The 121,896-nt window shown below is 41.0% G+C and overlaps 4 protein-coding genes across 14 annotated transcripts; 2 read left to right on the forward strand and 2 right to left on the reverse strand.

The window, feature by feature from the left end:
- Positions 1 to 19,236: 19,236 nt before the first annotated feature.
- MED21 (mediator complex subunit 21) lies at positions 19,237 to 29,078 on the reverse strand. Its single transcript, XM_048825937.2, has 4 exons — positions 28,790 to 29,078; positions 27,588 to 27,702; positions 25,180 to 25,280; positions 19,237 to 22,018 (listed from the first exon to the last, which is right to left on the reverse strand). Exons 1-4 carry the CDS (start codon positions 28,829 to 28,831, stop codon positions 21,842 to 21,844), a joined length of 435 nt encoding a protein of 144 aa, XP_048681894.1. The 5' UTR covers positions 28,832 to 29,078; the 3' UTR covers positions 19,237 to 21,841.
- Positions 29,079 to 35,955: 6,877 nt separating this feature from the next.
- Positions 35,956 to 67,034, forward strand: TM7SF3 (transmembrane 7 superfamily member 3). 3 transcript variants are annotated; one of them, XM_048825976.2, is made up of 13 exons: positions 36,168 to 36,267; positions 41,295 to 42,779; positions 50,223 to 50,377; positions 51,981 to 52,131; positions 52,653 to 52,773; positions 54,799 to 54,970; positions 56,283 to 56,460; positions 58,274 to 58,360; positions 58,849 to 58,929; positions 59,737 to 59,889; positions 61,555 to 61,652; positions 62,970 to 63,132; positions 64,445 to 67,034. In XM_048825976.2, exons 2-13 carry the CDS (start codon positions 42,758 to 42,760, stop codon positions 64,705 to 64,707), a joined length of 1,644 nt encoding a protein of 547 aa, XP_048681933.1. In that variant the 5' UTR covers positions 36,168 to 36,267; positions 41,295 to 42,757; the 3' UTR covers positions 64,708 to 67,034. The 3 variants fall into 3 exon arrangements, with proteins under 3 accessions (XP_048681943.1, XP_048681917.1, XP_048681933.1); XM_048825960.2 differs by lacking the exon at positions 41,295 to 42,779 and having other exon boundaries at positions 35,957 to 36,267; XM_048825986.2 differs by lacking the exons at positions 41,295 to 42,779; positions 58,274 to 58,360; positions 58,849 to 58,929; positions 59,737 to 59,889 and having other exon boundaries at positions 35,956 to 36,267.
- Positions 67,035 to 70,301: 3,267 nt separating this feature from the next.
- On the reverse strand, positions 70,302 to 89,050 carry FGFR1OP2 (FGFR1 oncogene partner 2). 4 transcript variants are annotated; one of them, XM_075121534.1, is made up of 6 exons: positions 88,881 to 89,050; positions 84,478 to 84,614; positions 83,215 to 83,332; positions 81,697 to 81,839; positions 76,151 to 76,264; positions 70,302 to 73,034 (listed from the first exon to the last, which is right to left on the reverse strand). In XM_075121534.1, the coding sequence occupies exons 1-6, from the start codon at positions 88,882 to 88,884 to the stop codon at positions 72,897 to 72,899; spliced, it is 654 nt and encodes a 217-aa protein (XP_074977635.1). In that variant the 5' UTR covers positions 88,885 to 89,050; the 3' UTR covers positions 70,302 to 72,896. The 4 variants fall into 4 exon arrangements, with proteins under 4 accessions (XP_074977635.1, XP_074977644.1, XP_048682333.1 ...); XM_075121543.1 differs by lacking the exon at positions 88,881 to 89,050 and adding an exon at positions 88,682 to 88,792; XM_048826376.2 differs by lacking the exon at positions 88,881 to 89,050 and adding an exon at positions 88,183 to 88,349.
- A 224-nt stretch (positions 89,051 to 89,274) lies between these two features.
- Positions 89,275 to 121,034, forward strand: INTS13 (integrator complex subunit 13). Of its 6 annotated transcripts, none has more exons than XM_048826124.2 (19): positions 89,275 to 89,550; positions 89,982 to 90,031; positions 93,034 to 93,265; positions 96,494 to 96,568; positions 99,572 to 99,774; positions 100,722 to 100,802; positions 102,706 to 102,796; positions 105,518 to 105,646; positions 105,780 to 105,803; positions 107,399 to 107,483; positions 109,409 to 109,498; positions 110,146 to 110,235; positions 111,825 to 112,003; positions 112,874 to 113,044; positions 113,457 to 113,611; positions 114,777 to 115,007; positions 116,320 to 116,459; positions 118,644 to 118,779; positions 119,710 to 121,034. In XM_048826124.2, exons 3-19 carry the CDS (start codon positions 93,041 to 93,043, stop codon positions 119,744 to 119,746), a joined length of 2,142 nt encoding a protein of 713 aa, XP_048682081.1. In that variant the 5' UTR covers positions 89,275 to 89,550; positions 89,982 to 90,031; positions 93,034 to 93,040; the 3' UTR covers positions 119,747 to 121,034. The 6 variants fall into 6 exon arrangements, with proteins under 6 accessions (XP_048682081.1, XP_074977600.1, XP_048682100.1 ...); XM_075121499.1 differs by lacking the exon at positions 89,982 to 90,031 and adding an exon at positions 92,364 to 92,422; XM_048826134.2 differs by lacking the exons at positions 89,275 to 89,550; positions 89,982 to 90,031 and adding exons at positions 89,676 to 89,765; positions 92,364 to 92,422.
- Positions 121,035 to 121,896: the final 862 nt, after the last annotated feature.

Here is a 121,896-nt window from a genome sequence, read left to right on the forward strand (position 1 = left end):
GAAGGAAATGAGTTAGCTTTTGTTTTAGCTTGTGAATTTTCCCTAGGCTAAGAGGGAGGTTTATTCCTGGGTTTTTTTTGTTTGTTTTTGGGTTTTTTTGCAACTTTAAAGTTTTGCCCAGAGGGGAATTCTCTGTGTTTTGAATCTGATTATCCTGTAAAATTACTTTCCATCCTGATTTTACAGAGGTGCTTCTTTTACTTTTTCTTTATAATAAAGTTCTGCTTTTAAGAACCTGATTGGGGTTTTTAGTGTCCTAAAAACCCAAGGGTCTGGTCTGTGCTCACCTTGTTTACTCTCAAGCCTCCCCAGGAAAGGGGGTGAAAGGCTTTAGGGGATATTTTGAGGGAAATGGGAACTCCAAGTGGTCCTTTTCCTAAATCTTTGTCTAACTCACTTTGTGGTGGCAGCAATGCTATTCCAAGGACAAGGGAGAATTTATACATTGGGGAAGTTTTTAACCTAAGTTGGTAGAGATAAGCTTAGGGGGTCTTTCATGCTGGTCCCCACATCTGTACCCTAGAGTTCAGAGTGGGGAGGGAACCCTGACAGGGTTGTAGGAAGAATGGAGACATTTCCTTACTCTGTTTTTCCTCCCTTCCAAACTTTTCCCTCCTTACCTCACTCTCTCATCCTTTCAGACTTAAAATGATTTGGTTGTGATCGAGTGGATTGGGCCCAGAGATCCCTTACTGGAGGCTTTAGAGTCCTGCCACACCCATCCCAGGAAAGGAGCAGTGGAGGAGTCCTCTAAGCAGCCTAGAATAGCTGCAAGGGAAGCAGCTAATCAGAAAGGCTGCAGGGAGCAGCCAATCATGGCCCAGGAGGGCCATATAAAAGGACAGTTAGTTCTTTACTGGAGCTTGAGTAGTGCAGGTTGTGCTCCTGGCTGGCTAAAGGGAACTGCAGTACCATGGATAGCTCAGTGCTGGCAGGGACTGGGGCAGCAAGGAAGAGCTTGTGGCTGGCTACTGGGCCTGAACTTAGAGGAGCTCTGAGGTAAGGGTGAAGCTTTGGTGAGGACTGGGCTGTGGGGAGGTGGCCCAGGGAACTGAAAGCAGTGTAGTTAAAGGGACATGGTAGACTGCTATTCTTAGGGTCCCTGGACTGGGACCAGAGTAGTGGGTGAGCCAGTTACTCATAGGCCACTGGGTAACTGGCCTACAATTGGACAGTGAGAAATGCCCAGAAGGGGAACTGAACTACTTAGTGGCTGAGCTGGAGAGCTGGGGCCAGAGTATACCAAGAGAGTGCCTCCAGGGAGGAAGCCGTGGGGGTCTTGCCCAATACTAGGGCTGGGACTACTTAAAGAGTGTAGACACACTTGACCAGAAGGGGTGCTCATGAGATGAGCGCCATACTGTTACAGGCCTCCCTGCTCCTAACAGCACAAATCATTTAACTTTGCCCCATCCCAAAACAAGCACAAATTTATTTTACCCTACTCAGCAAAAAGATCAATTGATTCTGGCATTTCATACTTGAGAAGGAGAATTTTCACTCCTCCAGCCCTGGAGGAAGCAAGGAGGCCAACAACAGCACATGATCTTCAGTCTCCCAGTGAGGCAGCAGCAGAAGTTCTTTATCCTCCCCACAGTCTGCCGGGAGGGGAACAGAAGGAGCCCGTGAATGGGCATGAGTTACTGCAGAATGGGGACCACCGGACCATATATAGAGCAGGGGAAGAAAGGAGCTCTTCCTACTACATGTGCTGAGGACCAGGCAGTCTGTCCTGCTTGGCTGCTCCTCCCCAGGAGGCAGGGAGAATGGGGAAAGACAGCCTGTCACTTGGAAACTTCTCCTTAGACCCAGAGGAGAATTTGACTCTGCAATCTAGAGGCAAACCCCAAAGAGTTAACAGGTCTGAGCATAGCAGATTCTCTCTCTATCCTGTGAGGGTGCCAGAAACTGTTTAGTCCAAGGGCCATTAAACAGAGATGAGGAACAGCAGGAGAATGTGTTTTAAGGAAGGGGAAGCCCTTTAATTTCTGGTCCCCAGCCAGGTAGAGTCCAGACCATACAAAATGCAGACATTAAAATAATCTCTCTTACAGGTCAATTTGATCATATCACTCCGCGCTTTCAATCCCTCCACTGTCTGCCTATCAGCTATCCCTTAAAAATGAATGAACACCTGTTGCAGGCCTCTGTATAAATCTCCCTCCCTGCTGTAGAATCCCTTGTTGAGCTCCACATTGCTTCCTGCCCCTTCAGCTCCACCACTGATCACACTTGCCTGTTTGTCAGCTGCTGAGACAATCACCTCTGTGCTTCCTTCATGTGACTCTATTCATGGTTTTACCTTCCTGAATTCTTCCTCCTGGCCTCTCCATTTTTAAGTCCTACATAAGATCCCATGGCTGTTGTGCTGCCTATAATGAGTCTTGTTGATTTGTTTGGAAAAATCCCTCTTGCTGTTCTCCTGCCTGGACCTCTGTCTACTTCTGTCCAACCTTAAATTGGGACCTCCTCAGTGTAAGGACTGGCGCCTCTTGTCCATCTGGAAAGTAACTAGCACATCACTGGCATTACCACAAACCAGTAACAGGACTGTGTGTTGGACAGAGAGAAAAAACTAATATTTGTTATGATTACTGTGGAAGAGGACAAGATGGCTCTGTCCTTCTAGTCACATGCTCTGTCCTCATTAGCAAGATCAATTGATTAATCTGTCCTTTAGCCAATGGGAAATACCCTTCCATCCCCACATATATTTGTAAAATTTGAGGTATCCAGATCACTACTGATCAAAGGTCATTTCCATTTAATGAATGGTCAATGGCCTATCTGACATGAGTTGGTGGTCTCAGTCCAGTGGATATATGACCACAAAGCAAAACCACCACAGTACAGTAAATGGCACTACTTGCTTTTTTCTGCTGAGAATGCTAACCAGGGTGCCAAAGGTTGAATGGACATGGAGAATGGCAGACTACCACAGTCCCCATAGAGATGGTCCCTCCAGGTTAGGGTTAATGAACACTAGCAGAGAAGGAAGCTTGCATTGCCACTGGTCGCACTGTATCCATTTTGTGGCTAAAGAGAGAACTTGAGGTTTTTGGAGCTGTCAATCTGGAAGCTATTTCAAGCTTTAAATTCACTTGCACGTTAACGAGAAAAATAAGACTTGCTACAGAGAACAATGTATCATACTTAAGAGGATAAATAGCAAGATTCTGTGAAATAGGAAATAAAAATAAACACAAAGATCTTACCCAAGGAAAATTACTCTGCATAGGTCCAAGGATATTTACTCCACTTTTGTATAATCAGTTAAACAATTTTCCACTACACTTGTTCAGATTTATCCAATCAATTTCAGGTTTCTTTGGGAATCATGTGGCTTGAAGGCAAATGTGAGACAAACAAAAGGAATACTTGGTGTATGTAATTTGTCTGAGTAGCAGAGAATAGTTCATTGTCCTCTCCATCTAACTCGGAAGGTAAATGTCTCTTGTAATAAAAGCTGTACAGAAGGCCTTACGCTCCTACTTTCAGTTTAAAAAAACTAGACAAAACTTGAACTCACTGGAGCCTCCTACTAAATTTGCAATGGACATGTAATACCAGAGAGAAAACGTCAGGTTTTAAACATAGTAACTGTGCCCAGCTTGTTCTACTGAATGTCTTAGTGCTTATGATTAAGGTTACAATTTGGTCATGGATTCCATGATTAGTTTAAGAGATACTGGTGATTTCTTCAGCTTCAGCCCTGCTCAGGCTTTGGCTTCAGCCCTGTGCAGCAGGATTTGGGCTTCCATGATTTATTGTTTATTGCCCACGACCTGTCTGTAATTTTTAATAAAAATACCCCTGCCAAAATCATAGCCTTACTCATGATTAACTCAAGGAACCTGTCATTTAGAAATTCATAAATCATGCCAGTAAACGTCTTAATAAAGAGAAGCAATTGTGAACTGGCAAGTTCACAGTTAACTGCTAAGATGCAATTGCCACACCTCAGCGTCAGATGTTATCTACAGAAACTAACCACAAGTTCCCTTTATAAGGCAGTGGCTGCAAACTGTTTAACTTCAAATCTTTTCTTGAGTAAAAGAAAAGTTATGTTATTGCAGATTTTTATTCAGGCTGGGATCAAGTGTAAAAGTTATACACGCTACAAAATAATCTTTCTTCCTGTGAATGAAGTGCTAATCCTTTCCATGTATTAAATCCAATGGGCCAAATTAATCAAATAGGTAATTCTACTGGTATCATTTTATAGGGATGGATTTGATACTTTAATGGAAAGGGCCTAATCCAAAGCGTATAGAAGCCAGTGGCCTTTGGATGAAGCCTAGAATAACGTTACACCTCAGAAGATTAAAAATGACCTATTAAGGAAAATGCAGTAATACGATTAGAAAGAAGAAAGGTAACATAAGGAATATTGAAGATTACTTGGATTCCACAGTTACTTTTGATACACTAGTGACCTCTAAAAATAAGGTTGAGTCCACTTTTGTATAAATAAACTTACTACCAGCCCAGATGTCAGGTTGATGTCAGGAGAGGAGTCACACCCCTAGACAGGCCAATGGCCATCCTCCTGCGTTAGGGAGGCTGTCACTGGTTAATTCCCAGTGCTTCTTTCAAGTGCACTGGCCAACTAGGGACTACCTATGAAGGAACAGTAGTAGGTGAAGGTGGTTCTCTTCTCATCTCACCTTTGACTGCTATAAAATGGTTTCAGTGGGAGCAAGATTGACCCATAGTTAAATTAATTTCTGCCCAGAACAATTCTAATGCATAAGTAGAATTATAGTTTTCACTCTTCAGTGCATTGGAACAATTCAAGAATTTTCATTCTGCTTCTCTATAAACGGAGTTTCACTCAGTCCAGCTTCACTTATGGCCTGATCCAGGAGTCTTTCCAATGATTTCAATGTTTACTTCACGTGGCTTTAGAGAAGGCTCATAAACAGGTTCCAATATACATTCTGTTGTAACACAAAGAGTATGTCAACACTTCACACTAAGTCTGGGTCTTTGGGATCTGAGTTTATGAGTTTATCAGTGTTTCCAGGCCCGTGCATAACCATCCACACTGCATTGTAAACCTGGGTTTACAATTGCTGAACCTGGATCTGATTGCACTGTGGACAGTCAGATGTCGTGGTCAGAACAAGAGTCAGGTCAAGTCGGGTACCAGAGAGTAAGAGTCCAAGACAGGCTAGAGGACAAACTGAGAGTCAGGCAGAGAGTAGCCGACTTTCTAATCACACAAAACCGAACATCCTAGCCCCACTCCTTTCCTGAGGCCCTGCCCCCCGCTCAATACATTCCCCCTCCCTCAGTGGCTTGTTCTCCCCACACCCACTCACTTTCACTGGGCTGGGGTTGGCATGTAGGAGGGGGTGAGGGTTCCAGCTGCGGGTGTGTGTTCTACGATGGGACTGGGGATGAGCGGTTTGTGGTGCAGGAGGGAGCTCCAGGCTGGGGGGTGGGGCAGAGGGGTTCAGGATGTGGGAGGGGGCTCTGGGCTGGGGCAGGGGATTGGGGTGCAGGGGGGGTAAGGGCTCCATCTTGGGGTGCAGGCTCTGGGTTTGGGGTAGGACTCAGGGTTGGGGCTTGGGATTGGGGAGCGGGCTTACCTCGGTTGGCTCCCAGTCAGCGGCACAGTGCGGGGGGGGGGGGCTAAGACAGGCTTCCTGCTTGCCCTGGCTCCACACTGCACCCCGGAAGTGGCCAACAGGTCCAGCTCTTAGGCGGAGGCCAATGGGCGTGCAAAACTGGTGCTTGGGGCGAGGGCAGAGCGCGTGGATCCCTGTGGCCCACCCACCTAGGAGTCAGACCTACTGGTCGCTTCCGGGGTGCAGCGTGGTCCCAGGATAGGTAGGGACTAGCCTGCCTTAGTTCCACAGAACCGCCAACTGGATTTTTAACGGCCCAGTCGGCAATGCTGACTGGAGCCGCCAGGGTCCCTTTTCGACCAGGTGTTCCAGTCGAAAACTGGACACCTGGTCACCCTAGGAGGTATCAGGAGGTAGGCAGGCAGGGTCTGGTTATCAGGAGGTCTGAGTCAGGCAGGCCAGAGCAGGACTGGCTCTAGGCACCAGGAAAGCAAACGCATGCTTGGAGCGGCACAATTCCAGGGGCGGCATTGCGGCCACCCCTTTTTTTTTTTTTGCTTGGGTAGTTGCGCTCTCGGAGCTTGGAGTGGCAAATTTTTTGCTTGGGGCAGGCAGGGTCCAGTTACCCGGAGGTCAGTGCCCTGGAAGGAAAGATGGAAGGGGGCATGGGCGGCGGGTATAACAGGCCAGGGCCTTCCCTGGCGCAGCTGCCGTTGACCCGCCACTGGACACCTGGGCCATGGTGGCGCTGCCTCTTCCCCTTGGCCCCCACCATCTGCTGCTGCCTGACTGCTGCTGCTCGCCATGTCCCTCCTCCTCGGGGATGGGGGAGTGAGGAGGGAACATGGCAAGCCAGCGGAGGGTATGGGAGTGAGGCGGCTTGCTCAGCCAGGCGCTGGCGCTGGCTGGAGGTGGGCCGGGCTCACAGGGCTGGCCCAGCGCTGGGGGTGGCCTGGCATGACTAGGGTGGGCAGGCCACAGGGCTCCTCCAGTTGCAGGGAAGCCCCTCAGGGCTCCTCCTGATACAGGGGGGTTTGAGGCTCCAGCATGCGGAGGGTGGGGCCTCAGGCAGAAAGAGCGTGGCCAGCAGGCTAGCCTCCCCAAAGTGGGGGGTCCCCCCCCACACTTGAAGGGGGGATTGGGTTCAAACCTGAGTCACAGCCTGGGCTTAGTGTTCAGTGTAGACATACCCTAAAGGAGAGGTTACTCACAGTCTGCAGTAACTGGAGTTCTTTGAAATATGTTCCCCTATCTGTGTTCCCCTTCTGGTGCACAGGTGCTTTTGTAAGAGATATTTTTGGTAATAGTGCCCGTTAAGCCCACACTTGTGCTAGAGGCCTACTCATGCCCTCAGCTGAGAATATACAGGGCTGCACAGGCAAACTGCCCTCAGTTCCTTCTCCATGCCAAAATTCTACAAAGGAAACTCTGAAGCAGAGGGGAAGGTAGTGGAGCACCTATAGGAGGACACATCTCGAAGAATCCAAGTTACTGCACAGGCTGACTTTTCCTCCTTGTTCAAGTAGCATCTCCATGGGTGTTCAACTTTGCGACTTCTGAGCAGTATCCTCAGCTGGAGGCGGGAGTTTCAGAGCTGAGTTCCATACTGAAGACAAGACTGCATTCCCAAGCACAGCATCTGAGCTAGAAGGACGAACGAACAACCACCTGCTTGGAAAAGGCATGTATCAAAGTCCAAGTTGCAACCTCGCAAATCTCAACAATGGGAATGTTTGAGTATTGCCCTAGAGGCAAAGAGAGACCTCATGGAATGGGTTAACAGGTAAAAGGAGGCAGTATATCAGCAGCTACATAACAGGGAAATAATGCATCTAGAAATTCCTCTCAAAAGCCTCTGGATGGAGATTGTGGAGCCTTTGAATTGCTGATGGATCGAAACAAACAGTTTGGGAGACTTTCTAAATGATCTGGTTCAGACCAAATAAAGGGTATGGAATGTCGCATCCTCCCTGGTCTGACATGGCTTCTGAGAGATAGGTGACTTGATGTGAAATTCAGATGACATGTTAAGTAGACACTCAGGTTGTAGACGTAATTAAACTTTTGTTCTTGAAAAACACTGTAAAGGAAGGGTCCATCTTTAAAGTTACAATTCCCCTGACTCTTCAAGCAGAAGTGACGGCCACCAAGAATGCCATTGTCATGGTTATGTAAAGAATGTAACAGATGGCATCAGTTTGAAGGAGGGTGTCATAAGACACTTGAGTATGACCCATTAAATCCCATTCTTGGGTGGGTTCTCAAAAATATTCCTCAACCCTTTAATGAATCTCATTATGGAGGGATAAGCAAACACTAAGAACCCCTCACACCAGGAATAAAAGGCTGTCATAGCTATCAAGTGAACCCTGATGGAATTCCTAGATAATCGTGACATCTTTAATTCCAGCAGATAGTCGAGGAGACCAGAGAGACCAGAAGAATAAGTGGACAAAAGATGTCACTGGTCACACAGTGGTGAAATCTTTTTAGTTTCTGCAGTACTGTAGAAGTAGACCTTTTTCTACTGTTTAACACCTGCTGTTCCTCTGCAGAACAAGATGTCTATTCCCAGGAACCATTGAGTAACCAAGCCTTGAGCTGAAGAATCCCCAGGTTGGGATGGAGCATGTGACCGGCATCTTGTGAGGGAAGGCTGGGAATGCACAGAAGATTCATTGCTGGACAAACAGCAAGGTGAATCAGATAAGGATACCAGGCCTGTTTAGGCTACACTGGAACTATTAACATGATCTTGGATTTGTCTTGCTTGATCTTGTTTACTACCCTCAATATCACGGGCATCGGAGGAAATGCATACAGAAGGCCCTTTGTCCAAGGAATGAGGAAACCATTTCCCAGTGAGTGAGGGCCCAACACCCCTCTTGAGCAAAATTGATTGTAGTTTGTGTTGGTAATGGAGGCAAACATATCCACTTGTGGAAATTCCCAAGTCAGAAATAAGTGCGTGAGAGTCCAGGAGTCCAATTCCATAGGGGAAGGAAAGACAGGGAAGGGGTGGTTTTGGGTCATTGCAAAACTATAAGTATCATAAAACTCTCCTTTGCCCATGCCAGCCCTTTCAGAACCTGACCTCTCCCTCCCTCCTTTTCCCTCCGCTCCATGCAGCTCAGGGACTGTCACTGCCAGAGCGCTGGCTGAGAAATGTACAGACACAGTGGCTGCTTGTTAATACTCTTTTTTGTTTTCTTTGATACCTTCCACTAAATGCTTTACAGTTGTTCATGGTATTTCAATAAAATCATTAATTTACAGCCATGTCTTGCTTGAGGAACATGTCAGGGTGAACGGGGGTGTGCGTGTTGGGGGACCTGGCTTCAGGCATGTACTATTGCAGCAAGAGGGGATATTTCGGGGGAGGGGGTGTATATATTGTAACTTACCAGCCTGGGATTCCAGTTCTTGCCACAGCTTGGGGTCCTCTTCTGGTTCCTTGTGGAGATGCTTCCTCAATTAGGGCTGCCGAGTAGAGGTAGCAAATAATATGCTCCTCTTTCTCCAGGTCTCCTGGGGCTTCCTCCAGGATTTCTTTCAAGGTCCCTGCTGCCTCCTTGCCTTGCCCCTCAGTGGTGTCCCATCATATGATGAGGCCAGTGGGGTTGAGAGTCACTTCAGACTCTGTATTTGCAGCCCTGAATGTCACCAGGTCTAACTCATTGTAGTATTAGCATGTGCTAGATCTCTTCCCCAAGCTGTTGTTGGAGTGCTTCACCCTCCTGTAAACAAGCCTGAGGTGCTTCATGTGCTCCCGGCATGACGATGGACTCTAGTGAATGCCCACCTCCTCCAGTCTCCATGAAATCTCCCGGTACAGGTGTATGTTCCTGCCACTCTAGGCGAAGTCACAGAGGATGATTTATCCTGACCACACACTCATCTGCACCCAAGTATGCTCCAGAGACCAAGCAGCTGCTCTTGGAATATGATCCATGATCACCAGTGCTGATCAAGTCTTCACAGGAGAACTTATCTTAAGAGCTCAGTGCAGGTTGCTGCTACTGCTGGCACTGGGGGATCAGGGACCTTTATACCTGTGGGTAAGGGTCAATGCATTGTGGGAATGGCCCTGGAGAACTATTAGTACCTGTGACCTAGTACACACCCCTTGTCCCCATCCATACTGCACTGTAGAATGGGTACAGAGCCATGCCACAGTAGAGGCATGTACATACCCACATCCTTCATATGTGCTAGTTTTCCTGCACTACACTGTCCTCCAGGAACATGTTTCAGGGCTTCAGATGTGGACAATATGGGTTTGTGGCACAACACACATGTAACCATGTACAGTCACAAGTGTAGCTGCAGCCTTAGAGGAACTTGGAGTCCTAGTCACAGTCAGTACTGATGAAGCACAGAGCCTCGCCTGTACCCAAATCAGGCTGTGAGGTTTCCAATACAGCCTTATGCTTAAGAGACTGAGTCTTTATTGAAGTGAACTTATTAGAGGAGAATGAATCCTCTTTTAATGAGTCTTTCCTCGCTCCTCCAAAGATCTCCTTGGCGTAGGTCAGGGCAAACATGCAGATGCGGAGGGGGCACTATGTATATTGAAAGACTCATGGCCGGGGGGGTCTCCTGGCCTGGATCCTACGCTGGATGGAAAGAATGCTGCAGCATTAAGAACTTAAGTTTTAGCTCCCATTTCTTCCTAGCTCTGCTTTTAAATGTTGAGCAGATGCTACCCTTTTCAGGAATGTGCATTTCCCCAAGCAGTGGGTACACCAGGAACATCCATCACTAGTTGCAACAGCTTCCTGGCTCATGAAGCAATGTTTGAAGCCTGGAGATCCTGGCATACCCTAGGATGATGGGGATCTCTAAAATAAATTAAAAAACCTAAGGGGGAAGGGATTATAAAATGAAACCCCTCTACAAAATGATTTAAGTATAAGAATAAAGTAAAGAACTAGACTGAGGAACAAGCCTTGACTAGTATACACACTAAACGCTCCATCTCAGAACAAGGCAGTTGAGAAGGGTGGCTCACTCACACAGTGCGGTATATCCTTGGTATGGGGCACACGGTAGTGTAGAGTCATACATAGGCCAAATGGGTATTGCCACCACCAATCTCCGATCAAAGGTACACGGGGTACATGTGCACCTGAAGTGGAGCACCCATTGTGACACTAGCTGAAGAACAGCAATTTATTGCGCAGCAAGCCAGGGCATGAATCTACAGGGACCCAGCTTGCCCTGCAGTAACAGTGTATGTGGATGCTACTACAGTACACTGAAAATCTTGGATCCTCACTTGGCACAGTACACTTTCAAATAGTAATATGCTAAACTGCATTCAAGGTCTTTCACTGCACTGTAGCAGTGTCCACACAAGGAGTGCAGCAAGTTGGTGCGCTGTAGATTCAGATCCTGGCTTGCCGTGCAGTATTTTGCCACATAGATAAGCCCATAGATGTGTTTGACAATTTTACCCTAAGTCCCATGCTGCAAATTAAAATGAAGTGTGATTCTAATAGACTACATCATTTTATGTTCAAACTGTGATCTTGTGATAAAATCTAACAGCCTAATAAAGTTAGATTTTTCCATTGTGATGTTTCCTTTCCTATCATTTTATACTGTATCTCTTTAGGGGTGAATCACACACACAGAGCCATAGGACCCAATCCATAAACAGTTACACACATGCTTAGCTTTATGCAGATATGTGGTCTCAATGAATTCAAGTGTTTACAGGATGGGGTCCTTAGTCCTCTGCATCTTACATTTTCATATCGCTGAGTAATCTATAACGGGGTGGCTTTGTAACTGCAGAACTCATGTAGCACCATAACCACCTCACTTGCATGATTTTAAATACTGTTTACTAGGAGCCTGACAGGAGTTTATTACTGTTTTTGAAACAATGCTGAGTGAAAACGGTGCATTGAAAACACTCATTGCCAAATGCAGTCTGAGAACTCTCCTTTGAGTCCTATGTTCAGTACACACAAACAATGCTCGCTGGGGCGTGAGATGATGTTTATCTAACTGTAGAATCTTGAAAATGTCCAGATATCAAAATTAATGTGCTAGCTTATCTATCAATATAAATGCTTTAAATAAAGTTGGTGGCAGGCACACACAAAAAATAATAATTTACACTTTTCAGCTACCTGCTGAGAAAAAGTGAGAGAACTTTACACAAAGACATCTTATCCACTTCTCAGCTATAACAAACAGCAGTCATATCACCTCCCTCCTCAAACTCTTCCACTGGCTTCCCACCCTCTTCAGAATTCAAGTCAAAATTACCCTCATTTTAAAAACCTCACATGTTCTTGCTCCCATAGAGCAGAATTGTTCAATGGACTATCAGCATTCTAAAGAGAGCAGGATTTGTCCCTTTCTCTCTCTCCCCTCCCTTCCCATTCCTTTTGCTTCAGCAGCTGCCTCCTCTGCCTCATTCCACAATTTTACTACTATGTGGGTGCAAGAACCTCCTTCTCTGCAGCTCCTGGCATCTGTGATGATCTTCCTGTGCCTCATCCTCATTATTTTTCAATCTTTTTAAATCTCAGCTGGAAACAGTTTTTTCCCCCCTCTCTTGTTTCTATCCTTTATGCTGTGATTCAGGAAAACAGTGAACAATAACATGCTAAATTTAAATGTGCTGAAAGTGACAGCATGTGCTTAAGTGCTTTCCTGACTGGGGGCCTCTATTTCCACTTTTATTCTGTAAGCGTACGGGGTCTTTTAGCTGCAGGACAGGGCCTGGAGCCAGAAATCCAGGGTTATGTTCTCAGCTCTGCCACAGATAACCATAGTAAAGCTGGCCACATCACTGTCTCAATTTCCCCATATATAAAATGGGAACAATATTTTTTTTCTGTTGTACCTATTATTAAATCCTTGAAATATTTTCAGCTACACCGGTGTAAATCCAAAGTAACTCCAGTGTAACTGGCAGTAGAAGCTGGTACCCTCAGGTTTAAAGCACTATTACAAATACAAAATGTTGTGTAAATCTGTGTATTTATCAAGTTTTTGTATATTAAAAGTATGAAGAGAACAGAATCAATTTCAGTAGACAAAATGCTATATAATTACTATTACTTGATTACCATATCCTTTTCCAACCTTGGTAAGCAATATTTACTCCTTTAAGTAAGTAAATATTAAGTTTGTCAACAGAGGAAAAGCTGATGCAGAGGAAGTCATGTTTATATAAACATTGAGCTGTGCTGTATGAATGTTAATTATAAAGAGAGATTCAGGAGAAGCCCAGCCCTGATACTGGTGGCAGTCTAACAGTTCACAGAATAGACAGCCCTTTTGGAGTTGGAGCTAGACATGAATCTATATAATAAATCGGTACAGAATGCTGCATTTATATCTCACACTAGTGAAACTAAGAAATGAAAAATCCCAGAATTTCCCACCAAACAGACAGACTATACAATTCTTCTTGCATCCACTGCATGCGGAACTGAATGCTGTACTAGTTTGTGATGCTGGTTCAAAAAACTGGAAGTTGTTATATGGCTTTCTGGGATTCAAATACTCACACAAAAGTGTACATGGCTCTCAAATTAAATATTCATTATGAAGACAGACAGACAGGCACACTAAGACAGCCAAAAATTTCCCAAACACCAGTTCCATAAAAGTTCCCAATTTGAAAATGAGTGCAATACAAGCAAATTAAACAAACACTAGATAACATAACTGGAGCACGAGGAATACTCATTTGTAATATAAACCTAATATTTTTATCACCCTTTGATGCTGGAGCAGATTCACAGAAGTTAGAGATGAAAATATCTGATTAGATTATCAAGGACATGATCCATAGCCCATTGAAGTCAATGGGAAAATGTCCATTAAAATTCAATATATTTATAGTCCTTTTTTTCCAGTTTAGATATCTGGAGTGACAGGGCTTCCATTGCTTCATATGTAAATAGATTTAACAAACTAATGTGTATATGCATAATTTATTTCCCTTTAGGGCACAGTAGTGATCTGGAGGTGACTGTAGTGAAGTCTCTGTCTGGAGCACTGACTAGGGATCATCTGGTAGGAGCAGGTGGGTGTATTCCACAACTGATTTTCTGTAATTACAGGATGCAGATCCTGCACCCCATGTTCTCTGAGGGCTTCACATAAAGCATCAACCTCACCATCACCACTTTAGTGTGGAATTTCACACTCTACATTAGACCAGCTCTATGATGAATGGGTTTCTATGCAGCTTCTTACGAGACCTTTGAGAGCACCCTGAGGGTCATCACTAGGAAAGAGACTGATATTAATCCTCTTATCTATTCCATTGCTTTGCCCATGGGAAAAAATAACCTTTGGGTGAATGGTACAGTAGGGAAAACTCTACTACTAGCACTGTACAACACCAACATAGCTCCTCTACTTCTTCATTCCTCCTTTCCTCTTTCATACACATTAAGAGCTATGAAACCTCATCTGATGCTAATATGCCTCTGAGTAATTGTTCCTATTAGTGCTTGGGACACTTCTTATTGGAAATAAGCCACCCACCTCAATGTCTATGAATAATAGAGGGCTGAAAATACAGAAGCGATGTTAATTCACACTATTTGAAAGTACTTTTCTTGCTGAATTCACCCCACTCTAGTTTGGTAACTTATTTTGCTGAAACTGAATGGGCACTGTGAGGAGTACCTGTCCTCTTAGCATAGATGTTTATAGTAAAGAATCTGAGATTTCAAGCAGCCATTTTTTATTCAACTGATTGCAATTTCTTTGCTAGTGGGCGCAGTGGCGTCTCAGAATGAAATGCTCTTGCTCAGTTGAAGTGGTTTAAATTATTATTCATTGGAATCTTCCATTAAGTGCTGTGTCATCTTTCTTCAAAGCACAATTTGTTCACTAGGAAGTATTCCTTGTCAAGTCCAATACGCAAAGCTATTGTACACCACTTGCTCAACATTTTTGTTTGTTTGTTTTCTTTCCATAACACTCTGTCTTCATTTATTCTGGCTTCTGTGGACAAAATGAGTTCTGTTTGCTCGAGGCCAAAAGAAATTTCAGATTTTTTTAATACTTGCTGTTTCCCCTGGTGTTTTTGAGTAGATTCGGAGCAGGGTAGATAAAAATCAATGATTTCTTTTAAATAAAACAAATCTGATTTTTAATGTTTTTTTAATCAGATTTTTTTTATAAAATGCTTTTTCTGAGGAAAAAAAATCTATCTAAAGATAAAGATACATTATAGCTCAAAGATATCTCATTATGGAATAAGGGATTATAAATTCTAATTCTATAGTATGAGAATATATTAATATAATGTTTAAGAAAAGTTTTGTAAATGAGTTCCCATAGTTCATGGCTTAGGGACTCAATTTTATGGGGTTTTAGGGGCTTCTGTATAGATTATTTAGGTTAATCTTTCTATCTACCCACCCCATGGGACTCAGTGCTAAGTCTAGAAGATACCATCAGAGATGCTTAGTTTTGCAGTTCTCAAACTGTGGATTTGTGTTTCCAGAGATAACACGCTTGTTAACAGCAAAAAGGTTTTAAAATAAATAAATAAATAAAATATGGAGGTGAGAAATAACAGACCTCATCCCTCTGCAAATTTGTGTACACAGAGTCAATCCCTTACCTCTCTCTAAAAAGTGCAAACTTTCAAAAAGTTCAATGAATAGAAGATTGTTGGGGGCGGAATAGATCTGGACAAGGAGAAGAAGTCTGGAGATAAATGTGAGAAGTGAGGCACAGGCAGTAGAAACAAAAACTTGAAACTGTTTGAGCAGCATATTCCAGAAGTTTTGAGGTCTTTCTGAGTGTAGCCTTCATTGATTTGAGATCTACCATACGATTCTCTCACTACAAAGGAAAACCTATAATGGCAGCAGGCCATAAGAGAGACCCAGTTTGGGAATATTTTAATGAAATTCTCTACCTGTGGGTAAGACAGGCATGCGTGCAAAATGCAAACACTGCAACAAAGAAATGCAAGGCCTGGTTGCCCAAATGAAACAACATCATAAGAAGTGTTCCTTTTCAGGAGGAAGCTGTGTTGAAGATGATGAAAGGAACATGTCTGAACATGCAAGATCTGCAGGTTGGTAAACTTTTTTATTTCATTCTTCTTTCTTAAGGACTGCCTGTCTTCCTTCTGGACTATTCTTGAATTCTCATGTTTGAGCAAAAAAATATAGTTGTTACTCTATGGTACTATCATTTTAGATGCAGTTGTGACAAGAAATAAATAGCTGAAATAGGCAGATCTTTCTTTTACACCTTTAAAGTAGTACAGAGTGCCAGTGAATGCAATGAGTAATACTAAATGAGCAGTGTGATAATAATAATTAAATAACTGCATTGACTTTTTTTGTTTAGGAGAATCCATCCTCAGCACACAGGATTCTGAAGACTAGCCACCTTCAAGGTTACCATCATTTTCTATAGTTTCAGAGTTATCTGCCAATGATAGTGTTTCAGTCACATCATGTATGTCACATAGCTACAGTATATCACCTATAGCAAAAAGAAAAAAAAAAAACTCCATCATCCAGGAACAACCATAGATAAGTTTGTGATAAGAACCAGCAGATTACAAAGAGAGGAAATTGATGAAATAATTGCCCGCTTTGTTTATGCAACAAACTCTCCTTTTCCTAAAATTGAGAACCCACACTTCATTAACATGGTTCAGTCATTAAGACCAGGATACAGTCCACCCAACAGATGTCGCAGGCAAATTGCTGGATAAAGTGTATGAAAGAGAAATTGAGCCGTGTGCAAAAGATCTAGAGGGTGAAATTGTTAACCTGAGTCTTGGTGGGTGGAGCAATGTCCACAATGATCCTGTTGGACGTGTGTGACCACAGAAGAAGGGAATGTCTTCCTTACAGAAACAATTGACACATCAGGAAATGCACACACAGCAGAATGCTTACAAGAAGTAGCAGTAAAAGCTATAAGAAACTGTGAAAAAAAATTTCAAATGTCTAGAATGCAGCTTGGTCGCAGACAATGCTGCGAATGTATCCAAGATGAGAAGAAATTTAAAAGAGTCCCAAGCTAACATCATACGGTTGCAGTGCTCATTTGATGTACCTCCTAGCCAAAGACTTCAGTGTTCCAGAAATAAAGGCTAATGTTGAAATTGGAAAATACTTCCGTAACAACCATTTGCAGCTGCTAACTCTCCCACAAGACGTGCGATGGAACTCAGTAGTGGACTGTTTTGAGCACTATATCAAGAACTGGCCTATTCTGATGACAGTTTGTGAGCAAAATTGTGAAAAAATAGATGGCCCTGATCCAGCCAAAGTTCTCAACATTGGGCTTACGAGAAATGCTGAACACATGCTGAACATCCTGAAGCCCATTTCTGCAGCCTTGAACAAAATGCAGGGAAATAACTGTTTTATTGTGGCCGCTGTTGAAATTTGGAAGGAACTGCGTGAGATCTTAAAAACAGAAATATGCACCAACAGAGTTAAATTACAAGCATTAAAAAAAAAAAAACAAATAGGACAAGCACTATCTGCAGCTCATTTTCTTGCAAATATTCTCAATACTCGGTACCAGGGTCAAACCTTAACTGCTGAAGAGGAGGAGTTAGCTAGGACATGGACATCCAGCAATCATCCCTCTATAATGCCAACTATAATAAACTTCAGAGCTAAGGGTGAACCATTCAAGAAATATATTTGCTGATGATGTTTTAAAGAAAGTCACACCAGTGAACAGGTGGAAGTCACTTAAGCACTTGAATTCAGAGACTGTTGAAGTGATAATCTCACTTTTAACAGCAGTACCTTCTTCTCTTGGTGTAGAAAGTATATTTTCTTCCTTTGGACTAATTCGTTCTAAACTGAGAAATCATTTGGGAGCTGAAAAAGCAGGAGAGCTTGTTTTTCTTTTCCAGATTATGAACAAACAGGAAACTGAAAGTGAAAACGATTGAGTTAGCTGCAGAAGCCAATATTTTAAGTTTCTCATGTTGACCTGACTGATATAGTCAAGTTAATTTTTGTGGTTTTTCTTTGTTAACTAAAATACTTAAATGAAATATTAAAAAATTTTAACAAAAACAATCCTGATTTAAAAAAACTTGACTGTTTAACTACGTTCAAAAATTCATATGCTTGTTTTGTTAAAATTTTATATGTTAGCTGTTGAATACATAATGTTATTGTTTCAGTTAAATAAAACAATTTAAATGTCTGCCTAGTGATGGTCTCCTCCTAATATGGCATGGTAAGAAAATCTTCCAAATATTAATGATTAACCTGGTGAATTGGAGATAGATATTTATGAAGGCATTGGGAGATGAACTATTTCAATTACTTTTGGTAAAGGAAGTAATCAAACATTCATTTTCTGATATAGTTGTAAAACTAATCTGAAAAGTTTTCAAAATAAAACACTTAAAAATGAAACCTACATCTATCTGAGTTGTGGAAAATATGTATTACGGTTATAACAACCATCAAGAATACACTTTTATCTATTTAACTCACTAGTCAGGAAGACTCAATTTAATCATGATTTAAATCAATTTGATTTAAATCAAATCCACCCTGATTCTGAGCCATTTGGTGGAAGTAATAAAGATCTCAGATAAAATACAGTGCCTTCTCGCAAGCCTTGTGAGGAGCAGACACAGATAATGAAGCAGATCTAAACTGTAGTCTCAGAAACCATAAAGAGAACCAACTTCTTGGTTTTTTATATATTTTTTTTTTTTGGGGGGGGAGCATCTTTGAAGTGTAGTTTAGTTTACTACTAAGCCTCAGCACAGCTGGTACTGGGGGTGGGGGGTTGACATGTGGTTGCAAGATGTCCTCATGACCATCAGAATAAGGCAGCTAAAAACAAAGGGAGTTAGTTTTCAAATACGCCTCATTACAGTAGCCTAAAGATGAAGATGTACAACTTCTATGCTTAAAGGCTCAAGAAGACAAAGTGTAATTCCTAGAATCTTTTACTATTCCTAGACACCATGGTGATGGATACGTTACATATGTAAGCAGTCACCCTCCACTTCAAGATGGCTTCCACTACTTCCTTTCTTCCCCTCAAGGTGCCTCTGAGCTGCACCAATGGCTTTCCTTTGTCTCTACTACCAAATTGAGACCATGAGAAACCACAAGAATCGTTAGTGCTATCACTTTTCTTTCCCCTTTTCTCACCCCCCCCCACAATTATGAGCAAAATTACTCCTTACACACTTACATTTTGTGGGTTTTGGGGGGTTGGAAGGAAGGGGAGAAATGCACTGCACAGCCTTAGCCCCCCCAACACACCTTTATGCAAGCATTTACCTGCTTTCAAGCTCTACTTTGTCCTGAACATAAACAGTACATTTGGTTGTGCTAGTTTTAATCCACTTTCCATTAGCACTGAAACAAAATGCTGTCTATGAAAGCACTGCCATAACATATTACTACTCGCTATATGAATCATCCTTATTTCCCCCATTCTGTGCTGCAGACCTGCCTATAACTCAGACCGGACCACAGAAGCAAGGGGGAGCAGGCTGAGCTGCTAGGTTGTAGTTAAAGCACAGGTGAAAGTTTGCACTGTGGGACTCATGCACATCAGTATGTGACCCACCCATGCTGAGTAACAAATGGAAGGGTGTTTTAGAGGTTATAACTGAAAAACAATCACCCCCTTTAAAAAGAAAGCATTCAACCAATTTCCTTGCTTTGTTTGTTTTATTTTTATTACATTGTCCATAACCAAATGTTGACATTTTAATAGAAATGCTGAACTAGACATCAAGGGGAGACACAAACAGTGTGCATTCCTTACTTCACACCAGCATAAGAGTTAAAGTTCTTCAGATGTAGAACAGAAATAGCTGCTCTGACACTAGTACACACTTTAGTATGTTAATGTGCCGGCCACCTTTATAGTAGAGTAAGCAGCAAGCACGAAGAAAATGCTACACTAAGGCAACGTTTTAAACAAGGAAATCTGGAATTCCAGCAGTAGCAACTTCCTAATATTCCAACAAAAAGAGTACAAAACTGAATATACAAGGATGGTGTAACTCTATAGTAATCATGCAAAGAGAACTTCTGAATGGTTAAGAAATATTGAGCTTGGGTTTACTTCTGGCAAGTTAACAGCTGACAAGACAGATATTAGTGCCATTGTGCAACTACAGAGATTAAAATGTAGATAGGGAATCCATTTGAGTGCTATTTAATCCATCTCTACTCTGTTGAACTCCTATAGCAATATATTAATCCTCAAAACTCCTGTGAGATTGGGAAATTTTCTCCATCTTACAGATGGGAAAACAGACAGCTAGCTCCAAGTGTTCACTAATTTTGGTACCTCACTTTCAGGTCACACAACTTGAGACACGAGCATGTTTTTTTAGATATACTGAGCACAGCTCCTAGGACTTCAATTGCAGTTGGTGTCTGACATGTATTTTAAAAAAGAAAAGTCAGACCCTCAGAGTCAGCTCCCAAAATTAGTACATAGTTGTGACAGACTGAACTCTAGTGATTTACCAAGAGACAAAAGAAACCTATGGCACAGCATGGGCCCCACTTCTATATGAAGTAATAAACCATGTTTCCCTTCTTCCTTGTATGTAGGTACTGCAGGAGTCTCACAATAGCAGGTGAAGTTTAGGATTTAATCACATTTAAATGGCACATTTCCATTTTAGCAACAACTAGCAGTACTTACCACTTTGTAAGTAATTATATTGTGAAAGTCCTCTTTAGAACAGCAGACTGTTACAGTGGTAAGCGTACAAGGTGTGTCCCATGACCTACTCAACTCTTCTTTTTACAGCACAATTTAATGGGTGTATGGCTCCTTGAATGCATTGCCAGTGGTAGGTTGCCAAAAAACAAGTTCAAATTGTTTCAGATCAGCTGAACACAATAGAAGCGTAACAATTCCATGTACATGAGGGAAATTTGCCCAGTACATACAGATAAACAATTTGAATCAGGCAAATAAGTAGACTATATGCACACAGACTCCGAGAAAAGCCAGTCTATCTTCAAGGCCAAAGTAAAACTTTTAGACTGCTAAGGGAGAAGGGTGTACTCCAGTACTATGCCACAAAGTTCAAATATTGATCCAAACATCTCTAAAAGCTTGTGGGGTTTGAAGTGAGCCAAATTTTCTATATTTTTAATTCACATCATTGAGGCACAATTTTTTTTCAGTATGGAAGAACTCTTGAATATCTCAGGGACTACCCCTTTCATATTTACACTCACACAACATCCATGCAGTGGCTACAGCAACTGCTTACACAGAAGAGCAATATTAGAAAAGAAGTTAGCTTCAGCTCTTCCATCGCTGGCTTCTATCCCTACTGGACACCTTTTGTTTCTTCTCCAATTCCTCTGATGCAATTACAACCAGCAGCTCCTCTCAGTAGCATCTACTTTTACAGGCACAGGCTTTGCCATGAGACACCTGGCATCTGTAGAAGCAACCAGAAGCAAAGGGGTAGAGCCAATTCCATAAGACCTGCTAGCAGCCTGCAGGGAACCAGCAAGTGCATCAAGAACCACTACTGCTCCACAGTCCCATTTGTGAACCACAAATTTGACAGACACCTGATCTTGGCTTTGGCTCTTTACGTATTAACAGGATGCAGCTGGCAAGAAAACTGCATACTAGCTTGCAGCCAAAGAAGATAAAATACAGTCAAATAATAAGTTTGCCAAACTGTCACAGCAGAAATGGTAATTAAACAGTATATATAGCAATGCAAGAGGTGAGCACTCGAACAACCTCAGAATGCACAGTACTTTGCTCATAGAACTCTGCACAGTGAAGCACAATTTCCTGTAAAAGCCTCACAATAAAATAAGACACCCTAATCTTGAAGATTTAGAGGAGAGGGAGGTTACCAAAAATATGCTGAGAAAGAATTTTCCCTTATTGCCCAGTAGGAATATACAAATTTACATTGTGAAGAATACCGCTCATCAGATACAAATCTATGCAGAAGAGAAGCTAAACTTACCAAAAAAAGTAGTGTTTTGAAATAAAGGAAACACATTAAATGTGCAGTGCTGGAGCAACACGAACACCAATTCTTAGTTTATGAATGCTTTCCATGCCAAACTTGAGACTATATAACAAGACTTTTAGGCTTTGACAAGTGACATGCTTTTACCATAATCAGTGCACTCAAAATATTTACACAACAGTATGGCTCAATATTATTGTGTTTGATACAGAACTTTGTTTTCAAAAATATGATTTTATTCACAATCTAATAGTTCATTTTTGCAGCAAAATGCTGCCCCCTGCTGCTATGAATCTGGAACAGGTTGGCTATGAGTACCACTTCTGGTCTTCAGCTGTGATTGAGCAATATCTGCTAGGGCACTCTGTATCTTTTCTAGTAGCATATCCCCACGATAAACAACCTCTTCCAGACGGGCAGCTGCTTCATGGTTTTCCTCCTCTAACCGATACAGACTAGCAGCCTTTAAATACAAAAGAAAAGTTAGGGGATTGTGATCACCACATAAGGCAGAGTTTTCTTCAAGGGAATGGGTGGAGAAGTTGTCCATGCCTGTGATGAAACCTAGTAAGACACCCATCTTTAGCTCCTACATCAGTTATTCTCTGCTGGAGTACAAGAATATCATTTATCCATTATAAGTTTGCCATCTAAAAATGCACTCCTTGCCTGGAGATTAAATTCATCAACAAAAATAGATGTTTTGTATCTCATATTGCCAATTTTAGATGAACTCAACTACAGCTTTCTTAAACAAAAACCAGAACCTTTGTCCCTACTCAAAAGAGATGAGTAAGGTGTAACACTTTCAGATCTCATGGTGTTAATTAGCAGGGTGGATAAAAATCAATGATTTTTTTTTTTAAATCTGATTTTGAGGAAAAAACTTATCTAAAGATAGCTCATCATGGAATAAGGATTATAAATTCTAATTCTATAGTATGAAACAGTATATTCATGCAACGTTTAAGAAAAGTTTTGTAAATGAATTCCAATAGTTCATTGATTAGGACCCAACCTTATGGGGTTCCACAGGCTTCTGTATAGATTATTTAGGTTAAACTTTCTATCTACCCAATGGGACTCAATGCTCAGTCTAGAGGATACGATCAGAGATGCTTACTTTTGCAGTTCTCAAACTGTGAATTTGTGTCTCCAGAGGTAACATGCTTGTTAACAGCAAAAGCATTTTAAAAATAAATAAATAAATAAATATATGGAGGTGAGAAACAACAAACCTCAGCCCTATTGTCCCTCTACAAATTTGTGTACACAGAGTCAATCCCTTACCTCTCTCTACAAGCGCAAACTTTCAAAAAGTTCAATGAATAGAAGATTGCTGGGGGCGGAATAGATCTGGACAAGAAAAAGAAGTCTGGAGATAAATGTGAGAAACGAGGGATGTACTGCTCGTTTTCTTAAAATATTACATGTTTGCTGTTGAAGAAAAAAAAACCAGAATACTTAACGATGTTGTTTTAGTTAAATAGAACAATTTAAAATGTCCGTCTGGTGATGTTCTCCTCCTAATACAGCATGGCAAGAAAATCCTCCAAATATTAATGATTAACCTGGTGAATTGGAGATAATTCACCTCCCAATTTACCTTTGGTAAATGAAATAACCAAACAATCATTCATTTTCTGATATAGCTGTAAAACTAATATAGTTTTCAAAATAAATCACTGTTTAAAAATGTATAGTGTGCACCTTCTAAAAATGAAACAAAATGAAATAAATGAAAAATGAAAAAAAATGAAATATGAAAAAAAATATGAAAAAAAATGAAAATAAATGAAATAAAAAAATGAAATAAAAATGATGGTGACATTTGTTTGCAACAACACACCAATTTAAGAATGGAAGTAAATAACAAACAAAAAGCCACATCCAATTGGAAGTGTAACCATAGGACAATCTGACCAGGACTAAACATCTATCCTTGCACAAAGGGGCCATGGAATCTAATCATCACAGGCGCTGGTCAAGGTCTTTTTTTGAAAATGTAAATGCAGTGGCCCCTAAAAATCAGGCATAGACACTGCTGCAATATCAGCTCAGAGGAAAGCATGCTGTCTACTGGGTTATCAAAACCAGTTTCTGTAGTGCCTTGGTTTTCCCAACACAAGTGTCATTAGTGTCAGACATGGCTCAGCTATGAAACATGACAACATCATAATCTGTGGTATGTCTGCACAGAAGACTAAAAAACTATTCAGGTTATTTATATGGACTGTGAAGTTACACTGATGCTATATGGTCTGAGTTTTTAAATGTAACTAATATGTTTAGTCACTACTATAACTAGAGATCTAGCAGAATATAGCACTTTTGTTCAATATCCTATTTATGCTTCTCCAGTTTAGACATGTCTAATCTCTTTTGTAATCTGCATTTATCCTCTGCAACTCTGAGACTATCAACTCATCTCCAAGAACTGAAAATACAAAATTTACTCTTCCCATTTTAAAATTGCTTCAATGTAGCATAGGGAGTTAGGGCTCATCTTTGTACACATACTTACACAAAGTAATTTTAAAAAACACTCAAACTAGGGCTAGGAAGGGCAAGACAGGTGGGCCACCAAGCAAGACTTGTAGAAAGAGATGAGCATTGGAGTAAACTACGTTGGGAGGTAGGACTGATTGCTGGAGAGACCCTAGCACACGGGTTCTCAAACTGGGGGCTGTGATCCCTCAGGGGGTCACGAGGTTATTGCATGGGGGGGGGGGGGGTCGCAAGTTGTCAGCCTCCACCCCAAATCTCGCTTCACCTCCAGCATTGGTAATAGTGTTAAATATAAAAAAAAGTGTTTTTAAATTGGGTGGGGGGATTTGCACTCAGAGGCTTGCTGTGTGAAAGGGGTCACCAGTACAAAAAGTTTGAGAACCACTGCCCTAGGAGGAGGCACATGGGCCCTTCTGAGGGAAAAAGGTTTGGGGAAGCAAGTTTGATCTGCTGACCTGCAGGAAGGTTTCCTTGTGGAGCTAAGAAGAGGAAAGAACTGTAACATTTCAGAAATACTGAAAGTCCTTTAAAAAAATGAGTGGTCTAGACACAAAGCGGCAGTACCATGTCAGATACAGCAGTTTTAGTAAACTCGCTTGTGACATGCTCTTAGAGAGATTGGATGAAACCTGCTTTGAGAGCCAGAAAACTTGCAAGTTTCTTTTAATAAAAGAAAAACAAAAGGTATATTAAAACAGTTGTGTGTTTAAATAAACTGAAAAAAAACCACATGGCTCTTAAAAATAGTTTCAGATGGTGGTGGAGAGGGCAGTTTCTTTAGGAGCCCCGTGAAAAGAAAAATGAATTTAATATAGCTCAGAGTTCCAAGGTTTAAGTCTTCCCATCCCGCTTCAAGTTTTAAGTTATTCAATGTAATATTTCCAATAAATTAAGCTGTTGATTACAGGTACTTTTTTTGGGGGGAAGGGGGGCCCACAGGGGGGAGAGACAACAAAATATTCCCTCGAACTTTTTTTTTTTTTTTTTATTAAAGGGAGCTAAGATTATATCCTTTATGCCATCTGTGATTTTGGGCTGGAATATTCAGAGGGGATTAAGAGGGTGGAGATTTTTTTGCTGTGTTTCAAGTGTTTTAGATTTTAGTGATATTCTTACCTGCAAAGCTGCTGTTGATTCTTCACTAGGTAATGAATCTATTAAAACATCAATATCCTTAGCAGTTCGTGCAATCAATGCCGCAAACAACTGAGCATATTCTATAAAAACAAAAATCAGATTATCTATTACAATTTAATTTATCTTTTTAGAGGAGAGCTGTGATAAACTTAGTGCTCACTGAAGGTACAAGTCACCTAGAATTTTACTCTGAATTTCAGAAGATTTATACTGATTTCTAACTCCAATGTATTCTTAAATTTTAAAAACTCTTTCCTGTATTAAAGACAGTGATAATACCCTTCCATCTCAAACAAATCTAGTACATGTTAACGTTCTAAAATTGTTTAAGCTAGGATCAGAATCAATCTAACAAATGGCATTGGAATGGCTGCCTTATTTTGCAAAGAGACAGCTAACTCTTAAGCCAGATACTCCATTCTAGCAGCATATCAAACATTCCAGTTACAATGTGTTACATATTCTGGAGCATCGAAATACTCTAATGTTTCAATTCGTTCCTTGAATTTGGTCATTGTGCTTGTTAAAAAAAGAGCAAGGATTAGATTAGGATAATGCGAATAAATCTGAAATTTATGAAATGTTTACACCAACTTGGTAACAGACCAAGAGAAGGATTCTTAATATGGTTGCTTAAAAGATTTACCACTACAACAATTAACGTTACCACTTAAACTTAAAAATGCTCTTACTTTGTTAATGTACAAATTCACCTGAAAAGCTCAGTTTTCACTTTGTTAGTGACAGGGTTTTAATTTAACTTCTAAATAACATGAAAATGTGTGGAGTACTTTCAAAAAGAATATTGCTAGTTTAAAGTCAATTCTGAATGAAGATGTTTTAAATCACATTACAAGTAAAAACGCCAGGTTACTATAGCTGAAAGATTAAGAGGGAGAGCTGTATTTCCTCAGCTTACTTTGTACATTTGCCATACTTTTAGTTATATTCACTGTTTTCCCTGTTTGTGTAGATCTCTCACAGCTGCATGGGAGAGAAAATTTTAATATAGGAAATGGACTATAAAATTCAAGGATAGATGTAATAAGCTATATTTTCAAACTTGATTGTATTTCAAAATGACAATGTTTACTTAAATGTGTACTGTGACATCACCATATATCACCTTGATATAGAAATACTGAAGTTTTACAGATTGTACTTAAGCTTTCAAAGATTATCAGTACCTGAAGATAAGAAACTTACAGGGAGACTGATCTGCCAAGAAAATTTTGACTTGCTTAGAACCTGGACTTTAACCTGAACAGTTACAATATGCTGAAATACAGCTTGCCTTATCTAGAGTTTAAGATGGTTAGATCACGTCAACTTACATGATCTAATGCCTTTAAACCTTAAACAAAAACTTGGGCTCCTGAATCATCACTTACTAGATACCAGTATCTTTGATTGGACCAGCTGCCACTAGAAAGGCAACAAGCGAAAGCTCTGCTTTTTGCACCTTTAACTAGCTCCTCAGAGAGGTCTCCAATATCAGATGGCAAGCCCTTATAGGCCACTGTAGGACTGGCTGACAGTCTTCCAGAACTGCAACAGAGCATCATTTGTGCACTGTGCTAGCCTAAATTGAGATTCCTGAGGTCAGGCCTAATCTGATGCAAGACGTGTAAAATAAAGGGGACTAAAGAGCCATTTAGGCATATAATGTGTCTTAACTATAAAGCCACATTTAAAAATTCTCAAAACATTAGGGCCATTCTGAGCATATAAATAAATATTTTCTAAATATCACATATCCATATGACTGAACTTTCTTCCCAGCTTGATTTGTTTTTCCATCTGAAGTATGATATTAGATCATATATTTGCTTTATCTTTAGAAAAATGACCAGAATTAATCTGTAAAAAAGTACAGATGGAAAAGAGTTTTTGGTAAACTAATATGGATGTTAGCTTTTATAACGGCAGACACTAGCGAAAGAAGGTATTATTCCAAAAACATTAAAAGCAAAAACAGATTGATAGCTAGATAAGCTTTATACTCAAACTAATGTAAAATTTCATGAGACTAGTTCATACTTGGTTTGGCTTTTAAAAACAGAAGTTTCCTGAACACTGACTAAGAATCTCCTCATAACCGTGATCCTTATAAAAATGACTGATGTTTGAATTACTAAATCTATATAAAACAAGGACCACGAGACACACACATTTCTGTGCTTAGCTTTGTCAAAAAATATTTCGCATCTCAATCAATTCACTTCCCTACAGAATGTGCAATTATCCATAGCTTCGTCTGAATCATTACAACTGTTACAACATCTGAAGAAAGTTTCTTACGCCTGAAATTACTTAATTCTAAATTGACACTACCTATTTTACTAGAGAGTAACCATGTTTAGTTAACGGACACAGATAAAACCGACCTTCTGTAGGATTAGCTGGCTGGTCTTTGTTTATCGCTGTCTGAATGTTACTGAAGGAGGCAGGTGGGCCACACTGCTGCAATACCCCAATCGCATTACAAAACTGATCTGCAAGCTATAGACAAGATGAAATATATTTACACAATCATACTATCATTTTAGTCGGCATTTACGCTAAAGATAGTCAGTTTAAACTTTTTGCCCCATCAACCATTTCACAGAATTGCACTTCAGTAAATGAAAATGGTTAATCCAAGTCTGTGGTAAAGATCCCAATCCTGCCTTCCATGCAAGTGGATGTCTCTGATTGCACTGGGACCCCATGCCAATTCATGTGTCCACTCCCACAGATCAATTAGCAGGACCAGGGATTAATTAAGATGCTACCATTAGCATACTCAAGTCCAGGACAAAAATTTGGTTCCTAAATCGTGGCCTTTAGCAGCTCAGCCCACTGCAGAGATAACATGCTTTCTCCCATTCCCCTGGCCACATGGATAGGTGCTACCCAACCAGTCACTGAGCCTGGTGAAATTAAGTAGGAAGATTATTGCGATCGGAGATAGACATGGTGTAGTGACATAGAATAACAGGGTTGGAAGGGACCTCAGGAGGTCATCTAGTCCAACCCCCTGCTCAAAGCAGGGCCAATCCCCAACTAAACTCATAACCCTGAGCTTAGCAGGCCAATTCTCAAACCACTGAGCTTCTGGGAGCAACTCCCTGGAAAAGCAGCCCCCCCCCAACTCCACACAACCCCACGAACGGACTGCTCTGGCCATTCCGCACACTGGCAACAGCGCCGAGCCCCCCCCCGCTCTGGACGGCGCGAGCTCCGTGCTGGCGGGGACAGGCTAGCTCCGGGGCGGCGCGAGCTAAGCGAGGCGCCCCCCGCGCTTCACAAGGGGAGGGGGCGCGAGAGCAGCCGAGAACGCTTAAAAGCCCAACGGCCTCGGCGGGTTTTTTTTTTTTTTTTTTTTAAACCGACGCCACTGTTATCCCCGCCCCCGCTCCGACCAGCGCTGAGAGGGAGCAGACGCCTCAGGTTTGCTACCCCGCCCCCGCGGGGCCCAGAATCCCTCCCCCCAGGGCCCGGGAAAGGCTCGGAGCCGGCCGGGGAGATGGAGGGACCGACGCTCGCTCCCCCCAACAGGGCGGGAGCCGACTCGGCTTAACCCCGATCTGAGCCGCTCCAGCCTCACCGAGTTCACCGCGTCCTGCAGTTGCGTTAGCCGATCCGCCATGACGCCGCCCGAGCTCCCATCCCGATTCCCTCCTGCCTATTGGACAGAGCCTAAGCGGGGCCGGGCCGGGCAGCCAATGGGTGCGCTTGGTGTTGGACGGTTGGCCTTGAGGGGGGAGGAGAAAATGGGCGGGGCTTTGCGTTGTTCTCTGTCGGGTCCGACGCCCGGCGGCGGCCACGAGGATGCTTTGGCTGCTGCGGGGTGCGCGCCCCCTGCTGGCTGAGAGGCGACTCGGCAGCTGCCGGGGCCGCCCTCCGGAGTGAAAGGCCAAGGGCGGGGCCCAGGGTCCACGGAAGTAAATGGAAAGAGTTCCGTTGACTTCTATGGGCGTTGGAGGAAGGGGCGGGGCATCCTTTGGGGGGAGGAAGGGCGGGGTCTGAGTGTGCGGAGTGGTGAACAGCGTCATGTGCTATAAATAGGGACGGAAAGACGCTGGCCCAGGATTGTTTAAATCCCGCCCCCTATTAATCACAACGTATTAAACCTTTTTCCTTGACTGGGTTGCAATTCTAAGGGTTTGGACACGAGCAAGACTCTCAGGTCCCGATTCCCTTAGTGACAAATGCAATGCTTTGTGATGCACAATGTGGCCCATTCTGCTGTTTTAGTGGAAGACCATGAGTGTTGAGGAAGCCCCCCCACCGCCCTGCTCTAGGCCAACAGGTAACTCAGGAGGGTGGAAGACCATGAGTGTCAAGGAAGCCCCCCCCCCCCACTCTGGGCCTAGGCTAACCTGAACACTTCTCCCTCCTGAAGGCTGCTGTGTTATACCTTCCGTTTGCTTTTGTTTTGTTGCATAGTTTTGTTTTATCCTTTTTGGTGATTCTTTGTAAGTGTTACACAAATAAAACTCTTCTGCTTCAAAAAAAAAAACAGTCTTGAGCTAGGATGAAAGCAAAATTGTAGTTCTTATATTGATGCACAGATTTATCATTAATTTGCAGTGTTACCAACTCTCAAGCCCAGGCTTCAGTAGTCTAGTAAACACACCAGACTCTCAGATTAAAAAAAAAAAAGTTTTTACTCTTCATACTCCCAGAGAAAAGTTGGGAAATGGAATGCTTCAGAAAGCACAAGGCAAATTAAAAACTCCATATTCATTATTTTTAAAATAATCTCACGATTTTTAAGACAACCTCATGATTTTTGTATTATTAGGGTTGGCAAAACTGCTTGAGCATGTTGTTGATAAACTCTTAGTCGAGTAGGGCAATCATAGTTGTGCAAGTAGGTACAGAATCTTCAGGCCTGGTCTACACAAGAAAATTAGATCAGTTTAACAACGTGGATCAGGTGTAAAAAATCCACACCTCTGAGCAGCGTGTAATTAAATCAACCTAAATCCCCCTGTAGTTAGCGCTAGGTCAAGCAAAGAATTCTTTCATCAGTCTAACTACCACTTGTTAGGGAGGTGGATTGCTTATGTCCATGGGAGAATCCCTCCCATTGGTGTAGGTAGTGTCTACACCAAACCACTAGAGTGGCACAGCTGTAGCATTTATTTAAGTGTACACAAGCCCTTAGAAGTTGGGGATGGAAGTGACACGTTAGGGCCAATGTAAGATTCTTTGCTACTGTATAATTACTTGTGTGTTTTCCAGTCTAGTTTCAGAGGTCTCATGTAATGTGGTTTCCACCTCTTTCCTTGGGAGATGTTTCTATAGCCCATACATTTTACTAAATAAGAAACTTTTCTTGATATTCAGTTTACATTTTATCTATTTTAATTTCTTCTCGTACTCCCACTTTTACTCCCTTGAACTATTATAAACAATTCTTTACTAGCCTTGGAGTTTACTCCCTTCAAATATTTGTAGAGTGCTATCACAAATCCTCCTTGGTTGTCACTCAAGCAACACAGCTTCAACATTTTCCCTCATAAATCAGTCACTCTGGATCCGTGATCATTTTCTTCTTTTCTGAACTCCCTTCAAACTATCAATATCTTTCTGGTAATGAGGTGCACAGAACTGAACACAAATATTCAGCGCAAAACTACAATGACCTTGTTTGCTTCCACATTACATTGTCTAACTTGTCTAATTTGCAGTCTGCCTTCACTAGCTACTATGTGCAAAAGCATATAGCAGAAAAAAGTGCTGTACCTTAAATGCAAAGCTATCATTTCCAACTGAGCCCAAGGAGAAATGTTGTATCTACAAATAATATTGAATACCCAGCAGCCTCTGTGAGTAGAAAATTTTTTGGAATAACATTACATGTTCTAATGACCTGAGCAAAAGACTGAGCCCCAGAAATTCCTGATTTTGAACCTGCGTGCTAACCCTTAGTCCCAGATCCTCAACAGTATTTAGGCATCTAACTTCCATTGATTTCAATGACAGTTAAGCATCTAACTACCTCTTGGGCCTCACTCCCTCTGTGGCTTTAGGCAAATAATTCTGGGCCTGATCCAGTGTCCATTGAAGTCAGTGGAAAGACTCCTGTTGACTTCAGTGGGCATTTGGTTAGACTCATAGGCCAGCATTTTTAAACTTTAAGCTGAGCCCCTCCTCTGAGTTACAATTTTTGGCCATGCCCACACAAAAATAAACACATGCAAGGCTGGGTGCCCTGCTGAGGTGACTCGGCGGTGGTCCTCTCACCTCAAACCCCATTGCGTGGGGCTGGCCCAAGCCCTGCAGCACAGGGCTGGTGTTCCACTCCCCAACCCTGAACGTTCCTGCACGCCCCCCCTAGTTTCAAAACCTCTTCCACAGGCCCTGACCCAGCAAAGTAGTTAAGCACATGCTCTGCTTTAACCATGTGAGCATGCTTAACTGCTTTGCTGGATCCTGGACTTAATCTCTCTCCCTAAATTTCCCCTTCTTTGAAATGGGGATGATAATGCCTAACTCACAGGGGGATTATGAGGATTAATTAAGTGGTATGTCTTATTTATATATTATCTGACTTTAAATGAATTTGGTTTAAAGCAAGGATGATTGAAGTTAGGATTCCTGTCAAGACTTTTTATCATATTTGTATTATAGTTCATTTTTCAGTAAAGAAAAAAATACATAAAATAAATGAGAAAAAGAAATTTGAGGTTCCACAATATAGAAAAATGTTGCATTTGTAATGTTTCAAAACGATCTGTTAACCTGTTTTAATTTAAATTTTGATCTTTTTTAACACTGTTACAGTCTGATGAAAAATATCTGGATTCTAGATATCTTTTAAAAAATCTATTACTTTCTTGACAGTGAAATAAAGCAAATTGCTACTGTCTTATGTGTGACTTAGGCCCAGCTCCTCAGAGGTACTGAAATCAATGGGAGTTTGGTGCCTAAATACCTTTGGGGATCTAGGCCTTACTTCTGTAAAAAAGATGGGCCTGATCTTCCTTTCACTTACACCATTGTTAAATAGAAATGGTAATAATTTCCACATGCCATGTGCTTTGAATGGGAAAAAATAAGGAAACTATCAAAACAAAGTACTGATATTACAAAGTAGTTCTTTTAGTTAATGTACATAAGTACAGGTTAGACACACATTTCTCAGGGATGGCCTAGGTATACTTAATCCTGCCTCAGTGCAGGAAGCTGGACTAGAGGACCTCTTGAGGTTCCTTCCTGCCCTACCCTTCTACGATTTTATCAGTTCTGAGAAAGGGCTGCGTCAAGGAAAAGCAAGCATATACTGATGGCTTTCTTATTTTAAGTCAGGTTAGCAGATAAAAGATACCAAAGTTGTGCAAATCAATTCATATTTGAACTTTAACTTTGTCTTGGCCATTCAGCAGTTGGCCATGCCAGATTCAATTGCCATTAAAAGTCAGTGGGACTTAAGCACACTAAGGAGCAAATGTTGTCTGAGCACTGACAGACGTGGGCTAGTGGGTTTGAGTACTGGGCTATGAATAAGAAATTATTTAGGCTATGGCTACACTAGCTGTGCCACTGTAAGCTCTCTAGTGTAGCCACTCTAAGCCAACCGGAGAGAGCTCTCTCGTCGACTTAATTAATCAACCCCCAGTGAGCAGCGGTACCTATGTCGGCAGTAGAAGCTCCCCCACTGACATAGCGCTGTCCACACCAGCGCGTAGGTTGGCATAATTTATGTCGCTCAGACGGGTGGCATAGTCACACCCCTGAGGGGGAGAAGTTATTCCAAAATAAGTGGTAGTGTAGACATAGCCTTAGTACTCATGCCATCTCTGGCTTTGGGCAAACTACTTAACCTCTCTTGGGTCATTAACTTTAAACGTCAATGTTAACACTACCGCCTATGAGGATTAATTTATTTTCTGCAATGACCTTCAAAGAAGAAAAGTGCTGAACAATATTTTTAACCTTTTGTCTCTAGCACTGAAGCTGCAATGAGCTCCATGCAGGCAGACCCTGATGCACCTTTGTGGACCTCATTGGGAGTAGCCATTGCAGAGCTCATTGCAGTATCAGCCCTTCTATTTGTATTTTAAGTTAAATTTTGAGTTTGCAGCTTTAGAGGAGGTTTGAGGTTTGAGGAGTTATTTTCAGACTTTGTTATGTTAGAATTGGATTAAGGTGCTGGGGAGGGGAGGGCTGATATCATTGTGACACTCTATACCTCGGGAGGAGCAACCTGTAACCCCCATATTCATCATTTATATATAATTATGGTATTTCATATAAAGCATGCCATATGAGGTATCAGGGGAAAGGTTATGATCCACTGAAAGCCATGGTTCTATCTAAATATGTATATTATTAATGCATATGAAGTTATGAAATTGTGTTGTATGGTTGTCACTAAAACATGCTGTGAGTTGGGGAAATGTCCAGATATTAGATCCCCAGAGATAAGGACAAGGGAGCTAACCAACACCAGGGCAGGTGTTGAACAACCATCAACAGCCATTGTCCAGCAAGGGAGCTACAATGCAATGATGCACTTGCACAAGGCCACATCGGGGGAATTGCTCAACCTCGCCTGGTGACTCAGCAATGCCCATCAGAGATGCCTGGACTTGTGTTCTCCAAGCACATGGACTAAGGGCATAAAACAGAACACAGTAGCCACATGCTTGGCCTTTTCTCCTCCCCCGCCCATGCTGCAAGCAGCAAGGACACTGAGAAGACTGAAAACTCCAACAGAGGAGACTGGTCCAGGTTTCAAGGGTGAAACCTGTGTACTATGAACTGCAATATCCAGTGGGGTGTGAAAAACTGCTTAATCTAGATGTTGCCCAGTCTAATAGGGTTGAGTTTAGACTGCGTGCTTATATTTTCTTTTCTTTTGGTAACCACTCTGACTTTTACTATCACTTAAAATCTATTTTTTGTAATCAATACACTTGTTTTACTGTTTATCTTTACCAGTGAGTTTGCCTGAAGTGTTTGGTAAATCTGCTCAGGTTTATGAAGACTGGTGTATATCCACTTTCCATTGATGAAGTGGTGAACCAATTAATAAACTTGTACTGCTCATCTTGAGCAGTGCAATATGATATATTCCTGAGGTACAAGGCTGGGAGCTAGGGGGATTTGGCAAGTACCTTTCTCTGTGTGATTCATGAGTGGCTCTGGTGTGGGGGTTTTCAAACTGATCAGTTCAGCACTTGAGGTTAAAGGCAGTTTGATGCCTTTGTTAGTATTTTAGAGATGTGAGTCTGGAGCACCCGCCATTAGTGCATAGTGCACACCCTAGGTTTGGGGCTCCACATGTGGTTGTGTTGAGTGATAACAGCACTTGGAGGGGGTTGCTGCTTGTCACTAGCAAAGCATTGTGAGAGACAGCCCAGGCTGGAGAGTTAAGGGGGCACAGCAATCCCCCAGTCCTGGGCTGCACCCCAGGCATCCTGTCAAAATCATGATGGATCCTTACCTTAGCATGTTAATATAGCAGAATTTGGCTAACAGAGACAGTGTCATGGGCAGAGACAAATCACGATAAACAGCCATCCCTACTGACAAAGACTTCAATCCTCCAAACACTTTTATAGGACTTGTCTATACAAGAAAGTTGCACCCCTAAGGTATACATGTAAACTGTTAATAATAACACAGTGCAAACTTCTGTTATTTCAGTTTGAGTGTTTATTTTTTCTTTTGTTTAGCTTGAGTTGAGTGGGAAACAGTTAAATTAAGCCAAAACAAGACACTCAAACTAAAATAAAAGTATCCATCCAGGGATTTGTATTGCTTTAGTTATAATAGTACTCCCAACCTTCAAAACATTCAAACACAAATAATCATAAGCTTGGCTTAAAAATGACTAGAATTTAAAAATAATAAATGTGATCTTTTAACCTGTCATCTGTTTCCTGATCCTTTAGTGTGTACTTGAGTCACATTTTCAGACTTTTCTCCACACCCATAAAGGCTAGAAACATTTCTGTTTCAGATGAAGTCTGAGATCCCCACATAACAACATGCCTCTAGGATCTGGGGCTTTAAGAAAACCACAAAATATTTGAGACTTGCGGTAAAATGACAAAAGTTGGTGATACTGCTATGTCATTTCAAAACCGAGGTTGGTGCAACTTTCCCATGCTGACCACGCTTTAGATGGGAACCTTGTCACAGCAGCTGTTACTATGTGCCTACAGAGCCTAGCACAACAGAGCCCTGATCTCAACAGGCCTCTAGGCACTGGTGTAAGGCAGATAAATAATATCTGTGACAGCTAGACATTCCTGAGACAGTGAGACATTCAGTGCCAACATTTACCTTAACACAAACCCTAATGATGAGACCTGAAAATCACTGACAATGAGTATCAGCGGGTAGCCGTGTTAGTCCCTAGCCACAAAAACAACAAGGAGTCCGGTGGCACCTTAAAGACTAGCAGATTTATTTGGGCATAAGCTTTCGTGGGTAAAAAACCCACTTCCTCAGATGCACGGAGTGAAAATTACAGAAAATTACTGACAATGAGCTGCATAAACAATACAAAAGGGGAGCCCGTCCTCCATTGGTTCTGGATGATTAGTTTTTGTCCCTTGCAGAACTACTGCCCGACACTCTCGAGGCCCGTCGGGTGCACCGTTCAGCAGGAGTAGCCCCGGCACAGCTCCGGGGCGCCCATACTCTCCTGGGAACTTGGCATCTCCCGCTCTCTAGCCCCAGCTGCTCTTCCGCCCGCGAACCAGCGAGAGCGAGCGAGGCGCTCGCCGCGGCCGCAAAGCAAAGGGCTGACGGCCGGAAGTAGGAGCCTTCGCTGAGCCTGCCGGTTAGAAATGGGGGCGAGCGGAGGCGAGGCCGGCTCGGGTTAGCGTCAGGGCGCATGGGGCTGGCCCCCCGGGCTGCCATGAGGGGCAGAGTGAGAGCCGCCCGCGCCGCGGAGTGAGCGTCTCGCGAGCCGCCCTCTCGGGGAGCCCTTCCCTCGCCCCGCCTCGGGCTCGGCGGGGGATTTTCCAGGCGCAATGTGGCTCCCGCGCTTCTTCCCCAGCACCTTGCTGGTCTTGGGGCTCGCTTGCAGGCGTGAAGCCTTGGTCAGCGCCGGCGCGGGTAAGCTGCAAAGGGGGGTGGGAGGGAAGGAGAGAAAGGGTCCCCTCTGGCCTGGACTATGGGAACACCGCCCCCGGAGCAGAGGCACTCTCTGGCTTGAAATGGAAAGCTGGCTCCTCTTTCACGTCCGCTCCGTCAAAACAAGCGTGCCTGTGTTTAAAAACAGAGCGCTGGCCGCTTGTTTGCCCTTCTTGGCTATTTCTGAGCCGTGTTGGCCAAAGGTATTTTCATCAGCAGGTGGACACCTCGGGATTGTTCGCCCCACAAATAGCCGGGGATCATCTCTCAGGCTGCAAAGGTGATCCTGGATCACAGGTGCGAGAGGCTTCAATGAGCTGCAAATAAGGGGTGGCCTAGGATAGTTGGTCAAGATTCCTAATCATTTCTCTGTCCTGGGGTGGCCGTGTGGCTTCTTGGGATCTTTATTCATTTGCAAATAGCGTTTGAACAGCTGTCAAAGTGCTTCGCACACCAGAATGCATTCTACACAGAGGGGAATTGGCATGGGTTGGTTGGTTGGCATTGGGTTGGTTACCAAAATCAGGAGGTTTGCATAAGCTGCAAAGTGATCATGAGCACTATAGGCTTTAAAGGAGCATGTCATGTGTTTTCTGGGTCAGGGCTCTGTCATATGTTTCGGCAACAGTGAGGCTTTTTTCCTGCCGTGAACAAGCATTTCATTGTCGAAGGGAGGATCTTAATAGCACTATGGCTAGCCTGTAAGCAACAGTAACGTACTTCTCCTGGAGGGCATGACTTCATTGAATCGTAAAACAGAGCACTCTCAAAACTGGTTAAAACAAAAAATAAGAAATTGAACAACTACTGGTATGGCTCCCTCCTTGAAATATGTGCAGTTTCATTCAAACTGTTGGATTGTGATGCACCATGAAGGTTGGACAGTGTGTGTTTGAATAATAGATGTGGAAAATAAAGGTCCATCAGGTGGAAGCAATCTGTTTAATGCAACGATACTGCTGAAATCTTATAAAGTTCTAGTTGTAACAAAATTTTCGGTATGAAGAGATGTATTTATTCACAGCACTATAGTTTGAGGCTATATTAGCATTGCCATAATTTATCCTTCTTTTCCCTGATTCATAAACGAAATGACAGTCTGGATACACTGGACTGAAACTTGCCACGCAAGATCTTAATGCAAGAAATGTTTTTTTGGATGGTTCCAAACTTCTGATAATATCGGTCTGTTCTAAGAATTGTAGAACTTGATTTTAATCTCATTTTGCTGACAACTAGTAAACAGTGTGGCTTGTGTTTTAACTTGACATTTCTCTTTCAAAAGCACTAAGTTGAGCAAAAACAAGTGTTAAGCAACATACATGAATTCTAGTACTACATATATGGTTAATTCAAGCATATGGACTATTCTAGATCAGTGTGTCACCATGTTGAGTCAATGGACAGTAGAGGTTTAGAGAAACTGATTAGTAGATCTGTGGTGTGTTTTTTTTTTTTTGTAAAGCTTGCAAAGTGTTGATCATCTTTTTGTTAATGATCCAAGAAATAGCCACGACTATGAAGCAAACTGTTCTAAAAGCCTGGTTCTTGAATCTGATGATTCCAAAATAGTTCAGCAGTGCAATGTCTTTATATTGACATAAGTTTGTAGTGTAGACCAAGCTTTAGTGCAGGGGCTGGCAAACTTTTTGGCCTGAGGGCCACATCGGGTTTTGGAAATTGTATGGAGAGCTGGTTAGGGGAGGGGAGCGTGGCTTGGCCTCCTGCCCTCCGCCACCCCATCCAACCCCCCCTCATTCCCGACTGCCCTGCCGGGATCCCTGCCCTCATTCAACCCCCCTGTTCCCCACCCTCTGACTGCCCCGACCCTTATCCACACCCCTGACCCCCCGCTCCCTGACCCCTTACCGCGCTGCCTGGAGCGCTGGGGTGCTACAGCCGTGCTGCCCAGCTGGAGCCAGCCACACCACTGCTCACCACAGAGCACTGGGTCAGGCCGGGCTCTGCAGCTGCGCTGCCCCAGGAGCTCGCAGCCCCGCCGCCCAGAGCATTGCACCGGCTGTGCAGTGAGCTGAGGTTGCGGGGGAGGGGGAACAGCAGGGGAGGGGCCAGGGGTAGCCTCCTGGGCCAGGAGCTCAGGGGCCGGGTAGGAGGGTCCCACGGGCCGTAGTTTGCCCACCTCTGCCTTAGTGTCTCTGTGTAGACATAGACAACTTGATGGAGTGTTGGCCTTAACTCTGAATTTCCTTTTTACCTGATCTTTTACAGTGGCTAAGGCACTCTACTACAGTCCTGAAGGTTATGAGTTTGAGTCATGTTCCATCTTGCACTGAAAGGCCCCCTCCAGTTCACCCAGCTGCAAAATGGATACCTGGTCCATGGGGTTAGGGATAGTCAAAGGTAGTCTGATGTGACACTGGCCACATCTCTCTCCCTTGTGGACTGTTGGCTATGAAATTGACTTGCCTTCACCACATCAGTCCGATGGTTTGAGGGAACTTTGACTTTGATTCTTACAACTTTGCTTTAAATTTAATATTGTTTAGTAAAGCATAGAAAATATTTGGCAACAAGGTACTTCCAGCCCTTGTCATATGTAATAAGATTTTAGGCCAACATTTAAAAAAATTATATATTTGGTACTCAACTTGAGACACGTGGAGTCTCCTTTTCTCCCTCCCCTTGGAGATGCTGAGCTGAAGTCAGTTGGGGGTGTGCTTCTGAAAATCAGGCCCTGAATATCTCAAATTGGGCACCTAAAATTAGTGAGCACTTGTGAAAACCTGGGCTGAAGTGGATTGAATCCCTGTGTTTGTAAAATGCTGGCAGTGACTTCCCTTCTCACCCTAAAGAGACCAGAGGAAGAGGTCTGTTTTCACACTTTTTATGGTTATGTGTTCTTGTTGGTTTCCGCAGTACATTTAAGTGGGGAAACAGCAAAAGTGATACTGAGCTAACGCACTTCCCCTTGGAGGATGCCTGGCTACTGTTGCAAGGCAGACCTACATTTATATAAAGCTGGTCAAAAAATTTAGGAAACTCTCAACCAGCTTTAGATAAAAAACATATTTAACACATCTATGACCAAACACTTTAATTTACATATCAGGTTTACTTTAATAATCCACTTGGCTGGGAATATCCAGTGGCTGTTCATGTGCTTTGTATTAACAAAAAGAAAAGGAGTACTTGTGGCGTGCATCCTATGAAGTGAGCTATAGCTCACGAAAGCTTATGCTCAAATAAATTGGTTAGTCTCTAAGGTGCCACAAGTACTCCTTTTCTTTTTGCAAATACAGACTAACACGGCTGCTACTCTTCAACCTTTGTATTAACAATATATCTTTTGAGTTTGGAGGAAGTGGCTGAGTTTTCTTTGCTAGCTCTCTAATTAACCCTTTCAAAAGTATATTGGCTTATGAAAGGAGTTAGGTGGGTCCGATCTGTGTCCTTGCTAATGCATTATAGGATGTGTTTGACTATCTAGTTTCTAATACTCCCCTTGTAATCTCTGCTGAAATTCTAATTCTGCACAGCAGTACGACTGGATGAACACCACCAGTTTGGTACAGGAGACTTTAGGCTGTCCTATTTCATAGGGATTCTCTCTTTCCTCAAATGGAAGAACACAGTTGTACTTGCCTGGCACATTATGGCATGGCACAGCACTACAACAGTCGTGTTTATGGTGCAGATAGGGTAATAGTGCCTTTGTAACAAAGTGAAAGCTTTGTGTAATCTATGCTGTCCTCTAGTTTCAGGGAGCCAGTTAAATTCCACCTGTGCTAGGTCTCGTAACTGACTTGACTCCCTTTCCAGGGTCTGCTATAGTTGCAGTGTATTTGGGGGCTTGTCAGTGGCCCTTCCTTATGCTGATAGTTCCTGCACATAAAATGCCACCATATAAAAGGGCCCTCTAGACCGTCTTAAAGACTTGGAGTCCCTTTTGACATTTAAGAGTAAAAGGAGGAACTATAGAGGAGTGGTTGGGTTTCCCCTATCCTTTTATTTGCTGAGTCAATATGGTTCTGCTGTGAATGTGGTTCCTTGATTGAGAAACTTTGTATGGAATCATTGAGACAAACATGGAAACAACTCAAGGTAATTATTGCTTAGTGGGGAAAATTGGGCAATAGTGTGATGAGGGAAAGTTGAATGGCTTGGGGGAGTAGTCTGGTAGCCAAATACAAGTTTTTGGGAATACCTTGTTTTAGTGTACATATAGTGTTGGTTTTTTTTTTTTTTTTCTTATGGATTCCGAATTGAAAAACCCTCAATTCTAAAAAACGGCCTGATGACCCCTTGTCACTGCTTAGCACTTAATTCCACCCCACTCCTGATTCACAAGCAAGATGACAGTGATACCCCCTTTCACAGAATTTCAATTTTTTTAATAAACTTCACACTAATTTTGTTATGGAACATAACATATGTACCCTTCTAGCTAATTTATCTCTGTATTGGTGTGTGTATAAGGATTATATCTTACTAGTATGCTCCCTCCTCTCCCAGAGACACAAGGCACTTTCTTGTTCTCTGAACTTGCTCACTTAAATTCTCACATACTCACTCCTGAGAAGCAGTTTTGAAATATTGGACAGTTTTAGACATTAACAGGTTAAAAACAAACACATGGGGCATGAAAACAGCTGATCATGTTCATGTTCCAGCAATATGGAATGGTATGTCAAAGTCAGATTCAGGACTCACATAATTTGTCAGACCACTCTGTTTATTAACAAAGTGCTTTGCCAATGCACCCAGATGTGAACCCCTCTCTGAGGCTAAAGATAACTTATTTATACAGCTAAGCCAAAGCCAATTTAACATAAGAGACAAAAGGAAGCAGAAACGGACAAATATACATACATATCTTATTTGCATACTAACGTTTACCAATCTCCTAGCTCAGTAGGAGCTCTAAGTTAATTAGTTTGAGGACCCATTGTCTCACACTCCTCTTCCTGACAACTATATTTCAACAAACCCTTCAAGTAACATTTCTTTAATGAATTATAATTTCAATATAATTCATTCTACTTTCACAGGTATATGCAATGACATGTACTTTGAAACCATCTTCATGAGGCAGAAATGCAAGAGATCCATGAAGAAGAAATCAAATCAAGGATTGCTGCAGTTGCAAGGGACAGAGAAAGCATTAATAAGAAGCTAGAGCTGTGTATTGATCCCTTAAACCCCACTAAGCACCCAGAGGCAATAATAAACATGGTCAGTGGTAGAGTGGTACTGCTATCCATCAGTGTAGATGACATTTACAATTGGAATTCACCAAATGCAAGAATTTGAACGTAACTGGTCCACAGGGTTCTGTACACCGTACCAAGGATAGCAGAGCCACTGGCAGGGACAAAGCATGTACAGGTTTGTCCAACAAAGGAATTTGACACTTGCCTACAAGCAAGTTCACGAGAGGTTGACATGAAGAATATTTTGTCACATGAGTTGGTTCCTGTACCGATGTCAAATGTTCTCGGACGCTGGTGACATGAGGCTTTCCAAGACTAAGTGTAAGCTAAAGAACCAGCTGCAGATAGAGGTGTCAACTAGACATACTTAACAAGACATCACCTGTATAGTCATTGACCGTTCCACTTCTTTCAGTGGTATGCTGGCCAGCAAGTGATATTCAAGGACTTTGTGTCCAATTTCTGAGTCTGCACTGAACACAAGCTAGCTGCAGGTGACGTAACCTTGTCTTTGAAAAGTACAAAGTCCTCATCACAAAGAGTGTCACAAGATCTAGCAGAGCTACGGAAGCAAGCAGGGTGCATCAGCTGAGTGCAAATACAGAGCTACTGCCACAGAAAGTTGTGGAAACTGATGGAAACTGGAAACAAGAAACAGTGGATTAAAATCATTTCTACAGAACTCCATTCAAGACAAGAATTTTGACCAAGAGAACCTATTAGAGCACAAGGTAGTCATTGCAGGTAGAGACACACCCCAGTTGAAGTAAAGAAGAAGGTGTGATGATCAACAGGGAAGATATGGCCACCTGAGGAGTTGGACAACCTCCTAGTAAAACAAATGATGATGCAAAAGAAAATCCAGTGGGAATATCAGTATTGTGTATTTGTTTTACTGATTTATTTTACTCTTGCATCATCACCTTGAACAGGGCCTAATTTCTTAAGTGATTAAGGACTCTCTAGCTTGAGAGAGAGCTGTAATAAACATTCATGCTGCTGCAGAGCAACACTAGAACATTGTGCCTGGACTGTTAGCTGTCCTTGTACCCTTGGGCAGTGATGCAGTACCATCCTATTTTGGCCTTGCCACTGTGTTGAAGATTCTGTGAGCTGGTGACTCCCTCTTTCTGCTGGCTGACATCAGTGCAGCAATACCTGATGGCTTTGAACTGGCAAACAAACTGTGCCACCATGTCAGAAGCATGGGAGAAATAACGTGCAGTGAAAATTGGTAAAGGTACCATGTCAACACCAAAGCTCAGCTCCCTACCACCACCAGCTGAAGCGTTTTATAGAAGATGAGCACATCTTCAGGCACAAGTATGGGAAACATGCTTTGGGGTATTAGGTTAAGGTATTACTATAATTTAAACAAATATATATTTTGAATGTTTTCACATTAAAAAGTGTTCACTAGATGAATTGAGGATTAAGGTTCGTACTGTACCCGCCACCTCCTGCCTCATATACTTGTATTATTCATATACATATTGTGGCAAATTGCCGGCACTACTTTGATGGGTCTCGCGCTTTCTCTTCTTGGGGAGGGTTCAGGGCACTGTTTCTCACCCCTGAACTGGGGTATTAACTGCCCCACTAGTGTCCTAGAGGAGGGGAGTGGAGAGGGAGGGACCCGGGCCTGCCCTCTACTCCGGGTCCCAGCCCAGGGGCCCTAGGGATGGCGGTAAACCACTTGAACTAGCAGTTCCTTTCCCTGGTCTACTTCCCTCTCCTGCCCTTCAGCTTGTGGGGCTTCCTGCGCTCCCTCTGCACAAACCAGGTGTGCCTTTACCTAGGGTCTTGGTCGTCTTAGCCCACCGCAGCACTTCTCCAAACTGCTCTCTGCTTCGACTCCTCCAAACTGCTCTCTAATCCAACATCAGTCCACTCTGCTTCAACTCCTTCCCTTGTCTGATTGAAGCAGGGGGGTTTTATCAGGTGACTGGCTTCACGTGCTTTAATTAATCTATAGCAAACTTTCTTCCCTATACAGGGAATAAGGCTCCCTTCTAATGCTCTCCTGCTGCCCTCTGGCCATGCTGTATCACAATATTAATGATATTGCAAATATTACTACATGAAATGCATGTATTAACAACTCTTGCGGCTTGTTTATTGTATGCCCCAAATAATGTGTGAACACCTGATGATGGGTGGAGTGGCAAGGCAGGGATGAAATGTCAATCGGTCCTTTTTCAGTCTTTTTGATTATGATGTCAGAGTTGTTTCTGAGGCTGTGGATGGCATTGTGTTCTGCACGGCTGAGGTTATGGGGCAAGCGATGCTGCTTTTCCACAATTTCAGACCGTGCATATCGATTGTCTGGCTATGTAGACTCCCTCCTCAGGCCCTACGCTACCAGCACTCCCAGCTATCTTCGAGACACCACTGACTTCCTGAGGAAACTACAATCCATCTGTGATCTTCCTGAAAACACTATCCTAGCCACTATGGATGTAGAAGCCCTCTACACCAACATTCCACATAAAGATGGACTACAAGCCATCAGGAACAGTATCCCCGATAATGTCACGGCAAACCTGGTGGCTGACCTTTGTGACTTTGTCCTCACCCATAACTATTTCACATTTGGGGACAATGTATACCTTCAAATCAGCAGCACTGCTATGGGTACCTGCATGGCCTCACAGTATGCCAACATTTTTATGGCGGACTTAGAACAACGCTTCCTCAGCTCTCGTTCCCTAATGCCCCTACTCTACTTGCGCTACATTGATGACATCTTCATCATCTGGACCCATGAAAAAGAAGCCCTTGAGGAATTCCACCCTCATTTCAACAATTTCCATCCCACCATCAACCTCAGCCTAGACCAGTTCACACAAGAGATCCACTTCCTGGACACTACTGTGCTAATAAGCGATGGTCACATAAACACCACCCAATACCAGAAACCTACTGACCGCTATTCCTACCTACATGCCTCCAGCTTTCATCCAGACCACGCCACACAATCCATTGTCTACAGCCAAGCTCTACGATACAAACGCATTTGCTCCAACCCCTCAGACAGAGACAAACACCTACAAGATCTCTATCAAGCATTCTTACAACTACAATACCCACCTGCTGAAGTGAAGAAACAGATTGACAGAGCCAGAAGAGTACCCAGAAGTTACCTACTACAGGACAGGCCCAACAAAGAAAATAACAGAACGCCACTAGCCATCACGTTCAGCCCCCAACTAAAACCTCTCCAACGCATCATCAAGGATCTACAACCTATCCTGAAGGAGGACCCATCACTCTCACAAATCTTGGGAGACAGGCCAGTCCTTGCTTACAGACAGCCCCCCAACCTGAAGCAAATACTTACCAGCAACCACACAACAAAACCACTAATCCAGGAACCTATCCTTGCAACAAAGCCCGTTGCCAACTGTGCCCCCATATCTATTCAGGGGAGACCATCATAGGGCCTAATCACATCAGCCACGCTATCAGAGGCTCGTTCACCTGCACATCTACCAATGTGATATATGCCAGCAATGCCCCTCTGCCATGTACATTGGCCAAACTGGACAGTCTCTACGTAAAAGAATAAATGGACACAAATCTGATATCAAGAATTATAACATTCAAAAACCAGTTGGAGAACACTTCAATCTCTTTGGTCACTCAATTACAGACCTAAAAGTGGCAATTCTTCAACAAAAGAAACTTCAAAAACAGACTCCAACGAGAGACTGCTGAATTGGAATTAATTTACAAACTGGATACAATTAACTTAGGCTTGAAGAAAAACTGGGAGTGGATGGGTCATTACACAAGGTAAAACTATTTCCCCATGATTATTCCCCCCCACCGCTCCCCCACTGTTCCTCAGACGTTCTTGTCAACTGCTGGAAATGGCCCACCTTGATTATCACTACAAAAGGTCCGTCGTGTTGCCCGCCCCCCCCGCCCCCCCCCGCCGCTCTCCTGCTGGTAATAGCTCACCTTACCTGATCACTCTCGTTACAGTATGTATGGCAACACTCATTGTTTCATGTTCTCTGTGTATAGAAATCTCCCCACTGTATTTTCCACTACATGCTGAAGTGAGCTGTAGCTCACGAAAGCTTATGCTCAGATAAATTTGTTAGTCTCTAAGGTGCCACAAGTCCTCCTGTTGTTTTTGTGGATACAGACTAACACGGCTGTTACCCTGACCTGCTATGTGAATTTGGGCAGATAACTTCACCTGTCTGTTTCCCTCCCACTTTTGTCTACTTAAACAGAAAGCTCTCAAGGACAGGGACTGTCTCTCTGTCTGTGTGTGATACCCTAGCTCTAGCGCCGTGGGGCCTCAATCTCAGCTGAGCCCTCTAAGTGGTACTGTGATACCTATATTCAATACAGGGAAGGCTGCAGCAACACAGCGAAGTGGTGGTGCAGGCTATTTAGTGATCTGTGGGTGGAGGACTTCATTCCCCGGGCTGTCAGTGATACTTTTCACCAGTACTAAGCTTCCCTGAACTTGTAAAAATTGTGTATTAAACTGCCCATGGCTTAAATGTGTATTTTTATGCCTTTGTACACCCTGACATGTAACTGAGAACTTGTCATGTAATGGTGAGGGATTCCTAAATAGGCTGTTTCTTTTCCATTCATCACTTGTTGACGCAACCAGTAATGCTGTACAAGCAGAACACGTGCCTGCTTGGGATGACAAAATAATTAGAGACTTTTCATACGAAACTTTTAATAGGAAACCTCAGAGTAAGGAATCTTCCAACTTGATATAACTGAATGGGAGGGAAAGATGTCCTCTCTAGTACCTCTATTTTGGCTCTCCTAAACTCTTAATAAAGGATGCATTTCATTTCTAGGTGTTACCTTTGGCTGTTTATAGGCCTCTGTATAAACAAGTTGATCAGGTTTCGGTGGACAGACAGATCCTGGACACTGCAGAACAAACACCTCAGTTGGCATCCTTTTGGGGATTTTTGCATAGGCATGGAAACTAAACTGTCCCCTCAGCTTGCTTAATGAGAGCCAAGATGAATTGAACCCTTATTCCCAGCGCTTAATTTGTAAGGAAGAGATGCCAGGACTCAAACAATTTTTATATATTCAAATTAATGCACCAAGCCCAGAGATGCCAGGGATATGAACTGCTAAGCCTAGAGGTGCCGGGGCTCAGCACTGGCAAGTCCTGGCATAAATTGAGCCCTGCTTGTTCCTGTAGTTTGGGGCTGAGGCAGTGAAAAGCTTTCACTGGCCATACTTTGTTTGTACTGTGGCTAAACAAGAGTTAATTTTCCCATAATCTTTTTCTTTTGTGTGAATTTAGTACCTGTGAAAAATTCCTCTTTGATTCTAGATTTTGAAACTGCTCGATTCTAGAAGGCAGCTTGTTTGTTTGTTTGTTAAAAGCCAAAGACCAAGAATCCATTTTCTTTTCCTTTTGGAGTATGAAATAAGTTCACTTTCATTAATAGATCAGGCTACTGCTTTAATTGTGGAATTCTTTGCTATGTTCTGTATTGTGTTTATAAATGATCTTTCTTAAATCTAAATGTCTGAAATGGTATGTGCAGAGGCTGCACAGAGGAGAAGCCTAATATGTGAGAGATGACTCGAAAGTAGGCATGTTAAGTCTATCAAATGGTGTTTATGTGGCCTGCATATTAGTTCTGCAGAATCTGTAAAAACTTCTAATATGAAATCTTTTAGCACCCAGGAAGGTAACTATCAGAATGTGAACAGAGAGTAACTGTGGCTGTGTTGTCGCCTTGAATCTGCAGACAACCTGAAACAATGGTTGCAAACTGTGACTATTTCATTGCTGATAAGGTGGAAGGGTCTGGAAGTTTGGCATGGAAGAAACTATGGAAGGGAGACATTCAAAGAAAAAGAAACAGAGATGGATGGCAAAAGAAGAGAAATAAGAACAGAAATAACAGGGATCCTAAAAGTGAGCTTATTTGCCAGTGAATGATGCTGATTGCAGCATCAAGGTGCTACAGAACAAAAGCTAAGTTTTGAGTTTCAGAGGAACAGTTTTGAGTTATAACTCTGCCCTTGCTCTTTGTATAAACTTCTTGTTGACATAAATGGGAATTATCCCTATGGACTGAATCAAATATGGAGTACTAAATCTGTAATTCTGGCCCATGAACAATAATTAGAACTGGATTTCAGACCTCTCCACCGAATGTGTTTGAAACGGACTCTAAAAGAACTGCTGTTTGTGTGCTGACCTTATTTTTGCTGGATGAGCCATTCAGGTGTAAGTGATTTGGAGCTTGAGGCTACACATAAAGACTGGCAAAATCATTTAACAAACACTAACTGTATATAAGGGCTTGTCTACACATGGGTTATTCTGAAATAACTCCCAAGCATATATGCTCTTATTGTGAATTAAGCTAAACTGGAAAAAAGCACTCTTGTTTCCAGAATAAGCTGGTCTATACTGAAAAGTTGCATCAGCATACCTCTCAAGGTTGTGAAAAATCCCCATTAGAGAGTAGTTAAACCAGTCTAACCCGCAGACCGTGCTAGGTCGACCAAGAATTCTCACATGGTCACATTGATTGATGTTCAGCTGGTGTGAAAAACCAGCTGAGTAGGCGTTAGGAAGTAGGGAGCAGTTTTGAGCAGTCCGCATATTGAGCAGTTAATTTAAGCACTGTGGGTTTTGTTTCTACCTATTAACTATGGTAAATAATAGTCATTTCAAAGTTGCAACTCTTGAGGCTATGTCTCCACTACAGAGTTAAGTTGACACAAGTTACGCTGACTATCATAAATGTGTTGTATGAAGTCAAAACTAAACCCTTAATGGGGCTATTGTTGCAATGAAAGGGACCATCTGAAAGCATACTATGGAGATGTTAGCCGCTAAGATGCCACCAGGATTCCTTTCAGAGTAGCAGCTGTGTTAGTCTGTGTCCGCAAAAAGAAAAGGAATACTTGTGGCACCGTAGAGACTAACCAATTTATTTGAGCATAAGATTTCGTGACGTACAGCTCACTTCATCGGATGCATGCCACAAGTACTCCTTTTCTTTTTATGGATTCCTTGTTGTTTTTGCTGATAGACTAATGCGGCTCCCCCTCTGAAAGCTGCTTCCTAGAAGCCAGTGACCTAACATATAAATCTTATGCTAGGATGAAGTTTGTTTCCTTTGGTAGTTCTGAATTCCTGTGCATATAATCCAGTCTGGTTGTGGTTGCTGTTACTGCAGTCCTCCCAAGTCTCATACCTTCAGGGGGTTAACTTTACAGTATCCTCTTGAGGGTTTAAAAGGGCACCTGACCACTGCATATTCTGTGAGGTATTGGGGAAGGGAAGCAGCAGCAGCACTGACTGTCCTCCAAGCAAATCCAGGCCATCTAACAGAGGCATGGAATAATAGGCAACATCTGTCAGCATTTACTCTATGATAAGAGTTGCTCTGCTGAGGAAGTGGCTCTATGTTTTTATGCTTGGTAAGTTCTCTGCTAGGTTGACTACTGGTTGGGGGCAGAAAGAACTTGGCATGAATTGTGCCTCTTGGTTCAAAACTGAAGGCTTGTCTACACTTACAGCGCTGCAGCTGCACTGCTGTAGTGCTTAGTGAAGATGCTCCCTACCTCGAGGTGGTAGCTGTGTCAGCGGGAGAAGCCTTCCTGTCAACATAGCGCTGTCTACACCGGGGTTTAGGTCAGCATAACTACGTCACCCCTGAGCAACGTAGTTATACTGGCATAAGCTTGTAGTGTAGACTAGGGCTGAAAGAAACCTAACCATATATCTGAAAGAAGCTATTAAAAACAAAAACAGAAGACCTACTGATTACAAAAAATGTGCTTCTTTAACTCAGTGACAAATGGATTTTGAGGTGGTCTTACGTAGATTTGTTTTGTTTTGCCGTCCGTCCCCCCCGCCCCACCCCCCAGCTACTGGCACTAATTAGGCTTTCTTGTAGAACCTGAAAAACTAGTTAACATGTTAATTCTCATTATGTAGTAAGCTGGATCAGACAGTGTGGCTCCTTTTAAAGTAATACAGAGGGTGTACCTCTCAATTTTGAGGATCATACTCCAGCAAGTCTGCATTATTTAAGGTAAACTGTCCTGGCTTCAGCCCCCAAACTTCTCTTTGGATGAATTAACTTTTATCAGATCTCCTCACTTAGAGACTTATTGCGCCATCAATGCAGAATTCCAAGATCAACGTGCACCAAGGAAAAATGTTAACTTCTCTAAAATGGCTGCGTGTGTCTTCATTAGGAAATCTTGGGTGAATTCTGGAAGTTTTGCCATTGAGTTCAGCGGGCTCTGGATTCCACCTGGTATGTCTAAAGACTATATTGTGAGGCTAGTGTACTGACCAGTCAGTTAGGCCAGTAGACAAGGGCAAGAGGCATTCAGCATCATGTCAGCTAACTCAACTCATCATGTTTATTCCACACTGAATGCTGTTTGCCTTGTTTGCAGTCAGTTCAGGCATGGCCAGCATTGTCGGCTAACTCAGTTCTGCACAACATAAGATTTTAGTGAAGACAGCCCCTTTGATGTACACTCCTTGTGGGTCCCAGGCTTAAACTCTCATTATGGCTTTCTTCTGGAGAAGCAGATCTTTTTATGGTGGTCTGTGGTGTTCTGATGTGAATTAATTTTTTTTTTTTAGTACCAAATTCTGTTTTGTCTCCAGATAATTAATTTTGGACCCCGTAAATCTTTAAATTCATTACATTTATCTCCTTCCTCCCCTCCCTTTTAAAGATACCAACATAACTTTTTTGATTGTTGGATATTTATTTAATACAGGTCTTCTTGAACTCTCTTTGGACAAGTTCAAAAATGTGCTACTTAACCAGACCATCCCAGTGGAAGCTGTAATAAGGAATATTGCAAGCAATGTGACTGTCATTATTTTTCAAGTACATTCCCACCAAAAAAATGTAACCATCTCCTTTGATAAGGTATGTATGAAGTTGGAATCTAAATGCCTCCATTGTGTTCACATTAACTAATGGAACTCCTCATTAGAAGAGGAAGATTAGAAAATCACTCTGTGGTAAGGATAAATTTGTGTTTGGAGGGGGGAATGAAACTGCATGAACCACGCATATGTTTTTAATCTTTTAGTCTAGCTCCCAGACTTTAGAACTAAATCTTTTTCATGTCTACTCAACTTATCGTAGCTTATGTCTCACAAAAAACATGGAGCCATTCTGTATGTTGGGATTCTGAATGAATGAGCAGTTGGCTGCAAACTGCTCTGAAGCTTTAATTGTGGTGCTGTCACATGACCTTTGAAACATGCTGTAACATCTCATATTTGACCTAGGACTGACATCAATATACCAGTTCCCCACTCAGTGTTCTCCACTAGGATAAACACCTTTGGCTGTTGCAGTTCATATTTATAGGTGTGGATGTTATAGGGCCCTTCTTAAAATTTTGTGTGTTGCTTTTGTTTTATTCCCCTAGTTACCTCTTCTGGATTTATTTTTGTTAACTTCAGTGATGTGGGATGAGGGGGACAAATGCTCTTAAAAGCTCAGGTTTCAGAGTAGCAGCCGTGTTAGTCTGTATTCGCAAAAAGAAAAGGAGTACTTGTGGCACCTTAGAGACTAACCAATTTATTTGAGCATAAGCTTTCGTGAGCTACAGCGTGTGCATCCGATGAAGTGAGCTGTAGCTCACAAAAGCCTATGCTCAAATAAATTGGTTAGTCTCTAGGGTGCCACAAGTACTCCTTTTCTTTTTTCTTAAAAGCTCAAATTCATTCTGTTTTTCTTCCACAAACATGACTCCCCACCTTGCCCCTCTAATGAAGCATAAACATTCTTGCTGCTGAACTCTAGCCTCAGTTCAGCAACACTGGCATTGGACAGTGTAATCTAAAGGTCAACTATTCTGTGGCAATGAGGATGTAACTGGTTTGTGGGACAAAATGTACCTTCTGCAGTATAATCTCTGTACTAGCAGGTAGCTTTCCTGTGACTAACCCCATTCTCCTAAGCAAAACTTTCATGGGCATTTCAGCAAGGACTCACTCACAGGGTATTTGGGACAAAACTGGGGAACTTGTGATTGGTGGAGGTGGTGGCTGTGCAAGTTTCTTCTCCCAACGCTTTAACCTATTCGCTTTTCTGGAATATTCAGTAGTACCTCTGCAGCCACAGTTTAGTAACTGCATAAAGCATTGCTTTTTGTGTAGTCCTAAATAAAGCAATTAAAAAAAAAAAAAAGCAACAGAATGATGATTGTAAAACAATCACAAATGCAACATAGGGACTTGGAAGCCTGAGAACATTGCCTCAGGCTAATCACTCCAGTGTCCTATTTTGAGCCCAAACCAAACGGTATTGCCTCTTTAAAGGAATGAAGATAAAATAAAATGATAAAGCCTGTGGCTGGCTGACTTGTCTGGAGTCCGCAACGATCTAATAGCTGGCAATGGGATTCACACCCCCAGATAATGCGTGCCTTCTGGAACGAGCTCTCTGTGTGTCTGTCACTCTGCAAAAACCTACTGCTGTGCTGAAGGTGTGCTTGGTTTTATCTGTTTGTTTTCAGAATTCCTCTGCAAATAGCTCAGAAACTGGAGTAGACAAAGGGTTAGTTTCCATTCTTCGGCCTCAGCAGAGTGTGTGTACATGGTACCTGCAGTCTCCGGATGCCAAGCAAGTGTTGAGCACAGCTGTTTCTTTCGCTTATTCTGAGAGAGGTAAATTTTTTCCCCCCTCTCATTCTGTTCTGCGATAACAACAGAAGAGTTAAACTACAGATCTTTTCTCTGGAAGGCCATATTTGTTGCCCAGTACTATATATAGCTTGCACTAAACACACCGGAAGTCCTGACACTTACTGGGGAATGGATGCCAAATTTGGGTTCAGCATTTAATCAACTGATTATATTGAGATCTAACATTAAAGCAATTGCTATCTTGGAGCTGGCTGTACAGGCTTTGCTAGTCTAAAGCCCCAGTCCTGCCAACATTTATTCCCATGTTTAAGTCTAGTCAGAGTTTCTGTGACTTCCATGTATATACCTGTAGGATCAGGACCCTATATTTCAAGATCTTTGGAGAATGGACTATGCCTGTTAATAATACCAAAGGAGGCCCTAATAATAAACACAACAAAAGGGAACTATAGCTTCATTCCATTGCACTGCTGAAAATTACTCGAGAGGGAGAGGAAGATTTGCTACATCTAACTGTCTCTTATTTTGTTTGTGTTTTTTAGATCCTATCCCTGGAGGCTGCAATCTGGAATTTAACTTGGAAGTTGATCCCAATATTTATTTAGAGTATAATTTAATTGACACATGCATCAAGTTTGCCCCTGCAAACTTGGGATATGCCAGGTGTGTGTAACTTAACAAATAGTCTTCCATGTATTGCATTTGTGCAGAGCTGGAAATGCTTAATAAACAATATTATTCTGCTGGAAAGGTATTTTCTCTCTTAGCAAGAGAGAATTTTGCTTATAGCAAAAGAAATAGACATCAAACAAGGGAAGATGCATAGCTGATCCTGAAAAAAGGTTAACTTTGTGAGGGAGAGAGGAAATGGGATGAGGAGACTATCCATAGAAAGTGAGAGAAACTATACAAGCTCAAATTTCTGATGTTTACCCTGGTGAAGAATACACAGTTATTGGGACTAATGATTCTTCATGGAAAACATCTGTTCTGTTCTAGAAACCATTCTGTACTACTGTTTTTTTCTTCTTCATTCTATTACAGGGGTGGGCAATTATGGCCTGCAGGCTGGATCCAGCCCGCGAGCAGTTTTAGCTGGCCTGCGAGCTCCTGCTGGGGAGTGGGGTCTGGGGCTTCCTGCACTCCAGCCGGGGCACTGGGTCGGGGGCCAGACCACGTGGCTCAGCCCTGCTCTGGCACTCCAGCCGGGGTGCAGGGTCGGGGGCTGCACCGCATGGCTCCCGAAAGCTGTGGCATGGCCCCACTCTGGCTGCTACATGCCCCAATGAGAGCTGTCTCTGCAGATGGGGCAGCACGCAGAGCCACCTGGCCGCGCCTCCACACAGAGCCAGAGAAGGGACATGCCACTGCTTCCGGGAGCCACTTGAGGTAAGCGCCACTCAAACCTGCACCCCTGAGCCTCTCCCCATGCCCCAACCCCCTGCCCCAGCCCTGATCCCCCTCCTGCTTGCCAACCCCCTTTATCCCAACTCGGAGCACCCTCCTATACCTCAAACCTTTCATCCCCAGAGCCCTCCCCCCCAGCTGGAATCTTCACCTCTTCCCGCACTCCTGCCCCAGCCCTGATCCTCCCTCCTGCCCTCTGAACCCCTCGGTCCCAGCCCAGAGCACCTTCCTACTCCCCAAACTCCTCATCCCCGCCCCACCCCAGAGCCCTCATCCCAACACCAATCTTGTGAGCATTCATGGCCCACCATACAATTTCTGTTCTCCGATGTGGCCCTCGGGCCAAAAAGTTTGCCCACCGCTGTTCTATTACCATGATAGCAAGGTCCTTGTCTGGAAGTCTTATCTAATCTTACTGCTTATCACCTGCAGTCCTAATCTTCTGCATAGTGTAATGCATCATGATAGATGGCTGTTGGCAGAAGGTGGGGAAGGATATAAGGCCAGATGGAATTTGTGCCATTGTCAAAGCACAAACTCTTTCTGAGGAAGGGCTTTTCTAAGGGCACATCTTCACTGGCAACATTAAAGCGCTGCTGCAGCAGTGCTTTCATGTGGCTTGTGTAGTCGCGGCAGAGTGCTGGGAGAGAGCTCGCGCTAAAAACCCCACCTCCCCGAGGGGTGTGGCTCCCAGCGCTGGTGCACTGTTTACACTGGTGCTTTACAGCTCTGAAACTTGCAGCGCTTAGGGGTGGGGGGGTGTTTTTCACACCCCTGAGCAAGAAAGTTGCAGCAGTGTAAAGTGCCAGTGTAGACAAGCCCTAAAGCTCTATGTTGTTGGATGGATTCTAAGGTAGATCTATTTCTTCTGCATTTCAGCCTACTCAAGGGGAAACATGTGAATTCTCTCCTAATGTCTGTCTGGCTGTTGTGACAATTTAAATGACAATTTGGAAAATCTGTGTTATATTTCCTAGCAATGGCTTATGTTAAGCGTTAGCTATAATGGCAAGATCTGTTGTATGTGCTGTAGAAATGCACAGTAAAACATTCTCTTTCCCAGAAGACTTTACAACCTGCGCGTATAGCTTGGAGACAGATTGAAATCTAAACTCTTCTTTAGAAAGAGCCAAATCCTGAAGCCCAGACGTGGATCTGGATGTTGAAATATCCATGTTCAGATCTGGAGTTCTGCTTCTGCCAGTTATCGATACAAATCTAAGATCAGGACTCTTGGTCTGGGTTTGTGGCTAGTATAAACTTTTCTTTGTCTAATTCCAGAGGTGCCAACCCTCCCTCGTGTGATTCAGGGACAGGTCAGAACTCTAGATGGCGACTGCACTATGACATCTATCAGTATTTCTTACCAGAGAATGATCTCTCGGAAACTGCACTCCTGAATCACCTGCGAAAGATGTCTGACGTGCAGAGCGTCCGAGCTAATGGCGTTAGAGTAAGTTTGGCTAACATTTAGATTGCCAGCAAAGGCATGTGTGGGGGAAGGGGTGAAACAGTTGCAGTGTTGAAACACCAGGATGCGATGTTTCCTCTGGGTTCTGTTCCCTGTCATGACACCACAAGTATTGACCTCCGCTTGTGGAGCGTGACATCTGCGAAATGGGTCACAAGTCAGTGGGTATTGCAAAGCTATTAACTGTAACTTGTAAAGCTATTAACTGTCAGAAATTGCTGTGTATGTGCCTTGCCTTCGGGGTATGATCAGCTAGCCGGCCCATTCTGATAATGGGAAAACTTCTAAGCTGATACTCTGTTAGAGAGCTTTGGTGTAGGGAGCTACCTGGAAATTGGGTTCTAACTTCCCATGGAGTTTGATTATATTTGCCTTGTGATTTTATTTTTTTTAAAACTTTTATTGTGAGTCTCGAAACAAATTTAAGAATTATCAAAAATCTGATTTCTGCCTTCAATCTTGAAGTTTAGCTTTAGCCAATATGGCCACCATGTCTCCTTTTTAGCAATGGTGCTGAGGCCCCCACAGGCTGGCCCCAACAACATGGCCACTATATCCCTCAGCTGAGGAGGAAATGTGGGGTGGGAGCAAGTGAATGTAGGGGGCTTACAGGAGACTGGGGAGCACAGACGTAGAATGTGAGTACTGCACTACTTCTCCTGTCTAGCTAGGGAGAGGATCAGAGCGGGATAGAATGACAGCTCTCCACACCCCAGGGGACAAGACAGGGGAAGCAGAGCTCCCTGTGACTAGGATGACTGCACTTTCATATTTTTTCAAGGCTGAATCTTTGACCCTTAGCTCACTCCCAAATTGGGGGTGGGTCGCTTCCTACTAGAAGTGCAGAAGGGGGATCAAAATGCAGGCTAAAAACTACAATTCATGATTTGGTTTTAAAAAATCTTGTTGGGGAGGGGGGGATATTTTTACCATTGGGGTAGTTGTAGAGTCTGACCCATGAATTTTGGGTTGGATTGGCAATACTGAGCGAGGGCTTGTGTGAACTGGCTCTTAATAGGCAGAATTCCCACTGAACCCAATGAGACTTTGGCACACAGATGACTCTTGGATTACATCCCACATTTACTTAACTCTGCCTCTAGATCTTTGAACACTGTTCCAGACTCAATACCCAACATGGTTACCCTTGGAACTTTCTTAGGCTAATCAAGGCATCCTGGTTGGATGGCATGCGCCCCAGGCGTGATGCAAAGGAGGAAAGGGACAGAGCCCTTTGTAAGATCACAAGAGTATTTATTGACGGTGACAAATTCTGGTTTGTTTTTTTTTCCAGCTGGTTTCCTTAACAACTGACGAAAAGACCAATGTACACTTCTCCTCACTCCCTGGACAAGGAGTGATCTATAATGTCATCGTGTGGGATCCACTTTGGAATACCTCTGCTGCATATGTACCTGTTCATACCTATGCCTGTAGCCTCACTGCCCTTGTGGATAATTGTTCCTCTCTCAGTAAGTCCAGTAGACCTGTATGTTTTTTTTTATATGCGTTCTTGCTTTCAGTGTGAGTTGGTCTATTTAACACGCTCAGACCTGGGCTTGGGCTTCTGCATTTGTCAGCAGCTTTGGAGACTATCTAACGCAGAGCAAGAAACTGCCTACTTTATGGCATTTTTAGAGCGTTACTAGCATGAGAAGTGATTCTATGATAGGGGGTTTCCCTAGCTTCTTTCAGTGACCCCAGATCTAACTCATCAAGTACATAAGAGCAGGTATCGCATCTACACGCTAACTGCCTACCCAAGATGTATTCTTAATCTTGTGCACCACCAGTAAGAAGGATGCAGCAAATGAAATTCATTGGTTAATGAATATGTCACATGGATTGGAACAGGACCCAGCTCTCTCCCATAGCTGTGTTAACATGGCAGTGCAAAAGGGAATAAAAAAAGTATGAAGTGTATCTGTCATCAAGCTGTTGAAATATGACTCTGCATGCAGGGAATGAATCTCTTGAGTAAGAAGGTGACATTTTTTTACACGACTGCCTTTCTGACCATAACCGCACAAGTGAGCGTCGACCACAGGAAAGCATAGCACCTGATTCGTCGCTTCCTTGCAGCTCACAAAGTTGCTTACACCTGTACAAAGTGAATGGGAGGCATGGGGGAATATTGTGAGGAAGCAAAACTGTCATTCTGATGCTTATACCATGTTACACCTGCCTGATATATGGGGGTAAATGACTATGCCAGGGACAGGGGCAGTGGAAAATCTGGCCCATGACATTTGAAAGTGAGTCGTGGGAGGTAAATGCTCTTCTAAAATCGTATATTGTAAGTTAAGCAATGGTATTTAAACTGGTTTTGACACACACACATTCTGCAGTCTGTGGGAGATTGGGATAAGCTTCTTAACACGTTCAGAGAATCAAATAAACTGTAGTGTCCCGTTTCCAATGGTTGTAACACCAATAAGAATATTGCATGCAGTGTCTTGCAATGGAATATTTGAGGAAACTCTTCTGCAAGCTTCTTTTTGTTTAATGAAGATGAGGTATTAAACAAATGACTGTAGGTCCACACTAAGCCTGGTCTACACTATGAACGTATGTTGGTTTATCTACATCATTCGGGTGTAGAAAATCCCTGAGTGATGCAGTTATACCAACCCAACTTCCAACAGAACTATGTCAACGGGAAAGCTTCTCCCATGAAGATAGCTACGGTCTCTGGGGGAGGTGGAGGAGCTACGTGGATGGGAGAAGCTCTCCCGTCAAGAGCATCTTCACTAAGCACTACAGTGGTGCAGCTGCAGCACCGTAAGTGTAGACAAGCCTTAAAGGTCTTTAAATTGTTGTATGGTGGCAGTACCCATGTCATAGCATTCTGGCTGTATGTCAGAGGGTTGTGACTTGCTGTCTAGAAACTGCGGTTGGGGGTTGGTATAGTGTTGTAATTTAAAGACAGTTGGGAACTCATACCATGGTAATTTTACTGACTTCATGTTTACATGACATGTAACTTAATTGGAGATCTTGAACTTTTGCTTCAGGCTCTCCTCTTCAGAGTCCCACTCCTGCATTGATATTAGAATGGGAAGGAACTACTGCCCTCTGTGGGATGGAATTGGAACTGTTCAATAGTTCCAAATCCTCTTCTATTAAAGGAGATGCTCCTTCAGCTCAAGCAGTACTTTGAAAGAGCATATGAGCTGTTAATACCCATCGCGTCCACAGCGCAAGCATAAGTGTCCATGGCTTGTTACCTTATTCGCAGCCCTGTGTGTATATGCACACCCAACTTCATTTTTTGTTTCCTTATAGGAAGACTCTCCACCAAAATATTCTTCACCACTTTCGCTGTTCTTGGTCTCTTTATTTGCTTCTTTGGGCACAGGTTCTGGAAAACAGGTACTGTGCATTGTGGGGGCTGAGGTGTGGCTGTCTTTGTTCTGAATGGAATAGGGCTTCCTGGCTGTAGATTTAACCAGCATAATCTGCGTAATCCTCACTCTTGATCCCACATGTAAGTGTTATGGGAAGGGACACCTATTCTCGATCCCACAATTTTATCATGGACTGAAAACTTGTGTCTACAGTTGGTGAGGAACTGGCTGTAGATGTCACAGAACAGGAAGCTAAAACTAGCTGGAGGGAGCAGGGCAGTCTTATTGTAGACTGGCTGAGTTCTGAAGAAGTGAGCTAACTTTATTTACCAGTGCCAGACATTTGGGTGGGCCTGTGCTGTTTGGTTATTTGCTCTGTACAAACTACATTTTTATAACGAAAATCTCATTTCCTGGAGAATAGATGTCTTTAACTGTACATAAAAGTAGGCTTAGAATGGAAAATTGTCAGAGCATATCAAACTGTTTTTTTTGTCTTTTTATTTTTTTTAGATTTGTTCTACATGGGCTTCATCGTCACAGGATTTATTTTCTTTGTATTATTTACTAGAATAACCTCCCTTAGTTATGATGGTAAGTGAGGACAAACTTGGGGAGTAGGGGGAGGGGGGGTGTAGAGAGAGAGGAGAGAAAGAAAAAAAAAAAAAAAAGAAAAAAAAGCAAGATTGGGGTCAAAGACAATGTCCCACTGAAATCAGTTGGGACTGGATAATGGCTCTTTGTTAAAAGTAAAAGTTGTCCTGACACAAACAAGGCCAGCAAGAGTCTGTCATGATGAATTGACATGCGACTGTGCCATCTTTAAAATTAAAAAGCTGGATCAGTTTCCTGAGCCATCATACAGATTGTCCCAATAGTATCAAAAAGCCCAGAGTAACTGCTGGCTCATGATCTGCTACTTTTGATTTAGGGTGAACTGTAGGATGGCAGAGGTTAAACTGTTTGTTTGGATTTGGATACTAGAGGAAGGCCATTATTTTAGAAAGTAGTGAAGTTGTATTGTGCCTCTTCCTCCATTGTCATTGGAGTAAGAAAGGATGGTCTTGTGGTTAAGGCACTAGCCTGGCACTCTTATTGCAATGACACTACAAAATCCAGAAATACTTCTGTTGTCTCATACTGACTCTCTGGTATTCTGATCAGTGTCAGGAGGCATTTCAACAGGTACACTTGGCTATAGCCAATTTTAATGGCTTCATTATCATTTGGGCTTCATCAGATAAGGGTAGACTTAATAAACTTGAAGTAGCATTGCATACTAGCTCAACAACTGTGATCTTTTAGGACCTTACCAAAACTGGTTTTTCCAGGAATTTGACATCTTGGAGGTGCTTTTCTTACTCCTCCCTCCCCCCCTTCTCCCCCCTTTCTCTTTTACAGTTTGTCTGATTCTGACAGCAGTAGCTGGACTCGTTGGAGGGCTTCTCTTGGTTGCTTATTGGTGGAGATTTGGCTTTGTCCTTCTGTGTATGTTGATTGTTGGACTTGTGCTGGGATTCTTCTTCTCATCAGTGATCTTCTTCACTCCACTAGGTATGCCTTGTAGCACTTTCTGTTACTGTCTGAATAGTCATTCAGAGACTGTACTGCTGCAGTGACACCAAACAACTGGGGTGGGGCTGGCTTCTGAGGTAGATTTTGATGTCTTGCTACCAGTGTAGCTTGAGACTGGGCTTCTGGGAAGGATGCCACATTCTGGCTGATCTGTGGAAAGTGACTAGAGGATTAAAATGGGTGATTTTACTAATTATGTACTTCCAAAATGTAGGGAGGATTACATAGTGTGTCTGCAGCACTTTTGAAGCGATGAGTGTTGTTGCATATGGACAGAATGCTGTTTATAATAGGAGCTTTTAAAAAAACCAAATCCCCTAAGATGTGGCAGACTGCAAATGACTTTGTATTTGAACTTGTTGGGGCTCCCCCCCAGAGCACTTAGTATTAAATTAGATTTCTGAAACAGCAACATTACTCCCCGCGCATGTAGATCCATTCTTGCTTCTCCCTTCCCCCCAACAAAGAATCTGAAAGCCTGTAACTTGGGGAAGGGACTGTGCTTAAAGATGTTCTGAGAGCTGCTCTTCGTCTGGTGTTGTGTTGGGAGATTAAAATTCAAACAAAAAGCCTTGTGCACAGTCATGTCCTGGAGGGAGGAGTTTTACTCCTAGCTGTACAAATGTGCTCTTCTGTATCTAGTCTGACTTCACGAACAGGTGAGGCTGCTGTTCCCCCTAGTGCATCTTAAAAAAGGCACTACTTAAAAGCCTGTTTGTACAGCTAGGCTATTGAACTGAAGTACTTCTGGGATAGTGACGTTAGCAAAACTACTTCCTTCTCTCTTATTTTATATCTCCAGAGACCACATTCATCTTGCTCTGCCATGGTAATACTGAACTCAAGATTGATCGGTTCTCTCTCTTCTTCTTCTTCTTTTTTTTTTCCTCTCCCCCCTCTGTCTCTCTCCAGCTACCGTAAACCATCAAGTCAAAGATCAGATTGGGAGAAGGGACAGCTCCAAGCTGTCGGTTTTCACTTAGGTTAAATGAACTGTATGAAAGAGTTCACTAGTGCGTGACTTAGGCATTGATCCTCAATAATCTCTGTGTGCAGACCCCTGTTGAAGTCCAGTGGCTTCCAAACTGGTGCAGGGATCACCCATGCAGAGCTTGGGAGATTGGGGCCTTGGATTGTAAACCTATCTACTAAGTAAGACAGTCTCTGATTTGTGTGTAAAACTGTGCACTAGAGCCGGTTGGAATCTTAAGAATTTTTTCTAAATATCTTGTTGACATTTTGGATTTTAACATGATTGTTTGCAAAATTTTTCATCAACTTTTTCACTTCTTGATTAGTTCTCCTGTGTACATTTACGGTACAGTTGTTATATTAAACCCAGCAGACTGGTCGCTGACTGTTGCGATGGACTGCAAACGATGAAGATGTTGGTTTTGTATAACACAATGGACAGAAATGGAATGGAAGAAATTCAGTGGTTGATCTGTCCTGCTGCCCATATGTAACTACACGATCTCCCCTCACAGTACTCTGGAACGTATTCCCAGAACTCCCTGTATACTGGGATGAGGTTCTAGTCTTAAAATATTATCAAGTGTTGTGGTCCTTTACTTTGCAAAATCAACTCCATTTACACATGAAGTCTCACTTGTGGCTGACTCACAATGTGCTGTCTCTTCACAGGAGACTACAAGGTTTTTCGTGATGATGCTGTGTTTTGGGTGACCTTTTCCTGCATAGCATTGATGGTGCCAATAGTCTTTGTTGGCTGTCCAAGAATTGTAAGTATTTGCACTACCTGGCTTCGCTTTCTACGACGGTTGAGCATATGTGTGTATCTGAAAACAACATACTCCTCTAAAATTTGGTAGAGGAAGAGGTTTGCCTAAGGATGTGATCAGAGTCCTGACTCTCTCTGAAACCTTCAGAGCCTGCCCATCACTTTTGTGTGTTTAAAAACAAAATATGCCACAAATTATGTATGTATTGGGACCCTGTTGTGCTGGGTACAGTACAGACACCCTTAAAGATTATAGTCTCTTCAGGACTGTGTTTTGTGTATGTCTACACTGCAATCAGAGGGGTCACTGCAGCACATGTGTGCATATCCGAATTCGCTTTGATTCAGCTTGCTCAGACAATAGCAATGAAGCCATAGCGGCATGGGCTAGCCCCTAGAGCAGAGGTTCTCAAACTTCATTGCACCACGATCCCCTATTCCTATACGACCCTGGAGGGAGGACCAGAGCCTGAGCTTGAACCCTGCTGCCCCAGGTAGGGAGGCCAAAGTCAAAGCCCAAGCACCACCGGTGTGCGGGGCCCAAAGTCTAAGCCCAAGGACTTCAGCCCCAAGAAGGGGCCTACAACTTGAGCCCCGTCGCCCTGGGCTGTAGTTGGGCTCAGTCTTTAGATTTGGCCCTGGGCCCAGCAAGTGTGAGTTAGTCCTGGTGACCCCATTAAAATGGGTTGTGACCCACTTTGGTTGGGCTGCTGGGGGGGAGTTAGGGCTCTGGGCTGGGGGTGCAGGCTGGAGATGAGGAGTTTGGGGTGCAGGAAGGGTTTCTGGGTTTGGGGGGGGCTCACGGGTGGGGTAGGGGGACTCGGGGTTGGGGCGTGGACTTATCTCTAGTGGCTCCTGGTCAGTGGCACAGTGGGGGTGCAGAGGCAGGCTTCCCGCCTTTTCTGGCACCACGGACCGTGCTGCGCCCCGGAAGTGACCAGAGCCGGTAGGGTCCCTGGGCGACCCACTGCCTTACATGCCTTACTGAGTCGCAACCTGAGCTTTGAAAACCACTGCACTGGAGTACACCTCAAGGGTCCTGGTCGGGCTTGTACAGCTCAAGCTGCTGTGGCTTCACAGCTCTGATCTAGCAAACTCAATAACAAACTTGGGTATGTCTACGTGTGCTGCAATTACCCTGCGGCACTGTAGACTTACACTAAAACAAGCTGCAACAAGTGTTTTGGAACAAATAAAAATGGGGAATGCAGGAGGGAAGACAAGATAAAAAAGAACTCTCACTATGCTGTCTGTATGGAAAAGATAGAGGCTGTTCTTTAGCTGGCCATTGGAAGATCTGATCTTTCTGTCTTTGTAGCTGAACATATTGGCCTGTGGCATAGTAGGCTCTTATTCAGTCGTCTTAGCAATTGCTTGTTACCTGTACACAAGCCTCGCTTACATCACATTGGACCTACTCAGGAGGGTTCTGAATGACGACTTCAGCCAAGCGTACACCAATGTGCCCTTCCAAACAAATGGTGAGTAATTAGGTTTTGTCTCTTCACAAACCATTAAGTGAGTAAAAGGACTCTGAAGCTCTTACTGAGAAGAGCTGCTTCTGGAGCCATAGCTATCTGGTACTTCCATGGCCTCTGCCTTGTGGTATGTGTGCACCTCCCATGCATTAAGACAGGGGTGGCCATCCTGTGGCTCCGGAGCCACATGTGGCTCTTCAGAAGTTAATATGCGGCTCCTTGTATTGGCACCGACTCCAGGGCTGGAGCTACAGCTGCCAACTTTCCAATGTGCCGGGGGGTGCTCGCTGCTCAACCCCTGGCTCTGCCATGGGCCCTGCCCCCACTCCACCCCTTCCCGCCCCCTCCCCTGAGCCTGCCGTGCCCTCGCTCCTCCCTCCCAGAGCTTCCTGCATGCCACAAAACAGCTGATCGGGAGGTGCAGGGAGGGAGGGGGAGGCGCTGATCGGTGGGGCTGCTGGTGGGTGGGAGGCTCTGGGAGCAGGGCAGGGGTGCTGACGTATTACTGTGGCTCTTTGGAAATGTACATTGGTAAATTCTGGCTCCTTCTCAGGCTTGGGTTGGCCACCCCTGCGTTAAGATGACTGTGTTCTCTCTCTCTCTCCGCCCCCCCCCCCCTTTCTATTGAGGGATTTTTGAGGCTTTTCTATTAATGTAAATTAATGGGTGAGGAGGTGGGTTTTGCAACTTTCTTTAGAGCAGCTCCAGGCTACTTGGCAAGGATAGGCTGAAGTACATGGCTTCCAGATGCAACTAAAGGCTCTGGGCTTCTGTAAGATCCCAACTTTCAATCTGATTTTAAGAGAGGGTCACTTTTACCCAGTGTGAATCCTGTAACAAATGCCTGGATCATGCCAAGGCGAAGGTGTCCATTTAATGATTAAGAACTGGTTTAGGAAACTTTCTCTCATATGCTAATCTTCAGAGGCCCTCAACACACTTTTTAAAAACCTTAATCACCACAGCATGCTTGAGAGAAATGATTCCCCCATTTATAGATGTAGAAACAGAGTTTAAGTGAGTTGCCCAGAGTCCTATAAGAAATAGTGAGGCAACGCTGGAGTCGTAAGTTTAACTCAGGCCTGTACTTCAACTACAAGAGCACCGTCTCCCTCTACAAACATACTGTGTTTGTAGTAGGCACCCAGCCCTGTATTTTCCATTCCCCTATGACTGCTTGGTCCAAGCATGTCAATATGCAAATCAGCATCTAAATCTGAGCCTGACCTTTCTAGTGATGTTGCTTTTGTGGGGGAGTGGGGAAATCCCTTCATTCTGATACTGTTTGAATGAATGGCTTCCTATTCCACTATAGATTTAATCATCCTGGCAGTATGGGGGATGCTGGCAGTCGGTGGAATAATGGTGCAGCTTCGCCGAGAGAGACGTGAGGTACCCTTCCCACCACACCCTTACCGTATCTGGAAGCGAGAAAGGGAGCGCAGGATTACTAACATTCTGGATCCTAGCCACCACATCCCTCCTCTGAGAGAGAGGATCCATAACAAACTATCGCAGATCAAGGAGTTCTTCCGAAAAGAGCAGCCAGCTGGGGAAAGAACTCCATTGCTTCTGTAATTTAACCAAATGGTGCACATTGATAGCTACTCAAAAGGGCTCTAAGCATCTAAACTAAGGTGGTGATGACCAGCATCTGTCCAGCAGTGCTGACTTGGTGTTCTTATGACCTAATCCCGCTTAACAAAGCTACAGTGTATGCTGGACGTGGAAGACAAACCTTTATCTGGCTGATACACTCACTGCTGTCCTGTGCTCTTTCTCAATGGCCCACTTGTCCTGCTGTAAAAAATTCTGGTTCCTGCAGAGACCTTGCACTAAGGGTGGAGTATATTTGAGTGCAATGACAAAGGTGTTTCTCTTTGTGAGTCTTGTTGTGTTTGTTGGAAATGTTTAGGTATGTGAAATCTAAAAACAAAAGCCTGAGAAGGTAACTTGTGATTTAAATATGTGCAATGTCAAAACTCTTCCTTTGTATCTTGTAATGGATTTTCAAGAGACCACCTTGATTCTCACCAGACATGAGCATCCTATGCTGAACATACAAGGGAAGAAATATCTAGTCTGTCTTTAGTATTGAAGTATCCTAACTGCAGTGTCTTCACAACTATTAAACCTTCAATATTGGTACCAAACCCACATCTCTGAACACAGTAATGGTTTTTAATAGGTATATTACTGAACCATCACAAATTGTACTAAGTAACTTTTGTGTTTTTAATTGCACTGGATTAATATTTGTATTTCTGTGTGTTCAGCAACTGGACTCTGCCTCAGAGATAGAATAAGAAGGCTCCTTTTCATCCTCCCTTTTAAGTTATCTGCGGGGTGGGATGACGTCCTTTCAGTACCAAGCTGCTTGTCTGGTTTCTGCTTGAAGAGTTGCCCAGAGTCCTACAAGAAGCATTGAGGCAAAGCTGGAGTTGTAAGTTGTAAGAGATGATGGCTTGCTGATCAAACACAAGAGTCCCCTCCCATGCTTAGCTTCCCTAATTGTTTCTTTGAGCTAGGAACACCTAAGGGCTAATGGCCTCCTTGTTTCAGCTACTGTGCTTTGTAAATAGCTTTGGTTCCTGAGAATTGATTGAGTTAGCTCTTCATAGAAGAATAACCTCAAATTCAGCATTTCTGTTTTAAATGCAGATTTTCTTTTTTCTGAGCTTGCTCAGAACACTAACCCTGCCTCTTAATCAGTGCTTTCCTCTCCCCTCCCCTTTTGGGTTGAGAATGTGAAAAGTATACTGCAGGTAAAGTATTGACCTGAAGCCTTGCTGGTTGGTAATATGTACATTTCTCTTACACTCCAGTTAGCACACTGTGTGTGAAAGGAGTTACCCTTACATAGAGTTACAACCCTTCATATTCCCGAGAGTTAGTGTCTTTTTCTTTTTAATCACTGCTGGAGAAGTGAACAAGAGTGGCTTGGTTTGGATCACTCAGTAAAACCACAAATCCAAGCTTTCCTCCAGCACCTCCTCCAAGGCCTCTAAATACTGTCCTTCCCCTTGCGTGTGTATGTGGCTATAAAGTCCATACCTCCCACATCCTGACCTAGGTTATGCAGGAAGTTGTACCTCCTTCCTCTTCCCTCATCACCCCCACTTCTGTACCTCTAACTCCTAGGCAGCAAGCAGCAGTCACCTCTCTTGCTTTGTTGTAATGCTCTTCAACTTTGTATTAGAACAGCCACTAACAAATAGTAAAATACTAAACTTACCAGTGCAACTTGATGACTAAAAACTGAAATTCTTTCAATATCAGATACCATCTTTGAATGACAAAGTGGTAAAGGAATTAAGTTTTTAACAATAGCTTTTGAAAGCTGCAAAACATCTAATGGCATGAGTTGACCACAACCTTAACAGCAACAAGAAGCCTTCCCTTGAAATCTTGATACTTCAGACCATTTTAATACTACTTAAGCTAATTTTTAAAATGTTCATTATGGGGTAAAAATTAGGAAAGATGTGGCATAGTTTCACAGTTTCTTCAAAGGCTGATTTAACTTAATTTTAAATCAGTCATTCACTGTGGGAGCTAAAAAGCAAGGGCCAGATTCTAGCATAGCTCAAATGAAATCAGTAAACTATGTTGACTTACACCAGTTGAAGATATGGTCCGGAACATGCTGTCTTTCAAGTGTCTCGAGGGAAAACTGTTTCTCATCTACTGGACTGTAGCTCACTGACTAACTTTTATAGCACTGATGATGCTGAGTAACTTTGCCACATCTGATGGCCAAAGTAGCAAACACTTAACTTGGATCTGAAACTACCCTTATATATGTTTACCTTGTTTTTATAATTGCCATGATTAACATTGTGAAAGAGAAAATATAAGTTACATTTGTTCCTATCTTTTATAATAAAGATTTTTTTTTAAGAGTACATGGAACTGAAGTCTGCTCTTATAGTGGGTTTTACCAACTTTGGTATAAACATGATCAAAACATATTTCAACCTTTTGTCTGTTCTGTAAGTCTCTTGTGGAGATGTTCAGAAGGTGAGTATGGAGGCTTCATTTTATCTTTTGTACAGTAAGATCTTGAGTTCCCATCTGAGATCTTGTCCACATTGTGCTCAGAGTCCCTGCCCCAAAGACCTTACACCATAATCAAAGATTTGGAGAAAGGAAACTATAGCTGTATTTTACACATGGAGGAAATTGAGCCAGATTAAGCAATTTGCCTAAGGTCACACAAGAAAATATTAGCAGGGATGGGAATGAAACGCAGATCTCCCGTGTCCCAGTCACAGCCTTAAAACTGACCATCCTCTGGATTTTTGAAAAAGGCTTTTTCTAATCCACATGAGTGCTCTGAGAAATGTCCTTTTGCAGTGGGTTTTTGTAGCTCTACCCTCGGCATTGCTTCACGTTCTCCAGCCTTGTTCCCTATGCCTACTTATGAATTCATGTCGTCACTTGTTAAAGATTAACATCTTGGCACCAAACTCCCCTTTCAAAACAAAGCCTACACGCCCTGACACTAGGTCAACTTAATGAAGCACTGCAATTACCTGCACCATACTCTTACTTTGCTACGACAGAACTTTTTAGCATCTGGGACTTTAGAACTACTTCCTCCCTCAAACCAAGGTGGTTTCTTCTGTCTGACTCCCTTTTTAAGGGACAGCTGTGGTATGGCCAGTATCCTAGCTCCTTTAATCACTAGGACTATTAATTTTGGGTGAGAGAAAAGGGGCCCTGTCCATTTTTCACAATGTGGGCCAGAGAGCAAGGGTCAGATTCTCCATGGAGTATGCTGTGTGTCAATTTAATGTGCAATGATCACTATAATTCACATCAGTTTCTAAAGCACACTAAGAACTTTATAAATGTCAGCCCCTGCGAACAGTACTGACTATGGTGGGGATGGTTGTGTTCAGGGCCCTTTGCCTGGGGAATTGTTCCAGAATCTGTTTTTATTCAAGACTCTTTTTAGCTCTTATAGCTGCTGGGCTCATGCTGAAAGCATGAGCAGAATGTAAATTCAACTAGTGTGTACAGTCAACCTGAAACAAAAGCTCAAACATGAACTAGCTTATTTTTCCTTTTTAAAATGGCTAAGTGACAGGTTTCAGAACTATTTTTAATGCATTTTCAAAAAACCATGTAGCTAGCTAGTTCCCCACCTTATGCAGCTCTCAGGCCCTCCAATTTCCCATTACCACCCCTAATGCATATAGGTATTAATACAAAATCTAGAGAAGACAATGTGGAGACAGCACGAGACTGAAACTAAAGAGAGGATACTGTACTGACCAACTCCATATTTAGTTCAGTAAAACCCTCAAGTTCTAAAACTGCTTGAAATAAGTTTTAAAACTTAAATCCAGTAAGGGACATGGTCAGAATTAGGGCTGTTAAGCAATTAAAAAAATTGTGAATAATTGCACTGTTAATAAAACACCATTTAAATGTTTTTGGATGTTTTCTACATTTTCAAATATATTGATTTCAATTACAACAGTGTAATTGTGTTCAGTGCTCACTTTATATTTTTGATTACAAATATTTGTACTGTAAAGTATTTTTCAATTCACCTAATACAAGTAAGGCAGTGCAACCTCTATCATGAAAGTTGAACTTACAAACATAGAATTAGGTACCAAAACCAGCATTCAAATATTTGCTGTCTACAAGTCCACTCTGTTGTCCTCCTTGTTCAGTCAATTGCTCAGACAAACAAGTTTATTTACATTTGCAGAAGATAATGCTGCCCACTTCTTGTTTACAATTTCACCTGAAAGTGAGAACAGGTGTTCACATGGTACTGTTGTAGCCAGTGTCACAAGATATATGCCAAATGCTTTATGCTTCAACCACCATTCCAGAGGGCATGTCCCCCTGCTGATGATGGGTTCTGCCTGATAACAATCCAAAGCAGTGAGGCCTGATGCATATCCATTTTCATCATCTGAGTCAGATGCCACCAGCAGAAAGTTGATTTTCTTTTTTGGAGGTTCTGGTTCTGTAGCTCCCACATTAGTGTGTTGCTCTTAAGACATCTGAAAACGTGTTCTACGCTTTGTCCCTCTCAGACTTTGGAAGGCACTTCAGCTTCTTAAACTTTGGGTTGAGTACAGTAGCTATCTTAAATCTCACTGCAGATTTGACAAAATGCAAAGAAGGTACCAATGTAAGTGTTCTTAAAATGAACATGTGCTGGGTCATCATCCAAGGCTGCTATACCATGAAATATATAGCAGAATGTGGGTAAAACAGAGCAGGAGACCTACAATTCTCCCCCAGGGAGTTCAGTCACCAATTATTGAATGCACTTTTTTAATGTGTCATCAGCATGGAAGCATGACCTTTAGAATGGTGGCCAAAGCATGAAGGGACATATGAATGTTTAGCATATCTAGCACATAAATACCTTGCAATTGTGGCTACAAAAGTGCTATGCAAATACCTGCTCACTTTCAGCTGACATAAATAAGAAGCAGGTAGCATTATCTCCTATAAATAAACTTGTTTCTGTTAGTGAGTGGCTGAAGAAGTAGGACTGGTTGGACTTGTCAGCTCTAAAGTTTTACATTGTTTTTGACTGCAGTTATGTAACTTCTGAGGTGAACTGAAAAATACTATTTCATCTATCATTTTTACAAGTGAAAATATTTGTAAAAGTGAGTACTGTACACTATTGTTGTAATTGAAATCAATATTTGAAAATGTAAAAAAAATCCAAAATTTAAGTGATTAAAACTGAGTAATTTTTTAATCATGTTAACTATAATTAAACAGCCCTCATAATCACCCAACCTTCTATTAAATGTGAGTTAATATTCATAGAAGTAGCAGCCTGAATGTGGATGTAAATTTTTTTTAAACCCTGAAGGAAAGTCAGATTTTAGCAAAGTGTTCTGTATTAGCAAACTGTAATACTTGGTTTGAAAGCTGCATGACAACCTGTAAAAGTAACTAAGCTGTTACTTGTCCAAACTGATCCAGAGAATAAGTGAAAAGTACATTTGATTTTCAAATTTTAGTTTGTCACTTTACAAGAAAACCTGCCTCCTTAACCTTTAACAGAGGTTGAGTGAAGGCCACGACACCACGAATTGGGCATCTTTTCTATAAATATAAAACACTAAGCAAACTAATTCTTGAATGGTACATTTTGCTAATATTGCTTTAATCATTAAGCCATCTCAATTTTCAGTCATCTTTATTCATAAAATAAGTTTACTGTACAATACACATTCCCAGCCATATCTTCACTTCAAGCATCTGCATTACAAAAATAGTGGGTATGTGATGGAAAGTCACTCCACACAATGTGAAATGTATTTAAAACCCTAAAATTGAGTTCATTGTGGGGATGGAGGAAGAGAAATATCAATACATGTAGGTGAAGACTAGGACTAGATAAATTAAAATCACATTTTGTATTTACAAAGATAAGCACGAATCAAGCATTGTTTCATAATAGAGCAACCTTAAGGAATTGCCACAGACTAACAGCTTCCTCTGTTATATAAGCTAGGAAACAACATTTTTTAAAAAAGATATCTTAAAATTTATCTTGAACATGTTGTTGGACACCAGTAATGTCTAAAGGGAAACTGTCATTTTCTTACAGCTCTCAAATGGAAATAAAATCTTTCTAAGGCTGATACAATAAGGAGGCATTGTATAACACAGTTTTTCCTAAGTTCCTAAACCAAAAGATAGGATGCCGATTTTGTAATCACTGTTAACAGAACTAGTGATCTTTTCAATAATTTTTATGAACATATTTTGTAAAAAGCAAGATTCCTTGGAAAGTTTGGAGAACTTCATGCACAGTTGTCTGTTCTCATCATTACAATGCCTTTTATTACTTCCATAGGAGCAGTTCAGTCATTCCAATGATTAACTTGCATATTTGTCTTCACCAAGCAAGTTCATACAGATTAAGTCAAATATTAAAAGTAATTAAAAATCTTTTGCTTCCAAGGAGGGGAAAAGTTACTATGTGAATTATAGCGGGAATTAATAGCATTACTCTGCCAATTGTTCAATCATTAACTTTATAAACCCAAGTTTTTCCACAGGCTGATAATTCAGTCTTAGACATTTATACCATGCTAGGTTTTAGCCTACAAGGGTCAAGAGTTTTTTTTTAAATTTGGAAGAAAAAAATTGGTTTACATTTACACTATTTAACTAATCTGATTTATCAAATGCAGCTTGAGTAGCAGAGTTTGATAGGATTCAAACAACTTTTGCTTTGTGAAAGTTTGAGCTGCCAAAGTGTTCAGATTTGGCTAGTGCTTGTGTGTATAGTTTTTTGGTGAAGGCTTTTACTATACATATTTGAAGATTCACTTTAAGTTATGAATTTTTTTACATGCCAGACAAAAAAATATGCAAAGGAAGCCACACATCAACCGAGGGTTTTCTCCTCCTTTTCTTATTCAAAAAAACAAATTGATAAATTCAGTCAAAAAGGACAAAAGCAATGCAAGAGTTATTTCCTCAGCTTTTCACTTCACACCTACATATTGCAGCACATGTAGCCCATCTAGTTGGATTCTAGCCATTTAATTGGGAAGTGCCAACTTTTCATTTCTGCATTTGCCTCAGGACTCAAAGAATTGGCTCCTTTTTGCTCAGTTAAGCATGCTAAAAGCACAACTCAATCTATAAACAGAGTTGCAGTTGAAGCAAACTTTAAAAACATTTTTGGGACTCATGAAAGTGAGGGATTAATAGCACTATTAGAGCCTGCCAGAGTGCCAACTTCCTCAAATGGTTCTTTCAGTAAACCCTATTTCAGCTATTTTAGTTTGGGTGTCTCACAACTGCAGCTTCCCAATTCGTGATGAACAAACATCCAATTACAGACTAGAAACAGACCAACCTAATCCTCTAGTTTTGAAACAAAAGCCTGAACCCCTTTCCTTCTCTAAAGGTGACTGGCTACACCAAGAAACTGAGCAAGATGGAAGCAGCTCTTTTAATGTTACTGAAACAATTTAAAAATAGATTCAGTATCTGCAACATATTTTTAATAGTATTTAGAACTGCACATACATATGAGCAGAACATATTGTGGATACTTGCAGAAAGTACCTTCTAATATTAAATATAGTTATTTACAAGTTAGTTTACTGCTGAGTGTTGATAAAGATTAACAGCATGAGGAATAACAAGACCTGTCATTTTAAATTTGCTATTTCCTAATTGTCATACCCAATGCAAGTGATCATATTTTGAACTGGGATTCTTCAGGAGGTCTGTGTTTCCAGACTTCAACCAGGAATTGGATTAGGCCCTTAGTATTACCAATTCCTGTTGTGAAATATAGTTTTGACTATGTTTAAAATTTGTTTAAAAAAAAAAAGACAGCAACATGGATAGTACATAAGGTCTACCTGTTACTTTAACTACTCTTGGCCAAGGAGACTGATTTCAAGTGTCATGTTATTTAGGCAGGTGTCTTTTTTATGATCAGTAGCTTATACACATTTTCTATATGTGAATGTTTAGCTTGTCATTTGTTTTGAATGGATTAATACAAAATCTCCAATTCCACAACTGCAGTGAGAAGCAATTTCCTACAAGAGTTAGGTCTATGGCAATCAACTAATCTGGTACTAAAAACCTTGATATACTGTACACTGTATAAAGCATTAACCTGAAATCTGATTTAAGATACAGGATCTTTCTGGTGCCCTATTCAGTAACAAATGCTTGACAAGTGAACCCTGATACCCTAAGCTGTTAAATGTGCAACGAAGTTTGACGACTTCACAGAATCTTCAGCTCTTCCTGAGGCTCAGATCACTGCTCGTTACTAATGCTGACAGAGATGTACTCTCCGATACATCTTCTTTCTTGAGATTCAGGAATGATTCTCTAGTGATCTGAAGGATTTCCCTCAGGCCTTTGTTTTCTTGCTAGAAGATGCCAAAATAAAAAAAAAGACACTTAAAATAATTCCAGGTGGAAATCAGGACAAAGAAAATGAAAATAAGACCGATTTGGGGAGATTGTTTGGAATGGAAGAGGAAGAAAGTTTTACATTAATTTGTGATTTAAGAGTGAGGGAGTATTTAGGAGTTCTATTTTTTTTGTACTGAACAGATATCTTCAGCATCAAGAAGAGCGCTCAAAGGAAGAGGATAGCTTAAGTTTAAACTTTTTTTTTTAAACAAAGTTAAGATTTCCCCCCTCCATGGGAAAACACTTATTTAAAACATTGTGTAATCACATAACCAGAAAGCTACATTGCCTACCTCAAACATTCAAAAAGCGATCCCCCAAATTTTTTTTTTTAAAATGGTTTTTAAGACAAAACACATGCATGTGGGTTGGAGGTTATTTGCCTTCTGGTTTCTGAACCTTCAGCATACATTCTTGTCACATTTTTAAAGCTTTTGTCTAAAACATGAGGGTTAAAAATTTAACTGTTTAAAAATGAAAGCTGAAACTCTCAATCACTTCCCTAGGAGCTGGAATTTTACATAAAACATCCTATTGCAGGACTCATGGAAAAAAATTGCAAGAGTTGGACAGAGCAAAACTGACTAATCTTATTGTCCAAATAGAGTATAATGCAAACAGGAGCATAAAAATAAATTAGATCAAGCTAATTCAATAGCATATTACATTTTGATAATTTTGTCATGAGATGAGGTTGTTTTGGGTTGCAATAATGTGATGGGAACAACAGGATTGGAAAATTTACATAGAACAGAAGCTGAGACTGAAAACCAAGAATGCAGAGCATCCTCTACCATGCAGGACTAAAATAGCAATAAGAGTAGAGAAAAGATTGAACTTTCTTCTTCAAAACTACTGGCTTTGCAGACTTCATGGTTAGTGCTGATGAATGTTGAAAATAGTTGTTTGAATGGTTCATATGAATCCTTAATTAAGCTGAATAGCATAGCATTCTGTAAAGGGCACAAGGAAGTGCCACTGGTAAGGCTCTCTCTATTGTTGCAGAGAATATAGCATCTAAGGAGACATATTAGAAGTCAAAGTAGACAACTGGAGCCAAGGAAAGTATTTGGACGATTGTCTCTCAGAATCTAGTGAGTGCCCAGGACTGATGTGAGAGGAACCCACCCCTTTATGCTCTGGATCCCTTGGGTGTGTTAAGCTTCTGGAGCCTCAGTGGAGTTCAGCCACTGCCCCAATCTCAGGGCATATCTCTTCTAATTGGCACCCCTTCTGAGTGTGAACCCACTATCCAGCCACCTAGCCCTTCTTAGCTCAGCACTGACTCCCCTGCACTTAAACCTACCCCTTTCCCAGAACGCCACCCAAAAGGTGTGAAGCCTCCAGTTTACAGTGCAGCAGTTGTGATGCATACACACTTACAGTTTACACTTTGTACAGTCTAACACAGCGGTGGGCAATAATTTTCGCAGGAGGGCCACTCCACTAATTTTGGTAAGTCATCACGGGCTTCACATTTCTAATATATTAATGGAGGGAGTGCAGGGTCTGGGAGGGAGTTTGGGTGCAGGAGGGAGTCCGGACTGGTGCAGAGTGTTGGGGTGCAGGGTCTGGGAGGGAGTTTGGGTGCAGGAGGGGGTTCTGACCTGGGGCCAGGGGGTACAAGGTGTGGGCTCTGGCCGGGAGGCACTTACTACAGCTGGCTCCCGGCCAGCAGCGCAGCAAGACTCAGGCAGGCTGCCTGCATGCCAAGGCCCCACGCCACTCCTGGAAGCAGCTGCGTCTGGTTGCTGCTGGCACATCTCTGTGCACTGCCTGTGCCCACAAGCACCACCCCCGCAGCTCCCATTGGTCGGTTTCCCATTGGCATGGGACCATGGTAGGCAGCCAGCCTGCCTGCGCTCCCCATTGCACCGTGGGACTTTTAACAGCCCAGACTCTGAGATCATGAGGGGGCAGAGGAGGCCAGGCAGAAATGCTAGTCAGGGCAGGCTGGACAGAATGGGTTGGATCCAGGCTGTATTTTGCCCACCCCTTGTCTAACACCTTTATGCTCTTTCATACTTAATACTGTAAAGCACAGAAGAAACTAGACCACAGTAAACAATAAAACATCTTAACCACAATATCCCTCATTTGCTCACCCTTCTGTTGGAAGTGGTTGAAGAATAATCTGCCTCATGCATGCTGTCACAAGGGAAGTGAGCTCTCCCTCAGACTGAAGAAAACAGCCCCCATGCAGAGACCAGCCTCTGCTCTTTTAAAACCTTCACCATCTGTCAGGTGACACTCAAGCCAGCTTCCCTATATGAGCAAAGTCACCTCCCATCTGCTAAACCAGTTCTTCAGGGCAGGGACCAGTCTCCTCAAGAGTGACTAGACTTCCAGTGATTGGGTACTTGAGACAACTACCCTCTATTGTTGTTTTGCCACCAGCCTTTGGAATTTGCAACCCTACATGGAGGCAGACAGACCACAGAGAAAGCAAAAGGCCGCATTTTCAAAATAGAGAGTTTGCAGTCTGACACAAATATAGGCTTCATAATCTCACACAAGTCGTAAACTGAACAGGCATATTCCCAATTCATCACACCAGGATAGCAACAACTAATTTTCACAGTGGTCGAGTAGTGCAACTAGAAGAATAGGAAAAAAAGGAAAAGGAAGTGTATTAAAGGCTAAATCCACTGACTTAAAAGCTGAGCATGGTCCCAATGCACTCAATTAAGCCTAGACATAATATATAGATACAGTAGTATATAGCCCAGTTCTCACAAAAACCACTTATTTCAGCAACACTGCACTTCAAGTACTTGCTTCTGACACCATGACTAAAAGCGGATACAGAGAGGAGGTGGGCCAAGCAAAATAATTAAAAAATAGATCTATAATAGGTGGTCAAATAAAGAGACCGCTTTAAGTTTGAGCAAACCCTTGTAATGTTGAGCAAGAGAGCATTTCAAAGCTAGAAAGTTCCTCTGCTTTACGAATACATGCTATATTGTAATTTTATTTCAAAATGTGATAACACTTGCCTCAGGGCATTTAGTGGTGAGAGTGGGAAGAGAAAACCTAGTTGTTGCCTTAGCTTCTTTGATTTAATACTTACTTCAAGCTGAAAAATACGCTCCTGCTCTTTACAACCCTGCTGCTCGTCAATTTCAATGGCTCTTCTCATTACTGCTGCCATTTCTGTAATTTGGTCCACATGCACTTGTAGCTCCTAAACCATAAGTGAAATAAAAAGCTTTACCAATATATTCTTTCCTGCGTTAATAAAAGTGAGCATTAACTTCATTTTAACTACTGTGCCAGTTATCAGAAGTTTGATTTCTACAATAATTTAGATCTGGCAGTAAAAAAAGCCCCACAACGTTCCAACATTAACTAATATTACTGTGACACAATTGATTCAGTAAACTTTTAAAAGAAGGAAGTCATCTTAGCAAAAGGCTTCTTCTTCAGTCTCATGCCTTTGGAAGTCTGGATCAAGCTTGCTACAGTATCAGCAAAACTGACCACATTATCCCTACAGCAGTAATAATAATTTCTTTGCTCTTGTTCATCCCTGACCGTCCTTGCAATATATCTACTACTTCACTCTGTTTTAAAAGTAATCCCTATTCCATCTCTTTTTGTGGGATGGTCCCGACAACTTCTTGTTTTTGCGAGATGTCCCTTACCTATGTTTGCACTTTAATCAACCTTTGTTATCTTGCCTGCCCACTAAAGGACACATCTGTTCTTTGGTCAAAATTTTCTATTTTACACCTCACCTGGAAGATTAGTCCCCCATTGTCATCTTCCCCAACCATGCTAGGGAATTAATTCTACACCAAGCCAGAGGAAAGTATGTCACCCATATCACCTCCACCATTTTCTGAACGTATTGATTCTGATATAGATGTATTCCATTTAAACTCTGCTTTGCTTAGTATATCTGATTACATCAAAATAGTATGGCTACACTAAAATCATTCAAGAGCATCTGAAAGCCAAATATTAGTTAAAGCAAGCTCAAACGATTCCCCAAAACAAAGGAATTCCTTGGATATCCAGGAGGGTTTATATTAAAATAAAGTTGAAATCAAAAGCTTTGTAACTATTTAAAAAGTTGAAATAATGTTTAGGCTTTAATAAGAAAGTTACAAAGTTAATTCCATCTTTAGCTTGCCCCATTGTGCCTACGTATTGCAGAGGCTTGAAAAAGCCCATGATCTTGCTAAATATGCCTGATCTTCAGGCCATCTGCTACAAGAGATTTGGAATTTTCTTTCTTTTGTCACAACCATAATATTCTTCTATTATTTACTATTTTCAAAAAGGTAAAGTAAAACTAAATAAGATCTGGAAAAAAAAACCCCACCCAATTTTAAAATGTACATTCTGATTTGCTGCCAACTGCCTCCTCTCCAGTCCATAATTAAGTGCTTCATGGACACATTGAGATGCACTGATGAGGAGGAGTCCTTCAGGGTTGTTAAAAGGACAATTTCAATCTCCAGTATAGACTCATTACAAGGTTACTATGGATGTAGACTTTAATTTTAAAGTATTACAAAAAAGTTAAAAGGTGTGCAGTAACCACTGTTTGAGTTGCAATAACTTTGTTGTTTGAAGTATTTGGTTGTTTTAAAAGTTACCATATGGCACTAGGCCACAGAAAGGATCACGTGCCTGCAAAAGATTTTTTTTTTTTTAAATGGTCAAACCAGTTTTTAGGAAGTTTAAGATTAAACTGTTCATAGCAGGAAACTGCATAACAAGTTTAAGTTCAAGGCATATTTCTACACCATACTTAGACCAGTTCTGACTGCTTAACACCGTACAAATATTTTTCTAGTATATATGATACTGGTATAAATATTTTCAAATTTGTTTGAAAAAAATTCAATTGCAGAAAACAATGTGGAAAACTTCAGTAGACAAGTGCCAACAGTTGCCACTTGGTAGAACAGTGTTCACTGGTAAAGCAAGATTAATTCCTTGGACACCAAATTTGGAGTAATTATATTCTTAATGCCCATAAGAGAGAGAAGCTTTTAGACTGCACTTCAAGATTACCTAACATTACTGACTATATAGACTAGAAAGAAGTGCAAATGATGAAATTCCAGGTATCTAGACACATTAAAGTCTCCCCACAGATATACTAAATGGGATTGAGTTGGACTAAAGAGATCGAGAGGGCCATGAAATTTCTCTGCTAAAATAATATTTTCCCCAAACAAAACACTCTTGGGATAAATCAGAAGGAGATATTTTGTTTCCTTGCTTAGGACTTAAACTGTTACTGAAACAAATGCAGCTTCTTTGAATGCTTCATCTGTACACTCTTCTAGAAGCATAAACTCGCTTTATACAGTACAGACCCATTTACGCGCGGATGTCAAGAGTCAAGCCGTCATGACCGCGTGTTAATGAACCGCGGGTTAAGCGGGCCATGCTGAAAAAAGTGTTTATGATTCACTTAGAAAAAAAAAAAATGCGAGCCAGAAAGAGCAGAAAATAATGGCTTTTTTTCCTCTCTTTCTTATGAAGTCTGTCATTCGCCGCAGATGAATGATTTAGATATTTTCCGCATTTGGCTCCTCCATAAATCTTACAACAGTTTCTACAGCACTAAGGGCTTCTGTGGGCGAAATTCTGACCTTTTCAATGACGTCCTCGTTGTCGTCGTCATTGTCATTTAGGCCTGAGTTACTAGAATTCTCGCCATAACTTTTGCGGTCCAATGTAGCCTCGCAGCCTGTTAATATTTCTTCCTCAGACAGAAATTCTGAAGTCAGGCAATCTTCATCCATGTCCAGTCACTCGGTAATGATTTCCAGCAACGTATCCAAACTAAAATCTTTTATCATTTGAAAAAGAAGTTTACCTTTATCCTCTTTTGTCTGCGTGTGTGTTCGTAGGATGTCTTCTTCCAAAAATCCTTCAAAGTCTGGCCCTGAATCAGCGCCACTGCTGGAGTTTTCCGAGTCTGAGCTGTCTTTGAGGGACAAGGCATCACCGAGAGCCTTCATCCAGCAGTTCTCAATAGACTTTTGTTTTACTCCGTCCCAAGCTTTTTTAACTCAATACATAATTTCCTTCATGTTTAACTGTTTCAGGAATTCGGAAATGCCTGAAGACGTGCATGATACGATTGCCAAAATCAGCTCCCGTCGATAATTGTTTTTAAAATTCTGAATAATGCCCTGGTCTAAAGGTTGAATTTTTGATGTTGTGTTGAATGGTAGGTATAGCCCTTGAATTTTTCCATTGCTCGATACCAGTGATTTGGCTGGAGGATGGGTTGGACAACTGTAAAGTAGCAAAAGTGCTTTGGCTTCGAGTTTCTTCGACAGCAGATGCCTACGAACAGCTGGAACAAAGCTGTTGTGGAACCAGTCGTCGAAAATGTGTCTCGCCATCCAAGCATTTTTGTTGTTAGCATGTATTACTGGCAGTTTGGCTCTATTGAGGTGATTAAACCAGCAAGGGTTATGAAAGCAGCCAATGAGAAGAGAGGCAAGCTTATGGCTGCCAGTCTTATTACTACAAAAAAGAAGAGTCACACGATCTTTTTAAATCCAGCTGTTTTCTGTGTCTTGTAATTAAAGGCTAACATCTTATCAGGTAGCAGTTTTGCAAATAAAGCTGTTTCATCACAATTATAAAGTTGTTCTTCGTGGTAGTCTTAAAATCTATTTTACAAAATGAACTTGGCAGGAAATGTGTTCGCGGCCGATTCATCAGCTGATCGGCTTTCTCCAGAAATCGATACCTGCGCTATGCCATGACGCTTTTTAAAACGACTTATACATTTCTACACCATATTTAGAATGGCTTGGAATGATTCATCCCCCGTTAAATTTCCAAATTTTGTAGCTTGGGCTTGAAGAACTGGCCCACTTAGCAGCATTCCTTTCAGCCTTTCCTGAGCAAACCACGTGCACATGGCTTTGTCTATTGTGGGTTTTGCTGAATAGCATACATGTTTTCGCTTAAGCCCCGCAGCAGAATCAGTATTTTGTACAAAGCCATTCAGTTTAGATTAGGTTTTTTGCCATCCTCAGAGAGAGTATATTCTGCAATCCCAATATCTTTTGAAACTTTGGCTTGGGTTTCTCCGCTATTTACTCCATCTATTGCAGCTAGCTTTTCTTCGACAGTGTAGGAATGCTGATGCTTGCCCTCTGCCATTATATCAGGCCTACGGTTAAAATTTTCTAATGTAGTATATAAATTACTATATATCATCTCTCTCTCTAGCGTGACAATGACTAAGCGTGCATGATACGTCTATACCAATATCAGTAAAGACGTACAACATGTTTCCGCTCCGCACTTCCTGTTGATTTCTATGTCAGTGAGCTAGTGAGCAAATCTGTAGTGCTACATAGCAAGTTCCTGTACCACATGTTAACGAGTCTCGTGTGTTAAATAGGTAGCACTGGGAGGCATGGCGCTACTGCGCTTTAAGCGGATTTGCGTGTAAACGGGTCTGTACTGTAGTACCTACATTTTTTTTTAAACTCCTATTGTATCTATCAGTGTACGTTCTATTTGAAGTTCTCTCCTCTATAGAGGGAGTTTTTCCGATTTTTAACCCAAAAGGTTAACAGGAAGCTCCAAGTCGAAGTGAACTGAGGGATATCCCACTGTTTTATTCTCAGCGTTTATCTGTGAAGTTACTTCTGGTACCTAACAATGCTTATTATTCTATTACCTGTATGTAAAAATCTATTTCAATAGCCCTTCTAATGAAATAGTTCACTGTAACAATTGCAGTACTTTTCATTAACTGTTTATTGTGCCAAGTTACAAAAGGTACAATTTAAATACATGTGTTAATTACTTAAAAAAGATGAATTGAACCCTGTCACCTTCTGGCAAAGCCTATTAAAAAAGTGAAGAACCAAAATAATATGGGTCAGCCTTAAGTAGGAGCTGAATACCCTCACACACACACGCCACTGATGACAGGTTAGAAACACACTGGTTTTTAGTAACCCTTTACTCTCCTAGTTTTCCAGGATCATCACAAGCAGCTCACCCAGTATGGACAACTTCCAGATCCACTCAGACATCCTACAATGCACTGGTTACTCCATAGCATCTCTGATTAGTGCTGAAACAGGAAGCCTGCCTGAAGGGGTGGGAGAAGAGAAGAAATATAAGCCTGGTTATTCAATATTCAGAAGGTTCTCCCAAGAGTTTTTTCAAAACTAGTTTAATACCTTCAGAAAAGGGGTTGAATATTGAATAAAACAAGGCTTACCTTATTGACCCAGCACTGATCACAGAAGCCATTAAAGTCACAAGTGCATGCTGGAACACTGAGCTGATCTAAATTATTACTGGAGACTATGATAGCCGAAAGTCCAATATGGCATAGCTCCCCGCCCCCCCGGCCCTGGTCTACAAGAGGAAAAAGAGAATTATGGAAACATAGTAATGAAATGCTCTTAGATAAATACCTAAACACACATCACAAGCATCTAGTAAGACTGATCTGTTTGTCTGAACAAGCTTCCTGTCCATGTTTAAGTAGGCTATCCTATAAAACTTGGGAATTGCTAATGCACTTTCTAATATAAAATGACGACATTTGCTCAATTATCTTATTATATTGACATGACTAAGTTAGAATTTTTTTTAAAGACTTATTACCTTGGAATGTTGCTCTTTTAACTTTGTTATTATACCTGGATCGTCCTTTTTGCTGGCCATGAGCAGCCTAAACATCTGCTCTCTGTATTTGCTCATTATGAGTTCCAAAGCAGACTGATGTTCTTCAAGAGATGTACGTAGTTCTACCAAAACAATGTAAAAACTGCTTCAAGACATGCATGCAAAAATACTTCATTTGAGAAAACTAATCTAAGCTCTTAGACAGCACCAAACAAAGTTTGCATAGCGCTTGCGCTGAGAAGTTCTCCCACAGACAGAACCAGGGGACCTATGAAGTCCCTTTATGCTACTTCAGATAAAAGGGCTGGAGCAAAGTGGCCAGAGAAAAGGGTGAGGATCTCGCTCCTAGTGCTCCACTTAAAACACCCAATGCAGAGTCCATCTGAAAGTTAGGCTACTGTTTTGATCTGTAACTTTGCAGAGTTTGTCTGACTTTAAACATGAGCAAAGCTTGTTTTGTTTTGAAAAACAATATTTTGTGATTCTTCAGTATATAGAACCAGCAGTTAATTTCCCCAAAGCTTAGCTTTTCTGCATCAAAGGCTCAAAGCAATTAACCATTACAAAATTAATAAAGGGAGTGGAATTGTACTTAGCAAGCAGGACTGATCTTTGCGTTTCTAGTGCCCTATGGAAACTTCCTATGTGAGACAAGAAAATGGTGAATATGAATCTGTAAGTGCCCCCTTGTTTAGAGTACCCCAAAACCATCAAGAGTCAGAAGATATTTCATTAGACTAATTTTTTAAAAAGAAGTAGAAGCCTCCCCTGTACATAAATAAGTTATTTTCTTGGCAACAGTAAGATAGATATATTCTGTATAGTAGCAGTGCACAATAGTCAAGTCACAGGATAAATAAGAGCCATAAGACCTATAGAAAACTGCCAGCAAAACTACATTTCAAAAATTTCAAAAGGAAAAATAGGTTTCAGGAAAAAGGAAAAATAGTATTTCTTTTTGTTCACCATTGTAATAAAGATGCCAAATCTCCAAATGTCTACACAACCAGTGCACATGACTAAAAACAGTAGTCCTCAAACTGTGGATCGGGACCCCAAAGTGGGTCACAACCCCATTTTCATGGGGTCACCAGGGCTGGCTTAGGCTTGCTGGGGCCAGGGGCTGAAGCCCAAGCCCACCACCTGGCTAGGGCTAGGGCCGAAGCCAAAGCCTGAGGGCTTTAGTCTGGATGGTGGGGCTCAGGTTACAGGCCCCCTGTGTGGGGCTAAATCCCTTGGGCTTCAGCTTTTGTCCTCCTGCCTGGAGCAGTGTGGCTCAGGCTTCAGTCCCCCCTCCTGGGGTTGTGTAGTAATTTTTGTTGTCAGAAGGGGGTCATGGTGCAATGAAGTTTGAGAACCCCTATACTACAAGAATTTAAAATGAGAAGAGAACATTCTTAGGGTATGATCCTACATCCATTGAAGTCAATGACAAAACTCCCATTGATTTCAATGGAGCAGGATCAGATTCTTAAAGAACAAAATATTAAGCCTCACCTTTATTTTCCTGTTGCAGTTCTCTGATCTGCCTGTTTTCCTGCTGGATACCCATTACTAATGTAGATCGAGGCCGATGTCTTGCTACCTCATTAAGCTCTTGAATTTCTTCTTGGTACTAGTAGAATTAAACAGATTTTAAAAAAAAAAAAAACTTGTGTAAATGAAGGCAAGGAGGTGTATTAGTACTGACTGACTAGTTTCAAAGTTCGAATCTGACCAATACTAAATAGCCCTTTTGGTACATTGCTTATTATTAATTAGCAATCATTTAAAGACCATTAACAAGAGCTAATTTTTAACAAATATTCTTATGTCTGAACGTTCTGCTGAACATTATAATTCCCCTGAGAAGCAACATTTACTTCAAAACTTTAAATGTGTTACCTTTATTTATTAACAGGTTTCAGAGTAGCAGCCATGTTAGTCTGTATTTGCAAAAAGAAAAGGAGTACTTGTGGTACCTTAAAGACTAACAAATTTAATGGAGTGTAAGCTTTCGTGATGAAGTGAGCTATAGCTCATGAAAGCTTATGCTCCATTAAATTTGTTAGTCTCTAAGGTGCCACAAGTACTCCTTTTCTTTATTTATTAGTTTTTCTACTTTACTGAGATTGTTAACATGACAGGATGGGTTTCCCAAACATGGACACAACAGAGCCTTTATCACCACTGACCCACCCACACTTAGCAAAACAGTAATATCCATTGGTTAGGTTAACAGCAGAAAGGAAATTGTTACCCACTCAAAATAAGCTGAACAGGCTACTTTGCCACAGAAGAAAATATAAGATGAGATAAGAATACTCATGTAAGAGAAAACAAGAGATTGTTCTTATGTAAGTCTCTATAAATTTTTTTTTAAAAATTAGCGGAGATGTGCAAAATTAAGCAAAAATATTAAGCTACTTTTAAATACTTTGTAGAAGAGCAGCACACAGACACTGAAAGTTCCATAATAAATCATAAAACCCAATCCTACAGACACATGACCATGCTTAATTTTAAGCATGTACATGTTTGTAGGATGGGGTCATAGTAACTGACGAATAATTTGTTTGTAGAATCATGATTACTAGAGACAAGAGACCTATTGGATCAGAGTTCATCCCAACCCCCATGAGATCACCAGAAGAGGTACTGAATATTAAACAGATTATGCACTATACTGTAGGAGTCGAAAATATTTAAACCAGTTTTAAATACTGATGTTTCAAGTGTTTTCAAAGTGTTTTTTTGAGTAAGCAAAATGGGAAAACAAACCTGCTTCATCGCTTCCACCCGCTTGTTGAGAGCTGTAGTCTGTTCAATAAGAGCTTCTGCTGCGTTGTCATGCTCTCTTAGTCGCTCTACTAGTGCTTTAGCATCAGCTAGGGCTTTCTCAATCGTGCAACTCATTTCTAAAAAAATAGAAGTCATTATTGCCAAGACAAAGACTGTTTATCATACAGCTGTATCACCACCATGTCATACCTCAAAACACATCAAATGTTTTCATTAACTTAGAAGCAGTCAGATACATTCTTTCCCTCATCCCCAAATAAGGAGAAACATCCTCACATTGCAGGAACTATTTTCTCCTGGGGAACAAGGAAACTCTACATCTCTCATGGAACCCTGCGGCCCCCATTTCCTTCATCCACCTTTAATCCCCCAAATTCAAGGCCATGCACCACAGCCAAGAGCTGAAAGGAAATTTTTGCAATTACAAAAAGTTATGTCATATTAACGGAAATTCAAGACACCTATTAAAGGCCATCAAAAATACAGGGATAGCACTTTTCCCCTTTAGCTGTAGTAATCTGGTTGAAGTGTAAATAATTTCCCGACAATCTTAATAATGGAACACTATGTTCAAAGGGCATCCAGAGAGTTCTCTTTTTGAGACCTACATTTATCCCATAAGATTCAGTAAGACAGGGCAGAGATGGAACCATAGGTTGTGTGCTATTCTGAAAGTGGAATAGCTGGAATTTAATATGGAACAAGAAGGGGAACTAGTACAAATGTGTTCAGAGCATAAGGGGAAAGGTGATGCTGGCACCTTCATTTTGGATTATTGTTCTGGCTCGTTCCTCCAGAAGGTATTACAGCAATCAATGAGACATGAGGGCCAACTTCTTGCAAAGAAGGATAAGCAGGAAGGATGAAATTCTGGAGGAGCTGAAAAGACAGTGGTGTGACTTGCACATTGCCTTTTTGAAAAGTGCATAGGAAAAAGAGGAAAATCAAAAGTTATTTGTAAATTTGGTTACTGAAGAGATGGTGGTCTTGAAGCAAAAAAAAAAAAAAAAAAGTTGTGTCACTCTCCTCCCTTCAATATATTTTGTGGTCCCAGTGATGTATTTGAGAGGGGGGAAATCTAGAACTGATCCTGAAAGGCTAGGAATAAAGATAAATTTTTATGAATCATGAGAGTTGAGGTGACCACTAACCTGACAAGATGAAATCACCCAGGGAAAATTTAGAGACACAGAATAGATGATTTTTATCTATGTCTAAAAATGACTCCAGTACCACTGCATGGAGTATACTTTCCTCACATCAAAATATGGACTTTTTAACAGTACTGAGTAACACAGCAATTTAGGACACAAAATGAACACACGGAACTCAATTAAAACTTCACGATCTATCATTACAGCCACTGTGACCAGGCCCACACTATGGCTAAGGTAACAAAACTATATATTCAAATTTGAAAAACGGCCTTATGAGATTTTATACCCTTAGTCTTGGTACTCAGATTATATTTGGTTTTTTATTTGGAGATTTTGATGCAAAGTCTCTTCAGTCATTTTTGAGTTCAGAGTATAGAGGAAAACCCACACATTTTTTCCATAAAAAAAAAAAACCAACAACACAAAACCTGCTCATGCTTTTGAGCAGTAAACAGAGCTACAGTAAAAAAGACAGGTTTCAGAGTAACAGCCGTGTTAGTCTGTATTCGCAAAAACAAAAGGAGTACTTGTGGCACCTTAGAGACTAACCAATTTATTTGAGCATAAGCTTTCGTGAGCTACAGCTCACTTCATCGGATGCATACTGTGGAAACTGCAGAAGACATTATATACACAGAGACCATGGAACAATACCTCCTCCCATCCCACTCTCCTGCTGGTAATAGCTTATCTAAAGTGATCACTCTCCTTACAATGTGTATGATAATCAAGTTGGGCCATTTCCAAAAAAAAAAAAAAGTCAGTAAGAGTTGGGTGCTTAACTCCCTTAAGCTCCTTTGAAAGATTTTAACTCCCTTTGAAAGCCAAGATTTTAAGCAGATCCTAACAAAGTCCCTACTTCATGACTGATTTTTTCTGACAGACTAGTCCAGGGTGTGCTGTTAAGAGGAGGAATGATTCAATGAATCAAACATTTACATGTAAAGCAAAATCATCCCCATTCCTACCCTACTACGATCAGGGGGGGAAAAATACAAGATAAAAAGAGAGAACAATTTTGATTGCTCAACGGTGTTCCTGCATTTTAAGAATATGCTGCAAATCTTTAATTCTTCAAAGATTTTGATATCTATTTAAATTACACAGATGTTTTAATTTGATTAATCTGACCAGAGACTCCCTCTCTGCCCTGAATACAACATGTAATATACAAACATGTTTACTTTGGTATTTATGTAAAGGTAGCCAGGTGCCTTTTCAGGGATCCCATTGGTAGAGAATGGAAAATATCTTGTTTATTCAACAAGTAAGCTTCACTTAAAAACTGGCAGGTGCAGGCTGGCTGTAAATGTGTAAATGGCTGTGTAATGTGTAAATGTGTAAACATTTCCTGTAAATGTTTGTAGTGTTAAGTCTTTTCTGGTTATCAAGTGCCTCGTTAACAGTTAATCTTGTGGTACCTAGCCAAGTTCTTTAGAATTTTGTGTGTTGCCAGAAACAATCAGATTGATTTGTTTTGTCTTAGTCTGGCGATATAAGGGTTTTTTTAAATGAATATTAATGGCGAGTTGGCTCATATGGTTCCCCCCACCAATCTGTGTTCTTGTTCTTTCTAGGCTAGAACACTTACAACAACACACACAAAGTTTGGCCCCTTCCACACAGGCTGGCAAAACTGATAGAAGCAAGGTTAGCCAGAACCATATTTAGATAGTTTAAAAATTGTTCTTTAATTTATTTTCCAGCCCACTATGAATGGAGCCTCACACTGTACAGTAGAAACATTTTTTGCACGTCAGTTTATATTAGAGCTTATATATCATTAACTTGGATTCAACTACACCATTACTGACGCACCTTTCTAGGCAAATAATCAATTTTGCCCTTCCTACATTGCTGTAAAAAAGCCCCTTTGTAGCAGAATCAGCAAGGTTCTGAATTACAGTGAATGACTCAAGAAAGACTGAAATGAAACCACACATCCTGCATAAACATAGCTCTAGGGGACTTCTTGTGCACAGTTGACATTTAGGGGCAAGTCTGGGAGAAATACAGCAACATATGTCCCACCAAAAATAGTGGGAGCCCAGGTGGTGCAGAAGATACTCCCAGTTCTGATGTTAGCATCTTTGAGTGGGAGATTACTATTATTTACCAGTAGCTGAAAGCCTGTGCTGTAACATGGGAGCAATTTGTAATGCCATGTGTGTAAAACAGCCCAAGATAGTAAAAATTGGACAGTAACAGACTGACAATCCCAGTGAATACTGAACCAGGTTGAGATTCCAAACACAGTGAACTTTGAACATACTTGTAGCTGCTTCTGTTACTTCACACTGACTGTACATTCATTTTAGTTTTCAGAGCGACACACTGAATGACATTCTTGGAACCAGAAATGTCAGGGTTAGCACAGAGCAAGAGCAACAGCTCTAACAGCACAGCAATACAGCCACCTACATACTCACTTCCTGTCGTTAACTAATTGCTTTGAATCTTATCAAACTCAGTTGCCTTAAAAACATACTAACCCCCCCCCCCCCACACACACACACACAAACACAACCTTCCTGTATCTTTCTGCCTTTCTCCATCTCTGCTAAAACCTCTCAGCCCGGTTTATGCTCTTTAATTTGTCCCCCTTTTGATGACTAGTCTTCTACCACGGAACAGTTTTGCCACACAGAGCTTGGGCAAAGGTTCACAGGCACGCCTGGGAGAGCACCGCACGCAACCTCTCACGTAAAACACAGAGCGAGCAGCATCCCTCCTCTCCCCCCGCCCGCCCGGGGCATTTATCACACGAATCCCTCCGCGTTTGACGGCGAAATAGTCAAGCCATGCCGCTGCGTGAGCGCCCGCGTTTGGGGCCGCTGCCGTAGGAGAGCTGGGGTCTCGGGCTGCTCAGCCAAGGCGGAGCGCGGGGGCGGGGGGGAGGCGGGGGGTGCTTGGCGAGCACGGCTCCAGCTGCCCCACAGGCGCGTGCCTGACAGGGCTGTTTTGGTGCCGCAGCGTCGCGCGCCGGGAGGGACAGGAAGGAGGGCGGCAGCGCCCGATACTGTTACCTCACGACAGCGTCACGTATCGCGATACTAGGGGCGCTCGTGGGTGGATGAGGCCCTCTGTGGCTAACGTTCACCGGGCACGGCCACAGGCGCCCGAACGTCACAATCGCCCCCACCCCTCCCATTCCCACGGCCAGCGCCAGCCCCGCTCCCTGTAACCCTCCTCCGGCGTCCGGGGGGGAGGGGGTCCCCAACTCACTCATATCCGGTGGCGCCGGCAGAGCGCGGAGGCTGCCGCTTCAAATAGCGGCGAGTGCGGGGGAAGGCGCCAGGCCGAGGAGAGACCCCATGAGGAGGGAGCGCGACGCTCCACAACCACAGCAACCCGCCAGAAAGAAGAGGCTGGAGGGAACAGAAACCAGATATCGCGAGACTTCCAGCCCTATCCACCTGCTCGGCTTGTGGTAAAGAGCCACAAGCAAATATCGCGAGAGTGTCAGTTTCTCTTGCGAGCCCCGTGGGAAGTCCCGCGAGAGGCTCTACGAACGGTGGGTGTGTAAGTGTCCGAGTCTCGCGATACCAGTGTGGTGACGGTGGCCAGGCACGAGCATGGGGGCGTGAATGGCCCAGGGTGCGGGGCGCATCGCTGTAGCCAAGCCCGGGGCAGCGGCGACAGGCCCCTGGGCTCCTGGCTTCAGCGGCAGTCTCAGGGTGTCGGACCCTGAGGGGTGAGCGCAGCGGGGAGTCCGGCTGCTCCCCGCGGGGGCCGGGGCCGGGGCCGGGGCCGGGCTGTGGGGCAGCGGCGGCAGGAGGGAGATGGAGGGCACCAGGCCGCCGCGCCGCCCTCCCGTCCCGGTGTGAAGCCCAAGTGCGCCTGCGCGCTCCCTGGGTGGGCAGAGGGGGCCCCGGGCGGCGCTTCTCCGGCAGAAGTAAGAGAACTCACCCCCCCACCGCCCGGTGTCTGTCTGTCTGTCTGTCTGAGGAGCTGGGACTCCTGGGTTCTGTTCCCGGCTCTGCCACTGGTTGTTCCGGCTCCCTCAACTAATGCCAGGCCCAAGTCTTCTTCGCACGGTGCTGGAGGAGGTTACGGTCTGTCTGTGCTCGTATTTAAACTATTATTGGCTCCCGACAGCCGCGCCTGTTGGTAAGATCATCTACAGAGCTTGATAGTGTGAATAAGTCTTTAGAGGCTGAAAGGAGAAAACCGCACGTGAAGGTGGAGCATGGTGTGACCCTGTCCGCACTAGGCCGTAAAACCTGCTTGTTTATTTCCAGGGGAAAACCAAACCCAGCATGTGTGTGTGGTTTGCTTGGTTCCTTTATTTTTTTAACTGCATTGTCATTCAAATTTTGTTTGCAGCGGTGTTATAGTCGTGTTGGTCCCAGGATTTGAGAGAGACGCTGGCTGAGGTAATATCTTTTATGGGACTGATTTCTGTTGGTGAGCAAGACAAGCTTCAAACTTCAGTTCTGGCAAGAAGAGCTCTATGTAAGTTCAAAAGCTTGTCACTTTCATCAACAGAAGTTGATCTGACAAAAGATACTACTTCGACCACCACCCATTCTAAAGTTTTTACATAAACCTATTTGAATGATTTTAATTCTAAAAACATTCTAACTCAATCTGTGAATGAAAATGTTTCCTGTTTTTAAAAGGGAAACAATAAGAACATCAAGGTTCCTAATGGGTATAACAGGAAATCTCTAAAAATTAGAAGGCTTGAGGGAAAGAGGATAGGAAGGAATAATTGGAGCGTGACATGGATAGTGGGTGGGACCAGCTATTGTAAATTGGATCGGGATTTGCAAACTGTTAGGCTGTGTCTACACTGCCACTTTCAGCGCTAAAACTTTTGTTGTTCAGAGGTGTGAAAAAAACGCTCTCCTGAGTGACAAAAGTTTTAGCGCTGAAAAGCATCAGTATAGACAGCACTTGATCTCCCGGCAATAAAGCTACTACCACTTGTTCTGGGTGGAGTTTTTTATCGCCGGGAGAGCTCTCCCCCTGTGATTAAAGTATGTCTACACTGCCACCAAACATCAGGGGATGAATTTTTCTGACTTAGTATACCTAGAGTTGAAGGAAATGGTATGTAAGTGATTCAGTGGACTGAAGTTATAAAAACAGATTGTCAGTAGTTAAAACAATGTTTACATTTTATTTTAAGTAGAAAGATTTGTGATCATTCTAAAAAATGCAGAAATTGAGTTTCTTTTAGATCTTCAAGATCAAATGTGCTATTGAACAACACAAAAAAACAAATTTAAGGTGGAAAAACAGAACATTGACAACATGGATGGGTCTGAAAAATGCCATCTTTAATACTGAGCACATCAGAATTAAGCCCATGTTAAAGACCTGGTGAGATGCCATGAAGGCAAAACTTAAAAATGATTCAGATAGTCTGTGAAAACTTTTCATTACTTAACTGGCATGACTTATTCCCAGATACAGAGATCAAAGGTTGAGTACAGAATGTGAGGAAGCATGGTTGGTAGAACATAATCTTGAGGTCCTTCTCTTCTGGCACTTAAAAGTTGAACATCTTGATTTCTGCCTTAAATCTGTGTTTGTGAAGGAGGTTGTGTCACCATCCAAATGGTGTGAGAACTGTGGTAGTAGACTCACCGGGGACTGTACAGTTGAATTCAGAGTTTTGTCAATTTTTAAAAGACCTCTTCTCCTATCTGGTCAGCATCAATCAAGAATACTTTTAACTCATTTGGAATGGTTCATAATAGGAGGTTCTGAAAAATATATCTGTATGTAAGGGCAGATACAAAAGCTTGGTAGTCTTAAATAGGTCATAGTTGGGGACTGAATTCTTTGGTTTACTTACAGAATAGCAACATTAGATAATTGTGTTCCTTTTAATGTTTGAAATTCATTTAGAAGCACAGCTGTAATACTGTTTGCATCTACATTCATCCTGGTTACAAATGGTGTCTTAGCTGTGTTTAGAAACTGTCCAAAAATCCTAATGCTGAGGATGGGGAGACTGTAGTAGGGTTTCTGCTAGCAATGTTTCGTTTAAATAGTTCTCCATGTTGAACAGGGAAATAACATTTTGATGCATGACAATTTTGAAAGGACACAGTTAACTTAATCTCTCACTTCAAATAATGAATTTAAAATAGTTTCAGGTAGTAGGTTTCTGCCCCCAAGTTTCCATGCCAATTTTTAACTTTGCAATCACATTTTCCTATTCTTTAAAATGTTTTTCTTTCCTCTTGCTGTGCAAAAGATCCATACAAACAAAAGGGAAATCTCTGTGTGCAGAGGTGGAAGAGAAACTGACAATCTGCAAAACGCTGACAAATGCACAAACTAACAAACTGTAAAAGAAAAGTTTCTTTGCTCTTAAAAACTGTTTAACTACCACCAGCTAAGATTACTATAAGTGACTAAAAAAACAAAACACAAAAAACCATACAGATGATGGTTTTTTAAAAGTTAGTTAGCATAATTTCTGGTGTGAAAATCTTATTTTGAGAAAGCTAAATTTAGTTGACTGAATTTGCTTTGCTTTGTGTGCTGAGGGCTGTGCCTACAAATATAATGGAGTACTTGTGGCACCTTAGAGACTAACCAATTTATTTGAGCATGAGCTTTCGTGAGCTAAAGCTTACTTCACTTCACAGCATCCGATGAAGTGAGCTGTAGCTCACGAAAGCTCATGCTCAAATAAATTGGTTAGTCTCTAAGGTGCCACAAGTACTCCTTTTCTTTTTGCGAATACAGACTAACACGGCTGTTACTCTGAAACAAATATAATGAACTACGTTAGAGAGACAAGTCAGGTAAGATCATATCTTTTATTTGATCAGTTTCTGTTGGTGAAAGAGAAACAAGCTTTCTAGCTACACAGAACTCTTCTTCAGGTCACTGCAATGAATTACTTTGCTGAAAAATTGCTGCCTGCTCTGTAATTTGTTATTTTCAGAAATAATATTTTAAGGTATATTTTTAGATATACAAGCAAAAAAACTTACTGCTTACTAATTTCATTTTTAATCCTTATATGAGGATGAACTGCAAAAAAAAAAGTAGTACCTATTTATTATTTGCTTTTTCTATCACATTCTCTTCAGTTTTCTTCTCTTTCTGGGGAAAGTGGTTTCTTCCTGGGCAGGGATTGTGTATTACTAGTTTTTAGTTCAGAAGGATTTTCTTTTTAAATACCAACCATAAGTAAGGCAAACAATCAATGCAAATGGGTATTTATGGTGGAAATATTTGTGCATCTGTAACTAAAATCTTACCAACAGCAGCTCTCTAATAAAGTTAATATTTGTTGTACAAATTTAAATAAAATAACACTAAACATCTTCAAAGGCTCTAAGTTCATATAGTGGTCTTCTCCTGGTGCTTTGTAATTTTTTTGTCTGATTTCAGGATTTATTCATTTCAGGAAGAAAATGAAAATTTTCTCTGAGTCCCATAAAACTGTTTTTGTTGTGGATCACTGTCCGTATATGGCAGAATCATGTAGACAACATGTTGAGTTTGACATGTTAGTAAAGAATCGGACCCAAGGAATCATACCTCTGGCACCCATATCAAAATCACTGTGGACCTGTTCGGTGGAATCATCTATGGAATATTGTAGAATAATGTATGATATTTTTCCTTTCAAAAAACTGGTAAGTGCTTCTAAAAGTACTGCTTATTGTAGAGAGTGTCTCATTTTAGTGGGTGCTCTTTTAAAATTATTTTTGGATGCTGTCAGATTGAAAAGCAGGTGTCTTAGATTAAAAACACTGGAAATTTTAAAAATTGAATTTTTCACCATTTAAGCTGCTGCATTACCCTTTTCACTCAGTTGAACAATGAAAATAGTCAGTTTAATTTTAGTTTTTCACTTTCTGGTTATCCGCTCTATCTCATTGCTTTGGTTGTAAACTCTGTGGGTGAGTGTTTAAATCCACACCAACTATAATAATATTAATAATTATTATTTAAGATATGTTTAAAGGTTAAATTATTTATTTTGTTCTCAGGTTTTATGTAATCCAGATTTTGACTCTACACAGACTTGGATATAACTTTTGTAAAATTTGATGAAAAAATAAGAAAAACGTAAAATACTTGGTATTACTAGGAAAATGTCATCTTAGAGGAGAAATTCACTTTCCTCTTTTAATTAGTCATGCACAAAATTAGTCACAGATGTCTCCAAGTGAGTATGGAGTGGTAGTTAATGGGATAACGGTAAAAGCAAGGCAGAGTAATAGAATAATTGCCCTCATTGGCATATCTGACTCTGTTGCTGAAATGACAGTAAAATGTACTGCCCTCTAGGTCTATTGTTTGTATGCAGGATTGATTGGTATTATAGGAGACAGTTCCCTGTGGCTTCATGCTGTAGCCCTGCTTTCTGTAATGCTGGTCTTCCACTTTTGGGGAGAGAGGAAAATGCAGCCTTGCTGAAGGATTGATAATGTGTTATGACCCATTTATCTTGCTGTAATAAGTTTAGTCTTCATTCAGAGTGTGTTTTATGTACTTTGCATTATTTAAAAATAGACTTGGAGCACGCCTTTTTGTTCTCACAAACTCATTTATTTTGTTTTGGAGTTAAGCTGATACATTTTGGACAAAACTAAGGAGTACATAGTGGATCACTTAGTCTGTTTTTCTTTTGGCACGCATTTGAGACCTCTCCATTCCCTTTAAGACCAAACAAGTCACTTCTGTGATTTATGGTTCCTTTTTTCACTAACCTGGAAATCCGAAATCCTAAGGGTGTTCCTTGGTGCATGCTTGGCATCACATCCAGCTGCCATAATCCACTGTGCCCAGCATGACTCTCATTTGTATCTTGGTAGTATATTTAACAAATTCTAAGACTTTTGGGTTTTTTTAGGTGTCCACACTTTGGCACATAAGTTAAAGAGAATCACTGTGTTAATGAGAAAAGGAACTGTGAATGGCAATAAAAGATGAACTTTTTTTTAACATAACACGGGCAATGTATATTTGTAAGAAAAATAAATTTAAAGTAAGTTATTAAAGAAATATAAATTAAAAGTGAAAGATTTTACAGAGCGCAATTTTTTTATCCTTTTTGCTTTGTAGAGTAAGTACTGTACCTCTTAACACTTCACAATTAATTATAAGATTTAGAATGCCAGATTTGTCATTGGGGCCCATTTGTGACCCTTCAAACTGTTGTTGTTTAAAGGTTGTTCCACTCCTTTCTGTCCTAAATATGTTGAATTCTTTTGTGGCTCTCTGCAGTGCAAATTTAATGGAGTGGCAGTTCTGCTATTAAGCGTAAATTGTAATTTCTCTAAGGCCCCAATTCAGCAAAGCATTTAAGCATGTACTTAAGTCCCATGCTGGAGATTACAGTGAAGTCTGTGGGACTTAAGTACATGCTTAAATGCTTTATGAGTATGAACGTTTGCAGTGAAGGCTCATAAAGTTATCTAATCTATCATCATAGCTCACTAGGGTATTTACCTCAATGATCTCCTTTGATAGCAGATTCTAGTCACTGATTAAGTGCTGTGTTTAATTAAATAAGAGAAAAAATACATCTGTGCTCAATAACTATTGCTAATGAAAATATAAATGTGATACTACGGGAGTTGCTCCATTTTTTTCTCCTGTTAGTTTTGCAATGGTAACTACAGTGTTAACAGTCAAAACCAGCTCCTTGTTTATACTCTACTAACACAGGATAGGAAGTCAGTGTTAATAATGACTTTCTAAAATGATAATTAAGTGTACATGAACTTTTTTTTTTCTTTGTCATCACACCACTTCTAAATGCTTGATCTTTGCTTAAAATAAAAAGGAGATATTATGTTAGTCTGGATTTAGCACAATTGTTATAACCTATGGGCACAAGTTAGTTTGATGCAAAAATGAAATGAGGTTTGAGTGACCTATAAATATAATACTGTGGCACTCTGACCTTTTCTAGGTAGAGCCTTGCAGATCCATGGATATGGGCTTTATGTCCATAGACAATTTTTGGCAGCTTGTGGCTTGGATGCAGATGCAAATTTTGTATCTGCGCAGGGCTCTAGCAATCTCACAGAAATCAGGGTGACGCTGTAACACATGGGATGGGGGCAAGGCAGATGCTGTGGCCCCAACAGTAGGTGTGGGGTGGAGGAGGTGGGAATGGAGCTCTGACTGCAGCACACACTCATCCAACTGGAGCAGCTGTCACCCAGCCCTCAGGCTCCCGCTCAGCTCTTTGAATCCCTCCGCAGGGGGCTGCAATATGTGGCAATAGCCCGCTGAGCATTTTGGCGGTTGTAGTGCCCGGCTTGCTCAGACTTGCTTAAATTACAACTCCCAGAAAGGAGCACAACCATGGGCTCCTGCTCAGTGAGCCAAGTGCCATCTTGAAAGAGGTATCGTTGTACTTTAAACTAGCGAGCAGCAACGACAGGCGCTGTGAGAAGCGTAGTTGTTGCCACCGTCTGTCCTGGCCAGGTCTGCATTTGTTAGAGCTGCCATGGCTGCATAGGGATGTCCGAGTCCCCTGCTGGGAGGGTGGCACTGCACACAAGGGCCCAGGATTATAGCCTCTCTGCCCGGAGTGGGGGAAGCAGGTGCAGCGAGGGCAGAGCGGGTGGTGGGGCAGGAGGTCTCTGGGGAGAAGTAGGAAGTGGTTGGGGCTTGCAGGCTTGGCACAACCCTGTGTCACTGGAGCATGGTGACCCATGGAGCTGCTAGTAGAGCCCTGCTAATCTGCGGATTTCTGCTTTTTATCTGCTGACCATTTTTGCAGATTGGCTGTGGATAAAAATTTTGTATCCATGCAAGGCTCTGTTTATGGGCATGTGAGAATTATCGTATAAGAAGAAAGAATACATTACTGTGACCTTAAAATTTGCTTTGTAACCTTTTAGGTGAATTTCATTGTAAGTGATTCTGGGGCTCATATCTTAAATTCCTGGACCCAAGAAGACCAAAACTTGCAGGAGGTATGATTAGTACTCGATACGTCTATTTATTTTGTGAGGCTAGTTTAAATTAATTATAGTGAAAGAATAAGCTTTCTTAGTATATTCAGTAGGCAACATTTTATCATGGTATGACATCAATGTTTTAGTTTTTTGTCTTGTATATTTTTTCTGAGAATAATAATTGATTCATTTGTTTGAAGGAGAATTCTGGATTTAGAAACATTGTATGTTTCTAACAGAATAAGGTTTTGTGTGTGTGCAGTTCAGTTACTTTTCATCTTAAGATAATGGTTTAAATAGACAACAACTTTTAGCTTGTGTAAATTTTAATTTTATTTGCATATTCTTACAAATCTAGATGAAACTAGCTCCTCTTTTTAACTCACTTGAAATTTTTATTTGTTTATTTTATTATTCATCCTTTAAAATCACAATCATGTAACTATAACAAAGGAAAATAGGCAAGACCTGTAAAATTCTCTTTACAAGATTAATTTTGGAACGTTTTGCAATAAAGAAATTCACTAAAACACAGTGGGAATACAAAGAAGAAGAAAAAGTAGTAATTTAAAGACAAAATTAAAAGGTACTCCATCACAGGTTTGACTTCTCTATAGTACCCCCTGCAGGGCCAGGGATGGTACTCTAAGCACTCCCTGCATTAGTTTATAACAGTGGTTCTCAACCAGGGATACATATACCCCGGGAGGTGCTTAGAGGTCTTCCGGGGGTACATCAACTCATCCAGATATTTGCCTAATTTTACAACAGGGTACATAAAAAACGCTAGCAAAGTCAGTACAAACTAAAATTTCATACACACAATGACTCGTTTATGCTGCTTTATATACTGTACATTGAAATGTAAGTACAATATTTATATTCCAACTGATTTATTTTATCATTCTATGGTAAAAATGAGAATGTAAGCAATTTTTCAGTAATAGTGTGCTGTGACACCTTTTTTGTATTTTTACGTTTGATTTTGTAAGCAAGTAGTTTTTAAGTGACATGAAACTTGCAGGTACATAAGACAAATCAGTTTCCTGCAGGGGGTACAATACTCTGGAAAGGTTGAGAACCACTGGTCTATAAGTTATGGCCACCTGCTTGGAGTAGGGAGGTCTGTGCTGTAAGCTCAGGGTCAGTCTAAAAAAGGTTAACAAATTCAAAATTTGTCTGTTTTTATTTGTCTGTGTCAAGGCTAGCACTTGAAAGCAAGGCTCTTACCTGGCCATGGGGTTCTGGGAGAGCACCGAGTAACTCCTCTTTCCCAGTCTCACCTATCTTTGCCCCAAGCAGAAGCAGGCAAGCTACCTTAACTGGCCTGCTGGCTCCCAATTGGTCAGTGTCTCCTGCTGGTCCTTTTAAGCGTCTGGAGGAGTAAGTCTTGTAGGTAGCCCAGTCTGAGAAGGGGGTTGTTAGGGTGTTGACACCTCCAGCTTAGGGGCAGAGAATGCCTAATAGACGCTGGTTGGAGACTCCGTTTGCATTTTGACTGGAGCTGGTTGGAGATTTTCTGATGGAACACTTTTTCACTGGAAAATAGTAATTTGATAGAAACATGTTGATAGAAACTGCAGAAACATGTTGATTCTGTTGAAATTTGGTTGTAAATCTGCAAACCAGGCTGGTTTCCTGCAAGCTTATCCCCTCTCTCCTCTGGTAGGCTGGGGCTCACAGGGCTTCCTGACTCCAAATCAGCCTGTCTAGTGGGCTGCCCTGGAACCAGGGCTTCTAGGTAGCCTGCTGGGCAGGCTGCCTCAGAGTGGGGGTCCCAGAGCTTCCAGGGAGCCTGGGTCCTAGGGGATCATATTTCATGTTGGAATCCCCAAACATGTGTTTCCAAAGCAAAATAAAACAAACTCCCAGTTCCATGAAAAATTGAGTTTTTCAATTTTTGTCTCAGTTTGGACCCAAAAATTTTCTGTTTCCCTGCCTGCTCTAATTTTTACATCTGAAGTAAACTACTGAAGGTCTAATTTTACCATCAGAAACAGCAACTGATCATACATAGTCTTGGTAAGAAAGAACTATCAAGAACATCTTCATCAGGACCTATATCAAAAGCTTAATTCAGATGAGCCTTTTTTTTTTTTTGGCCTAATTATATTAGTGAAATGTCAGTATGGAGAAGAAATATAATTTTCAGCCCAAAAGAAGTAGTTTTCAGAAAACTAGAAATGTGTAACAAAGGAAGATAATGGAAATGGTTTTGCAACCTTAGGAACATAACAGCCATACTAGTCTGGCCAGTGATCCATCTAATTCTGATAGTGGCCGGTGCCTGACACTTCAGAGGGAATGAACAGGACAGGGCAATATCAAGTGATCCATCCCCTGTTTTCCGGTTCCAGCTTCTGGCAGTTGGAGGTGTAGGGATACTCGGAACATGGGGCTGTGTCCCTGACTGTCTTGGCTAATAGCAAGGGCCTTACCAAATTCATTGTCCATTTTTGTAAATGTCATGCTCATAGCATTTTAAAAATCTTGAATTTCACGGTTTTAATATTTAAATCTTACATTTCATGGTGTTGTAACAAAGCATGAATATGTATTTAGAGATAGCGAAATATAAACATGTAAAGCCCTTAAGTCAGCATTTTTCAACCTGGGGATCCTGACCCAAGAGGGAGGGCACAAGGCTATCATAGAGAGGATCACAGTATTGCCACCCCTACTTCTGCGCTGCCTTGAGAGCTGCGTGGCTAGAAAGTGGTGGCTGCTGGCCGGGTGCCCAGCTCTAAAGGCAGTGCAGAAGTAAGGGTGGCAATGCACCCTATTGTGCCACCCTTACTTCTGCGCTGCTGCTGGGAGTGGCGAGTTTAGGGCTAAATATTTAGCCCAGCAAGCTGGTTATGGGTCAAAATCAGTTGAATATTGCTCTATTTTTCTCCCCTGACCATGTTAATTTGTATGTAGAATAAATTGTAATTAATGACTTCTAGTACGAGATCATTTTACTGTAATAGCTAAGATCATAACTTCACAACAAAACTTTTTTTTCTTCTTTTTAACCAGTTAATGGCCGCTCTAGCAGCTGTTGGACCACCTAATCCTCGTGCAGACCCAGAATGCTGCAGCATACTGCATGGTTTGGTTGCAGCAGTAGAAACACTCTGCAAAATCACAGAATACCAGCATGAGGCCCGAACCATGCTAATGGAAAATGCAGAACGTGTTGGAAACAGAGGAAGAATAATCTGCATTACGAATGCCAAAAGGTATTTACAGGATTATACAAATTTTTTTTTGGGGGGGGGGAATTAATGGTTCTATAAATAGGCTAGATCCTTTGTCTTCTGATTCTTTTTTTTTTCTTGATGTAATTCAGTGTTTTTATTTTGATATATAATGCCTTTAATAGTTAGTTTTTGGCTACTGACAACTTCTCACCTAATGTACTCCACCAGGAAAGGTCAGCTGAGGCATTCAAGATAACAGCTCCCTGTTTTACATAAGTGAGCATTAATGGTAGAGAGTTTCCAGGAGAGAGTTGTTTAAAGAGTTTGGGTGGGTTAAGGAGTATAGTAGTGTAGTTCTCTTGGGATTAATGGTTTATGAAGAGTTAGTAATTTGATACAAAATTAAAGCTTGTCTCCACATGGAGCTATTCAGAAATCAGAGTGTATTAAGGTAACTTGGAAGAAGGTACTCTTACTCACAAATAAGGGAGGGATGAGGGGTCTGTACATTCCTGAATAGCTATTGTACTTGAAATTCACAACATATTTTAATCCAAATTAATTTTCAAGTGTAGACAAGTCCCTTGACCTATCTTGTGCCTTCTTGCTCACAGGCAGAGCAGTCCACAGACGCATAAAAAGTTGGGGATTAGTGAATAAGATTTGTAATTTTGTTCAATTGTACATGTATCTAGGAAAAAAGATAAAGTTGTGTATATTTAATTAAAATTATACTTTGACTTTTTTAAATATTGCAAAACAAAACTTGTTTATACTTCTGTTGAAGAATTTTTAAACCGACATTTGCTCTTATTTGTGCTGCATCTATGTGCCAAAACAGTAAGAGCAATATGGTAGTGAAACAAATATAGCCATAAGAGTTTTTCAAAATCCTCTTGATCTGTAAAAGTAATAAGCCATTTACTAAAGTATTTGGGTTAATTTTTTCTCTTTTTCTAAGTTAATTTTTTCCCCCCTTCTTTTAGTGACAGCCATGTTCGAATGCTTGAAGACTGTGTCCAAGAAACTATTCATGAGCATAACAAGCTTGCAGCTAATTCAGATCAGTGAGTGTTCAGTCCATAAGCACAGTTTTTCTTATCCCGCATATGCCAACTTTGATGTGCCTTTTACGAAATACTGATCTATATTGGTGGTGGGCAACCGGCCCACGGGCCGCATGCTGCCCATCAGGGTAATCTGATTGCGGGCCGCGAGACATTTTGTTGACGTCGACTGTCCGCAGGCACGGCCCCCCACAACTCAGTGGCCGCAGTTCTCTGTTCCTGGCCAATGGGAGCTGTGGAAAGCAACAGCCAGCATGCCCCTGTGGCCCACCGTTTTCCGCAGCTCCCATTGGCTGGGAACAGAGAACTGTAGCCACTGGGAGCTGCGGGATCAATGCGACCCACAATCGGATTACCCTGATGGGCTGCAGGTTGCCCACCACTGATCTATATGATGCTGTTTATTGAGAGTTTGTCTTGATGGGCCGTTTGAATGCTTAACAGAGAGGGGAAACTAGATGAGGAAGATAGTAAAACACAACCCTGTAGTCTGAGGTCTTTAGCCATTGTGTTTTCCTGTACCATAGCCCTGCACAAGACCGTGCTGCTTTAGATTGGTTTAGATTGGTATCTCTTAAAGCAATGAGGTATAAAAAAGAAGAGTAAAGAGGATAATTTAGCCCAGCTATGGAAAACATCTCTGTAACTAACAGTGTATCTGAAGAATACCTGATACTGCTGGTGATTAATGCTTTGAGCAATGCATATTGGTGGCAGCACTGAATTAGTTTTACATGCCTGTTACTTTTAGCCTGCCAGAGCTTCTGTGCTTGGAAATTGCTTTTAGTTTTCAAATAGCTTTTTTTTGCCTGGTATCTCTGTTGAAACTTGAGAAACAAAATACTGAAGGGGGGGGAAAAAGGACTGTTATGTTAAATCCCTTTTCCCTATCTTCTGTCTATCTTGTCTATTTAGATTATGAGCTCTTGAGGGCAGGAACTGTCTATTATATTGTACATGGGGCCCTGTCCTTGGTTGGCTCTAGGCATTTTCACAATATAAATAAATGTTAATAATATAATCCACCACGTAACCTCTAACTTTCATTTCACTGTTTGCATTTTTTACAATTTCATAAATGTTAAAATGGTATTATGGGCCCCCAGGAAATAAGGTTTTTATTTAAATGCTATGTAAGGGTGAAAAGGTTTTGTGACTAACATTGTGACATTGGAAACAATGGAGGATTGGAGATACAAGATCTGGGTTCTTTTTTCCAAAGTTTTCTTGTGAAAACTTCACGTAGGTTGCATAATGGCTGCGTGTGGAACTCCAGCAATTGGGAGGTGAGGGTGCTCAGCATCATTCAGGCTATTAATTTTCATTTTCTCTTCTGTACCTAATGGGGATTAATTCAAATTTGAAAAACACTTTTTTATGAACAGATCCTCAGCTGGTCTCGATTGTCATAGGTTTATTGACTTCTGTGGAGCTATGACAACTTATTTTAGATGAGGATCTATCTACCCCATTGATACTTAAATGGAAGGTGCGACAGAAGTACAGTGTTGTTTTGCACCCCAAAATGCTCAGCTGGAAATCTTACCATGTTTTCAGTTATCAATTAATAGAATCATAGGACTGGAAGGGGGACTGGAGAGGTCATCTAGTCCAGTCCTCTGCACTCATGGCAAGAGTAAGTATTATCGAGACATCCCTGACAGGTGTTTGTCTAACCAGTTCTCAAAAATCTCCAGTGATGGAGATTTGTGTGTTTATAAAATGCAATAAACAAACACCAAGTCCTGACAAAACTTACTCAAAAGCAGAATTTGTCTCTGGTGCTTCTGACTAGTGCAGTGTTCAGGAAATCAAGTTAGTCTTGCATGGGAGAGAGTTGACATGAATTATGTGGCATACAGCTGCATTGCTGACCTACTAAATAGAACATTTGATTTCTAAGCCTCATGCAGATCCAGAAGTGTGAATTGGTCTTAATCCACACCTATCCAGTTGGTGAAGATAGCCTTGTTTCAGATCGCCTTAAAAAAGAGGTAAGGAGCTTAAATTGCTTTAAAGAAATGGTACCACTGTACTGAATGTCACAAACCAACTTAGGGCAGGTCTGTACTTAAAGCCCTGCATTGACACAGCAGAACCTCTGTGCTGCTTAAGTGAAGACACTCCTACGCTGACAGGAGAGAGTTCTCCTGTCACTTCCTGAGAGGCTATAGCTATGGTGACGGGAGAAGCTCTCCCATCAACATAGCACTGTCTATGCAAGGTTTAAGGTTGGTGTAACTGTTGGTCAGGGGTGTGTATTTTTCACACCTCTGTGCAACATAGTTATACCGACATAGGTCTGTAGTATAGTCCTGGTCTTAAAATTTAGCAGTAATGTTTTAGTTTCCCAGAGACTGGATACTCATCTGTAAAGGAAGAGGCATATGTGACAGTTTGTGAAGAAGCTGACAACATAGAAATGTTGTTACCATTTTCAGTGTGTGTTTCTGATAACATTTTCCCCTCCTTTTGCAATAGGCATGGAGTTATATCTCTTTCATCAGTCTGCTTGAGTTGTTTTTGCTAACTGTTGACTTTGCAATAAAGCCATTCATCTTATAGTTTTTGCAGATTGAGCTCTTTAGTGACCTCTTGAAAGGAAAACTGTTAGTTTTCATTTGTGGGAAGGAGATTACAGTACAATGAGAACACAAGACCTACATGAGATATTTACTTCTCTGGGACTTTGTCTCCACAGAAGAACACATTGCCGGCCACCAGGGACCTCTACTTCCCCATACAAATTTCTGTTGATGCTGAGCTTGATAGCCTGCCAGAGCATGAATATTGTTTAATGTTACATATATATTATTCTATCCAACCCGTCAGTACTTTGACTAACTGTATTGCACAATATGTTATTTTAAACTTGGCAGATGGGCTTGTTTGTGTCTTTTTAATTAAATGTCAGTGGAAAGAATATCTGCTTCCAAAGGGGTGATATGCAGATATCCTTGTGGTGTCTCAGGAGTTGATAAAATCCTATAGTATTTATCCACATACCAATAAAAGAAATGTCCTAAAAGAAGAAATTGTATTTTATAAATAACGTTAACACATTAAGTTAAAATTATTCTGTATACTGATATTTTCATTGCTTATTTCATTGCTTACAAGTGCATGTTCTTGGACAATCTGTATATTTATAGTGACTGTAGGTCAAAAACCACACATGCACCAAGTGGTATATTCCACTGTGCTCTGCTGTTCTTCAGTCCTGCTCTGTTTTAATAATCATAAGGTGTTGGCTGTACCCAGAGGTTGTTGGGGCTGAAAGTAAGTTACCTTGGGCTGTTGTTACAGCATAGTTCGGGGGAAGCTAGTAGTGAACTGGCTTGTAGCCACTCAACTAAATAAACAAAGAAATAAGCAAGGCACAAAACTATGAAGTGTGAAAATAGGAAGCAATAGTGTTTCCTGACCGAGCCTGCTTGTGGGTGAATATGCCGCCCCGCCCCCTTCGAAGGAGATGATAATAAAAGCAACTATGCAAATTGCTTTAGACAAACAGTCTCACCTGCGGACCTAGGCTTTGTGGGTGCCCAGGAATTCCCCATGCTGGAGCAGTGCCTGCCATGACCCCTCAAGGACAATGCTGGAGGGTCCGAGACTGTCGGTAGCAGAAGGGGTGTAAGCATTGATGCTTGTTTGCTTGCTGGAAAGCACATATTTAGTAACGCGTGAAGGCTGGGAAGCTGCTTATAGCTTGGCAATAAAACTGGTTATATGTATGCACCTGGTGTAGCTTCATTGAGTTTATCCGAGCACTTTGGCTCGACACCGGTAAAGGCTTTTTTTTTTCTTTTTTTTTGTTTTGTTTTTAAAGAGAGCTTTCTAGTTTGACAGCGTTCTTTTAAAATGGCCAGACTAAAGTGAAACTATTGGGTTAATTGAAAGTGTGGGGAAAAAAAAAATCTGGAGTTAGTTTTTAAACTGTCACTCTGAACATGAAATAAATCCAATCCTATATCTCATTGTAGGAGTAAAAATAAAGATAATACCTTTCCTCCCACAGAACCTTCAAATGCTTTATAAACTTCACAGAGGCCTTGTATAGAGTATTACATTTTTATGCAATGGGTGTGAGAAGCAGAGAGTACTCTTACTACTTCACCATATTCTGAGGTTTCCCTCTATAACACAGTCCCCTGGCCAAGGAAAATTAGACAGGACTTCCTTGCAGCTCATTATATCAACGCATGATTATAGCACTTACCTCTTCAGAATGTTATACAAGTGTATATGAAGCACACATGAGGTAGCTGGATAAAAGACTACTGTCCCCACTTTACAGATTGGGAAATGGAGACAGACCTACCTTGGGCCCTATGACAGATCAGTGACAGAGTTGAGATTAGGACCAAGGAGTTCTTGGATTCCAGTCTCGTGGATTGAGGTGGCCTCTTGTTGGCAGAAAGGGTCACAGTTTAACAACTCTCTGGTGTTCAGCGTTTTTGACGAAGTTATGATGACTGACTGAACCAAAGTCTTTTATATAACATCACTGCATCCAAGATGACTTTAAACTATGTTTATATCCTCTTTCTTTCTAACCATACATCACATTTTCTGTTGAACTTGGTGATGCAAGTCTTCTTAAGCTTAAAATGTTGATGGTTTGTATATTTGTGTGGTATCAGAAAACACCGATAAGGTACATTCTATGTCTTTTTTATATTTTAATTATTATTATTATTATTTTATTTTTAAAGCTTTCTCCAGTCTTAACCAGCGAAGTGCATAGTGTCCGTGCTGGACGGCATCTGGCTACAAAACTGAACGTTTTAGTACAGCAGCACTTCGATCTGGCTTCAACCACAATAACCAATATCCCTATGAAGGTAAGATTGTATCTATAGCTTTGATAAGTAGCTGCATCACTTGCTTTAAATTGTTTTGAAATTTTAATATTTATTTTAATTGAATTTTTACATTGTTTTTCTCTCCATATCATATTTTCTGTTTTTTTATTAGCCCACATTCAATGTCTGTGACCAGGTTAGTACATTTTAAGAAGGGAAAAAAAGGAAGGATCACAGAACAAAATGCTGTATTGCTATGTCAGCAATTCGATTCGACAGTACAAGTGTTATTTCAGTCCACTTCATATTATTTTATATAAATATAATCTTGTTTACTTCAAATTACTTTGTCTGTGATTCTTTTGTCTCTTACAATTGTGTTCATTAGATATTCTTGACCTTTGTGCATTTTAGTGGCTTAGTGAGTCTTTTTTCCTCTGTGTCATTTTCATGCCCACCCAACATAAAGGTGTTTGTAACTAATAGTTTCTGACCAAAGGATAATGGTTTTTCAGCTGATGTGGAGCTGTTTAACAAGAGGGGAAGGGGGAAATTACTTTTGCCTCTAGTAATGGAAGATATTAAATGACTTTTTTTTCCCCATAGAAGCTACGTATATCCTTACTTCTCATTTAGTTTTCTTTTTTAATTAATCTTCATTGCCACTGGGATGACAATTAATGTAACTAAAAATTCTAATTGGCTTTTAGTAGGTAGGAGCCCCCCCAGCTTCAATTACATTTTACTGTCAGACCAAGAGCACCAGTATTGCAAGAGAGGGAAGTTTATTAGCAAAACTAAAGAATGCACAAAAGGAAAAATAAGTCATTATTACCCAGTGCCCACTTCTTTAAAATGAATAAATGATAGTAGTGTATGGATTGTGTGTGCTAAAGTATCAGTTGACTTACTTTAGTTTGTTTTTACAACTTTCAGCTTTAACATGGATCATAGTATTATATATATAATATATATATATATATATATATATAAAAAAATAAATACATTTTTTTTCTTTTAGTTTCACAAATACCTTATTTGTAACTTACTGCCCTGTGTGCTGCTGGTATGCCTCTTCCTCCTACCTTTGTCTTTTTTAGGAATAGAATATGTTGGGTTCCCCGTGTACTATTTACTCAAAATAAATTCCCCAAGATTACTGTTCTGTTTTTGCTAATTTACTGTATATGGTGTTTGCTAATGCAGCTGTTTAAAGATGCTGTGTCCTCCTTTTAACAAACATCCAGTCTTTAACTTTATGCCTGCAGTTAGAACTATTAAATAGCTTCTAGTTCTTAACCGCAGGAACATGATAAACTGCTACTGTAAGTGGTTTCTTTCGTTAGTACAGGGTAAAAAGAAATTCTCAGAAGATTTAAAAAAAAAGTGACTCTGCAAACAGATTCTAGTAGTTAGAATTACTGGGTGCTGGTTAGGAAATTACAAGTTTCCCAATCTGTTTCTTGTGCTTTATATAGAGAAGAAGAGGAAGGAAAAAAACGAGAATTTCTTGTCAGTGTTATTTATCTGTTTGTTATGCATTGTGCACATTTATGGCATTTATATAAATAGGAATATCATAGATTTAAAGAAAAAGCAGGCTATTGCATCTTTAAATAGATCAGAAAGCAAACAGTTTCCTCAACGTTGCAACCCCTTATTGTCTGATTCACTTAGAATTTTATTTTCTTCTGGTAAAATGGAGACTATCATTCTCCATTTATAAAAACAACAAACAATCTTTTTTAAAAAATAAACCAGATTCTTTTTGAATTTCCTTTTTATTTAAAGGAAGAACAACATGCTAACACATCTGCCAATTATGATGTGGAGCTTCTTCATCACAAAGATGCACATGTAGACTTTCTAAAAAGTGGTAAGTGGGGAAAAAGAATGTAAAAAGTGAGTGGTGGAATAATCTAAGAATTAAAAATGTCTAATAGAACGCTTTTCTAAAAACTGTTTTAAGATCGTTCAAAAACTCAAGATCTGGGCTTTAAATGGATGCAAACTTTAAGCTTCTTCAGCAAGGACAAGATTTAACTAATTATAGCAGATTTTTTTTAATTGAAATTTTAAATTTTCTTTACAACAATTTGAGATGTAATGTAAAATGAATTGGTCTTGGAATATTCAATTTAACCGATTTAAAAAAAAAAAGACATAATGAAGGAAAGAATAACATGTAAACATCAAACTAGATTAGACATGCATCAGAATGTGTGTGTTTGATGGAACCAGAGGCATTTCAGTTTGTCACATGAATGTAAGCATGCCAGTTCATGAGTTAAGACACCAGATGCTTAAACAAAAGTCCAGGAGATTTTGAGCAAGAGGATCATGTGACAGGCCAAATTTTCTTTGATGTTGTAGGAAGTATTCTCCCTCCAGGTAGCTGCATGTCAGTGTCTAAATAAATATGGCAACCAATTACTTCACTCTCAAACACACAGACTTGTTTCCCAAAATTTGAGACAATCAAATATGCATATGAAAGTGGCACCTTAAAGTGGCACCGTAAAGACTAACAGATTATCCTTAACGGCAACCTACAGGGTTGACTTCAGTGTGACTGTGTGGGTAAAGACTACTTGTAGAAGCAAAGGACAGATCATGCAAGACCCATTAGTACATGTTTCTGTGATTTCATAATCAGAAAGGACTGTGTTTATCGTTTAGTCTGACCTCCTGCATAACCCAATATATACCCATTGACTCTTGCATCTAGTTCAGCATGAGTTATTGGTCTAGAGCGTAATATTTTGAAGTATATTTTGTGAGTAGTAACACCAGCGATTTGAAACTTCATGTAAAACTTATCTTTCCTTAGTGTGTGCAGATTATTGGAAGTTCAGATTAGCAAAGCACTAATTAGCAAGAATATACTGCATTGTCGTGGAAGCATTATGATATGTTTATATATTTTATTGCCTTCCTGTAATTCACTGCTTCCTGTCAGACCAGCTGTAAATAAGACAGTTGTAGGGAAGTGTTTTAGCAATATATCTTAATATACATGGCCAGAACTACATGATGAGAGGTGTTTGCATTGGACAAGAAAGGATATAGAGATTGATAACAATACCTACCATTTTTTGCAAAAGGGAAGAAAGCAATACAACTTGTCAAATGTGCTCTTGAGATACGTTTTCAGTTATGATTTTTGGGACGTGCTGTTTAAAATAGAATTTTAATTATAACTGATCAGTTCAAAACAAAGGTTCTGAAACCTAGGAGGTGCAGAATTTTTGCACAGAAGACTATTACCCATCCTTGGAGTGTATTAGACTTCTTTTTAAAATAAGCTGCTTGTCCTGTTACAACTATAAAAGTATTGTAAATATATTTTTGCTTTAAATAATAAAATGAGACTTAGAGGAACATCTTTTTAGGAGCCTCAATGTAGCCGTTATGTTGAACACGCTTACTTGAACACCTATGTATTTTGCATGCATGGTTTCTTACACCCAACTTTGTACTGCAATAACTTTGCTCACTTGAAAAAAAAAAGTTTAAAATTGTAGCTGTTACTTCTGAAAACTTCTGGGTTTGGGGATATTTTTAACCTTATTTTGAATATTTAGTGTTTTAAAAATCATCATGTTCTCTTTCAAAATCAAATTCGGATTCCAGATAAGACATTTTGTACGTTAAACCCTCTCATTCAAGTAGGAGGGTTTGTGCAGCACCATCATATATTTTTATAAGGCTTATAGTTGCTAGATTTTTGTATTCTATAATGTAATGAACTGAAGACTGACTAACTTATTATGGAACATTTTCTCTAACTTGATGTTGCAGGTGATAATCATATAGGTGGCAATAGCAGAGAGGGTACATTTAAAGAAACTGTAACATTAAAATGGTGCACACCACGAACAAACAGTGTTGGTAGGTACTGTATTTTCTGTAAATGTTTGAGAAGCACTTTCTGTCCTGCAGTACGTTTCCTCCTCCTCTCTCACTCCTCTCCCCCCCCCCCCCCCCCCCACCTCCCCACCAACGGCATCCAAACATTAGAAATATTATTCCCTGGTGATTGCACTACTGTTCCTCTGCTTTTTGTTTCCTATACCCAGTATCTCTTGCCACAGCTCTACTTTACTGACAGCCAGCAGGCCTCCAAAGAGGCTTCAACATCTACTGCTGTGATTCGGCCACTGTATGTGTACAGTCAGTATCTTGACAGACTGAATGCTCCTGATGCTGGCTAATCACTGACTTATTTATGTAGGAGAGAGGGGAAAACAGGATTTTTCTTCCTCTACCAAGCAAACTGCTTGCTCACTGGCAAAAAGTGTTCAGTAATTTCCCCTCCATTACTATTCTGTGGTTTGCATCACCAGTTCGTAAATGTATTCTAATTCTCTAGTGACATTGCTCTGCAGCTTTTTTCCTTCCCTTTCTCTCTCAAAGAAATTTCACAAACAAATCACTTCAACTAATTTAGGTATTTTGTAAGAGTAGCTTCAGGCCATGTGTTTAGTGTGTGCTTTTCTATCTTTGCAACTAACCCTTTCCACATTTTTATTTTTCAGAATTGCATTATTGCACTGGAGCATACAGAATCTCACCCGTAGATGTAAATAGCCGACCTTCCTCTTGTCTTACAAACTTTCTTCTCAATGGTAAATTGTTTTCTTGGTTAAGCATTTTAAAAATTGTTAATGTTGCAGATCCCTTTTTTAAAGCATGTAGGTATATCCACATTGTACAAAATGTTAAGAAGTTAGATATTCACTTTATTCCAGATGTCATATGAACACCTAATCTGTGTAAAGGACAGTAATACAGAAGCAAGACAGTCCCACAAACATCTAGATAGATATTAACTGATAACTATATTTGAAGGGAAATGGAATAAAAATTACAATTTGAGTTTAAACCTAAAAAAGGGGAGAAGAGATGGGAAAGAGAGAGGAATCCTGATTTTTTTTTCCCCCCTAAATCCCAATATAGATTCTGTGTTTAGTAATAATCATTTATTTTATTACCACTGTTCTTGAATTACAGTATAGCTGATTAATAATAGTATGTTTGATCACAATGCTTAGTAGTGTTGAGTGTTCTTTCTGAATAGAAATGTAATATCTAAGGGTTCTTCCATCAGAAAACTGGAAAATAGGTTTTCTTGCTCTTATCAGTTAAGTGGAAATTGTTCTATATTGCAAAGCATTTGCAAGTTTCTCTGAAACATGCTGCAGAGGTTCAGAATAGGAACTTCTCAATGTATTCCTCTTTCCCCCACTGTCTCTCATTCAAGAGACTATCAAAATATTTTCCCTTCTATTCACCTCTAAATTTGCTAACTTTCATTTTAAATTTAATTCAGTTTTGAGCTAAGGTAGCAATGATATATCCTGCCATATATCTATCTATCGAGAGAGAGCGAGAGAGAGGGTAGGCAGCTGTCAGCAATCAGGACGGAATCAAGGATCGGTGACTACTGTCTTTACCACCCACAGTTGATCCAATTAGGTGATCATGTGACCTCCTACATTTATTTTCATATACTAAGAGGGCATTGTACCTGCTTGAAACTGACACACTAATTAGTATTGAGGTCAGCCAAGGATTTGGTTAGTCAGTTTATCATTCAACTGCTACCATAACCTTCACCCTCAAAAGAATCTATTTAGTAGAGTTTTCTTGTGCATACTCTTAATTTCAAGAAAATAAGACATTTTTGACTTTTGTGAACATGAAATAGTGTCCCTTGAAACAAAGAAATTTAAGATACATTAGTACTCAAATATTTTTCACAAGATAGTTTTTTAAACTGTATATTTACCATGTCCTTAGTCTTCAATGAGAACAAGTTATGTGTTTGGGTCACTATATGGTTAGCATTGTAAACTATTGAAAATAATGAGCTGACCAAATAGAGTATAGCATTTCCATTACTTTTACAGACATTTATCTCCATAAGGATTATATTTTGTGAATGATCAAAAGGTAACAAATAAATTACGTAGTTTGAACCCTTTCTATATGATGCAAGAAGAGTGCTATGTTCCATAATAGCCTATCTAAAGGCAGGAATTAAAGTTCCATAGGAAACAATTGTAGGTCACTAATTTGAGTTTAGTAAGAGACCTACATTAGCTTAACACCGCTGGGGTTGGGTGGCTGGGTGGTTAAATATAAACCTGTAGAATATCTTTAAATGTAAATTGCTGTACTCAATAGCTAATCAAACTGATCTCAATTTTAATAGGTCGTTCTGTTTTGTTGGAACAACCGCGCAAGTCTGGTTCTAAAGTAATTAGCCACATGCTTAGTAGCCATGGAGGAGAAATTTTCCTGCATGTTTTGAGCAGTTCTCGATCAATTCTAGAAGATCCCCCTTCAATTAGTGAAGGATGTGGTGGAAGAGTCACAGACTATAGGATTACAGTAAGATACTACTATTTTATGTTTTTAGTCTTACTCAACAATTCATCAGAATTCAGGGGTGAGGAGTGAGGGTGGGTTGAAACAGACATTCTGTACTGTAAGAAATTGTAGGTCGCTTATTTTAAAAAAAAAAATTTGTTTTAAATGGCACACTTGGATCAACTATTTCTTCGTTCTATTATTGATAGTCAGCATTTATTGACACACACACAACCACTTTATAAAAACCTTCTGTCTCTATCCCACATCTGTGCTTGCATGCTGTAAGCAATATGAAATTTCTAAAATACTCTCATTGGTTACTCTTTTTAAACACTGTTTATCTCAACAAAGGTTTGAAGTGGACTGGATCCAGATAGCCCTGCACCCAGCCCTCTATAAGAAGGATAATTGTCATAATGAGGGTCTTTGAGAATAGCTGGACTGAACAGATAAAAAAGAGCTGGATCTTATAGACTCAGGTGTGGAGGGGGCACTCTAAAGAAACCCATTTTACTCTTTTTAATTTGATATCCTCTGCATTCGGTGCCCATTAGCAAAAAGTGGCCTGTAAACAAACAATAAAACTTTAACATATGTAATTCCTTATTATCAATCCAAAGCAGAGCATTTGTTGCCACATTCTACAATTTTTTTTGAAGTTAAGCTTTCATGAAGTTAAGATTTGACAAACCTCTTCCTTAAATGCTTTCTATATGAATTCAAAGTAGAATTGCTCATAAGAATATTGAACACAGAGGTATAGTTTTTAGAGCTACATTCCTTTTCCTTTCTGTATTATTCATAAGGGAGGCAATGATGTTTGACCCGTTCAATGAAAGTTACTTTGTTAGAGAAGTTCCTAATTTTATCTTGTTTGGTTATCATTAGGATTTTGGTGAATTTATGAGGGAAAACAGATTAACTCCTTTTCTAGACCCCAGATATAAGATCGATGGAAGTCTTGAGATTCCTTTGGAACGAGCAAAAGATCAGTTAGAGAAACATACTCGTTACTGGCCTATGATTATTTCGCAAACCACCATCTTCAACATGCAAGCTGTAAGTGACCATGGATTTGTAACTTTCCTTTTCTGTTCTGGAGCATGTTTTAAAACTGTACTTGGGGGAAGAGTTAATATCAGTAACAACTGAATAGCTAATAGCACGCTATAGAAAAATCAACCAAAACAAAATCAGTTAGAATAAGGTTTTGGCTTTCACTTTTGATTAAGTACTTTGTGTATATTTTACAACTATAACTCTGAACCCAAATGTCTCCCATGACATGGAATTGAGTTGGATGCAGAGCTGTTGGGTTAAGAGGAAGACTTCATGTAGTAATGCATGCTGGGGACACTTCCGAATGTAGGTTAAAGGATTTTTATTTTTTAATGTCAACCTCAAATATGCTTCTAAATCCCCACCCCCCCAACTAAATGCAGGTTTTGTTCTGTTTTGTTTTGTCCTGAAGGTAGTGCCGTTAGCCAGTGTTATTGTGAAAGAAGCTCTCTCAGATGAGGATGTGCTGAATTGTCAGAAAACAATATACAACTTAGTAGATATGGAGAGGAAAAATGATCCACTGCCAATTTCAACAGTTGGTACCAGGGGAAAGGGTCCAAAAAGGTTTAACATTTATTAATTTTGTTGTACTTTTGCGAAACATATATCCCATCTGCATACATTCCAGATGAACCTTGTGTTTTAAGTTGGACAATCAAAGGTAATTTAGAGTCCACTAACCTACATACATGAGCAAAATAAATGTTGTATATCTTTTGGCTGCATAATTTAGAGCTGTAGTGCTATTCCCCTAGTTTCATGTTAAAGAAAAAACTCAGTCGTAACGGCAAATAACAGATTCAATCACATCTTATATTTAAGACCCTTTCTAGAGGGGGAAAAAAATCACACAGAAAACACCATCTTGAGCAGCCTCGCGTAGGGTAGAACAGAGGAAATGGAGGCACCACTGGACACATGGAAACCAGACCCTTCCAAAGCTATTGTATATTTAAAATATTTTTAATACTTGATTATCTTAAAAGTAGTCATTGTATTGTTGAAACATTTGATATAAAAGATGAAACTTCCCTTACAACAAATTTGGAAGTCTGTGATATCCCATCCATTGGAATAATGATCTGCATTTCTTGTACATCAATCTAATCCTAGGCAGGATGGTTACCTGAGTATGGGGGGAAAAAAGTCAGCTACAAAAGCTACTTGAACTGTTTAGTTCCGTAGTGTTATGTTATGATGATTCTCTATTATTTTGTCTTTAATTTTTGTCTAAGAGAAAAACATTAAAATTAATTTGAATCTGGCAATGAACAGATGGATTTCTACTTGTCTCAGCATTGAAAAAGAGGGTTTCTTCTTGTCTCTTGAGTTGGTTGGCTCAAGTGACTTTAATAGGTTTTGGCAATGTCTCCACAATAGCTTTGACCCAGGGAAATTAATGATTATGACTCATGAGGAGATTTGGGTTTTAGATTTAATTGGAAATTCAGGTTTGTTGGAAGCAACCGAGCATGTCCATGTAAAATGCGGCTCTGATGCTTCCAAGAATGAAACAATACAATGTGATCAGAACTCCACTAAAAGGGAGTTTGAGAAAACCTACTTTTACTGAGACATTTTAAAAAAACTTAGGCTCAATCTACTAGACAGCAACCGTTTGAACTTTGATTATTTAATATATAAATGGCTCTTACAATCTGGAGGGCGGGGGAGAGAGAGTGTGTTTGTGTATAAATATGTGAAGATTTTATTTTGTGCCTGTGGATAGAGATGAACAATACCGGATTATGTGGAATGAATTGGAGACCCTTGTTAGAGCGCATATAAATAACTCTGATAAACACCAGCGAGTCTTGGAGTGTCTACTGGCTTGCAGGAGCAAACCTCCTGAAGAAGAAGAGCGCAAGAAACGAGGGAGGAAGAGAGAAGAAAAAGAAGACAAGTCAGAGAAATCAGGAAAAGATTATGAACTGGAAAAACCCTGGCAGGAATCAGAGAGGTGAATTTTTTGAATTAATATATGCTTTCACGGACTAGTATGTAATATACAGCACAGTCTAGCGCTAGAATTTTTAAAATGTTAAGTGATTTAATTAACATAATTTTAGCTTGTTTATAAAAGGCACACATGTAAGCAGTTACAGATAAACTCTTAAGTATCGAAACCCCAATTATCTGATGTTAAGATAAGTTTCCCAAATATGACATTTAGTTTCATGCTTATATTAAGGGTGCACTTATAAATAGTTTAGAATGGGGATAATAAAAGAGAGAGAGGTTTTTTAATAAATGTTTAGTCAATTGTTATAATCGCCAAAATAACAGTAAGTTGCTTCACCATCTATAGCACCTTCTACTGTTTTAGATGTATACCCATCCGTAACATAGTACATCTGTTAATAACTGTGTAAACAAACCCTAAAATGAAGTGTGACTGAAAACCATAGACAAATGAATTTTATGTATCCTGAACTCTGGCTGATCGACTGTTTAGGTGTCCTTATAGACATTTAGATGCTCCAGGTTTCTCTGCACTGAGTTTTGTGTAGATGAGCGTCAAGGTTTATTGACTATGGACCTGCTTTCTATCCCTTAAGAAACAAAAAGTTGTCCTGTTAGCTGATATGACATATATGATCATGAAGGATCAGTTAATCAGTCTAGTCATGAATTTCTTAGTATCTTTTTCTTTCCTCTCATTCAAACTTCTCTTCTAAAGAAATCATAAAGTTGAAACTCCTAAAAAATGGTTAATCAGCTCTAAGCTCAACTTGTATGTGCTGTTCTATATGCGTGCATGGCCACTAGGAGAAGATGGATGTTTTGGCCTGCAGTGTTGTGAGCGTGCTGATGATACTTGGATCTACCTGTGCCTGTGGTCAAGTCCAATACTATGATTTCCTCTCTTTCCTAGTGTGAGACAAAGGTAGGGATGCAGATGACAGCAAACTGGTTCAGGCTCAAACCAGGAGTCGTCAGTAGATTTGGGTTGTCCAAATGGTTTGCAACAATTGCACTTTTAAATCTCTAGCACAACCAATTATCACAATAATGAGTGCAATATAAATATTGGTAACAAATTGAAATGAGATTGAGTTTCAGGTCATTCTCACTTCCTTTTGGTCTGCATCCAAGAAAATACTTAGCCAATGGCTTTTCTGGTTATTTTCATCAATCTTATGACTCACCAAAAAAAGCAATTGTTATACTAGGACAGATGTTATATGAATAAACTTGAAGAGTGCTGTAAATGAGAAGTTTGTTGTTGATGCTCTCTGATGTCTCACCTTCCCCCCCCCCCCCCCTTTAAGATTAAAAGGTGTATTGGATCGTGAAAAAGAGGAACTGGCAGAAGCTGAAGTTATAAAAGATTCTCCTGATTCTCCCGAACCACCCAACAAAAAGCCTCTTATTACAATAGATGAAATACCTCCAGTGGAAAAAACAAAAGGTAAGTAAAAAAGATTGCAACAGATTTTGAAAAATAGTAAGTCAGGTAAAATTGGTGTGAATTGCAAGATATCCTATATGGTTGTCACAGCATTTCCTATTTGCTTGAATAAGATAAAGGTGTATCTCTTGAATATCCTGTATGTAGATTTAATCATTCAGTGCTAATAAGAGTCGTGGCTAAGTCTTTATACACAAAGTGGGTGAAGAGAGGGAGTCAAGCAGAATCTTACTCTGAGCTGAACAGTTTTGGTCCAGGTGGAGGGATGAAAAACAAGCTGTGAGGTTGAAGGATTCAGGGGAATGATACGTAAAGATACAAAGCCTCTATGTTCCTGATTTGAGTTCCATCTGATTGATTGCTGTTCCTCAAGGGCCAGATTGTGATAGTTTTAAATTTTGGTTACTACCTTACATTGTATGTGATCCCATGGATTTCTGTGGAATTACATCTGGAGTAAGGAGCTTCTCAATGTGCCCAAAGATCACAGCCTCGTCCTAATCTAGGTAGTACGTTTATTGAGTTCAAAATTCATTTCCTTGTATGGAGATGTCACTAATGTAGAATAAAGAGCCATGAGGGTAACACAAAGGAGAGCAGAAGAGTTACTAGTAAATGTAAAATATATTTATTTTGGGGTGGTGTGTCTTTATAGAAAAGAACCCTCACCAAGTAAAGTGCTAAATAAGGCATAGTGGTGAATACCAAGCACCATACACGTATAGGGGAAAGAAGGCCACAAAAAGCAAGTTACAGGCAGAATGAATGAGCCGTAGCAGGGGACATCAAATGGTTTTATCCTAGAGTGAGGAGTCAACTGCAGAAGAGTTGAGTCTTGGAGAGATTTGAAGAGTTAATTTTGGTTTAATTAGAAAATTCTGAATTCTGAGAGATGTCTTCTGTTTTTTGTGCATGTATAATCTATTGATCAGTGGTTTTCAACGTATATGTCTAAGGGGTCTGCAAAAGATTACTATGAAAATACAGTTTCAGATCCCAGAAAGGGCATTGTTTTTCTGATCAATCAAAAGTATTTGAATACCCCCACCTACACGTCAAAACCCAGAAGTATTGTTACCACCATAGTTACCACAGTTTAGTGCCCTTTTTCGCATTGCATCAAATGCCATGCTGAGCATGTGCAACATTTACAAAACGTCAGTTTTCAGGCCAAGACTTCTATGGCAGGGGTTTGAAGACCACTGGTTGAATTTCCAAAGGGGTCCACACTTTCATTTGAAATTTTTTAGGGGTCCACAAATGAAAAAAAAGGTTGAAAATCACTGTATTAGATAATTGACATACTATATAAAATGGAATATTTTGGTGTGGTCTGAAGGTTTTAGCAATAGCTGCATTATGCAGACCTGGAGCTAGAGTACTGTCTGGAGCAGTCTGCAAAAGGTAAAGAGTGGGATGGGGTAGTTCACAGACTGAGATTCCCCTCCTCCAATAAAACAAATGCTGATGGAAAGCTCAGAGGTCTCTGTTGCTGCCCACTGTCCTTGGTAGTTCTGGGTGGGGAATTTTTTTTGGTCTAGTGGGCCACCATTCTTGCTGGCTGAACAGCTGTATTTCAGAGCTGTCACCAGTGGCTGGTGTTGAAAGGACATTGACCACTTGACACTCTCTCTGTCAATCAGCGGGAGAGACCAGTCTCTAGCCTGGGATATCAAGGAGCAGAACTGCCTCCTTTGATGGCCCAACTACCATATATTGCAGTAGAGCAGTCACAGCTTCAGTTCTGTCTTTGGGACAAGGTTTGATTGATTTAGAGCAATTCCTTGTCTGCTGCAGGTTATGAATGGGATGTGGTCTGTCTCCCTTGGATCCATTTACCGCTATGCATAGGCACAAAGCCTGGCTCAGCTTCATGCCCACAGAATAGTGGAATCCATTTTGGTCAAATGTACTGAAACCATAAAATAAACCATACAGAACTAACATAATGTGAGGAAAAGTAACCTCATACCGTCTAAATCTCCCACCTGTTTGTAGCTGTCATGTTCATCTAACCTACACTGTAAGTTTCTTGGGGTAGGGACCATGTCTTGCATTGATCTTTAATGTGCTGTGGTGGTGCTGTATAAATAGTATAATTTGTTTGGTAAACTTATATTGAATTTAGTATTTGAGAATTCATTAATCAAATCCCCTTGATTCTATTTTCAAATCTAATCCTAGGGCCAATGTCCTTGCTGTCTTTGTGGAGCAATAGGATTAATACAGCCAATTCTAGGAAACACCAAGAATTTATTGGTCGTCTGAACTCTGTCAACAATAAAGCTGAGCTGTATCAACATCTTAAAGAGGAAAATGGGTTCGTATTGCTGAATACATAATATATTTTATAAACAGTCAATGCTATATACAGGAACAAATTAGTCATCGTAGTAATTTATTAAGAGGATTCCTTACCTCTTGCATTAATAAAAATTTAAATTTTTTTTTTATAGGAAAGCAATTTAATAATCTCAGTTTTCATCCATTTGCCCCTACTTCATTGCAGTCCTCCCCCTAACTGAGCAGGGCTGAATGCCACCCTGTTGTCTTGAGGGGATTGCTTCTTACCATCTATCCCAGTGACTATCTACACAGCACAATCCTCCTTATGCTTAGAGGGGGCCAAGTAGGAGACGAGATTAAGACCCAAACTCCCCAAAACAGTATCTCCATAAAAGTAGCTAAATCAAACATGGCAGAGATAAAACCATTGCGTCTTGTACAACACATTAAAGGAATAATAACATCTCCTGCGTTCCCATAAATCCAACTGCCATCAAGTAATTATTAGAATGGGAGTAGCCAACAAATTGAGCAAAAGGATAAAAATAACAGGGAAAAATGTTAAATACTGTTAAGGAGTTGACAGAAACTGGTACAGCTCTAGAGATTCAGAGAAGCAGACCCTCCACAGTCAGACACGAGTCTGTCTCTTGTCTTGCCTTTGTTGATCACTGCTGGAGTCAATAACGTAACATCAGTCTTAACTGTGATATTTATTATATGGAACTTATTGCTCATTTACCCTAGTTGTAAGTGGAAAGTTGCCTGAAAGCAAAGTTTCCTCTGGTTTAATGATTACTGCATAAAGAAATCTCTAAAAAGATAGTGTTGGGGTACTAGAAACTTATAAATAAATGTTTATATAAAACCACAGATTTGCTTTTTATTTTTAATCATTTGAGTGCACTCAATTAAACTATATGCTCTAACTGACCAATCTTCTTGATATATTTTTATATTTCAGAATGGAAACAGAAAATGGAAAAGCCAGCCGGCAGTGAATGTTGGTTTTTAAGAACTATGCTTGGCCATATTTCATGAATATTTTATGCTGGATTTGATATTGGTACCATTTCAGTAAGATTGTATAGATCTGTTGCCTTGATTGGTTTTACATTTTTCTAATTTTTATCCTTTTTCTATTAAATGTAAAATTTGCATATTACATTCAGTGAAATGTGTCCAAATGGGATTTGTCTTGAAGTATCTTATAATCATATTTTAGGAGGAAAGGATGTTTCTCCTGCAACACACACAAGCAAACCTGTGAAATGATACAATCAGCTTTTTTAAGTCTATTGTTTAATATTGAAAAGCACAGTATTCATGCATTTTTAAAAACTTATTTGAGCTTTTTTCTGTTGTATTGATACATTTTAGCTCTATATGAAACTCCTCTAGAGGCCACACTCTAGGAGAAGAGAAATATAAAAATGTCTATTAAGTCCAGGCTCTTAATCTGGAGTTCCTCATTGACAGTGTACAGTTCCAGATCAACAGTTGGGCAGTGGGGTGAGAAATGGTTTAAAACCTTCACTAGAGTATAAATGATTGGGGTGAGGGCATGAACTTCTTAAACAAGATTAATTATTAATTTCATCAAGAGAATTACTCAGTTTGAAAGCAAAGCTTTTCTAGTTGCTCTTTATGCCATAATTAACAAAAACCAAATCCTCGCCTTTAACTATTAACTGGCTGCTACCTTCAACTTGCCATCCACAGGAGTGTACAGAAAGAGGCTGTGGGGTGTAAAATAAAACCCACTTCAGAGAACAGGGCCCAATCGATTATTCTTTCTGTGGCCATGCAGCAGAGTTACTCCAACCTTTGCTGAATTAACTTCCTTTTGCTTGATGGCAGCTGGTAGAAACAACTGACTTGGGTATAGTACAGTGCAAGATGCTGTACCATGCTCTTACTTTAGTAAGAAGGGTAGCTGGCACATAGGCTTTTCTTCTAAATAATTCAGTATGTCACATAGCCAAGTTTCATTAACTGAGAAAAGTATGAAGGCCACAGATGATGATGATGGTGATGGCTGGATCAGAACACAAATATCATGTGAGTACTCCTTACTTACATTCGTAACTGCTGACCATTTAGCGGCATAGAAATAGAAATAAAATAGAGAGCTTCAAGGTGATTACATAGCAAGTATAACATAATGTAATTACTAAGTAAATACATGGTTTATTTCTTTCTTGATATATGATGATTACTTTTAGAGTCACCTGGTGTAATTATTTAAGTAATCCATGGGATCAGTTAATAAAGAGTACTTGCATGATATTTTGTCTGTCATGTTTTACATTTATATGGAGATTGCGAAGGTTCTCAAAGCTTGGTGTCACACTGCTGCAATCCAGTGACCTTTGGGATGGGAAGGCAACCATTTCACAGCACTTCAAAGTTTTCCCTCCCCCAGCTGTTTGACCAAAGACGCTGGGGCAAATCTCTGCATTTGTTTAAAAAAAAAAAAAAAAAGCTTACAGATGTTGAAAGTCCTCTCAGAGCAGACAGGACTGATTTTTATAAGGTCTCATTTGAAAGATCTCTGCAAAGACTCCCTATTCTTGAGAGTACTATAGAATCTTTAATGGCCACAAATACTCAAGTCCTTCATTTCCACCTCTTATCTGAAAGACAGCACGTCCTGCAGCAGAGGGTCTCCTAGCATGATATTGAGGTATTGATTCAGTGCTGATGCAGAAAGAAAAGTGCCACTTCGAGCCTTGCAATCTGATAGGACCTGATTACAAGTATCAGGTTCAGATGTGAAGACAACCTACTCTCTCAGGCTTGGGTTGGGTTCTCTGATCATCTCTTGCTGCCCCTGAGGTTGGCAGCTCAGTGGCAGCTGCATGCCCTGCTCCCACTGACTGCCACCACCTCGCTGCTCTCAGTGTTGTGCAGAGTGAGTGTGCCAACAAGTCACAGCACCTCTCAATCCACAGTGCACACACAGAAGTGAGGCAGGAGCAGGGCACATGGGCCACCACATTGCCAACCCCATAGGCAGGAGACAATTGGAGACAAATTGCAGTCACAAGATGTGGGGAGTGGGAAGCTTCCTTGAGGCCAAGCCTCAAGGATGAGGCCACAAAGTTAACACAAGTTTGGGGGAAGTGTTACTCATGTCTGAAAGCGACTT

Source organism: Caretta caretta, chromosome 1 (genome assembly GCF_965140235.1).
Source record: "Caretta caretta isolate rCarCar2 chromosome 1, rCarCar1.hap1, whole genome shotgun sequence".
NCBI lineage: Eukaryota > Metazoa > Chordata > Testudines > Cheloniidae > Caretta > Caretta caretta.

Excerpts from the sequence above, each read along its gene's own strand:
- MED21 (XM_048825937.2), bottom strand. The coding sequence starts at position 28,831 with ATGGCGGATCGGCTAACGCAACTGCAGGACGCGGTGAACTCG. Across the intron at positions 27,703-28,789 it reads TGCAGGACGCGGTGAACTCG|CTTGCAGATCAGTTTTGTAA; the intron begins GTGAGGCTGGAG and ends TCTTGTCTATAG. Across the intron at positions 22,019-25,179 it reads AATCAACAGCAGCTTTGCAG|GCTGCTAGTCTGTATCGGTT; the intron begins GTAAGAATATCA and ends TTGTATTTAAAG.
- TM7SF3 (XM_048825960.2), top strand. The coding sequence starts at position 36,183 with ATGTGGCTCCCGCGCTTCTTCCCCAGCACCTTGCTGGTCTTGGGGCTC. Across the intron at positions 58,361-58,848 it reads GCACAGGTTCTGGAAAACAG|ATTTGTTCTACATGGGCTTC; the intron begins GTACTGTGCATT and ends TATTTTTTTTAG. Across the intron at positions 63,133-64,444 it reads TGTGCCCTTCCAAACAAATG|ATTTAATCATCCTGGCAGTA; the intron begins GTGAGTAATTAG and ends ATTCCACTATAG.
- FGFR1OP2 (XM_048826376.2), bottom strand. The coding sequence starts at position 88,210 with ATGGAGAAAGGCAGAAAGATACAGGAAG. Across the intron at positions 84,615-88,182 it reads AGGCAGAAAGATACAGGAAG|AAATGAGTTGCACGATTGAG; the intron begins GTTGTGTTTGTG and ends CTATTTTTTTAG. Across the intron at positions 83,333-84,477 it reads GGGTGGAAGCGATGAAGCAG|TACCAAGAAGAAATTCAAGA; the intron begins GTTTGTTTTCCC and ends TAATTCTACTAG.
- INTS13 (XM_048826143.2), top strand. The coding sequence starts at position 93,041 with ATGAAAATTTTCTCTGAGTCCCATAAAACTGTTTTTGTTGTGGATCAC. Across the intron at positions 107,484-109,408 it reads TGTAGACTTTCTAAAAAGTG|GTGATAATCATATAGGTGGC; the intron begins GTAAGTGGGGAA and ends TTGATGTTGCAG. Across the intron at positions 110,236-111,824 it reads TACAAACTTTCTTCTCAATG|GTCGTTCTGTTTTGTTGGAA; the intron begins GTAAATTGTTTT and ends CAATTTTAATAG.